This window comes from Sphaeramia orbicularis, chromosome 24 (assembly GCF_902148855.1).
Source record: "Sphaeramia orbicularis chromosome 24, fSphaOr1.1, whole genome shotgun sequence".
Classification (NCBI taxonomy): domain Eukaryota; kingdom Metazoa; phylum Chordata; class Actinopteri; order Kurtiformes; family Apogonidae; genus Sphaeramia; species Sphaeramia orbicularis.
Genome location: NC_043979.1, coordinates 44,908,390 through 45,052,568, shown reverse-complemented (window position 1 = coordinate 45,052,568; position 144,179 = coordinate 44,908,390). Strand labels below are relative to the sequence as shown.

Here is a 144,179-nt window from a genome sequence, read left to right as displayed (position 1 = left end):
ATTTTCTTATTTGTGATTTTATTTTCTGACTTATTGGCTTTTTATTCATATTGTTTGCACTGACTGGAGTAGAATTCCTCATTTCATTAAACACTATTCTATTCTATTCTATTTCTGTTGGAAAGAAGGCTCATTAAGACCCACAATGTTGTTGTTTCCTTTGTCATTTAATGTACTGTACATACTGTTAATATTATAAATATTGTGTCAGTTCATATTTTATGTCTATTTTTATATTATTCTACTTTATTCCTATGCTTATTTTACTTTGTTAAATCTACATTCTATTTTCTTATTCTACTTTTCTATTCTATTCTATTCCAGTTCTGGTGGACAGACGCCTCATTAAGGCACATAATGTTGTTTTTTTCCTTTAGTCATTTGTTGCTAATTTGTAATGCTTTTTTTCCCCTTTAATTTGTCATGTGTTGTTCATTTGTTATATTGTTTTTTCCCTTTAATTTGTCATCTATTGTTCATTTATAATATTGTTTTTTTTCTTTAATTTGTCAGGTGACTGTATGACTAAAGTGAAGACAGGAACTTGCTACATGATTGTTCTTATCTTTAATGTGGTGAATCATCAGAACGGAGACCAGCACAGAATGAACCTAGTTTCTCTCTGCTCATCCATTATCAGTGTCAAAAAAAAACCTACAAGTAAATATTCTGATACTTAGATAGATACAGTATTGTGTCCTATTGTTTTATGCATATTTATGATACTTGACTAACCTGTTTCTATCTATAATTTAATCATGCTTTTAGATGTAAAGCACTTTGGGTTTTTTATGTTGTTGCACCGTGCGAATATAAATAAACTTTGACTTGATTTGATAAAAACTAAACAAACGTGTCTTTTGTCCATCACTTCCTCTTCAGGTTCAAATTCTGGAAGAACAAAAGCATCTTCTTGTTCAACATTGTGGTGGCTGACTTCCTGCTGGTGGCATGTCTTCCATTCAAGGCCTACCACTATCAGCAGGGGAACCGTCGCAGCGAGAACAGCGTGGTGTGCAAGACCATGCTCTTCATGCTGTTCCTGAACCGAGGGGCCAGCATCGCCTTCCTCATCACCCTGTCGCTCGATCGCTACTTCAACGTCGTCCACCTCGGGAAGAGGAATTTCGTCAAAGTGTTGAAGAAATCCCCTCAGATTTCCATCGTCATCTGGCTCCTCCTGCTGCCCCTTACCATCCCCACCATGGTTACCACATTCGAGTGTTGTAACAGCCACGGTCGCGAGCACGAGACCCCCGCGCACGATGTGACCGACACCTTCAGAGAGGTACAGTTTAAAACGGGTCGTATATATCGAAACCCACTTTTATTAGTCTGTGGTTCATTTATTTGTGTACTTGGACCCTAATAGTTCATACAGTTTAAATTTGAACCCTCCAGGTGCTGCAAAGCTATCTTTATATTCATTCCGGCAAAAATCAAGTGGATTTCTACCAAGGTTCTTATCGTTAATGAAAACTAACAAAATGAAAAGTAGAATTGAAAAAACATTTTCGTTAACTGAAATAAATAAAGTATAATTAAAAGAAAAAAACAATAACCACCTGAAACTGTACTGTGTTTATAAAACTAACTAAAACAGATAAAAATTATGGATAAAATTCCCTTCGTTTTCGTCTTTGTCAATGTCGGATTGATACGGAAGCGATTTATTTCACTCTAGCAATTTTAGCTAGCGGCACCATACGGAACTTCATGGTCCGTCACTTGTCGTCACTTGTCGTTTCCAGTCGTCTTCTGGTCCCCACTCTACCTGGAAACATGGAGACTAAAGTTGGGAGAAAGCAGCAGAGTCCTGTACGGGATTTATTTGAATACGACGGCAAAGAAGAGAAAAGATATGACAAAACTAAAATTAATACTAAAACTAAACTAAAACTAAGCATTTAGAAAAAAATCAAAAGTAATAAAAACTAGCAAACCTGCTCTAAAAATGAATTAAAACTAACTGAATTAGAGAAAAAAAAAAGTCTAAACTAAATAAAACTAAACTATAATGAAAAATCCAAAACTATTATAACCTTGATTTCTACAACCTGTTTTAATTCCTGCTTAATTTGTTACATTTTATAACTAGTTACGTCATGACATTTGCACATATAAGGTCAAGACTTCCGACAAACATTTCTCCGATAATTGTTTGCCAGCAGGGGGTGTAGTCCATACTGAAAATATGTTCAAATTTGGAGCCGATTACCTAAAATGTTCAGTTGTTGGTTGTATTAATAAACACAAGTGGCTGAACGGGACAGAAAGCATGGTCAACAAAAATGGAAGGGGGTGGGGTCATGTGCATTTAAAGGGCCAGCCCTCAAAAAAGACAGTTTTCATGTTGTTAAAAGCAAAGCTATCTTGTCAACCTGTGTAAATTCCTGCTTAATTTGTTTTGTTTTATAACTAGTTACGTCACAACATTTGAACATATAAGGTCCAGACTTCACATGAACATTTCTCCGAGTTCGACATAATTGTTTGTCAGCAGCAGCGGTTGTAGTAAAAACTGAAAATATGTCCAAATTTGGAGCCAGTTACCTAAAATGTTCAGTTGTTGGTTGGACGGGACAGAAAGCACAGCCAACAACCAGGAGGGGGCGGGGCCTGAAGTGGCTCATGTGCATTTAAAGGGCCAGCGCTCCAAACCACCTTTCTGGTCTCATTACTTAGAAATAGGGTTGGAAATGGACCTGTGGAGTTGAATGAATGAAGAATTCAGACCCAAGCAGAGCATTTACAGTTAATGGAGACCACAGGGAAATGTGGGAAAATGAAGAATTCCATTTAAAAAAACAAAATATCACTCCTTTAACTCTTTATAGGACACTCATAGAAATACTCTGAAATTCATATTTTCAATCTCTGTGTGTTATTGGAGGACCTAGCAAGACTTTATAACTTTAATTTAAAAAAATTAAAAATTGTATTGTCATGTAGAAAATAGAGGTCATTGAAGTTACCATATTTGGTTCCTTACCCGTAAATGGTAAAAATAAATAAATACAAGAAGTAAATATAAAAAAATACAAGAAAAACACATGTAAGGTGAAAGGTACATGTATTTTAGAACATTAAAATATCCCTTTCAGAACATTAGACCAACATAAGCGCTGATCCAGACCCCGTCCACATCCACATTCTCCCTTTGAACGTCATTCCTTACATTAGTACCATTACTTCATGGTACCTAACAAAGCAGGTCCACTCACTGTTCATGCGGAGGTGGACTTTACAGACCCTGGAGACCACATCGGACCTCAGACTGTTGACTCACTGTCCTCACTGGAACTGTTGCTGTCACTGTTTTGTAATGTATGCGGAAACTACCAAAAGCAGTCACTTGCCTGATAAAGGGTTAAGTTGCTACTTGGATTCAGTTTAGCTTTATGTCTTTTACCACAGCAGTAAATGTAATACCAGTAACATGACTGAATGTTTGTTTCCTGTTTTAAACAAAATAAAGAACTACAATTATTTACAAAAACTCCTCAACTTCCCATAAAACTGGCACATTACATTTTTTCTATTAGCTTGAAATGTCGCTAGTTCCTTAACAAGTCCAAACTCTCACCAGAAGGGGGCAGTCTTGTACCAGAACCCACTTAAAATTACAGTATCATCAAGTTTTCCTCTTCAAACTCAAAACTCATAAATACTTATTTTCTTATAGTGTTGACGTGCTGCATCAGCTGATAGTTTACATTCTAACTCTGTTAGCTTAGCTCTGTTTTTAGACTGAAAACAGCCACAGTAAAACCACAAATCCCCTTTTTCTGTTGGTTTGTGTTGTCAGTAGCTGAACTAAAGATCTGTTTGGAATCCAACAAACAAGGTCAGAACTGTCACAGTTTAGCTGCAGCTGATAGTTTACATTGTAGCTTTCTTATCTTAGCTCTGTTAGCTTAGCTCTGTTTTGTTTTTTTGTTTTTTTTTTAAGCACAGTTTAGTCTGAACCATGGATCAACAAACAGTAACCTAGCAAAGATAAGAACATCCCATAATAACTTTATACCTTCATAAGCCTCAGAATCTAACTCACCCGTGTAGAAGAAACACTGACATTTCAGTATCAAACTCCATCCTTCACATTTACAGCTGTGTCCAGTGGAGAAAACACTTATTAGTAACACTAATAATTTGTCTTTCTTACCACCGCAAAATACCCATTAATTCACCTCTGTATACTAGTCACTGTCTCTATGACGTCAACAGTATTAACCAGTTTTAGACTAATTTTAGTTTTGTGTGGAGTCAAGCACAGGATTAATTTATGGTCTTTAATAGTTGAAGACAACATGAAATGGAAACACAGATTTTACAGAGGCAGGCCAATCTAACGGAGAATCTTTTGCCCAATGTGGGCTCGAGCCCACGACCCTGAGATTAAGTCTCACGCTCTACCGAGTGAGCTAACCAGACTTCTCTAGATGAAGAAACAATTGAACTTCCATCTTGAAAAACACTTTTTTCCCCAACATTAATAACTTCTCTTTTGTTACCACCAGAAAAATCGACCAACACAGCTCAAGACGCTTTTCCCAGTATTTAGAAAAAGTCTAGAAATACTGTTGTTTTGGAAAAGTTACCGCTTCTGAATCAAAATCAAACTCATCAGTGTAGCAGAAACACTGCCATTTCAGTATCAAACTCCATTCATTTCATTTAGAGCAATGCAATGATATTTATCCCAAGCTATATAATAAAAGCCAAGTGGCATCTGTGTGTGTGCGTGTATGCATGTGCCTTGGGAGTCACACAAAATCTGGAAAGAGCTGACAGCTGCAGTTTTGGTCAAGGAACACAGTAGCAAAAACAGAAACTTGGTAGGACCAATATTTTGGGAGATATTAGTAATTTTGGAATACAATAGCTTTGCAGTCAAGCTGCTATGGCCAGAACACTTTGGCGGTGACTGCTGGACGAATGCGGTACAGCATGCACAAATACACAATAGCATAAAAACTACCACATCTAGAACCTGTGGATCCCAAAAAGGCCAATGCACTAGTATAAAACTAGATTCTGACATTAGTCATTATTGTTTTGTATCCCAGACCTCTGTTAGAAAAGAAACACCTGAATTCAACGTGTCCACATACTTTTGTCCATATCTCCTTTGATACTTTATGGGATGGTTGAAAAAATACTCACTGGTGTTTTTTCTCTTTTAAGATTGTCTATTTCAGCCAGATCGTCATCCCCTTCATCATCCTGGTCTACTGCACGGTCCGCATCGTCAACCGGCTGAGGAAGAAAACCGTCGGGGAGAAAACCAAGCTGAGGCGAGCGGTGTGCGTGGTCCTGTCCGTGGTGGTGGTCTTCTCCATCTGCTTCCTGCCCAGTACTTTGGCCCGGGTCGCTCTGCTGGTCGTCAGGCTGAAGAAATGGCAGGATGCCGAGAACGTGGTGGTCCAGATCTACGACAGCCTCATGGTTCTGTCGTACATCGACTGCCTGCTGGACCCGCTGGTGTACTGCTTCTGTAATTCGGGGTTTAAAGACGCTTACGTATCCAACTTCTGTCCTTCCATTCTTCAGAAGAGGCTGCTCAAGGCAGACTTTGGTTTGGGAACGACAACTGTGACAACGACCACCTCTGGTGTCAGGACCGTTACTTTACCAATACTCGAGAAATGAGTAGTTTTTTTGTTTTTTTTTCCTTTTATGATTATTTACATGTGTTAAACCAGATGAACTTCTTCATAGTCCTAATAACTGTTGGAGAAAGTACCTGCAGGAACTGAGGCCTTTTCTTCTGTAAATATACTTCAAAGGTCTTTTTTACCTGCACAAGAAGATCCACGAGAGACTTAAGTGTTCATTGACTGGTCCAGACGAACATTAGATGAAGCACCTTAAACAGCATCGTTGAAAAAGGCGTGTAGTTGAAAATCCGGTTAAGTTGTGACGTTACTTCCTACTTCCTTATCCATTTCTGTTCATTCGTCTGTATTAAGGGTTCCTACAGGTTTCTACAAGTTCAATGTAACACTTTTTAAGACCTTTTCAAAACTATTAGAGGGTCAAAACACATTAACGTCCTGTCAGAGAGCAAACTTTTATTGATTGCCATTCCAACATTTATGTCAATATAAAGTAGCTTCTTCTTTTGAATAATCCCTTATGGTCCAACTAAAGCAGCACTAGTCTGTCAAATTGTCTCTAAAATGTCCCGTCAGAGAGATTTCACATACTGTGTTTTGACCCTAGAACACAGCCCATTTCATGGCCATACAGGCAAAAATTCGTGACTCCTAGAATTTAGGAAAATGTATTTATTTACTCCAATGCCTTGATTTCCATCGTTCCAAGTTGAATTGACTGACTGAATTGATTTCCATAAGATGCAGCGAGCTTCCAACACCTTCCTCTCCACTCATGTCAGCCAGGTCCAGAATGATCTTTTCTCCAACCAGGCATTCACATTTCTGTGATCATTTCTCAGTGGGGGCTGCCAAGTTAACGATAACTGGTTCCTAATTTTCAATATAAAATGTGGGGTTGGAAAGGATGGAATGGAGTCGACTAACGTTACTTTCGTTGCAGTTTGGACATTAAACAGACACATTTAAACACAATACACCCAACAAGTTTATGGCAACAGAACTGAAGACCTACCATATCAAATTGAATACCTTTAAAAACTTTTTTAAAGTATTCAATGCAGATTTGTAAATTCAAGACTTTTCAAATGTTTTAAGACCCTGCTGGAACCCTGTGTATTCAGTCTAGTGCAGTTCTGTGTTTCTGAGTCCATAAATCACATCCAGTTCATTTTTTACCACTTTACATGTGATGATGAAAAGCAGAGGAAGTGGACAACGCTGATCAGTAAAGTTACATGTTCTAATTAATGGGGAAAAAATTAAGCTGATGCTGTAGTTAATGTTACGATGGCCGATAAGCAAAATCTCCAATCTGAAAAATTCTGAGAAATGCACTTTTTTGAGAAAACTATTTAAAAAAAAGTGTAAATATGTGTAAATAGTAATATAGTCCAAAAACAGTGTATTTATGCAAGAAATCAAGTCTCAAAAAAAGTGCATTTCTCAGAGAGGTGGTTTTGCTTTGGCTATTTAGTGCATTAGCTAACTAATATTTAAAGGTTACCTGATATTAATTTAAAAAAAAAAAAGAGTTTTATGTGACAGGTAAATAAGGTATAGGTACAGGGTGTCCCAAAAAAATTGACATCATTTGAGATGTCCATATCAGAGTGGATACATGGTCAGGAGAAATGATACTTAATAGGATTTATTTTGGACATAAAATGTTTTATTCTACAAATGCCACATCCAAATCTGCTTTTCTGTTGGCGCTTGTTTATGAACTTTTCTAACAAATTCACATTTGACAGTGTTTGGGCGTACTTCAAAACACACAACGCCTTTTCTGTTGCAGTAAGCGGCATGTCTATTTCTGAAAGCACAATAATAAAAATGATTATACTTCTTTGAGAAAAAAAAATGTAAACAAATTATTATGTGATGAAATTATGTCATATTTTTTGGGACACCCTGTATTTATGTCAACACGCAGCGATGCTCTGCTGGAAAAAGAATTCAATTCACTTAAAATTACGACCTACAGCAGGTGAAGATTGACATTGGAAAAGTGTGCTAACTGCCTGTTTTCCACCACAGGAACTTTCAGCATTTATACTGGCATTCGTAAAACATTGGTGTGTTTTCACTGAAATTACCTGGGAAAAAAGACATTCCATTAACCCCAAACATCCCTGAAAAAAGTTCCCAGTAGATGGTAGAACTTTTTAGCTTTCCTGGATTTCTTGGGGGCGGGGCTATGTGCTGTTTGGCCTTAAACGTCTTCTTACCGCCACCTACTGGACTGGAGGTGTAGTGTAGTTTCTTTTACCACAAACCAACACAGATTACCAGGAATTCTTTCACCCATGTAAATAAATCCCCAGAAATAACACTTCCTGGAAATGTTGGTGGAAAAGCGACTTCTAACTGTATTTGAGTCACATAAATGAATGCAGATGGTGCTTTATTAAACAGAGAAGTGATATTTAAATGAAGACACAGGCTTCATGACGTCGGACTTAACGACTAGTTAACTGCGATGGCCCAGAGGTGCAACAGGCCAAGAAATTATCCATATAAGAAAAAAAAAAGAGAACAGCCCAAAAAAATTATTCATATAAGAAAAAAAGAGAACAGCCCAAAAACTTACTAACTATACAAACTATATTAATGGAAATATTTTTAAAATAACTTTATTTTTAGTGCACTGACCTCCACTTCCGGTGGGTTACTTCCTTAGCTTTAGCCACATCAGCTGAAGGCCTTAAAAATTTCAGCCTATGCTTTTATTTTTTGTGGTGGCCTTAATTGAAGAGACCTTCTGGGTAAACAGCGCCCCCTTAATTGAAAAGGTGGATGATGTTTTTTTGTCTTATAGTGGATAATTTTTTGGGCTGTTCCCTTTTTGTTCTTATAGTGGATAATTTTTTGGGCTGTTCTCTTTTTTATCTTACAGTGGATAATTTTTTGGGCTGTTGCACCTCTGGGCCACTGTTGTTAACTCTTAACTTTTGCCTTAAATATCAACCAGTGCTTTTTTTGACACGTCTCGTGATTAAATTCCACTGCAAGTCAAAGCTCTGCAGTAAAATCTTTCAATAAAAGCATATAAGTATTATCAATAAAATGTACTTGAAGTATGAACAGTAAACGTAGTAGTTGTAAATGAAATGGCCAGTGTGTTATTAATGTATTAGTGGTTTTGATTCATTTAACTGATGTATTTGTGTGTATGTTATATTTTACTGCTGTACATGAACTCATTTGAGCAACAAGAGTTGGCAGTTGAATTTCCAGTCCTGTGCAAAAACCCGAGTTCAACATTAGGTTTGTTGGTTTAGTACAGTTCTAATGTCCACACATGCATTTGTCTCTGTATTTAGATCCAATCTGATATATGTGAAGTATGAACAGCAGGAAAAAACAAAGGTTTAAGAGTAAAAACAGCTTCTATAAACCAAAGTGATCGTATTTAGTGTGACCTCCCTTTGCACTTAACATGTTTTTAACTAGTGAAGTCCCGATCTGGATTTTTTGCTTCCAATACGATTTTTTTTGGGATTAGTTTTACCAATACCGATCTGATACCAACTTTTTACAATGAAATTTTGATTTAAATTTGGAGTCATTATTTATTGGTTGTTATGCTATTATTACCTCTGCCAGGAGGTACTGTGATCACTTTGCTTTGTGTGTTTGTTTGTTTGCTTGTTTGTTTGTTAGCAACTTTACGTGGAAACTATTCCAACTATCTTTCCCAAATCTTCCCCACAGATAGGACTAGGCCCTGGGACCAACCCATTCAATTTTGGGCCAAGTAGGCCAAAGTTCAAGGTCACAGCAAGGTCACAAAATCTACAATTTTCCTATCTCTCATCATTGAGAAATTTTCCAAAATTCAAAACGACTCCAATTAGCCTCTAATTTGATCCACCTGTAGCTTAGAACAATATCTTGTATCTGGCACAAAATTGTCCACATCCACTGTGGAATGTGGACTCTGTGGACATTTACATTTAACATTGAAAATCTCATTTACCACACATTTTTCATTAGAATTCAACAAATATTGATTGGAATTGAAAATAATTTGACATACACATGACTGGTACCAAGCTTCAACTTTTTCTGCTGTATGGAACAACCTGGAAACTGTTGAATTTGAAAATAAATAGTCCATCCACACATGCACACCGTTTGGGGTGCTTGGCGGAGGTTTGAGTTCTCTGAACACTTGTTTTACTGAATGTGGCTGAATGTGGAACCTGAACTAAAACAAGTTTGACACCTTTGACTCTTAATAGTTTTAGTATAATTTTTGCACTTTCCAAATTCATACTGTGGGACAAATTAGAACCTTTGGATCAGTGGGTTGCTCGCAGGTCAGGTTGGGGCAGGTCAAAAGAATGTCAGTTTATTTGCGGGGTGGGCTGGGATGGGTCAAATAATTCCATAAAAGCCCCTCGGGTTGAAAAAAACCTGACTTGCGTATCACTACCATATGTGGCCTACCTCATGAGTACGTGCAGACCTGAAAGTCAAAGTTAAACTTACGGATGCTTTACTAGTTCCTCTAAGCCTCCTGCTGGTGTGCAGCTTTTTCCTACCCTCAGAAATTTTAATTTGAGGGGGCAGGACATTCGTTTAACCCCACCCCCAGAACCGGGCCCTGATCAGCCCGATCTCGTGACTGAATCCAATCCGGTCTGATCTTCAAAAAAATCCCAGATCGGCAGCAGATACCTATATTTCTTTTTCATTTTTGTTCAGACAATATGAGATTTACTGCATTAATTTTCTACTGTTTTATACCAGGTTTCATTCAACGCATGTCAGATGTTTCTACCTGTTTGTGCTGCTTCTTGTCATGGGGTCAGAGGCCACACTAAATAGTGACTTAAACCTTTACAAACACATTTAGTTTAGTTTTTCTGTGTCTTTGAAGGCTGATGCACATATTTCCTGTATTTTCTTGTTGTGGTCTATTGTTTGGTACAGTACTATACATGAACGCATCATGTTCTATAAGATCTCTGCATGTTTGTCCTCTGAGAACCATGCATCTCTAAAAACTAAACTTTCAGTTGTGGCTTTTCCATTGGACATCTGTGTAAAACTTTACCGATATTTACTAAATGTCGAAAAAACATAGGTGCATAATGTCGGTTTTTCCATTAAATCACAAATGAGATAATTTGTTTATTTATTATTGCGAGATGACATGAAAAGTCATTCCATAAACATGGCGACCAACAAAAATATGACTGATTTACAGATATATTCATTATTATATATTACCTCTCTATCTCATACAAAATTTAAAAAATGATTGGGTTTCCTGGTGTGTCCACACATACCGTGACATGTTTCTTATAAAACACTTCGTCTTCACTTGTTGTAACGTCCGTTTTTTTTATTTTTTTTTATTCAGATGACTCTAGTTGGGGAAAAAGGTCTTTCCATTACAGTTTTGCGTGATATAGATATTTCGCTACTCCTGAAAAACCACCTCTTGCCAGCACAAAAAACTTTTAATTGAAAAAGTCAAAACTGTCATTTTTTCATTAGATAAATTTTAATGCGCAAGTTACATTCGTGCAATTTGAGGGTCAATGGAAAAGTGACTAGCGAGGCCAGTTTTTCAGTATTTTCCAATTAATTCAACAGGGAGGAGTTTCAATTCAAAAAAGAAAACTTCATCACAAACATTTTGAAAGTCAACATAACGGAGATGCATGCTTTTTACTGGACAGGAAGTAGATGCAAACTGTAAAAAAAAACTGTAAAAAAAAAAAAAACAAACAGTCAGACAAATGTAGTTGAGTAAAAAGTATATGTGGTGTAGATGTATAAAGACATGTTTGTACTAAAGCACAGTATTTGAGTAAAAGTACTTAATGATTTCTAACGCTGAACCCATGACTCAATACAAACACACATCTGTGATCATGTGTCTTGTTTTGTTGCATAAAGTCATTAAACGACAGCAGTAAACGCCCAACTCTTCTGCTACTTATCCAGATGCACTTCCTGACTGTACAACCACGCACAGATGGAAAATAAAAAGCTGGGCAGCTCCACATGGAACATTTAACCCATAAAGACCCAAACATCCACCAGCCATCCAAAGCATCTACTGATCCAAACTGTTCAATACCTGATGATCCACTAATGCTATCAATCCAAATAAATAATTGGTGTAAAATACAGTTCTTCATCTTTTCATGGTCATCAGATATGACCCATTTGGATGTTCAGAGGCTGTGTAGTTACCGTGGAAACACTGTCATCTTCTACAACATTGATTCCCCAGTAAAACCCATGGAGGTGGATCAATGACAGTAGATGGACACACTTATTTTTGTATATATTAGTAAATAACATGAACAAAAACGAATAAAAAAACCTACAAAATAATAAATAATGTGGAAAAAAAGGTAAAAAAAAAAAAGTACTCAAGTAAAAAGGGATAAAACTCGCATGTAAAGTCAAGAATGTAATGAATAAAATTAACAAAAATGAAGGATAAGTCAACAAAATAACCAGTAACTTGAACAAAACAAGTTTGATCAATAACAGTGGATGGACACACTTGGTTTATGTTCAGTTTATGATGTATTTGACTGAAAAAAGTCCCTTTTTCTTCAGTTTTCTCTGTTTTTGATATAAAACTTTTGCAGTTACTCTGAGTTGTTATGAACATCTACATGATCAATGAATTAAATATAGGAAAATACATTATTTTAACTGAAAAAATGCAAATAACTGGTGTAAAATACAGTTATTTGTCTTTTCATAGTCATCAGATATGACCCATTTGGATGTTCAGAGGCTGTGTAGTTACCGTGGAAACACTGTCATCTTCTACAACATTGATTCCCCAGTAAAACCCATGGAGGTGGATCAATGACAGTAGATGGACACACTTATTTTTGTATATATTAGTAAATAACATGAACAAAAACGAATAAAAAAACCTACAAAATAATAAATAATGTGGAAAAAAAGGTAAAAAAAAAAAAAGTACTCAAGTAAAAAGGATAAAACTCGCATGTAAAGTCAAGAAAGTAATGAATAAAATTAACAAAAATGAAGGATAAGTCAACAAAATAACCAGTAACTTGAACAAAACAAGTTTGATCAATAACAGTGGATGGACACACTTGGTTTATGTTCAGTTTATGATGTATTTGACTGAAAAAAGTCCCTTTTTCTTCAGTTTTCTCTGTTTTTGATATAAAACTTTTGCAGTTACTCTGAGTTGTTATGAACATCTACATGATCAATGAATTAAATATAGGAAAATACATTATTTTAACTGAAAAAATGCAAATAACTGGTGTAAAATACAGTTATTTGTCTTTTCATAGTCATCAGATATCACCCATTTGGATGTTCAGAGGCTGTGTAGTTACCGTGGAAACACTGTCATCTTCTACAACATTGATTCCCCAGTAAAACCCATGGAGGTGGATCAATGACAGTAGATGGACACACTTATTTTTGTATATATTAGTAAATAACATGAACAAAAACGAATAAAAAACCTACAAAATAATAAATAATGTGAAAAAAAGGTAAAAAAAAAAAAAGTACTCAAGTAAAAAGGATAAAACTCGCATGTAAAGTCAAGAAAGTAATGAATAAAATTAACAAAAATGAAGGATAAGTCAACAAAATAACCAGTAACTTGAACAAAACAAGTTTGATCAATAACAGTGGATGGACACACTTGGTTTATGTTCAGTTTATGATGTATTTGACTGAAAAAAGTCCCTTTTTCTTCAGTTTTCTCTGTTTTTGATATAAAACTTTTGCAGTTACTCTGAGTTGTTATGAACATCTACATGATCAATGAATTAAATATAGGAAAATACATTATTTTAACTGAAAAAATGCAAATAACTGGTGTAAAATACAGTTATTTGTCTTTTCATAGTCATCAGATATGACCCATTTGGATGTTCAGAGGCTGTGTAGTTACCATGGAAACACCGTCATCTTCTACAACATTGATTCACCATTGATTAACGGCAGTGGATGGACACACTGGGTTTATGTTCAGTTAATGATAGATTTTACAGAAAAAGTCGCTTTTTCCTTCAGTTTTCTCTGTTTTGATATAATAAACTTTGAACTTACTCTGAGATTTTATGAACATCTACATGAACAGTGAATTAAATATAGGAAAATAACTGATTTTTCACAAGAAAAATGCAAAATACAGAGGACAATATTATAATAAATGGTGATAAATCAAGTAGGAAAGGTTAAATAGAGAGAAAAAAAATCATTTGGAAACTGAGACAAAAGCAGAACTGGCTGTTTATGTGTTAAAGGCCTTCAAATGGTTTTCACAAACAACACTGCTTTATATACAGTCGAGGAAAAAATTATTAGACCACCCTTGCTTTCTTCCATTTCTTGTTCATTTTAATGCCTGGTCCAACTAAAGGTCCATTTGTTTGGACAAATATAATGAGAACAACAAAAATAGCTCATAGTAGTTTAATTTCAGAGCTGATATCTATCCATTTAACATGTTTTCTTGACAATAACCAAAATCACTTCAGTTCTTCCATCAGTATCTATGTCATTGTACTGACAAAAACAGTGCTTTTAGACATCCCATGTTTTCTTTTCTGTCTGTTTTAGTCACATGACACACACAGGAGTTAGGACTGGATTGCAAAACCATTGTTTTTGTTGACTTTTGATGGTCTAATAATTTTTTTCACAACTGTACTTCAAAAAAAACAATCTTAACCATTTATCTTCTTTATAATTATTACTTCTGAAGACATTTTGTGGGGGTGGGATGTTTTTCTTGTGAAATCATATTACCACATATGCCATCAACGATAATTACAGTATTCGGCAGTGTTTTGAAATAACCTGCTGTGTATTTAAGCTCAGAGTATCACACAGGAAGCTTATTTTCATTATCAATACATCAGACTACCAGACAGTGCTGAGATTTGACTTCACCGCTGTTGTCGGGCATGACTCTATAACAGTCTTTTACATTTCAATATTTCTCGAGCGATCAGAACTGTTTTCTTTTGTAAATGCGCCCGTAAATGGACTGACTGTGTCATAATATTGCTATAAGCAGAATACAGTAGTACATTTCACAGAGGAAACAAATCATGTTTAATCATCACTACAAAAAATGTCAAAATAAAAATGAAATAAATATACAGATTGTTTTGCTCTTTTCTGGAGAGAAAAGAAAAATAGAAAAGACACTGTGTGTGTTTATGTTATATATAAATGTGAATGTAAAACCTGTAAATTTTCCATTACAAAACTAAATTAAAAATGTAAATCTTTAAACAGTTGCAGGCAATGGAAACTCACAAAAACTGATTGTTTGTTTGTCGGCCCACACAGTTTAAAGATGATCAACCTGATTAATGATCAAAACTGAAAATCAGCATTTGTATCAACACCTTTTCATCCAACATCCAATAAAGTAAAATAATAGTAACATATGCTTCTTTCTTCCATAATACTTTATTTTTACTTAAATTTCGAGTCGCTATTGTATTTTGACCATTTAATTATTTACATTTTCTGATTTAACTGTATTAGAAAGCCACATTTTCCGTACTGAGTAATGTTGAATAGTTTTCCTTCCATTAAACATGTGCTAAAATGCAAAAACACATAAAAAAAAAAACCAAGTGGTGCTAGGCACAACAAACCCCACCCCTTGCACATATTGTAGCGTATTTTGGCATCGATCCAACTGATGTCATCATACTGTCGCAGAAAAAAAAATGATTAGACCACCCTTGTTTTCTTCAATTTCTTGTTCATTTTAATGCCTGGTCCAACTAAAGGTCCATTTGTTTGGACAAATATAATGAGAACAACAAAAATAGCTCATAGTAGTTTAATTTCAGAGCTGATATCTATCCATTTAACATGTTTTCTTGATAATAACCAAAATCACTTCAGTTCTTCCATCAATATCTATGGCATTGTACTGACAAAAACAGTGCTTTTAGACATTCCATGTTTTCTTTTCTGTCTGTTTTAGTCACATGATACACACAGGAGTTAGGACTGGATTGCAGAACCATTCATTACCTCCGCCAGGAGGTATTGTGATCACTTTGCTTTGTGTGTTTGTTAACTTTACAGGAAAACTATTCCAACCATCTTTCCCAAATTGTACCCACAGATAGGCCTTGGCCCTGGGACCAACCCATTCAATTTTGGTCCCAGTAGGCCAAAGTTCAAGGTCACAGTAAGGTCACAAAATCTACAATTTTCCTATCTCTCATCATTGAGCAATTTTCCAAAATTCATTAAAAATTCAAAACGACTCAGATTAGCCTCCAATTTGATCCACCTGTAGCGTAGAACAATATCTTGTATCTGGCAGAAAATTGTCCACATCCACTGTGGAATGTGGACTCTGTGGACATTTACATTTAACACTGAAATCCCATTTACCACATTTTTCATTATAACTCAACAAATACTGATTGAAATTGAATCTAATTTGCCATACACATGACTGGTACCAAGCTTCAACTGTTTCTGCTGTATGGAACAACCTGGAAACTGTTGAATTTAAACAGAAATAGTCCATCCACACATGCACACTGTTCGGGGTGCTTGGTGGAGGTTTGCGTTCTCTGAACACTTGTTTTTGATGATTTTGGATGGTCTAATAATTTTTTCCTGCGACTGTAGACAAATTTTGGCTATTATAAGTAAATGAGTGGGGAAAAAAAAAGGTTTTAAAAAGTCATTAAAAAATTTGAACTTTGACCTACTTTTCCCAAAATGTAATCACTTCTATTCTAGGTCACTGGTAATCTATAAACCCAATTTGGTATGAATTCAACCCATAGTTTTGCTGCTAAAGTTTTAACAAGTAAAGAAACAGACCGAACCAAAAGCAGTACCCCTTGCCTCTCCTTCGGGGGGCGGGGTCACAACAAAAAATTGAGTCAAACTGAAGTGGACTATCCCAACAAACCCCCCCCCACCCATTACTTTGTATACATTTTTGTAACTCAATGTTTGTATGAACCTGTGTATAAAAGTATACACCACAGAATGGAGGTATTTGTGTATTTCTGCTGTAAATACACTGGACGCAGGTGATTGAGTTCCTGCAACTAAAGCGCACACACACATTTCTGTGGCTTCCACGAGGCTGTCGGAGGAGTGTGTTATCTTCTATCAGACTAAAACAGCACATACACTCAAAGCTGTTGCTCAACAACTCTTTTCCTAATCATGTAATCTTACCCCGAACAAATATCAAGTGCAACACCTCTGTGAGTCTGTTAAACCCTCATACATCAGCGTCTGGGTGTTGACACTGTTGAGCTCCCACTTCGGCCTCAAATTTCTTCTTTGCAAGAAGGTGCAAGTTTGTTCAGGTTGTGTGTGCGCTTCTGTTGCCAACAACTGCAGCTACACTTCAACGTACAGTCACGGAAAAAATTATTAGACCATCAAAAGTCATCCAAAACAATGGTTATGCAATCAAGTACTAATCATCCCCAATATTTTTGTCATTTACAGTGTGACTTTACTTCGAACCACGGTTATAATAGTTTTGGATTTTTCATTATAGTTTAGTTTAAGTTAGTTTTGACTTTTTTTTTTCTCTAATTCAGTTCGTTTTAATTAGTTTTTAGAGGAGGTTTGCTAGTTTTTATTAGTTTTCTTTTTTTTTTGTAAATGCTTAGTTTTAGTTTAGTTCTAGTATTAGTTTTAGTTTTTTCATAACTTTCCTCTTCCTCGCTGTTGTATTCACATAAATCCCAGACAGGACTCTGCTGCTTTCTATCAACTTTAGTCTCCATATCTCCAGGTAGAGTGGGGACCAGAAGACGACTGGAAACCACAAGTGACGGACCATAATTTTTATCTGTTTTAGCTAGTTTTGTAAGCAGACAATACAGTTTCAGTGAGTTATCGTTTTTTCTTTTAATTATAGTTTTTATTTATTTCAGTTAACAGAAATGTTTTTTCAATTCTAGTTTTCGTCATTTCGTTAGTTTTCGTTAACGATAATAACCTTGCTTCGAACCACTTCAAGATACAGCTTTTTGAAATCTTATTGAAAATATTGAAAAATAAAGGGTTAAACCAGTGTTTTTTAACCCTTTCATGCACAGTGGTCACTCCAGTGGACAGTTCTTCTCCAGCTGTTCTCTTGTATATTCATGGGTTTTGTTGTTTTAGTTCCATATCAGCCAACACAGTGGACACTTATGCACCATCCCATAATAACACACTGACATTCAGACCATTACTGTAACTGTACTGTTCTAGATAAACCTGATTTGCACTAACATGTTTGAGTGGAAATCAACTGTTATCTGTTAGAAAAAAAAGTTTGTTTATTTTTTTTTGCATATTATCTCCACGAAAAGAGTAATAACTCGCATTAGAATATGTTAAAATGTGAGAAAACGTCAGATTTTATTTTATTTCATTGTTTTCATATCACTTTCTGATATTGGGTTTTAAACACGTTTCTTTACTTCAAAAATTAAATGCATGGACATTTTTGTAACTCCATGAAAAAAAAAAAAAAAAACCCTTGATCACATTGTTTTTTTCATGCCTATGGAGGAATAAAAACACTCATTAAATAGCTTAAATGTCGTCTCAGATTAACGTTTATTTGCAACATATAATAGCAAACTATTACATGATCAAAAACAAATTAATTTTAGCACAAAAAAAAAAGTCTCCGTTTTGAATGTCTGGGGTTCGCCAGAAATTTGTGATGTTAAAATGGAGTCACGAGCCAAAAAAGGTTGGGAACCACTGGGTTAAACAGATTTCTACAAGTCTTTCCATGATTTCTGTCAAAAGCAGTAACGGAAAAAATGATTAGACCATCAAAAGTCATCAAAAACAATGATTTTGCAATCCAGTCCTAACTCCTGTGTGTATCATGTGACTAAAACAGACAGAAAAGAAAACATGGAATGTCTAAAAGCACTGTTTTTGTCAGTACAATGCCATAGATATTGATGGAAGAACTGAAGTGATTTGGTTTTTTATCAAGAAAACATGTTAAATGGACAGATGTCAGCTCTGAAATTAAACTACTATGAGATATTTTTGTTGTTATCATTATATTTGTCCAAACAAATGTACCTTTAGTTGGACCAAGCATTAAAATGAACAAGAAACAGAGAAAAACGAGGGTGATCTAATCATTTTGTTCGGCGACTGTATATAAAGCAACGCTGCTCCTAAGCTAACAAATCTGGTGGTTTCTGAAAACCATCTGAAGGCCTGGAACCCATAAAGACCCAGTGCTACTTTTGTCTCAGTTTCCAAATGATTTTTTTTCTCTCTATTTAACCTCTCCTACGTGATTTTTTCACCATTTATTATAAAATTATCCTCTATATTTTGCATTTTTCCAGTGAAAATCAGGTATTTTCCTATATTTAACACCAAATATTTTAAAACCAAATTAGGTTTATAGATTGCCAGTAACTCAGAGTTGAAGTGATTACATTTTGGGAAAAGTAGGTCAAAGTTAAAATTTTTTTATGAATTTTTTAAATCTTTTTTTTTCCCCCTCACTTACTCATAATGGCTGAAATTTGTCTACAGTTGCGGAAAAAAATATTAGACCATCCAATGTCATCAAAAACAGTGGTTCTGCAATCCAGTCCTAACTCCTGTGTGTATCATGTGACTAAAACAAACAGAAAAGAAAACATGGAATGTCTAAAAGCACTGTTTTTGTCAGTACAATGCCATAGATATTGAGGGAAGAACTGAAGTGATTTTGGTTATTATCAAGAAAACATGTTAAATGGATAGATATCAGCTCTGAAATTAAACTACTATGAGCTATTTTTGTTGTTATCATTATATTTGTTCAAACAAATGTACCTTTAGTTGGACCAGGCATTAAAATGAACAAGAAACTGAAGAAAACGAGGGTGGTCTAATCATTTTGTTCGGCGACTGTATATAAAGCAATGCTGTTTCTGAAAACCATCTGAAGGCCTGGAACCCATAAAGACCCAGTGCTACTTTTGTCTCAGTTTCCAAATGATTTTTTTTCTCTCTATTTAACCTCTCCTACGTGATTTATCACCATTTATTATAAAATTATCCTCTATATTTTGCATTTTTCCAGTGAAAATCAGGCATTTTCTTATACTTAACACGAAATATTTTACAACTAAATTAGGTTTTTAGATTGCCAGTAACCCAGAGTAGAAGTGATTACATTTTGGGAAAAGTAGGTCAAAGGTCAAATTTTTTATGAATTTTTACATCTTTTTTTTCCCACCGTTTACTTATAATGGCTGAAATTTGTCTACAGTCTCAGAAAAAAAAAATGATTAGACCATCAAAAGTCATCAAAAATAATGGTTCTGCAATCCAGTCCTAACTCCTGTGTGTATCATGTGACTAAAACAGACAGAAAAGAAAACATGGAATGTCTAAAAGCACTGTTTTTGTCAGTACAATGCCATAGATATTGATGGAAGAACTGAAGTGATTTGGTTTTTTATCAAGAAAACATGTTAAATGGACAGATATCAGCTCTGAAATTAAACTACTATGAGCTATTTTTGTTGTTCTCATTATATTTGTCCAAACAAATGGACCTTTAGTTGGACCAGGCATTAAAATGAACAAGAAATTGAAGAAAACAAGGGTGGTCTAATAATGTTTTCTACCTTCTGTAAAATCGACACTCAAAGACACAAATGCCGCAGACTGTGGACGTTTGTCTTTACAGAATTGCAATTTTTTGCCGTGCTTTATTCCTTATTTCACAGGCGTCAAACATGCGGCCTGTGGGCCAAAACCGGCCCGCCATAGGGTCCAATCCGGCCCGTGGGATGAATTTGTGAAATGCAAAAATTACACTGAAGGTAGGGGTGTGCAATGTGACGATATTGGGTCGTGAAGTAATGTCATTTCAAATCCACAGAAAAGTTATTTTTCTCAATATTTAATCTTTGTCTCAGAGTCATTACAAGGTTAAATATCATTTTGAGTTTTAAAATGTGCTTCTTTTGCCTTCGGTGACATGGGTAGAGTCAAGTATTTGGTTCTAATCCTGGTTATAATTTCTTTAGGATAATCTTTTACGTAAATCGGTGTTAAACCTGCAGTATTATTTCATTTCCAGTGGCATTTCCCCATTGATTTTTGTTCTGTTTTTTTTTTTTTTTTTTACTTTTCATGTTTATCGAAAAACCAAGTGCACTTTAGTTTTTATGTTGCAAGACTACACTTAATCAGTGTTGTTTACATTTTAGTATTTTTATGTTCTTGGCACATGTTGCAAAATTGCACAAACTATTTAAATTACAAAATGTTCTGAAGGTTCTTTAGGCTAAATTGTCTGTTTTATTTTTTTCTTTTAGGGTTGTGTTTCACATAGATGGCTACACTGTTCAGAAACTTACAAATTAGTCTCAAAGATTAATGTAAAGAATGGTGAAAAAACTGAGATCGGGATTTTATTTTTTAAAAATCGCAATATGATATTTTTGCCATAACTGAAGATATTAATCATTTAAATGCAGGGGCCACATTCAGCCCAATCTGATCTCTTGTGGGTCGGACGAGTAAAATACTATCATAACCTATAAATAATGTCAAATCCAAATTCTTCTCTTTGTTTCAGTGTAAAAAACCATAAAATTACATGAAAATGTTTACATGTAAAAACTATTCTTTCACAAAAAATGTGAAAAACCTGAACAAATATGAACAACATGAAATGAATGAAAGAAGTAAGAGTAATTTTACCAATATTCTGCCTATTATTGAATGTTTGGGTATTTATAGATCTACTGTAATCTCTAAATTGTAACGCACATGTGCAAATGAGAAGCCAAGGCAGAATATTGTTAAAATTGCACTTATGTTTCTAAATAAATTTCAGTTTTTTCAAATTTTTTAAAGGATAGTTTGTAGATGTAAACATTTCCATCATGTAGTTTTACTTTTTTCACTCTAAAACATAGAGAAAAGTTCGGAGTTGACATTGTTTATTGGTTAGTCTGTTATTTTACTGGTCCAGCCCACTTGAGAGCCTCTGATCTAAAATGACTTTGACAGCCCTGCCTTATTTTGTCTTCAGTGAACATTTGGAGGTTCTTACCTTTCACTCAGAGCAGAACAGAGATGTTGCATGAGTGTTGCACCATGGGAGTTACTGATGTCAGTCAACGTGAGACTTGTACCTTCATGTCCGACGATCACAAGCAACAACAAAAACAAAGGCAAGAAATATGAAAACAGTAACTAATCCTTCAGACAAATTAGATGAAATCTGGGAGTCATTGTTGCTTAAAGCTGATTGGCTGCAAGTGCATTTTTCAAGTTTGTTGTGGCTGCGATTTATGGGATTCAATGTTGTTTTTAAAGATAATCATAAGTGTTATGAAAGTTCTAAAATTCATCACTGGTATCGCAAATACCTGAGAGTGTGTGTGTGTGTGTGTGTGTGTGTGTGTGTGTGTGTACGTTCTGCATGCTAGACAGTAAAAACCTGATCTTTACACAAGTTTGGGACCAACAATGAGCGCTGACATGTTCCTAAAGTAGTCAGACGTCTATTCTTCACTGTAAAACCTCACACATCTCTTCATTTTGCTGCTCAACCACCTCATAGTGATGATTTAGAATATACTAAAAATACAACAGCAAAGGCAAAAACACTGTAGGAGTGTCAGAGCAGAGGGGAATATTAGGTCGGTGGTTTGACACCAACTGAAGATGAGCTGAGCTGGAACTCTGCTGCACTCTAGTGGCCACAAGCAGAAGTGATCGACAAGACAATGGATCTCAACGCAGAGGACCCCCCCCCGTGTGTAAGGAAAAATTCCAAGGCCCCCCGCACATAAGAGAAAAACACACATATACATGGGATCTTGGTGTTAACCCTTTCATGCATGAATTATGTGAACCTTCCACAATCAGCCCTGCTCCCAGTAGATCACCACATATGTGGTCTACATATGTGATGTAATAACAACCCCCCCTCCATTCCATTTATGTTGTCCATTACTATCTATATGCATCACTGTCTATAGGCACCATATTTATATATCTAAAACCGCACCTGTCCAAATCTGTATATATTCAAATCCGTAATTATATATATATATATATATATATATATATATATATATATATATGTATGTGTGTGTGTGTGTGTGTGTGTGTGTGTGTGTGTGTGTGTGTGTGTGTGTGTATATATATATATATATATATATATATATATATGTATATGTATGTATGTATGTATGTATGTATGTATGTATATATACAGGGCGACCCAAATGTTTGGAAACAAACTTTGTCACAACATTGTACTTAATCTGTGATGAATGGGTCCAATTGAATTATTTCCTTTGCTTCGTTATGTCATAGTTGACTAGGCCTGAGGTTTAACTTGAATGTAATTCATTCTGTCCAGAGAAAATGACCAGAGAACATGGGAATAGGCATGCTGTGGTTGATCTGCACTGTGCAGGTCAACGCCAATGTGAAATTTACCGTTCTCTCAACCGAAGGGTATCACGCAGTTTTATCTCAAAAGTCATCAGGAAGTACCAGGAGACTGGATCTACAGATGACAGGCCAAAGTCAGGCAGACCACGCTCCGTTCGCACCAGACGGCTGATTCAAAATGTCCGCCTCCGAATTCGTCGGAATCCAACTCGATCAGGGAGAAAGATGGCTCGTGACATGAACGTGAGCAGATCCACCATGCAACGTGTCTTAGCAGTCCACCTGGGTCTCAAAGCTCTCCATCAGTCGCAAGTCCAGATGCTTTCAGCCGCTGATAAAGCCAATTGGGTCACTAAGTGCAAAAGGTTACGTGGACGTTTCACGGAGGACAATGTGAAGAAGACGATTTTTTCAGATAAGAAAATGTTCACAGTGGAGCCAAAACTGAACCGCCAAAATAGCCGTGTGTATGCTACAAGCCGTGCAGATGCAGATGCTGCAAGTTTGAAAGTCAGAAGAGCTGAATTTCCTGCAAAAATCATGGTTTGGGGGGCTATCTGCAGTTCTGGTGCGTTGCAACTGAAATTCGTTGATCCAGGGACCAAGGTAAACAAGGAGTACTACATAAATGAAGTTCTAGAGTCGGTCTTGCTTCCTGAAGTCCGCAGACTGTATCCAGATGGTGATTGGATCTTTCAGCAAGATGGAGCGCCAGCCCACACCGCGAACGTCACTCAGACCTGGTTGAGAGAGCACTGTCCTCAGTTCATCACCAAACAAGAATGGCCTGCTAGGAGCCCGGATTTAAATCCATTGGACTACAGCATCTGGGGACTGTTAGAGGCAAGGGTCAACTCTCATCCTCATCACTCGCTGGCCAGTTTGAAGCAGGCGATTAAGCGTGAATGGGAATGTATTCCCAAGGACACCATTGAAAAAACTGTCGCTGAGTGGAGGTCACGTTTGCGCTGCTGCATCCAACACAAAGGGGACCACTCTGAAAAGTGAATATGCCGTGTAGTACTGAGGGGCAAGCAATCGTATCATAGTTATCAATTTTTCAAAATATAATACCATTACTAAAATATATGTGTTTTTGTTTGTTTCCAAACATTTGGGTCGCCTGTGTATATATATATATATATATATATATATATATATATATATATATATATATATATATATTTTTTTTTTTTTTTTTTTTTTTTTTATACTTATAACTATTTGCAATACATTCTTATCAAACCGTATTTGCACTCTGCTTTTAAACACTTTTTTATTCAAATTTATATGACTGTTTACGTGTATGTGTATGTTTATGTGTATGTTTGCTGCTGACAACACTGTGAACTTCCCCATTGTGGGATCAATAAAGGAATATCTTATCTTATCTTAGTCAAGATTTTTTTCCTGAGTGTTTTTATTCCTCTTTAGGCATGAAAAAAAAAATGTGATGGAAATTTTTTTAATGAACCTGTTTTTCAAAGTTACAAAAATGTCCCCTCAGCTGGACACCATGTGTTTAATTTTTTTGAAGCAAAGAAACATGTATTTAAAACGCAATATCAGAAAGTGATAAACTGTGTGAAAACTATAAACTATGAAATAAGAACATTTTTAATGCAGCTAATCTTATGTTTTCTCACATATTAACATACTCTAATACAAGTTATTACTCACTTCATGGAGATAAAATGCAACAAAAAAAAATTTGTGTAAAAAACAAACAAACAAACAAAACTATTAATTACAGTCTAATAACAATTAGCAGTTGATTTACACTCTAACATGTCAGTGCAGATCAGGTTCATTAAGAACAGCAAAGTTACAGTACTGGTATGAATGTCAGTTTAATGGATGATGCATTAGTGTCCACTGTGTTGGCTGATATGGAACTAAAACAACAAAATCCATGAATATACAAGAAAACAGCTGGCGAAAACTGTCCACTGGAGTGACCACTACGAATGAAAGGGTTAATCTGTGGAAATATGTTCTGACGCCTGTGCATTAGTTATTATTATTTACACTTTTTTAGTCTTAAATGTACTTTAACTGTATAAGGTGTGGTGTTGGGAGTTGGATTTTCTTTCCGTTCAGGCTAAATGTGCCTTTAGACTCCCCCTTTTATCAGCCCGTGGGATGACACACAACAAAGTACACAACCCAGACAGGAAATAAACACAGTGGGAACATGAGCTAAACTGTCCATGAGCAATTTGGTTTGTGTACATGCTAACGTTAGCTTCCACGCCAACATTAGCTTCCACGCTAACATTAGCTTCCATGCTAATGTTGCTAATTTGAGTCAATGGTGTTTTCCGTTCCTAAGTAGCCGTTGTGTGGTTTCCGCCGTTCTGACTTTGTCGTTATTGACTCCATATTTGTGTGTAATAATCAGAGGCTAAACTCGTACCTGATGTGAAGTCCTGAACTCCGGATGGTTTGCTCAGTCCAGTCCGCCCTTGGATGGCTTCAGGCAGATGCGTGTCCGGTTTGAGTCAAAGCGCGTCTCGAACCAGGGTACAAGTGAAAGTTGGGCTTTTTAGCATTTCTATTATAACCTACAGCACAAGAAGACATGTCCCTCCTGTTTTCTGTGTGCTCTCAATTCCAATCCTCTCAGTTTCAGAACCACTAAATTGCGCGCGCAATTGCGGTGACGTAACATTGTAAGAAAGCTCCACCCATCCGCCCACTCCGGAAACAACAAAATGCAGCATCTTTCCTCAGAAGAAAATGATGATTAAAGACATTGCTGTATTACTGTATTTAATGACTGTGACACAATGACAACTTTGAAACGACTGTTTTTCTTGTGCGTCAATTGCCCTAAAATGTTTATTGGAAACATAATGGTTAAAATGATAATGACTGTCAAACTTAATCAAAGGGAGTAATAATTAGTTTCAGCCTGTCCTTGAAGAATATCAATAACTTATCAGTATTCATAATTTAACATTGGCTCTGATATCCTTTTTCCTTTTTAATGTAAGGTGTCTTTATCATATGAAAAGTGTGTCAAAATGTTTCTAGTTTTATTGTATCCCCAAGTGAGTGAAAGTTTAAATAAATAAATATATATATATATATATATATATATATATATATATATATATATATATATATATATGTATATGTAAAGGAAAATGTTTTGACCATTTTCCCACCTTGTCATTGTAACTGCAGCCAAAGGTGAGACAGTCAGTTAAAGAAAAACACCACTTACTGCCTGTTCAATTTAAACATATTCAACTGGAAATACTATCACACATAAACAGAACCAGAACATCTGAATTATATCAGACATCAGTTTAATTAGTACTTTTTCTCATCCTCAGTCCTCCTCATGTGACCTGGAAACTATCACAGAAGGAGGTCATGTGCATCATTTGGCCAATTTAGCACTTATGTTGCTAGATTAACACAACTTTTCAGGCTACCCTAGCAACTTTTTTTGTCCAAAAGCACCTTGCAACAAATTTGACCTCTTCTAAACTTTATTTGGAAACTTTTAGCAACTTTTGAAAAGGGACTTAATTTCTATAACACACACATTTTTCTCTAAATGAAATGAAATGATTTTCTCGGTCACAGTCAGAAAAACACATGGTCTGTGGTCTGTCTGCCTAGCTGTACAAGTCAGTGTTGATAACTTAGCCACCCTTTTGGGATATTTAGTGATGTTTCAGGCCCCTGAGTATAAATCACTCCCACTGACATTGATATATACTCTATTGTCTCTTTTTGTTCCATTTAGATTGTTAATGTAAACTGAAAATTAAAAATGTTATGGTCAAAAAAAAAACAAAAAAACGCCCACTCCTTCTGCGCATGTCACACACCCTGACTGTCATGGCACTGGCCAGTGTGGCTGCTGGACCATCATGAGGTGGGTCTGTCCTGCTACCCCAGCCTGCAGCCTCCCATACAGACTGAGAACCGTTGTACCCCTGGAGCTGCTCCAGCTCCGATTATTATTGATGCAACATACAACTGCTCCTTAGTTTGGAGCTCCTGAGAATCCAATCCAACTTTACTTGTAAAGCTCCTTAAAAATACTACAGAGGGCCAATGTGCTGTACAGAAAGACAAATAAAAAACCAAAATAACAGAGTAAAATACAAGAATAGATTAAAAGACATAGAATATATACTGAACAAAAATATAAACGCACCACTTTTGTTTTTGCTCCCATTTTTCATGAGCTGAACTCAAAGATCTAAAACTTTTTCTACAAACACAAAAGGCCTATTTCTCTCAAATATTGTTCATAAATTTGTCTAAATCTGTGTTAGTGAGCACTTCTCCTTTGTCCTTTGCTGAGATAATCCATCCACCTCACAGGTGTGGCATATCAAGATGCTGATTAGACAGCAGGATTATTGCACAGGTGTGACTTAGGCTGGCCACAATAAAAGGCCACTCTAAAATGTGCACTTTTACTGTATTGGGTGGTCCAGGGGGGTCAGAAAACCAGTCAGTATTTGGTGTGACCACCATTTTCCTCGCACAGTCTTCTTCATGAATTCTCTGAAACAGCTTTGGAGATGGCTTATGGTAGAGAAATGAACATTCAGTTCACAGGCAAAAGCTCTGCTGGAGATTCCTGAAGTCAGCATGACCAGTGCATATTCCCTCAAAACTTGTGACATCTGTGGTATTGTGCTGTGTGATAAAACTGCACATTTTAGAGTGGCCTTTTATTGTGGCCAGCCTAAGTCACACCTGTGCAAAAATCCTGCTGTCTAATCAGCATCTTGATATGCCACACCTGTGAGGTGGATGGATTATCTCAGCAAAGAAGAAGTGTTCACTAACACAAATTTAGACAGATTTGTGAACAATATTTGAGAGAAATAAACCTTGTGTGTACACAGAAAAAGTTTTAGATCTTTGAGTTCAGCTCATGAAAAATGGGAGCAAAAACAAAAGTGGTGCGTTTATATTTTTGTTCAGTGTAGAATCGACCATTTAATCCAGTTTCTACTTTCTGATTGTCTTAATAAACCTGTTCCCCTCAAATGTGCCAAGAAAACCACAGCCTCCAGAGATGACAAAAAACAGAACAGAGGTAAAAGACAATGAGCTGTGTGTTTGAAAATAACTCTCTTTATTTGAGTATTTGTCAGAATCCTTACAGAGGTATCACACATACAGTCGTGGAAAAAATGATTAGACCACCCTTGTTTTGAACAGTTTCTTGTTCATTTTAATGCCTGCTCCAACTAAAGGTCCATTTGTTTGGACAAATATAACAATGACAACAAAAACAGCTCATAGTAGTTGAATTTCAGAGCTGATATCTATCCATTTAACATGTTTTCTTGATAATAACCAAAATCACTTCAGTTCTTCCATCAGTATCTATGTCATTGTACTGACAAAAACAGTGCTTTTAGACATTCCATGTTTTCTTTTCTGTCTGTTTTAGTCACATGATACACACAGGAGTGAGGACTGGATTGCAGAACTATTATTTTTGAAGACTTTTGGTGGTCTAATCATTTTTCCGCGACTGTCCATCTGGGATTAAATCAGATCTACATAAGCAAAGTGTGAAAAGTGACACATACGTATGAAGATACAATTTTATGTTTCATAAAAAAGTATTCTTTAATCCAGTGACGTTCTCTGTGATATGTACAGTTTCAGTTACATCCTGGTGTTTTTCTGCATGGTGTTTGTTTTCAGATAATACAATAAAAGGCACTGAAGCAGAAACACTGAAAACAAGGAGAGATTAAAACCGTCAGAGGATCCGCAACAGTTCCCTGAGGAGCCCCACTTAAAAAACACATCAAAGAAGGGTTTTTATTTTCCGCAGCAGGAAACAACACCTAAAATGTTTTAGATCAGAAACTTACCGTGAAATGTTCAAGCAGCTTTCACAGAATTTTGAATAAACAAAAATAGAATTTAAGAAATGCACAAAAACCTTAAATTTCTTGTGGTGAAAAACCTGATACATAATAAAACACTTCTAAATTTTTGCAAGTTTTTCATTTTGAAGGATAAAAATATTCCTAGTATAATGATTCATTTCTAATCATGATGCTGCTGCTGTTACTTTGAAACAGTCCATACTCATAATAAACCTGAAGCTTCAGAAATGTTCAATATATAAAAACATCTAAACATACAGTACTTTTGTAAGCACTCAAGGCTGATAAAACTCAGTATTAATAAAAACATCTGTATAAAATCTGACCATATTTTAAATGTCATAAATGTACATAAATGCACAATAATCTAAAATAATATTTAAAGAAGAAAACATTGAGGTTTTCATCATCTTTGAATGTTAATAGTTGAAGATTTTATGGTCATTTGTCTTATTAAATCTACTGTATTTAACTTTTAGAATCTGTATCAACACTCAAGTACGACAAATAAGGGGATCATTTCCTGAAAAACTGTTTTAATTAATGCACTGATTCATCTACAAACTGGTTTTAAAGAAACAAAATGCAATTGAATGAGCGATTTGTTTTGCAAATACAAAATATATCTATCAGACAAATACACAATTTCTGAAATAAAAAGGAATAAATGAATAAAAATAAAGCCATGAAAAATAAGAAAATACATCCTTCGTAGACAAAACCATATTTCAAATCCCACAACCCCCCAAAATTAGTAACAGCATATTTTGTAGAATATTTTGTCTTTTGAAGAAATATTTTCTTTGCATGAAATGTTTTTTTGTGGAAATTTTTTGTCTGTCAAAAAATACAATTTTACAAAATTGTTTAAAAAAAAAAAAAAAAAAAAAAAAAAAACCTTCTTCTCAGTTTTTTTTTGAGGATATTTATCTTTTTAGGCTTTTTTTTTTTAGTATTTGTAAGTATGCTTTACATTGTGTATTTGTTTGATTGGAATGTTTTATTTTGCAAACTACATTGTGTTTAGAAATGAAACAACCAGATCTAACCACATTTAATCAGATTTTACCTCGTCAGTGGCTCAGGAGCCTGAGTCGAGCCAAAAAACCTCCAAACAGTGACGTCGACTGTTTGCTCGTGGCCTGGGGAGGACTCACAGCAGAGGAGGAGGAGGAGGAGGAGGAGGCCTTGTTGGACTTCTTGGACGTGGGCTCCTGGTAGGGGATGGTGGCGCTGCTGTGTAGGTCTGCGTTGATGAAGCACTGGCTGCCTCGGATGTGGTCGACGCCGCGGGCCGACGGGTGTCCTCGGTACGGTAGGGGGTAACAGGGCGCCTCCTCCAGGATGGTGCTGATCCGCTCGTTACTCAGGTATCGGTGCAGGACGCCATGAGCTGGGCACAGGAAAAAACATGTGATTTCACCGAGTGTTCCTACATTTGTCGAACGGCTGCATGTGTGTATATATACAGGGTGGTATGACCCTGGGTCAGACTGAGTATGAGTACTTGCATCTGAGTACTTGCCGATACCGAGTACTGATACGAGTACTCAATAATCCCATTCCAGTTGTTAGTTCCTTTTGTAAATGTGCTTTATTGTCGTTGTCATTAGTCTGACTGGAACAAAGTGCTGCTGCTGACATTTAATGTGTTGGAATGAGCGTTTGTCAATTAATCCACCAGGGGGCGCTGCTCTGAATTAACCATACTGAACAACTACCACGAAGAAGAGGAAAGTTTTGTAAAGAAGAAAGTCATTAATAAAATACAAGGAGATGACAGAGGTAACACTAATGTGATACTAATATTGCAGCGTTTTCACTGGTAAGGTTTAAAAGTTTAGCTTCAGCAGGAAGAGAAAAGAGAAATGAGCCATAAGTTTGGTTTTCACTTCCGCTGGCGGCGGTCCGCACCGCTCCGTACCTCCATAGTATTATAAGTAGGACAGAGCCCAGCCCTGGGTAGTTGTCCTAAATGTGTCAGTAGTTTTTCTCTAACTCACACAGTGGCTCTTTGAACAGATCCTCTACCTCCACGGATCCCAGTGGTATTCTCCATCTGGGTACACATCAACCAGCACCTGGAAAACTGATGGAATGTACGCAGAGGACGGACAGAACGCTGCGTCTGTATCTGTCTGTCTTTAACATTACTTGCAGTCAGCGTTACTTTTATCACCGTCATTTATTTTGAAAAATCTCCACACTCTTCACACTCCCCACACGTTATTCCACTGCTGCGTACCTGCTGCACGGAACTGTGAATGTCACATGGCTGTAAGTGGTATCGGTGCATTTGTATCGGATTACTTTTATGAGTACAAATACAAGTACACACACTGAGTATCAGAGCTGATGCCTGATACTGGTATCGGATCAGTGCATCCCTAGTTTATATATATATTTTTTTTGTCGTGTTGTATTCTCCCCCCCAGACCTGTAAAGGCGGCCTTACACTGTGCGAGTTTAGAGACGATTTCTCACTCGTGCGACTCTTTCTGGGATCGGGCCAGATGTGCCTCTAATCGTGTGTCGTGCTTCGTGCAGTGTACATGGGGTAAAGAGAAGCGATTAGCACCTCACGACCACCTCACGACCAGCAATCGTGTGTTCGCAAGGAAAACAGAGCTGTTTGAAATCCTGCTTGCTCCTCGTGAGTGTATCGTACTGTCAAAGCAGTGCCACGAACCGATGTGCCTCAGATTCTCACACTGTGCATGCGTGAACACAGACGCGTACAGTAGCGTACAAGCTAACAGTAGCTGGCTGCTGTCCTAGTGCAGTAGCTGTTGCAGCTTACCTCTAGTTCTCTTTGCTGTAGGATGACAGCCCATACTGTCCACGTCTGGACAACCAATGCCTGCACCGAACACATCGTTGTCTTTTCTTCTTTTTCAATTCCCCGCAGATAATGGCACATATTACCAAAGCAGCTCGTTGGTTTTTGTTTAGCACTACCATTTCATGACTCACGCCAATACACAATCATCTATGCACTTTTACGGATTCCTTGGTATTTTAATGTTGTATTTCTGGATACAACACTCAAACGTGTCGTGCGTCCTGTGGTGTATGGTCCTACAGTGTGAGCAGTCAGGTCGCATACGAGCGTCGGTCCGTGCAGTGTGAGAACATGAATCGTGAGCCTGACTGTACGACTGATTCGCACAGTTTGAGATGGAGCTGCGTGCAACGATCGAAATAATCGCACAGTGTATGGCCGCCTTTAGGGTGCTGCTGTGTTTGTCTTGTCTTTTTGTTTTATGCAGGAAGCTGATTGGTGGAGCAAGATTACCCGCCCCCTTTAAAAATGGCCTTGGATCCTCCAGTTCTTCTTCTTCTTTGCTTCCTGCCAGCTCCCAACTGTGGGTCCTGTGTGGGCTTTGGTCGTCAGTCGTCATGTGTGCCTTTGTGTCTGCGTTAGATTGTAAATAGTTGTAAATAGGGCCTTTTTTTTTTTTTTTTTTTTTTTTAATCAAACAGTCCTAATTTTCTGGTAGGGGAGGGCGGCTCTTGTTTTCACATTTTCCCCTGTTTTTCGTTTAAGGAGTTAGGTTAAGTTTAATGTATTTTCCTTCTTGCATTTATTTTTGGATGGGAAGTTTAGTTATAACTCTGAAGAAGACTTTTTGTTTGTTGTTTTAGCCGAGCCCTCCCCTAACCCTCCTTTAGTTGTTTAATAATAAATATTTGAACTTTAGTTTTGGACTGGCGTTTGTGCTTGGGAGTTGGGAGGGGACAAAGACAGCGCATTATGTACGTCTGGGTAAACCCCTACGCCAGGACGTAACGAGGGTGTCCCAAAAAAAATGTATACACACTTTAAATAATTGTAAAGTAGGTGTTTATGAAAATTCATTTAATTTTCAAAATGTAATCGAATTTCCAAACATCCTTTTATCGTTTTGTCTGTTCCGCCTGTTCTCAAACTGACGTCTGTTCTGGTCCAGACTCTGACAACGCCAAGCAACAGACTCGCACACGTCACCAAACAGTTCCCTTGGTATTTGCATGCATTCAAGTTCAACGGCTGCTCTTAATTCAGCGACTGTTGCAGGTCTCATAGCGTAGACTTTGTCTTTTAGGTTTCCTCATAAAAAAAAGGTCTAGTGGTGTGAGGTCTGGTGAACGTGGGGGGTATTCAACAGAATCCATTCAATCACCTGTTTGTCCAGTTCACCAGACCTCACACCACTAGAAGTCACTTTTTCTTCCATTTTTCTCAGTTTTTATATAATACCTTTGGAATTTCCTCTGAGCTTTTATGAACATCTACATGATCAGTGAATTAAATATAGGAGAATTTTTGCTTTTCCATGAACAAAGCAAATAATAAAGTAATAAGTCGAGATAAATCACTCAGGGAAAGTTAAACGTTTGGTTAATGTATGTTTTACCTGTTTTATAAATATAAAATATCTGCTGTGGCTACAAATTTTCCACCTAAATTATGTTTTTTGTTTTTTTTAATGCACAGTAATGATGTTAAATAAATATAGCTGTAAAACCTGCGTAGTCTGACAAATGACAATGGATGGAGACATTTGTTTTTATGTTCAGTTAATAATAAATTTAGCTGAAAAAGTCTTTTTTTTTGTCGGTTTTCTGTTTTGATGTAATAACCTTTGAATTTACTGTGAGTTTTTATGAACATCTACATGATCAGTAAATTAAATACAAGAAAATATCTGATTTTGACTGAAAAATGTAATTTTTTTTTACTTTATTAAAAATAGAAAATATAAAGAAAATATATATTATCACCATTTATGATAAAAGGAGGTACAAAGACACAATTTTTCAGAGGTACAAGGATGGGGGAGGTGTTGGATATCACTGGGTGTTATAAAGATGTACAAGTATGTGTATGTATAGATGTGTGTGTGTGGTTATGTAAATCATATTATATTTGTTCATAATATAAAGCCCGAAACCAAATTATTTAATAATAAGTATCAATCATATTATAGTATACAGTATAGATCTGCTTAGACTAGGAAGGTTAATATTGTTATTAATTATATAAGGAGAAGGGGTGGGAGTTTATAAGTTGTACTTCTTCTCACTCCTTGTTCGAATATGTATTTTATGTCTTATGTTTAAGTGTTTTACTTATTTATTTTCTTCTGTTTTGACATTCTTATTCGAAATAAAAACGTCAATCAATTATAAAATTATAATAAATGGTGATAAATCAGGAAAGGTTGAATGGAGAGAAAAATGTATTTGTATGTAACTGAAATGACAGTATGAGCACAACCTGAGCTCTTAACAGTAATGACATAAATTACTTATGGTGGTAAACTTGAAAACCTTTTAGGTGTTGTCATTGAGATATGAAGAAAATAAAACCTCAAGACAAAAGAAAACTATCACGCAGGATAAATATAGTTATGGTTTTATCGCCGAGCCATGCTCATAACAGAAAATCGAGTGTTATCTTATTAATTAAACACTAACTCCGACATTAACCACCGTCTAAAAGTCTAAAATGTCTTATCAGTCCCATGTGAGAGGTTTCTTTGTTGAATGAACGGAGAACATTAGAGAACATGAATCAGCTCCGTGTTTTAGTGGAAGCTGATTCTATTGTTGGCTCTGAATGTGTTTAAAGGCATTAAGGGGCTGTTATCGCGCTCACGTCTGCGTGTCCAGTCTTCCAGGCTGCGTTCAGGTTAATGATCCACCCGTTAAAAATTCAAAGCGGCTTCAGATCGACGTGTGAGTCTCACCTTTCCGTCCCTGAGCTCCGAGTCTGGATGGCAAGTCGCGAGAACACGACTCCACCGGCATGGAGACGGGACGAGGTTTACCTGAGGAGGCAAAAAAAAAACACCTGCGTATGAGCCACCTCTGAGGGTAGAACACCACAGAGGAAATAAAAACGACAGCAGACAGTGAACCTCTACTACGTTAAAGGCTCTGAAAAGTCTGGGTTTGAGCCAGCTTCTTTACTTTAACATTTAACTCCTATAACCTCAAAAAATCAATATAATAAATAAAACCTAAAAAAAACAACTCTATAAAATTTGAAATATCTTTGTCGTAAGCGTCCTGATCATGAACTGACATCGTGCAGATGATCGCTGTCGAAGGCGGACTGGGATTGGCTGGACGGGTTCAGGAGGAGGGTTGCCGTCGGTAACAGGGAAACGTCTCCTCACGTCTTCGTCCAGACACGAGTTTGGAGACTTGGGCCTGGTTTTCACAGGCGATGCCACGTTTCCTTCACTGCAGAAAAGAAAAAGAATGAATCTGATTAAAAAACAGACATACGACCCAAACGTCCAACACTGGCAAAGCTCTGGCTTTATTTTCACCAAACAACATATATCAGACACCTCAGCTGGTACGTACGAGAAAAGAAGAGCCTCGTTATCACACATTAGATTAGTTTTCATACATTTCCAGTACAGATGCACCAATGCCACTTATTTCCAGTTCAAGTACTTAACTGTTTTTTTTTTTTATATAAATGTGTTTATTATTTTTTTTCTTTTTTAAATACACACATAAAACAAAATAATAAAACAAAACACAGGCTGGGAGTGGTCAGAAAATAAAGAAATGCATATACAGGGTGGGGAAGCAAAATTTACAATGAACATTTAGTTGTTTTTTCTCAGCAGGCACTACATCAGTTGTTTTGAACCCAAACATATACTGATGTCATAATCATACCTAACACTATTATCCATACCTTTTCACAAACTTTTGCCCATATGAGTAATCAGGAAAGCAAACGTCAAAGAGTGTGTGATTTGCTGAATGCACTCGTCACACCAAAGGAGATTTCAAAAATAGTTGGAGTGTCCATAAAGACTGTTTATAATGGAAAGAAGAGAATGACTATGAGCAAAACTATTACCAGAAAGTCTGGAAGATACTATTAAAGAAGAATGGGAGAAGTTGTCACCCCAATATTTGAGGAACACTTGCACAAGTTTCAGGAAGCATGTGAAGGCAGTTATTGAGAAAGAAGGAGGACACATAGAATAAAAACATTTTCTATTATGTCCATTTTCTTGTGGCAAATAAATTCTCATGACTTTCAATAAACTAATTGGTCATACACTGTCTTTCAATCCCTGCCTCAAAATATTGTAAATTTTGCTTCCCCACCCTGTGTGTGTGTGTGTGTGTGTATGTGTATATATATATATATATATATATATATATATACACACATACACACACACACACACTAGTCAACATTTGCTAGGGATCAGGACTATAACTTTGATATATTCGGGGGTGTAATTCTGGAAACTTGACAGTTTATTTTCCCAGTGGAGTACAGCCTGCGGATGCGGATGGTGGCCACACACATTATTGACATCACACCGTATGTGTTTCAGAACATTCTGAGTGGTTTCAGTGAAAACAAAATTGGAAGAGTAATTGTTGTGAACTCTAATTTCTAGGGTTGTATCACCCTTTTGCCTGAAAGTGCAATAAAAATTTATGGTTTTTTTACCTTTTGGTCCATTTTTCTTTACATGACTAGCCAAAGTACACACATAATATATGAAGTCACCCAAAATGTTATACAACATCAATTATTGTGCAAATATAAAACTGATCCCTAGCAAATGTTGACTAGTATATATATATATATATATATATATATATGCAAGCACTTACATTTGAGTACTTGCCGATACTGAGTACCAATACGAGTACTTAATAATCCATTCCAGTTCTTAGTTCCTTTTGCAAATGTGCTTTACTGTCGTTGTCATTAGTCTGACTGGAACAAAGTGCAGCTACTGACATTTAATGTGTTGGATTGAGCCTTTCTCAATTAATCCACCAGGGGGCGCCGCTCTGAATTAACCATACTGGACAAATACCATGAAGAAGAGGAAAGTTTTTTTAAGAAGTAGAAGAAGAAAGTCAGTAATAATAAACATGGAGACGACAGAGGAAACACTAATGTGATACTAATATTGATATTGATGAGGGCAGTTGTCCTAAATGTGTCAGTAGTTTTTCAGTAACTCACAGTCACTCTTTGAACAGATCCTCTACCTCAGGGGTCACCAATCCTGGTCCTCGAGGGCTGGTATCCTGCTTGTTTCAGATGTATCCCTCTTCCACCTACACCTGATTCAAACCATAAGCCTATCATCAAGCTCTGCAGAAGCCTGATAACGATTGTCAGGTGTGCGGGAAGAGGGAAATATCTAAAACATGCAGGATACCGGCCCTCGAGGACCAGGATTGGTGACCCCTGCTCTACCTCCACGGTTCCCGCTGGTATTCTCCGTCTGGGTACGCATCCGCGAGCGCTTGGAAAACAAATGGAATGTACGCAGAGGAGGGACAGAACGCTGCGTCCGTATCTGTCTGTGTCTGTAACGTAACTTTTGTCACCGTCATTTATTTTATAAAATCTCCACACTGCTGACGTTATTCCTCCGCGGCACTCCTGCTGCACTGAACTGGGAATGTCACACTGCCGTAAGTGGTATCAGTGCAGTTGTATCAGAGTACTTTTATGAGTACAAGTACGAGTACACACGCTGAGCATCGGACCCAATACTGGTATCGGTATCGGTGCATCCCTAATTTCCAGGAAATTTTATGACCATTTTCAGAAGTTGCAGGAAAATGCACTTCATAGGTAAAATAAGTCTGAATCTATGTTTGGTTTTCTACAAAAATACACAGATTACTGATCAAATGAAGGCTAAAACATGAAAAGTTACACTGAATATCACACACTAGACCTTTATATTACAGTGTTTTGTGATTATGCAACTACACAGACTGTAGCCATGTAACCAGTTTTCTCGTTAACTTGCTTGTCGGTGTTGACTCACAGTGGAGCATACGGCGCTGCAGGTGGAGGAGGGATGTACAGATCCAAGATGGCCGCCTTCCCCTGCTTCCCCAGAGCGTCGGCCGACTCTGGAAGTCGAGGTCTGTGGAGTCCTGCAGTAGCCTGAGACGTCTGATAAGAGGTTCAACAAAAAAACATAATATTTCTGATTTATGTGATATTAAAAGTGAAAATAACATGTGTCTTGTGTTCATTAAACTCCTCTTTTTCCCAGTGATGAGGCCCAGTATAGTATTATTTAAAAGGAAAACCACTTCAGAGTTTCCCTTTAACCCTTAGGGGTCTGAGCCTATTTTGTTTTTGAGTACTTTTGATTTTGCCTTTATATACTATATACAGAAATGTTTACTATACCCATGTTTGGTATCTTTTTTTCAGCACAACTTCATCTATCTCATCTGTCTATTATTTTTTCACTTTAACCAACTATATCAACATAAAAAGACAAAAAACAAACAAAAAATATAAAATCTGATTTGAAAAGTGTACATAATTTATTGCATAAACAATATAAAGATGCTTAATGAACCTTTTCAAAGACTTTAAAGTGAATATTGGTTACAAATTTTAGGTATATAAAATAAAAATTGTAATAAATGAAGTCTATACTCAAATATTTGACATAAAAGCAGATCTGTACATAGGTTTTTTTCTCTGCCCCCCGGTCCTCCCGAATTCTACATCCAGTTCAGGTGGGGGTCCTTCTCACCTTTACCTGTAATACTAATGCAGTCTGTGGATTAGAATCCGCAGATTCAACCACTTTTTTACATTTTGAAAAAGGACAAAAAATGACGAGGATATGGTCAGAAATATAACACCCACCCCCCACCTCATTTTCATACTTTAATTCATGTGCTTGCTCTGAGTTCAAACCATCATATCTCCAGTTGTGTTTGCTCTATCAACATCAAATAAAAAGTGGGAGAGTGTTTCAAGTCCACACTTTTGAATGCAATTATTTCCAGTGGTCTACTTGACGGACTTCCAATGTTAGGACATGTTGAATATATCATGTGATTCAGTCACGGGGCTGTGACTGTGGACCCCTAAGGGCTTAAGTGAAAATAATGTGTCTTGTGTTCATTAAACTCCTCTTTTTCCCAGTGATGAGGCCCAATATAGTATTATTTAAGAGGGAAACCACTTCAGAGTTTCCCTTTAAATGTCCTGCCCCTCAAATTAAAGTTTCCGAAGGTAGGGAAAAGCTGCACAACAGCGGGAGGCTTAGAGGAACTAGTAAAGCGTCTGTAAGTTTCGCTTTCACTCTGCACGTACTCATTATGAGGTCCGGTCGTGATGTGCAAGTCTGATTTTTTTCAACCCACAGGGCTTTTGTGGAATTATTTGACCCGACTCAACCCGTCCTGCAACTAAACTGACATTCTTTTGACCCACCCAGCGAGGAACCTGCTTCACATCACTAACGCACAGTACCGAACACACCTCCATTTAATACCTGGACGGACCTGTCCATAGACGCGTTACAGCAGTGGGAAATATGAGGTTCTAATGCTGCCGTCCAGGCCGTTTTTTGAGCCCATAAGTCACGACTTCAAACCACAACTCACGACTTTGTAACGTTCCAGGCAAGTCACGCTAAACTGTCTGAGTGCAAGGAACTGTGGGAGTTAGATATAAACAAACCACCATAGTGGACCGTACGTTATGCTCATTTACAATCATTTCTAAAGGTGTTTGCTTTTGCTTAAATTGAGGGAAACAGAGGAGGAAAAACGGCACATAAGGTAAGAGAAGCTGTTCTACCTTTTACATTATGTTTTTTATATATTTGGATACGTATTTGGTATTAATTTATTGTTGTCCTAACACTAGAGCAGCTGCTGATTATGCAGAGCATGTGCAGATAAATAATGTCAGAGCAATACCTTGTTTTAATAAACAATTTGCATTAACACCACATCCATGGGGGCCGACACTGCTACATGAAGTCAGAGCTTGGAACTGGGAGAACATCGATCTAGTACAAGTTCATGGGTGGGAATTCACGGGTTTGACTGACATTCCAGTGCATTTTCACCGGAAGAAGGTTGGAAAAACACAAGTTACGGGTGGCCTGGAATGCAGCATAATTTGTCCCACGGTATGAATATGGAAAGTGCAAAAATGATACTAAAGTTATTAAGAGTCAAAGGTGTCGTAGTTGTTTTAGTTCAGGTTCCACATTCAGCCCAATAGTGATCTCATGTAAAATAATAGCATAATAACCTATAAATAATGACTCCAAATTTAAATCAAAATTTCATTGTAAAAAGTCCATATCGGATAGGTATCGGCAAAACTAATCCCAAAAAAAAAAATCGGATCGGAAGCAAAAAAAATCCAGATCGGGACATTACTAGTTAAAACACAAAATACTAAAGTCAAACTACTACTAAACGAACACTATTCTAGCCTTGGTCAACCCTGATTTGACCTTTAAGATGAAGGTCAAGGTCAACACTCCAAAAGGTCATCCAAAAGCGTCAAAGGTTGCACCAAAATATTAAACATGAATAAAATCAGATGATTTCTGAGTAGTCATGTTGACACTGACGAACGCCACAGGGTACGACAAAAAAAAACGAACACTGAAACGTTCACATTTTGATTTTAATTCTGGACTACGCTCCAGAATCCGGTCAAAGGTCATCAGATTGTTGTGGAGCGACAACTTGGGAGCGTTTTGGTTCAGGATGACCTTTGCCCTTCGAGTGGGAGTGACTTTAGGGACAGAGCGCCTTCAGATGTGTTTTGATAACTCAGATTAGAGGCTGAACTCATCGCAGAGACGTTTATCTGCGAACACACACATCCTGAAACGCTGCAACACAAAACCCCTGAAGCGCCCTCTGAATTGTCCACATTGTGGGGCAGTGAATGAGTCACCTTCCAAAGATGTTTGGACTGTTTCCTTCTGGGTTTTTTTTTTTATTTCAGGACCAATGGATGCATTGTTCGCCGGCCTCCTCAACGGAGCAGCACAAACACAAACACATTCAGAGTGAAAGCTCTCGGTGACAGACGGCAGGACGAGGAGGGGCTTCCTGCTCACGTTATCAAAGAAAAAACACAGTTCCTATGTCCCTATATCTCAGCGCCATGTTCTATCAAGAATCATACCAACATGAATTTGCAAAGTTGTCAGGTTCTGTCTCTATGTTAACGTCTGTGGTCTGGATGAAGGAGATCACTCTCTATATAGAAGTGGGTGGCACTTTCAAGGAGGAGACTCAACTAATTCAATGTCCATAAATGGCTTCTATCAGTGATCAATAGGAACTATATTGATATCTGTAACCATTTCCATGTTATAAGCCATCAAAATACAGCCCATCATAAGTAAAGGCAATTTTTCATTATTTCAGAAATCAAAAAAATCCCAAAGGAAGTTACATATAAAATTGGAAACGACTAAGATTGTTGAAATCTAGACATCTGTGACCTTGACTTTGACCCTTCAAGGTCACTCAAGGTCAAAGGTCATGGACCCAAATTAAAGACCGTATATGACTTCCTATCAGTGATCAATAGTAACTATACTGACATTTGTAACCATTTACATTTCGAAAAGCCTTTTTTTCATATTTCAAACATTTGTCAAAAATTCAAAAATCAAAATTTCTCAAAACTGAGTAAACTTTGTAGACATTGTCCCAAGGAAGTTACATATAAAATTGGAAACGACTAAGATTGTTGAAATCTAGACATCTGTGACCTTGACTTTGACCCTTCAAGGTCACTCAAGGTCAAAGATCATAGATCCAAATTAAAGTCCATATATGACTTTCCATCAGTGATCAATAGTAACTATATTGATATCTGTAACCATTTCCATGTTATAAGCCATCAAAATGCGGCCCGTTATAAGTAAAGGCAATTTTTTACTATTTTAAAAAAAAAACAAAAAAAACAAAATTTCTGAAAACGTAACAAACTATGTTCCCAAGGAAGTTACATATAAAATTGGAAACAACTAAGATCATTGAAATCTAGACATCTGTGACCATAACATTGACCCTTCAAGGTCACTCAATGTCAAAGGTCATAGATCCAAATGAAAGACTGTATACGACTTCCTATTAGGGATCAATAGTAACTTATATTGACATCTGTAACCATTTACATTTCGAAAAGCATTTTTTTTTATATTTCAAAAATTTGTCAAAAATTTAAAAATCAAAATTTCTCAAAACCATGAATAAACTTTGTAGACATTCTCCCAAAGAAGTTACATATAAAATTGGAAATGATTAAGATTGTTGAAACCTAGACATCTGTGACCTTGACCCCTTCAAGGTCACAGGTCATGGATCCAAATGAAAGACCGTATATGATTTCAGTAATCAACAGTAACTATATTGATATCTGTAACCATTTCCATAGGCAATTTTTTTTAATATTTCAAAAATTTGTCAAAAATTCAAAAATCTAATTTCTCAAAACTGTGAATTCAACTTTGTACACATTGTCCCAAGGAAATTAATCAGAGAAGATGTTTACAGAAAATTGCTAACAAAGACGATGCTATTGGCTGAAAACAAATGCCTGCTCAAACAGCACTATGGCAGAGACTATCCGGAAAGTGATCTAAATGCCAAACACATGTACAACAGAAAGAAAAGATCCTGACCTGTACGAGGGGGGGCCTCCAGCGCAGGTTTTTCAGGGGGGCGTGGCTGAACCCTCCACTGCTTCCAGACGGCCTCTTCTTCAGCATCAGGACCACGCCCCCCGACTCCGCCCTCAGCTCATCCACCAGGTGTTTGAGCTGCCAGCCCACCTGACCAATCACAGAGCAGAGGGGTCTGTCAGCAGGGGGCGCTACCACCAACATGCAATCTATCACCGCCATGAATCTACTTTACACAGAAACAAGTCGGAGTCAGATTCATATCAAGGCTAAACGAAACGATAAAATAAGAGACTTTATTGTCGTTGTATTCCATACGATGAAATTGGGCGCACCTCCCAAAAAAAAAAGGACACTAAAAATCGTACATACATAAATATAACATACCACATAATTATACTAGTAATTAAAGTGTCAATTGTTGTAACTCTGTTGAAGTATCAGTCTGAAAATACATAAATGTAAACACACATCTGAAAGTCATGGAGGTACATCATTATAATTATGTCTCCGTCCAACAGCTCGTTTATTCACGTTCTTTTAATAACTTTTCGTCTCGTTCTCAAAGACTGAAGTGAAATATTCCACGTAACGACTACTTTGGTCTTTGGTCCTCTTGTTTTGGTATCATGTGATAAAGGATGCAGTCCACTCAGCTGATTAAAACTGGACGTTTCTTTATTATCTTCACCACAAAAATGCAACTTTCTTTACTTGCAAAATTATCTTTTAAACACACGAACACACATATGGAAATGAGGGCATTAGTCCGTTAAGATTCACAAAATAAATTCCTATCACCATCGACACCATTTATAGTTTTCCAGAGTCTAGTCCCATGAGGCAGAAGGGAACGGGGCGGGACTTCAGTTCTGTATTCAGCTGTTTGGATGTTTTTGTTGCATTTACAAATGTTGTACACCTGTATGATAAAAAAAAAAGGTCCCATATGACGCTTAATTGTCATCCATCCATATTTCCTATCATTCTTGTGGAAGTTCCAGACTCAGAAAACCAGTGCTCTGCTTTTACTGATCAGCTGCAAATTTATTTCACCCACTACCAACAAACTCTTGTATATTTTCAGGTTTTAGGCCAGACGCAACATATAATTAGTTCATAAATGTCATAAACAGAGAGAGTCCACTGACCACAGTCCTGAGCGTTGACCTGAACCACTCATCTCCGGCATGAATCCTCTGAGTTTATCTGCAGGAGACTGAACACAAGCAGAAATACAACATTAAAGGAGTCATATTTTCATATTTATCTAAACCCACTTTTATTAGTCTGTGGTTCATTTATTTGTGTATTTGGACCCTAATAGTTCATACAGTTTGAATTTGAACCCTCCAGGTGCTGCAAAGCTATCTTTATATTCATTCCGGCAAAAATCGAGTGGATTTCTACAACCTGTTTTGATTCCTTCTTAATTTGTTACGTTTTATAACGAGTTACGTCACGACATTTGCACATATAAGGTCCAGACTTCCGACGAACATTTCTCTGAGTACAACACAATTGTTTATCAGCAGCAGCAGTTGTAGTAAAAATTGAAAATATGTCCAAACTTTGAGCCGATTACCTAACATGTTCAGTTTGTTGATTGTATTAACGAACACAAGTGGTTGAATGGGACAGAAAGCAAGGTCAACAACCTGGAGGGGGCGGGGCCTGAATTGGCTCATGTGCATTTAAAGGGCCAGCGCTCCAAACCACCTTTCTGGTGTCATTACTCAGAAATAGGGTTGAAGATGGACCTGTGGAGTTGAATTATTAATAATAATAATAATACTAATAATAATAATAATAATAATAATAACAACTTTAGTTGTATAGCACCTTTAAAAACAAAGTTTACAAAGTGCTTTGACAGAGGGCACAACAGCAGGATACACGAAGCAAGTAAAACACCAAAACAGAAGCAACACAATTAGAGAGATGTATGAACAAATTAATAATCAAACAGGATCAAATTTAAAAATTAAAATTAAAAATTAAAAGTTAAAAAGGGACAGACATCACATAAAAGCAAGTCTATAAAAATGTGTTTTAAAACCTGTTTAACCCTGACCATATTTTCAGGGGAAAAACGCCTAAACAGACAAACCCAAAGTAAATGAAGAATTCCTTCACAATAATAAGGTTCATATGGATGTTCTTGGTGTCTATGGACATTTACAGACCTCACAGAATCTATTTCCATTGTCTAAAAATTTTATCTATTACTATGCCTGAGTAAACTGTAACAAACTAAAAGAGAAATTGGAATTTTTATCCTCGCCTGTTTTTTTTTTTCGGCTGGATTGACGATGGTATGCATAAATTAATTGTTCGTGGTCGGAGATTTTTAATAGCCTATATTTCACCCCTCAAAGATTAAAAATCATGTTTGAACATTAAAGTTTGCACTAAAATACACTTTTGATGTACTTTTATTAACATTAGGGTCTAAACTTTGAGCAAAAGTTGAAAATAACATTCATTGTCCTGATTTAGTATGTTTTTCATAGTAGATGAATATTAATATAATTTTTTCGGCCCGCGGGCGGGCTGATAGGGCTAAAAGGGTTTAAGAAGTGATTTAAAAGATGTCACTGATTCCGCAAGCCTTATCTCCTCGGGCAGGCCATTCCAAAGTCGAGGGGCCCTGATGGAAAATGCCCGGTCACCTTTCGATTTAAACCTGGACTTTGGAAAAGCCAGGAGCCCTCTGCCCCCCTGAGGATCTAAGGCTGCGTACTGGCTCGTAGTCAACTAGCATCTCATCTATATAACTTGGGGCCAGACCCATTCGGGCTTTAAAAGTGATCATTAAAATCTTAAAATCAATTCTAAAACACACAGGGAGCCAGTGAAGGGATGTGAGGACAGGAGTGATATGATGTCGTCTGTTAAAACCAGTGAGAAGAAGTAATGAAGACTTTAGACCCAAGCAGACCATTTACAGCTTATGGAGACCACAGGGACATGTTTGAAAATGAAGATTTCCATTAAAAAAAGTTAAATATCACTCTTTTAAACTGACGACTACTACTACTACACTTTATTTGTATAGCACCTTTCAACAGCAAATCACAATCAATTTTTTTTTTTTTAAATAAATAAATACAATTGATGCTTAGCTGCCAATTTCCTCTGCCCTTTATGTGATCCCTTCTTTTTTTTTTTTTTAACTTTCTTCAACTTTCTTATGAATATGTGAATGTTTGTGTGTGTGTAAGAAGTGTATTTATGTGAAAAAAATGTTTCAGGTGTTCTCGTGATAAAGCCCATATCAAACTGAAATTTTAAAAAAAGATTAAAAAAAAAAAATTTTTTTAAAAAGGTGGATTTAAGCTCAGCAATCATCACTACTTCTACTAAAAGGCAGAAACGGGTATTTGATGCAAATCTGATGCATTTTAATGTGTTTAAAACAGTCTTTAAAAGGACAAAATAACAGCAGTCCTGTGGAAAATCAGTGTGTCAAATCATCTGTGGCCAAGTTTGTGCACAAAAACAAGGAATTTGACTGGTTTATCCTCAGATCTGACACACTATAGAATGAATAAAATAAAATAAACAAATAAATCAAATATAAAATATAAACAAACTGTAGTTTGTCAGGTCTGAAGTGTGAATCCAGAGCTTTAAAACCAGTTGAACTGAATTTGAGAATCAACCGTGTGTTGGTTTATTTTCCCATCACGCTCTTCTTTTAGTTTAGACTCAACTTTTACGTATCGTGAAAATTTGATCTATTTTTGAGTTTTCTTATGCATTGTAAGAGGATGATTAGAGAGGTCAGTTGTGGTGATTTCTACTCTGAATGCTGGTAGATTTACTACTGGTGATAACAGCATTCTCATTGTGCAGCTCTCTCTCTTTTTAAGGCCTGATAACACTGAATTGTATTCATTTATGAACCAATTATTTGTCTTTGACCTCCTTTAATCACCTCATACTGTCTTTTAATACAGAGACCACAGATCAGGCTAAAATGATTTTATTCTGATGCAAATTCCACCTGTTTTCACTGATCTTTAAAATCTAATTTACACTTATTTTGCGGGTATATCATGGAACACAGCAGCTTCATCTCTATCTGAACTCATTTCCAATGTCATTCAACAACTTTTTGAAGCTCGTTTGCCGGCTTAACTTCATTATTCTGCTTCAGAATTTCAGTTTGTGGTGGAAGCGGTGATATCAAACTCACGTTCTCTGTGGTTCCCGTGATGACATGAAGTCCGTCGTATGTGGATTTGATGTAAATCCCCTGAAGGTAAACAGATTCAGACAGTGTGTAATGTTTACCCCACATCTGCAGCTCATTTTTAACATGTGTTTGTGATTTATCCTCCTCAGGGTCTAATGTGGCTTTTCTTTATCAGTCAGCCGTTTTCCGCTGCAGTATCAGCTTTTCTTTTACTGTGAAGACGATGCGAGCTCACCAGTCCTTCTCCGGGTTTGACTTCGGTGATGTGAACCTCCTCCAGACAGGCCATCTCGCTCTTTGCAGGGTCAGAGGTCGCCTGGACCGTCTGCTCACAGATACCGTTCAGAGCTCGAGACTGAAATAAAACAGCATTAAAGGCAAGGCAAGTTTATTTGTATAGCACATTTCAGACACAAGGCAATTCAAGGTGCTTCACAAAGGACACTGAAATACAACAAGGGAAAAAGAAACACAGTTAAAACATTATAAAAGAAACATGTAAAAGGTGATTAAAAACAGCAAGTAAGAAAAAAACACATAAAACCCAAAAATATAAAAGCACACACATATTAAAGGAAGAGTTGCAGTGCAGAGTTTCGAAAGAGAATATAAAATTTGAAAGTAAAAAGCCTTTTAGTCAAAGGCAGCAGTGAACAGGTGAGTCTTTAACCTTGACTTGAAAGAACTCAGACTCTCAGCAGACCTGATATTTTCTGGTAGTTTGTTCCAGATATACGGAGCACAGAAACTGAACGCTGATTCTCCATGTTTAGTTCTGACAAACGTTCTTAAAATCCCATTTAGGTCCAAAACTCAGAAGATTAAGCCTTTAAGCGCCAAAGTGGCAATATTGTGACAACCAGCATAACTGAATGAAAAAGACCATAGACACAGATACAGTTATCAAATCTTGTTACCACCTCCCACCAATAGATGGCGGACATGTGCCCCTTCAATCCTAACACCATTTCAGGGCATGTTTCTATTCAAAGTGAAGAAGAAAATCCAGTTTAAAGGCGTGGTCCTGAACTGGTTTAGTCAGTAAGTAAAGCTTAATAACCCAGGCGAGGGGTACTGTGTTGTTTGGGTTGTTTGTTTGTTAACCCTTTAGCAGCCAAAACTATTGGTTGAATTCATACCAAATTGGGTTATAGATTGCCAGTGACCCAGAATAGATGTGGTTACATTTTGGGAAAGGTAGGTCAAAGTCAAAATATTTTTATGATTTTTTTTTTTTTTTTTTAATCTTCCCATTTACTATAATGGGGCTAATATGTGTGAGGGGCGGGGTTTGTTGTGCCTGGCACCACTTGTTTAGTTTTAGTTTGGATAGATAAGGACAGATTTGTCTACTCTGCTGCTTGGACAAAAGATACTAAAACGTAATGCATTTTACTTTCTATTATTTTAAGGATAAGAAGACAAAAAAACAAAAACACAAAAAAAAACAACTTCCATGTAATATGTTCAAAGTTCAATTTTACAAAAAGTTTCACAATTCAATATGGTCACCGTCTGGTAACGTCACAATATGCAAATTAGATGAGTACATTTAATCCCTCATTAACTTTAGGTCAAGGTCAAGTTTATTTACATTTATTTATTCTATAACAACGCAAAGTGCCCAAGTGCTGAACAAAGATATCTTCCTGAGACCCAGCAATGCATTTTTGTCCTTTGTAGAGAACAGAGTGTCACAGCTTAATTGCAAAAAAAAAAAAAGGAACGAAAGTTTTCCACTGCAAAAGACATTCCATAAAAATTTTAAAAATGAATCTGAAAAAAACTGTTGCATTGCATGTTCCAATAAAGGAAATTATTTAATGCAAAAAAAAAAAAGCCAAAATGTGTAACTTTCCTGGGTCTCAGGAGGACATAGGTAAAATACAGGATTTAATAAGAAACTAGCAAAAATGTATAGATATATACCCAATATTTTTGTCATTACAGTATGACTTTATCTCTAAGCCATTCCAAGAGTACAGCTTTCGAAATGTGATATCACAATGGAAATTTTTTGGAAATAAAACACCAGCATCGAAATGGTTAATAAAGTCGATGAAAGATCCAACAAACCACTACATCTATACAGGAGTACAGAAGCAGTGCCCGCCTGTGAACCCACAATGCCTATGGTCATCAAGTTCAATGTTACTAAAAGTTATGGAATCAATATGGCTGCCACCCTGTGACATCACAATATGGAAATTCGATGAGTACATTTACTCCCATCATAAACTTTGGATCACTACCCAATATTTTGTCATTTACAGTTTAACTTATCTCTAATCACTTCCAAGATACAGCTTTTTGAAATCTTATTGAAATATAAAAAAGTAAAGGGTTAAATTACAGGTGTCAAACATGTGTCCCGGGGCCAAATCGTCCCCGCCAAAGGGTCCAGTCCGGCCCTTGGGCTGGAATTTTGTGAAAACACTAAGATATTAACCAATCCTTTTAGTCAGGTTCCACATTCCGACCAGTTCAATCTCAAGTGGGCAGGACCAGTCAAATACTACCATAATAACATAGAAATAATGACAACTCCAAGTGTTTCTCTTTGTAATGTAATATTGTCATGTATTACACTAAAACAAAGTATAATTTTGCAAAAAAATGTGAATAAGATGAACAAATATGAACAACCTGAAATGTCTTAAGAAAAATAAGTACAATTTTAACAATATTCCGCCTGTTATTGAATGTTTTGTGTATTTGTAGATCCACTGTGATCTGTAAGTTCTAATGTACATGTGTAAATGATAAACTGAGGCAGAATATGTGTTAAAATGACACTGATTTTTTTCAGTTGTTCATGTTATTCACATCTTTTGAAAGGATAGTTTGTAGATGTAAACTTTTCATAACGTAAATTTACTTTTTTCACTGTAAACAGAGAAAAGTTTGGCGTTGACATATTTATATTTTATTATGTTATTATTTTACTGGTTCGGACCCACTGCAGATCAAATTTAGCTGAATGTGGCCCCTGAACTAAAATGAGTTTGACAGCCCTGGGTTAAACAGATTTCTACAAGTCTTTCCATGATCTCTGTCAAATACAGTCACAGAAAAAATTATTAGACCATCAAACGTCATCAAAAACAATGGTTTTGCAATCCAGTCCTAACTCCTGTGTGTATCATGTGACTAAAACAGACAGAAAAGAAAACATGGAATGTCTAAAAGCACTGTTTTTGTCAGTACAATGCCATAGATACATAGATATCAAATCTGAAATTAACCTACTACGAGCTATTTTTGTTATCATTATATTTGTCCAAACAAATGTACCTTTAGTTGGACCAGGCATTAAAATGAACAAGAAATTGAAGAAAACAAGGGTGGTCTAATAATTTTTTCCGTGACTGTAGCTGCTCTTTATGTCTCATCAGAGGTCAAAGGTCACAGTAGAAACCCATGCTGAGGCAGGAAAGTGACTGAGCATCAGCTGATTCTGTATTCTGGGAACAACAGGAAGAGTTATCCAAGACAGGAAGTGGATGCTCCTGAGCTGAATAAACAGACACAGCTTGTCTCACATGAAAACACCACGTCAGGAAAAGGAAGTGTGTGTTTTATGAGTGTGTGTGTGTGGTCACAGGACAGGAAGAAGAAAACACAACTCACCACTTCCAGAATCTTCTCCTCCATCTCATAAACAGTACAGTCCTGAAAGCACAGACACAGATTCAGACACACAGCAAAAAATAATCTGTTGACATTCTCAGAATAATGATAACAAGGTGAAGGAGAAGATTATAGCATGATACTTTATTGCAAAGTTGTAAAAAAGAAAAAAAAAAAAAAAAGACATGATGAGAAATGTTAACCTGGGTGGGAGTGGCTTTAATTCCTCAGGTTGAAGAAATGTCTGTGGTTGTTTGAGAGAGGGACGTTTATGTTTCTGTTCTCGTGTGAAAAGCTGCGAGTGTTGGGACAAAAAGAAAGCAATCAGCGGCAAAGCAAATATTTGAGAATGACAGCCTACATGAGAGTGAAACCAGAGGGAGGGACAGTGAAACGCCTCACACAGACACCGAGGATTCCTCCTGCGGTCGCGCAAATAACAGGGAAACAGAGAACACACAGACGGCAGAAGTGGCTGGAGGAGCAGGGACGACGCCTGAGCACACAAACACTGCAAAAAACACCACATTACAACCAAAAAACATACGACAGTGTAATGAAACGCACATGACTGAGACAACAAAACTATACAAACAAGTAAACAACTCAAAAGCTCCACAAAACCTGTCAGTAAGTCTGTACATCAGACACTTCTACTGCAAAAAGATGTAACAAGATGTTCAGCAAAATACTACAACACTGCAAAAAATGGGCAAAAAATGTACAATCAACATTAATCCTGCAGAAAACATGATCAATTTGCACAATAATTGCACGAAACACTAAATTTCTGCACAAAAACTGTTAAAGAAAATGAACAAAACTGTAAAATACAGCACAAAAATTCCCTAAACTTTGCATCACTGCAACATACCAACAGTGCACAAAAAGCACAAGACTGGGACAACAAAAACTATACTACAACAATTAAACTCTTTACAAACAAGTAAACAAACTCCAAAATGCTTGCACAAAACCCTACAATAAGTCTGTACATCAGACACTATGATTGCAAAAACACACACAAAACTCAGCAACTACTACAACACTGCAAAAAATAGGCAAAAAATGTACAATCAACACTAATCCTGCAGAAAACATGAACAATTTGCACAATACTTGCACGAAACACTAAATTTCTGCACAAAAACTGTAAAAGAAAATGAACAAAACTGTAAAATTCAGCACCAAAACTCCCTAAACTATGCATCACCTGCAAAAAATAAAACTACAGATACAGGGGGGAAGTTCATCCCTGAATTTAAAAAAAGAAAGAAACATAAAGAAGAGTAAAATCAAATGAGCAATCATCAGTAGATTGGTCATCAGATTAAGATACTGTAACTCTGACAGCCAAAAACATACTGCAGTGCAACAAAAAGCACAAGACTGAGACAACAAAACTATACTACACCAATTAAACTCTACACAAACAGCTAAACAAACTCCAAAATGCTGCAACAAAACCCTACAATAATCTGTACATCAGACACTTCGACTGCAAAAAGATGTAACAAGATGGTTCAGCAAAATACTACAACACTGCAAAAAATGGGCAAAAAATCTACAATCAACACTAATCCGGCAGAAAACATGAACAACTTGCACAATAATTGCATGAAACACTAAATTCTGCACAAAAACTGTAAAAGAAAATGAACAAAACTGTAAAATACAGCACAAAAACTCCCTAAAACTATGCATCACTGCAAAAATAAAACTACGATACAGGGGGAAGTTCATCTCTGAATTAAAAATAAAGAAAGAAATAAAGAAACCCAAAGAAGAATAAAATCAAATGAGCAATCATCAGTATATTGGTCATCAGATTAGATACACTCTGACAACCCAAAAACATACTGCAGTGTGACAAAAAGCACAAGACTGAGACAAAAAACTATGCTACAACAATAAAACACCATATTTTAATAAGAATTCTACACTACACCGATATTATACTTGTAAACAAACTATTCGAACTCCAAAATCTGCACAAACCCTACACAAAGTCTGGATATCTGACACTAAAAGAAGCAAAAAGACACACAAAATCCTCAGCAAATAATACAAATCTACAGTAAACAATAATCCTGCAGAAAACATTATCACTTTATTAAAACTCACTAAATTTCTGCACAAAAAAAAATATGGACCAAACCATACAATTCAGCACAAAAACACCCTAAACTGCACCATCACTACAAAAAACAACTACAGATACAGGATCCAAACATTTTCCAGTAAAAAAAATCTTAATTTTGGGTGGGATCCGTAGAGGTCATCTGAATGTTTTAATGTAGCGTCTGTGTTTTGCTAAAAGCTTTATCTTAAAGAGAAGATCATCAAAAGTAGAGTAAACAGCAGTTATCTGAAGGCATCATCATCAGAGTGTGGAATAAACAGAGGAAGCGGCACAGTTTCATCTGTTCTGTCGTCAAATGAAGTTTTGGGGTGTTGTGTTTTTTTTTCCTGACCTTTTGGACGGTGGAGGTCAGCTCCAGACACAGCGGGATGATTCTGCTTTTGGTCGACGTCAGGTCATTGGGGCTTGTCACTGGAGTCCTGCACAGAGAACATCATCATCATTATTATCATTATTATTAATAATAATATAATAATCTCTTGAAACTCAAGAATAATCTACACTTTTTCTATCATCATCAACATCATTATTATAAATTTCATCATCACCATTATTATTATTATTATTATTATTATTATTATTAATAACAGCGATCAGCATTTAGCGAGTAAAAAATGCGCATTGACACATTTTAGCAATTTAACATTACAGCTAGCACAATAAATAATAATGCATATTAACTATAATGTTGGTGTTAATCATTGACATATACCAGCTGCAAAAATTAATAAATAAATACTGAATTTTTTTTTTGTAGTATATTGGAAAAAAAAAAAAAAAAACATTTTTTGTGGGGTTTTTTTTGTATCAAAAAATATGGTGTACGTTACAAATGGCATTTAAAGGGTAAACAATACGACAGTTATTAAGTATTTCGTATTTTTGTTTATGGTTCAAGTTGATGAGATACAAAAAATGCAAAAAAAAGTTAAAAACAAATTGTACGAAAAATAGTTTGACATTACACTACGCAGATTACACACTTCTATAGACGGGATATCAGTAGGGGTGTGTATCGGCAAGAATCTGGTGATACGATATAAATCACAACACTAGGATCGCGATACAATATATCAAGATATACCACATACTGTTAAAAAGCCAGTTTTTATTGGTTTTGTTTCTTTTTTAAAAGATTATTTCCTGGAAGATTTGAATTACACCAGAAATATACACAAATACTAACACATTTATTTGATCACGACAGGATCTAATGCTATATCACAAAATGTTCCTGTGTTAAAACTTAAATAATGTTTTACAGACATTAACACTTTCAGTGCCAGGGCCCGATTAAATCAGCTTTACGAAAACAACCTGTAAAGTGCCACGGGCCGATCAGATCGGCTTTGGAGAACACGCCATATTTGTGTACAAACAAACCATCCACCCCCATTTCTTTTCTCACATTTCGATGACGTTCTTTCCGTGTCCCCCTTTGAGACCAAGCAAACGGGAATTTGAGGTCACGCGACCGACCGAATAATATTTTTATATCTTTTTAATGTTTCTTATTCTCCGGTGTTTCATCAGAGGGAGCCCTCCATGCCGGGGGGCGGCTGTGGACTCCGGGGGCTGTGGCGCCTTCTCTCACTGGGGTCCGCTCCTTTCTGGTGGGTGGGGTCCCAGTTGCGGATGGCTCCCTGAGACAGCGCCTCCTAAACTGATGTTTTACTTTTACTTGTACATTTTTGTTTCTGGTCTACCCGTGCTCAGTCAGTCTTCTTAAGTATTGTGAGCTTGTGGGTTTGCGTGTGTGTGTGTGTGTTGTGTTGTGTGTGTGGTGTGTGCGCGCGGTGGGGGCGGTACTGATTTTAAACTGATATGTAAAGCACTTTGTGCTACAGTTTTTAATGTATGAAAGTGCTATATAAATAAAGATTATTATTATTATTATTATTATTAGGAATTATGCAAATTACGATCAATAATGAATCGGCTGCGTCCGGTGCGTTTTGGATCTAATCAGCAATCGGTCGGATGTTACCGAGCGTTTCCTGCAGGATTCTTCAAATATTATAAAAACGACGCGAAATACTGAAAAACGGCCAACTTCCTGTGGCACTTTTAAGGCTTTATTAGCCCCTTAACTGTCTGGCACTTAAAGAGTTTAAAGTTTAAAATCCTGTTCAAATGTTCACATTCTATTAGTTCAGAACTAACATCAGAACATTATTTTTGTGCAATTCCGACAGTGAACTAACATTATTTAATAAAAGAGTGTTAAAGAATAATAAAAAAATATAAACAAAACAAAAAACTAAAATGAACCTCCACAATAACTGAATTTGAATAAATACCTAAAAATATCGATACAGTACTTTTTAATATCAATACGGTCTTGAGAAATGAAATATTGCGATATATTGCAGAACCAATGTTTTCTTACACCTCTAGATACCAGAGGGTTAAATGATGACCTGAATCAGCTGAATTGTGTGAAATTCTACTAATATCTGTCTGATTGCATCTTATTTTCATCATCATTCGGGTTGACAAATAAAATATTTAATTAATCTGTGTAATTATTTAATCACAACCACAAATAAAGACATTAATCTGATCTGACGTAGATTAAAAACCATCACGGTCCAGGTGTGTGTTGCCTTTTCAGCGCCAGAGCAGAAACGTGTCAGTGTTTGTACGGAGCAGCTTGCAGAGAAGATGGAATTCTTTTCAAGCTGAAACAAGCTGAGAACGTTCGAACAGCTGACTGTTAACACCTAATAACACGGAGCAGAGCGTGTGGCAACGCCGTGTGTGTGTTTTATCAGACAGTCTGACAGGTGACGCCTCACACATCAGCCTGTTAACCAACACAGGGAATCTGAATAATCTGATAATGACGGACGACGAGCATGACATCATTCACACATCCACAGGCGCGTGTTTCCCGTGATCCCGTGTTTCCCATGATGCCTGTGGTTCCCGTGTTGGTTCTCACCGGTCCCAACCAGCCCAGCAGACCCTTGGCGGCTCCGATCAGCTCCACCACGGCCGTCAGGAAGTCAGTTGGGGGCTGATGGGAGTTCTTGCTGTGGTAGGGCGGGGTTTTTCCTGCGCTGTGTGACGGCGCTGCTCAGGGCTGTGATGGGCCACCCTCATCTTCCCCACCAGAGTCTTGAGCTGGTCCGACTCCACACCGTAGTTTCTGAGTCGACAAAACACCGCAAAACTGTTTAGATTTTATCGCGTCTGTTTGGTTTAATGAGGTGTCACAAAAACAAACAGAAAAAAAAAAAAACAGATCTGAGCTGAACTGGAATATGAGACAATTATTACTATTTTCTCACCTTTTTTATTTTGTTTACTAACCTTTCACTTGACACAGTCAGATTTATACTTTCATTAGTATATCTAATTCTTGTTTAGTGTTGCAGTGCATGATAATATCCAGTTTGTTTTGGCTGTGGTACAGGTATCCAACTCCACTACAGGGAATAAAGATCCAGTAATTATCCAGGATCTTGATTTTCCTTTATTAAAATGACTCTTTTACTGAATATTTATAAAGCGTCTGATTCCATAGAGGTCATCTGTAATGTTCCAATAAAGAAACTATGTTTGTTAAGAGTGTTGAACATGAATCTGACTCAATAATACTGTTTTCCCTCACCTTTTATTTTTGTCTTTACCAAACTTCTTTGATTTAAAACGCCAATTTTGTAGAATAATAAGGAGGCGGAGGAGAAGAAGAAGGAGGTGGAGAAGAAGAAGAGGAAGGAAGGAGAAGGGTGAAGAAGGAGGGGCAGAAGAAGTGGAAGGAGGAGGAGAAAAAGAGGAAGAAGGAGGAGGTGGAGAAAAGGAGAAGAAGAAGGAGCGCAGAGAAGAGGCAAGGAGAGAAGGAGAAGAGAGGAGCAGAGACTAAGGTAACAGGAGGAGGAGAAGTAAAAGAAGGGAGGACCAGAAGAAAAAAGGAGAGAAGTAGAGATATAAAAAATGCGGAGGGAAGGAGGAGCAGAAGAAGTGAAGAGAGAGAGAGAGAGGAAGAAGGAGGAGCAGATGAACAAGTAGAAGAGGAGGAGGAGCAGAAGAAGGGAAGAAAAGAATGAGCAGAAGAACATGAGGAGGAGGAGGAGGAGGAGGAGAAGAATAAGAGAAGAAGAAGAAGGAGAAGAAGAAGGAGAAGAAGGAGAAGAAGAAGAAGCAGAAGAAGAAGAAGAAGAGAAGAGAAATAAGAAAAGAAGAAGAAGAGAAGAAGAAGAAGAAGAAGAAGAAGAAAGAAGAAGAAGAAGAAGAAAGGGTTTTCTTCTTAAAACTGTAGAATAATCCAAACCTTTTTCTAGATCTAATGGTGTCACAGTGGAGTTCAGGTTGCAGGGTTTACATCCTGGTAAATACATTAGAGTTGTGGCATTTCTCCAACAAATTGAGCAGACGTCTGGTCTTTTTTCCCTTTTGCCATTAACAGATGGATTTGATCAGTTTTTTTATGTTTTTTTTATATATAAAATTCATCTAACTGAAGGTAACAGGTGCCACTTTCTGTAGATCTGGGTTTGTTCTTTGTGTTTCCATTAGTAAGAACATGCTACATCAGTGTTGCACCTTCACTTTAGACCCCGTTTAAATACAGAAAAACAAACAGATTACATGCACTTCACGTGTTCTAAATAAATCTGCTCTGAAATGTGGATCCAGTCCATCAGATCCTGGTTCCATCAGACCTGGATCTGACGCATGAGCTGAACCAAACCCACACATGTGAAAGTGAAGGTGAACTGTGGACAGATTTTCTTCAGTAGTTTAATGCTCTGTGGGGTCAAACAGGAAACAGATGTGACCCCTCCCACCTGTCAGACCCCCCCCCTATCCACCGCCTCCACAAACACACAGTGAAAATGTAAAGGAAGAGCCGTTGTTCCAGCAGCTTCCTCCGGTGTCACATGACCTGCTTTCCCCTGAGCTTGGGTCTTTATTCAGCGTTTTGGTGGTTTAATAATAAAACCAGATTAAAGCAGCGGACAGGTCCTTTTCTGCTACACGGACAATATTTACTCAACTTGACTGAAAGCTCTGATCTGTTTACATGAACTGAAGACTTTAACCACGACAGAAGTTTATTAACGAGTGAATAATCAACTGAAATATAACTGAAGTTTCTTTCTCGTTTTAGTTCAGGTTCCACATTCAGCCCAATATGATCTGAAGTGGACCACACCATTAAAAGAATAACAGTGAAAAAATAAAAATGACATTATGAAAGTGTTTATTTTTGCAAAGTTTCCTTAAAAATGTGAATAACATGAACAGCCTGAAATTTCTTAAGAAAAATGATTGCAATCTAAATAAGTGGTGCCAGGCACCACAAACCCCACCCCTCGCACGTATTTCACCGATTATAAGCAAACGGGAAGTTTGTAAAAAATCCTGAAAAATTTGAACTTTGACCTACCTTTCCCAAAATATAACCAAATCTATTCTGGGTCACTGGCGATCTATAAACCCAAGCTGGTTTGAATTGAACCAATAGTTTTTGCTGCTGAAGTGTTAAAAAAACGTTTTTTGTGTGTTTGTTGATTGTTTTGTTTGATTGCTGTTGTTGTTTACTTTGTCTTATTGTTTACTTTATTGTGTATTCAGTTGTGTTGCCTTCAAGAACTTATGTATGTACTTATTTATTTACTTTTCTGGTATGTCAGTATGGGTGTATATGTATATGCATGTGAGGATGATAAGTGAGGTTAATTACTTACAAAAGATCTAAGGAACTTGACTTTTCATAAATTCTGCTAATAGGAAACTAAACGGTAGACTGTTGTGTGGAAAAGGGGTGGGATTAAATAAGTTCTACTTCCTCCCATTCCTTTTCGAATGTGCAAATGAAGTCACGTACATGTATAAGTTTTGTTTTTGTTTTTTTGTTTTCTTCCGTGACGTCTTACCACCCCTTTTATTTCTACCTGTTTTATTTCTAAGGACTAAGTAAGATTACTTTGTCTTGTTGCATATTCGAAATAAACTAAACTAAAAAAAACAAAAACAAGCAAGTGGTGCCAGGCACAACAAACCCCACCCCTTGCATGTATTGTATCTTATTATGGCATTGATCCAGCCGATATCATCATGTCTATACATGTGCTGATGTCAGCATATCAATTACCTCTATATATGTGCCAAGTTTGCAGTAAATTGAAACAAAATTGATGTTTTTATAGACATTCCACCCATTATTAGTAAATGGGGAAAAAAAAGATTTTAAAAATTCATAAATAAGTTGAACTTTGACCTACTTTTCCCAAAATGTAATCACATCTATTCTGGGTCACTGGCAATCTATAAACACAATTTGGTATGAAATCAACCAATAGTTTTCCTGCTAAATTGTTAACAAACAAACCGAACCAAGAACAATACCCCTTGCTTCCCCTTCGGGGGGGCGGGGTAACAATTAATAAAAAAATATTGCATCTCTCTCTCACTGACTGCACTCTGCTGCTCTCTGCTCCGCCCACTTCCACCCCTCCGCCTCAGCCAATGCAGACATTTTACTTTAATTTTGTCAAGAGTGCAAACAGTTTAGGAGTTATTGTAATTTGAATGACGGTGAAGGCAGGAATGTGGCGCCAGAGACACAATCGTCTGAAAAGGGTTAAATAATCAATAAAGTGTAGAGTTCCAGAGTTTTAGCTCCAAACCTACAGTTTCTGGCTCATGTTTATAATCATTTCTAATGAAAGGGTAAAAGAGTGACTGTAGACGCTTTTCCAGTGACCCTCAAATTGCGCAAATATAACTTGCGAATTAAAATTTGCTTAATGGAAAAACAGTTTCGCCAAAACTCTTGTTTTTCAATTAAAAGTTTTTGCACTGGCAAGAGGTGGTTTTTCAGGCACTGCAAAATTGGTATATTATGCAAAACTGCAATGGAAAGACCTGGGGGGACAGAGCTTTCTCTATTGCTGCCCCGACCCTCTCCCACCCATCATCTGCCATTGCTCCGACCTCAACACCTTTAAATCCCTTTTAAAAACTCACTTATTTAAGATTGCTTTTAATGTTTAACTGTTTTATATTTGTATACCTGCTTTCTGCACCTGCTTTTATCTGTTTTTAATGTGTTTGATTTCTGTTTTTATCTGCTGTGTGTAAAGTGTCTGAGTTCCATGAAAAGCGCTATACAAATAAAATGTATTATTATTATTATTATTATTATTATTATTATTATTATTATTAAATGTAGTCACGTGAACAAAAAAACGAATGTTACAACAAGTGAAGAAGAAGAGTTGCAAACAAACATGGCACAGTACGTGTGGACATACTAGGAAACCGAAACATTTTTGAATTTAGTATGTGATAGCGAGATAACAAGCGTTCTCGACTCGAAACACACACTTTGGCTTTTTCGACATTTCGTAAATATCTGTAAAGTTTTGCACATGAGTACAATGGAAAAGCGACTTGTGAGTGAGTTTACATGACATGTAAAAAAAATAATTATTGCATTAGCCCGACTAAAACTGGGCTTTAAAAGTGCATGTAAACATGTTAGTTCTAATAGAAAAAAACTGTACTGTCTCATTATTTGTTACTTATTTTTTACAGTGCAGTAGAATTAAACTCTGCTGTAGTTTGTTCCAGATCTGACAAAGGCTTCATACTGTGTTTTCTCTGCATATCAACACATTCTCTGCAGAGTCAGTCTTGGCTCTAACTCCTCATTCTCGACACAGTGTTTTTGTGTGAGCGTGTGGCGTTCACTGACCAGAGCGCAGAGCAGGTCCACGGCCTCCAGGATCAGCTCCTGGTGTCCGACCCGTGCCACGCCCAGAGACAGCAGGTCCTGGTGGGTCATCCGGAGCAGCCTCTCCCCGTCCACCTGCAGCTGCTGGAAGGACAGTATGTACTGCTGCAGGCTGTCGTCCAGGCCTGGAACACCAACAGAGAACACGTTTACCATTAGTCATGAGCGTGAAGGTGGAAAATACACGATGACAAGACCGGACAGAGAAGACAGGCAGGAAAGAAGGAAGGAGGGAAAAGGGGAGGCAAGGATGAAAGGGAAGAAGACATAAATCAAGGAAGGATGAAAGCAGAATACAAAAGAAGGAAGGAAGAGTGAAAGTAAGACGGTATAAATATAAAAACTGCTCATACGAATAATTTCAATGTAACACAAAACAATAAATGAGCAAATAACTGAAGCTCCATTCGTATAAAACCAAGTTATGATCAGAAAACAGCAAAGAAAGACAAAATACACCATCATTGCTTCAAAATGTGACCATCTTTGCTCTTTTTTGTCTTGTTCAGGGAGTTTCAGCAGTAGAGACATTATACTTTTACTACAATACTAATAGCTTGTCTCACTGGTCAGTTGTTTTATAACTTACTCATGACATACGCTGGTCTCAGAATGTTAAGCTTGTTTTAGATTTCATTTAATTTCATTTATTTGGATCTCTTTTAGGTTTGGCTTAGGCCATCGCTATTCTTCCTGGAGTCCACACCCATTACAATTATCTTTACACTGCAATACACAAACCACCCAAAAACACCCACACACAAAATCAAACAAAACAACACAAACGACAATCAAAAAACATTCATCACAATTACAAAACAAAAACTAAATACGTTATACAAGACCTATTTCAATTAATTGTATCTCCCAAAAAGTAGTTTTTAGCATACTTTGTAAATCTTAAGATATATTTCACAGTTACATGTCAATGTAATGTCAATCAACTAAACATTAGCAGACATGGAGCCTTGTTTTGCAAATAAATACTCTTTCAATAATTCTTTAAATTTGATTTTTACCCATTTAAGCACTTGTTGTATTCTCTTTGATAAAAATTGGTTGTTGTGAGCTTTTAGCTGATGTTCTTCTGGTTATGTGTAGGGGTGTAAGAAAACATCAGTTCTGCAATATATTGCGATATTTCATTTCACAATACTGTATTGAGATTAAAAAGTACTGTATCAATGTTTTTACGTATTTATTCAAATGCAGATATTGTGGTTCATTTTTGTTTTTCTTTTTTGTTTATATTTTATTTATTATTATTTAACACTGTTTTATTAAATAATGTTAGTTCCTTTGTTGGGATTGCACAAAAATAATGTTCTGATGTTAGTTCTGAACTAATAGAATATGAACATTTGAACAGGATCTTAAACTGTAATGTCTGTAAAACATTATTTAAGTTTGAACACAGGAACATTTTGTGATACAGCATTAGATCCTGTTCTGATCAAACAAAAATGTGTTTAATATTTGTGTATATTTCTGGTGTAATTCAATTCTTCAAGGAAATAATCTTTAATAAAAGAAACAAAACCAATAAAAAAGTGCCTTTTTATCAGTATCGTAATATATGGTACAGTGATCCTAGTATTGTGATTTGTATCCTATCGCCAGATTCTTGCCAATACACACCCCTAGTTACATGGATGTAGCCTATAGCATGTGTATACTGCTGCAAGTGCCAAGTAGTGTTACCATGGCAACACAGACGGAAACACGTAAGAGGTTAAAGTTAAGTTTTAATGTTACTCAAGGCTAAAACTGTGATTCCAAATGTTCACAGCTCAAAAAAAAAAAAAACTAAAAAAAATTAAATGACCCCATTGAGTCCAAATTTAACTTAACTGGAAATGACAAGTTATATTTACACTGGTTGAATGTAACAGAGATGAAATTTGTGTGAATTTTGAAATAAGAATAGTGAAAATAAGGGGGAAAATGTGACATCTTTTTGTTCTAATGTATGTTATTTAACAAAATATAACAAAAAAAAGGGAAGACTCATTTTAACAGGAGTTGTTTTTTCTAAACAGAGAATTTATATGGAATGTGTTTATGATAAATTTCATGTTTTACCATTGTGGATTTTTCAGATATGATATACAAAGGTGCTTAGTTGTTTGTTTGTTGGTTTTACTCTGTTATAAAGAATTTTTCCGAATAAATACAAATTTTAAAAAATTTATTAAAAAAAAAAAAAACAAAAAAGACCTAAATTGACAAACCTAAAATGTCAGTAAAGTCAATAGAAAACAAAATAGGAAATAAATCTAAATAAACTACATAGATTAAATTCCCCTGCGCCCCTTGCAAGGATTAACAGTTCACAAAATGGATGTATGACATGACATTACAAATTAATTTCACTCCAATATTTAGGTTATTTCAACAAAATCAAACTGTGGGAAAGTGTCAGTGTCATGTTTAGGTCTGAACACTTTAACGCCTCGTCACGCACACAGCCTCTATTATGATGCGTTCAGGTCTAACGGCAAACACGGCGCCTGAGTCAACACCAACTTATTGACTCTTTCCTGCTCAGATGAAGCTGAAACCTTCACGACAACAGGACGTGTCACATGACGTGGCGGTAGGATTTATAATAACACAAAACAACAGAATTAAAGACCATGTTATGGCCGAATCCCACCTCCCCCCCCACCCCCCAGTCATGTGACCTCATGTGACCTTAAGCCAGACGAGAGCAGCTCCACGGCGCCACTGTGTGTCTGACCCCGAACCTCGACCTCTGACCTCTGTGTGAAGGAGAAAGTCGGCGGATCAATCGTACGGCTTCGTGTTTGTGAAAACAGACGCAAAGAGAGGATTATTTATAAAACGCTGAGTCATTAAAAGAGAACACTGATTAAAAAGGGGCTGATGGGAAAAAAATAATCACCTCTAAAAACAAGTCACGATATCTGTTAAAATACACTGATTAATTTAGAGGTAAAAAGGACAGATGGGAGGAAAGGAAGGAAGGAAGGAAGGAGCAGAGATTCAGAGAGGGAAAAAAGGTGGAAGGGCAGAAGGAGAGATTTAGGAAGGAAGGAAGGAATGAAGGAAAGAAAAAAGGAAGTGAGGATGAAGGGAAAGAAGCCAGAAAGGAAGGACAGAAGGAGAGATTTAGGAAGGAATGAATGAAGGAAAGAAAGAGGAAGTGAGGATGAAAGGAAAGAAGCTAGAAAGAAAGGGCAGAAGGAGATTTAGGAAGGAAGGACGGAATGAAGGAAAAAGGAAGTGAGGATGAATGGAAAGAAGCTAGAAAGGAAGGACAGAAGGAGAGATTTAGGAAGGAAGGAAGGAAAGAGAGAAAGAAAGAAAGAAAGAAAGAAAGAAAGAAAGAAAGAGGAAGTGAGGATGAAAGGAAAGAAGCTGGAAAGGAAGGACAGAATGAGAGATTTAGGAAGGAAGGAAGGAAAAAAGGAAGTGAGGATGAAAGGAAAGAAGCTAGAAAGGAAGGAAAGAAGGAGCAAAGATTCAGAGAAGGAAAAAGGGTGGAGGGACAGAAGGAGATATTTAGGAAGGAAGGAAAAAGGGAAGCGACGAAGAAAGGAAAGAAGCTAGAAAGGAAGGAAGTAATAGATGTTCAGTGGGAAAAGGGTGGAACGACAGAAGAGATTTAGTAAGGAAGGAAGGAATGAAAGAAGGGAAAAGGGAAGCGAGGACGAAAGGAAAGATGATAAAAAGGAAGGAAGGGAGGAACAGAGAGTTAGAGAGGGAAAAAGGTTGGAAGGACAGGAGAGAAGTAGGAAGGAAGGAAAAAAGAAAGTGAGGACAAAAGGAAAGAAGCTAGAAAGAAACAAAAGAAGGAAGGACGGAACGAACAAACAAATAGAGGTTCAAAGGGAAAAAGGGTGGAAGGATAGAAGAAGAGATTTAGTAAGGAAGGAATGAAAGAAGGAAAAAGGGAAGCAAGGATGAAAGGAAAAAAGATAAAAAGGAAGGAAGGAAATAAGGAAGGATCAAAGGATGACTGGAAGAAATAGTGAAGGTATTAAAGAAAGGAGAGAAAGCTAGAATCCTCATCAGACTCCTCTCTCTTCCTCTTCAGATGAGGAAGGAAGGAAGAAAGATGCAAAGAAGGATAGAGGAAGGAACCAAAAGGAGGACGGGTGAAGGTGATACTAAAAAATGGGAGGAAAAATTCAATCAGGAAAGAGGGAGGAAGGACAAAGGTAGAGACTGAAAAGACGGCAGGACTGAAGGAAGGCAAGGATGAAGGAACTAAGATAGAAATGAAGGAAGGATGCAAGGAGGATCCAACAGGAAGGATGAAAGAAATAATGAAGATATTAAAGAAAGGAGACAAGGGAAGAATCCTCCTTAGAAGAAAAATGAGGCACGAATGAAAGAAAAGAAGATGATTAAAGGAAGAACATAAGGAGGAACCAAAAGAATGAAAGGGTGAAAGTGATATTTAAAGGATGGAAGGAAAAACAAAATCCAAATAAAAGAAGACAAGGATCAAGGAAGGAAAGGAGAAAGGATGCCTAGAAGGAAGGAGAAATCAGCTGTAGCTTTAGGGAATGCGTTGGGACTATTTTCAGCGGTGGATTAATCCCCTGACGTGTCTGTTGTGTTGTGGTGTTTCAGAGGCCAAATGGTCAAACACGGCGTGAAAACAACCGCCACCGCATGTGGTCATTCCAGAGCTGAAGGAGGCGACAGATGTCTCACTCCGACTCATTCCTCCTGAACCAACTGCTGACGCGACGCGTGTTTGTGTTTTCACCGGACGACGCCTCTGACACCAGAACAACACGCCAACGCACTAAAAACAACACGGCAGCACTCTGGAATCCACCTCCTTTAATTAAAACCCAAAAACGTCAACATCTGCTGCATTTCTGTACATTTTATATGTTGTTTAACATAAGATCAACCTTTTTATCGGATTTAAGTATTTTTTATTAAGTAATTATTGGTATTATCAGTAGTATTTAGTAATAACTTCAGCTTTTTTTTCCAGTACTTTATTGTAAAAACAAGATAACAACATAGGTTTTCAACTGTTATAAGACAGAATTAATCATTTATTACAGGTAAATTCACTAAAAGATAAGATAAGATAGTACAAGATAAGATAAGATAAGATAAGACTAGAAAAGCACTCTGAGTGTGCAGACCTCCGCCAAGGCAGATCAGTGCCCCTCCAATCACCACCAAAATGTAATCATTTGTTCTTTGTGCCAGTATCAACATTTCCTGAAATTTTCATCCAAATCTGTCTGTAACTTTTTGAGTTACCTTGCACACGGACAGAAAGACAGACAAACCAACGCCAGCAAAAACATAGCCTCATTGGAGGAGACGAGACGAGATGAGATGAGACGAGACAAGACGAGATAAAACAAGATAAGACGAGATAAGATAAGATAAGATCATGGGGAAATTGCTCAGCTGACTGCAGCAAACACAGAAAATATAAATATTCAGTTAATAAAGAGGTAATCAAGGCTGAAAATTGTTAATTAATAGCTTCTGTTTCAAAAGATTCTGTTTCTTATGTGATTATTTGTGCTTATCTTTGTCCAATATTATTTTTAACTGGATATTTTTGAGTTACTTATCCACATCTAAACTCTGTTTCTACATCTATGTTTTGTGTGTTTTCTACCTGGGTATATTTCATATTTATGTGTATTTTTAAGTGTACATGTTCTTCATCTCAATATCTGCTATTCTTTTAGTATCTTGTAGAATTTTCCCTCTAGAATCAACTATTATGATTGAGTTTTTGTCACATTGTATGAACCAGACTGTGATAAAATGCTGTTTTTCAGATGATCAGCCACTGATTATTTTATCCAGGAAACAAAGAGATGCAGAAAAATAAGCTACATATCTTTATTTGTTTTTGGGTTTTTTTGCATTTATGAAGTTGATCAGACTTTACTGCAGATAAAACGTTAAATTTAAGTTTATTTAAGTTTTGATGCAAAAAGGAAACAACACAAACAAAACATGATAATGGTCAAATAGATTGCTGTGTTTTCGAAATAACCTAAAGAAAAACAGTTGGATATCAGAATATAAACATATTCAGGTACAATTAAGACATACAAGTGTTTCATGACTTAATGGAGAACAACATTTCTAGGATTATTTATAATCAATAATATCAAATATCCAATAGTTTGATCATTTATCAGTTAACTTGGTCTCATTTTAATTCTCAGCCTCCTTTCCTCCTCAAGAAAGGGAGGACAGAGTCAGAGAGAAGAAAAGGAAGGAAGGACAGAAGGAGGGATGTAGGAAGGAAGGAAGGAAGGAAGGAAGCAGGTGAGGAATGACCTACAGGAAGGATGTAAGGAGAAACCAAAAGAAGGAAGGGTGAAGGTGATATTAAGAGGATATGAAGGATTCATAGAAGGAAAGAGGAAGGAAGGACAGAATGAAGGAAGGAGAAAGGAAGGCAAGGATTAAAGGACAGAAGACAAGAATCAAGGAAGGATGAAAGAAATAGTGAAGGTTTTAAAGGAAGGAGACAAGGCAAGAAAGAAAGGAAAGGAAGGGCAGAGGGAGAGACTGGAAGAAAGGAAGGAATAAAGGAAAGAAGGAAGGAAGGAAGGAAGGAAGGACGAAAATAAGGAAAGGAGAAAGGATGCCTAGAAGGAAGGAAGGAAAGAGAGGAATGAAGGAAGGAAACAGATGTGAACTCATGTGAAACAGCTGTATTTTTAGGAAACATGTTGGGACTATTTTCTGCGGCGGATTAATCCCTTTGGTCTCATTTTCCTTCTCGTGTTGTTTTTCCACCCAAACCCACTTGTTCCGATGATCAGCGTGACACTTTCATCCTCTTTACTCATCAGAGGTTTCAGGGATTTTATATTGAATTCAGTACCTCGTTTATTATTTACTCGGTGTAAACGTCTTGGTAGTGACGCGTTTACAGTGATTACATTATATTTTACAAGTGTCTGTAAGTAAGGTTCATGTTGGAGAGAATGTATCCGTTCCAGCTGAAGTTATGGGATTATTTTCTCCTCTTCACACTCACAGCTCTGTTTGTTTGAACTGAACCAGACTCTGGACCAGAGTCCAGATCAGACCAGAGTCCAGATCATGTTGCTGAAACCAGAAGAGGCGGATTATCTATCGAGTCACTCGACCTGCAACGAGGACAACGCCTAAAAACAAACACACCACCGTTTTTACTCTAGTTTTACTCCAATGTGGGCCAGATTTCATAGATTATTTATTTATTTATTTAGGAACGTCTGTAGTTATGAAAACTGGAGAAAAAAAAAATTAGTTTATTAGTTATTTGGTCAAGTTTTTGCACATGTTGCGTCTCATTTGTTTTGAATAATTAATATGCAATCAGGTAGAATCCTCATTTACAAATGAAAAAAACAAAAACTGGGATAAACAGTTGATGCAAACTGTAAAAAGGAAATTCAGTGAACAAATTAAAACATAAAAAGGCAAATGAATCCACACACACACGAACTACAAGAAAACAAAGCTTGTTATCTGCCCTAAAATGTAGTTTTTTTTTGTTTTATTTAATGCAGTACGAGCATGACTGAATTATTTTCTTAAGTAATTGATGAGTTGCGGGGTTTGAAAAAATAGTCACTTTTCCATTGGACATCTGCACAAAACTTTACCAATATTCACTAAAGGTCAATAAAATAGAAGTGCGTAAAGTGGGTTTTTCCATTAAACCACAAATGCGATGATTTGTTTATTTATTATCGCAAGATGACATGAGACAAACGTAAATATGGTGTTGATTTACAGATATATTCATCATTATTATATATTACTCCTCTATCCTGTACTAAATTTAAAAAATGATTGGGTTTCCTTGTGTGTACACCAAGGTTATAATAGTTTTGGATTTTTAATTATAGTTTAGTTTTAATTAGTTTTGACTTTTTTTTTCTCTTATTCAGTTAGTTTTAATTAGTTTTTAGAGCAGGTTTGTTAGTTTTTATTAGTTATCGTTTTTTTCTGAATGCTTAGTTTTAGTTTAGTTTAGTTTAGTTTTAGTATTAGTTTTAGTTATTTCATATATTTTATCTTCCTCATCATCCTATTCAAAGAAATTAGTGAGGCGTGGATATGTGTTACCCTGGACACTTTATTTGGGGGTCGGGTTAGGGCGGCTCATGGACTGAGCAGAGACACAATGTACCGTACAATGTCTAAATTCCCTATAGCAGGTTGAGGTGGGGTGCAATCCATACACAACGTCACTTACGTGAAACAATGCGAAGATGTGCAAAGCATGAGAGGAGATGCACAAAGCAGCCAGCAGTTAAAGCAGATAGAAACATATATAAACCAGCTAACCAGCAGTTAAAGCAGATAGAAACATATATAAACCAGCTAACCAGCAGTTAAAGCAGACAGAAACATATATAACCAGCAGTTAAAGCAGATAGGAACATATATAAACCAGCTAACCAGCAGTTAAAGCAGACAGAAACATATATAAACCAGCTAACCAGCAGTTAAAGCAGATAGGAACATATATAAACCAGCTAACCAGCAGTTAAAGCAGATAGAAACATATATAAACCAGCTAACCAGCAGTTAAAGCAGATAGGAACATATATAAACCAGCTAACCAGCAGTTAAAGCAGATAGAAACATATATAAACCAGCTAACCAGCAGTTAAAGCAGATAGGAACATATTATAAACCAGCTAACCAGCAGTTAAAGCAGATAGAAACATATATAAACCAGCTAACCAGCAGTTAAAGCAGACAGAAACATATATAAACCAGCTAACCAGCAGTTAAAGCAGATAGAAACATATATAAACCAGCTAACCAGCAGTTAAAGCAGATAGGAACATATTATAAACCAGCTAACCAGCAGTTAAAGCAGACAGAAACATATATAAACCAGCTAACCAGCAGTTAAACCAGATAGGAACCTATTATAAACCAGCTAACCAGCAGTTAAAGCAGACAGAAACATATACAAACCACTTATAAACATATCTAACCCAGTTCCTCATCAGTAAACCACACCTTAGCAGATCTCTCATCTCTTAATCATCTGCAGTTCCATTATTAGCTAACTTTGCTTCAGTTCAGTTCAGCTAGCTGTAGCTAGTAACATCAAACGTTTTTTAACATTCTAACAGGTTCCATACCTCTGTAATTGGATTAGTTTTCATCCTCCTCTTTTCTCCTCTTCTAAACTGTGCAGTTCAGGGCTTGGAAGGCCTTTTCATGGTGATAAACTCTCCAGTTTTAACCTGGATGCTAGTTCAACACTGACTGTCCTTTAGCTCTGCTCTGTCACTCACGCGCACACACACGGTACGCCAAAAAAAAAAAAAAAAAACCCGACCCATGTATCACTAAAGTAAACCCCAGACAGGACTGTGCTGCTGTGTCCCAGCTTTAGTCTGTATGTTCCAGGTAGAGTGGGGACCAGAAGACGACTGGGAACCACCAGTGACCACACATGACAGACTGTGTAGTGTCGTATGGTGTCACCAGCTCAAACTGCTGAAGTGAAATAAATTAATTTCATATCAATCCGACATTGACAAAGACGAAAACGAAGGGAATTGTATCCATAATTTTTATACGTTTTAGTTAGTTTTGTAAGCTCACAATACAGTTTCAGTTAGTTATCGTTTTTTTCTTTTAATTAGAGTTTTTATTTATTTCAGTTAACGAAAATGTTTTTTCAATTTTAGTTTTCGTCATTTCGTTCGTTTTCGTTAACGATAATAACCTTGGTGTACACACATACTGCGCCATGTTTCTTTTAAAACTCTTCTCTATTTTCTCATATTTAATTCACTGATCATGTAAATGTTCATAAAAGCTCAGATTAAAGTTGAACTTTATTGTATCAGAAACAGAGAAAACTGAAGAAAAACAGACTTTTCCAGCAAATAGATCATTAATTTATCATAAACCCAGTGTGTTCATCCACTGTCATTGATCCAACTCCATGGGTTTTAATGGTGAATCAATGTTGTAGAAGATGACGATGTTTCCACGGTAACTACGGAGCCTCTGAACATCCAAATGAGTCATATCTGATGACCACGAAAATACAACAAACTGAATTTTACACCAATTATTTACATGTATTGATAAGATTAGTGGATCAACAGGTATTAAAAGGTTTAGATCAGTAGATGCTTTTGGTCACTGGCACATATTTCAGTCTTAAAGGCTTGTAAATGGTCTGATTTACTGGTTGGAGGATCTGAACAGATTGAATCTGGAGGTCGAACTGATGCCTGAACATCCACAGCTGAATCCAAACATACTGACGACTAATGAAGTGTCACCTCGTTTAGCTGACGGAGACATTTTCCACATTCCAGACTCTGGAAAACTGCTGATACGTTTGGAGTTTTTGGCTGCAGAGATGCTTCTCAGGCAGGATGAGAACAACACCAAACACAAACCACATTCTCTGTATTTGTTTAACCCATAAAGAACAAAACACCCACTGACTAAATATATGTGAACATCAACATCAAAAATTAAAGTTTCACCTATCATTTCTCAAATAGCCTCATGTTTTAGCTTAAGAACTCTATATTATGGAACTGTTTATAAAGTTTCAGTATCACTTGTAGAAAAAAAAATATAACTGATTATGTAAAGTTATACTTCTGACATATACACTTTGTAAATGTACTATTAACTTTAACAATATTTTTTCTTGCTTGTGTAAGGGATATTTCAACCCTTGGAGGAGAAAATTGAAGAAAAGGCCTATGTAAAGATATCCTTTTATGTCAAATATTTTGAGTATAGTTTTAATTTATTACAATTTTAATTTTATATACCTAATATTTAGAACCAATATTCACTTCTAAAGTCTTTGAAAAGGTTCGTTAAGCATCTTTGTGTTATTTATGTAATAAATTATATACATTTTTCAAATTGGGTTTTATATTTTTTGTGTTTTTTGTCGTTTTGTGTTGATATAGTAGGTTAAAGTGAAAAAATAAAAGGCAGATGAGATAGATGAAGTTGTGCTGAAAAAAGATCCCAAGCATGGGTATAGTAAACATTTCTTTATATAGTATATAAAGGCAAAATCAAAATGACGCCAAAATGGGCTCAGACCCCTAAGGGTTAAGTCTGTGAATCTGTAGGAACTAATTATTCAACAGTAGAATATACACAGGTTATGTACAATCCAGTTATTAGTCAAATATGCTCTGCTATTAGCTGTATATATCACTGCAGTTATATATCTGTTAAATAAAAGTTTATTAGCATATTTGTAATGTTTTAGTTCCAGTAACAGTCTTTCATTCTGATACTGAACAAAGGTACAAACTGCTGTCCCTGTGTCAACAACAAATTTGTATCATTTCAACATTTTTATCCAATATTGATCACAATTGTAGTTTACCATCATAACTGAAGCCTTATGTTTTATTTAGGATCAGTTTTGTATGAAAACAGCATGTTTTGTACATTTGCGTCAAGTGAAAAAAAAAAAAAGAAAAAAGATGCTCATTTTGAGTCCTCGTCACGCATGGATTCAACTATTTTTACCACAAAATGTTATTTCTGTAAATTTAATCATGTGTCATGTGAAAGTACTTACTGAGACCTATTCATACATGTACTGAACATCAAGATAAGCTATTTAGTTTAAAACACAGAGCTTACTGAACATGAAATGTGTCCCCATGTCATTGCTTGATCTGGCCCATGTATGTTTTTTTTATAGTTTTTTCCCTCCTTGGATATCTCTGCTTTGTGGCCAAACATGACATCGATTAAATCACAAAAATAAACAGATTCATCCAAAACATGAACTTCTGCCTGCGGCTCTAAAACCGTCTAGTTTTCCTGCTCTTTCAAATAAAGAATGAACTTTATTTCAGTTGTTGCATAAATGCAAGTGATTGATGCTGTTGAAATGTGATTTATGAGCCAATAAAAGTCTTTGAAACCGAAAAAATGCTTGTAAATTTCTTCCAATGTGCCTCAGAAACACGTGATTGCAGTAGACTGAAAAAAATGTGTGTTACTGCCTAAACTTTAGTCATGAATACAGTTGATTTTAAAAACTATTTTAACAAAGATTAGACAATTTTAAGATCACAAAACGGTTTGGTATTAAGTTAAATCAGCTGATCAATTTGTTTTAGGCTATTAATCAACAAATAGTTTCATAATTAGTTATACATTTTTTATTTGTTTATATAAAGTCAAATGTTTAATGTTTATTTAAAGTCAATATTTTCTGTGAACATTTTTCATCTTTACATGTAGAAACACGCATTTTTAACAATTTTCTGACAGTTGAACTGATAAATTAATGATAAAAATAACTTAGTTTCCGCATCAGTTTAGACTGAGTTGTGATTTTCATTTTAGATCAATAATATGTAAGTTTTTTTTTAAATTATTATTAATTTAGGTTTTCCTTGCTTTTGCTCCTTTTTATCCTTAATTTTCTCTTTTTCAATAGTTGTTAAAAGAAATAAATAAAATCAGACACTAAAGCTGTACTGTTGTGTCGTAGTCAGTAAAACTATGTTAACTACTGGGCTTTAACAATGGCTAAGACTCATGGGAAATGTAGTTTAATACCAGACACGTTTAATCGCAGTTCAAATGAAAACGTGTTGAATATGAACCGTTGTAGATGAAGTCGTTTTTTTTTCCCACCGGTCCGGTTCTGGGACTAAACCTGACTTGTGCTTATGATGGATGTGTTTTACAGCGTTCTCCCAGAGGCCTCGTTTTCCACAGTTGACTTTAGTCACACATGTAAGAAAAGTTCACGTGTGCGTCTGTGGCGGCGTCTCGGTCTGGTCTGATGTTTGCCCACGGCTGTGAACCTCGACACGGCTGTCAGTCAAACGCACAAACCAGCGCTTCAGCCCTGAACCGGGTCTGGTTCATGTTGTCGGAACATTTACGACCATATTGTCACAATATTTTGACAATATCTGATGAAGTAAACACTGGTCCACATGTTCCTCTACGTACATTAATGTGTGACGCTGCAGTGTTTTATAATGATCATAAATGTTTTTAGAGTCTAAAGTATCTGTAAATAAACTAAAATGTGCAATAGTTTCTTGCTTATTTCTGTTTCATGCAACATGCTCCTTTTACAGAGGACTTCATAGTATTTATTGTTTACTTATGTGTATGTTTGTATATGTATACTTGCGCAATGTTATTTATTGTATCCAGTGTGCAGTGTGTTTGTTTGTTTTCACTGCCAATTAATTTTTTTATTGCTTATTATTAGGGCTGTCAAAATTAAGCATCAACGCGAATTAATCCATCCTCATCATTAATCTGATTAAAAATTTTAACACAATTAGCCCATCTGCAGAACAGAATAACTTTGAACGTCTCTGCCAATGCATTTCAGGCAGTTTGTCCGAGTAGCGTTAGCTTCACACATGCACAAATGGTCAGCTGATCCGGTAGTGACAGGCAGCAGAACCAACCCATAAAGATGGAAGACGCTAAACAACACGTTGGCCCTCTGGATGGAAATATGAGGACAAAAAAAACTAAGACGGAACAGTTGTGTCAAAGTTGTTTTGTTGAAACTGTTGAAGGTGTAAATAATAAACACATTAAGGGCGTATATATTCCTTTCTTTCTTTAGTCTGTTTGCTCATGCAAAATGAAATGCAATTAATATCAATTAAAAATGAATATTTAATCATAATTAATCAAAATCCACAGCAACCCTGTGATTAAACTGATTAAAAATTGTAATCGTTTGACAGCATTACTTATTACTACAACTACTACTACTATTTACATACTTATATTACTTGTTTTACATCATTGTTACAACTACTATTACTATTTTCACTTTATTGTAACTTTTATCTAGTGATTATTAAATTATATTACTAGGGGCGGCCATGGCTCTGTTGGTACAGCAGGTCGTCCAATAACCGAAGGGTTGGCGGTTCGAATCCCGCTCTGTCCTTGTCAGTCCGTTGTGTCCTTGGGCAAGACACTTCACCCTCCTTGCCTCCAGTGCCACCCACACTGGTGTATGAATGTTTGGTGGTGGTCAGAGGGGCCGTAGGCGCAAAATGGAAGCCACGCTTCTGTCAGTCTGCCCCAGGGCAGCTGTGGATACAGATGTAGTTTACCACCACCAGAGGGAGAATGTGAGGGCAAATGAATAGGTGTCTAGAAAGGCGCTATATACATCCAAACCATTATTATTATCATCACTATTTTTGTCATTTGTTCTTCTACTAGTACTTTCTAATGTACAATTGCTTGTTATTTCACTACTGTTGTAGTTCTTGCTATTTCTGTTTTCTTGCAATATTTCTTATATGTGTACATTTGGAGTTCAATCAATAAAGTTCTACCTCATCTAATCTAATCTAATCTTGTATGCCGTTTTTTCTTAGTATAGTACTGGTTCTTATAAGCTGATGCCCTTTTATTGATATCATTTTTCATATTTTTGAGGTAACACCACTACTCAAAAAACCTTCCCTCACCCCCACTCAAGTGGAGAATTATCGACCAGTCTCACTCCTCCCATACCTTTCTAAGATCATCGAAAGGGCGGTTTTCAAACAGGTCACAGAATTCCTCTCCCAAAATAACCTCCTGGACATCAACCAATCTGGCTTCAAAATCGGCCACTCCACTGAAACGGCTCTGTTGTCTGTGACAGAAGCCTTGAAAGAGGCTAGAGCAGCAGCCAAGTCTTCAGTACTCATTCTACTGGACTTATCAGCAGCATTTGACACTGTCAATCATGATATCCTGTTATCCATACTCTGGAACATGGGCATCACAGGCCACGCACACTCCTGGTTTCAATCTTACCTTACTGGTCGGTCCTTCAGTGTGTCCTGGCTAGGGCACACATCAGCAGTTCACCGCCTCACCACGGGGGTCCCCCAAGGCTCTGTGTTGGGCCCCCTCCTTTTTGCCATATACACCACCTCACTCGGTCAGATCATCCACTCACACGGCTTCTCATATCATTGCTATGCTGATGATACCCAGCTCTATCTGTCATTCCCACCTGATGACTCCACAGTCTCAGTGCGGATCTCAGATTGTCTCTCTGACATATCTGCATGGATGAAAGCCCATCACCTTCAGCTGAACCTGTCCAAAACTGAACTGCTGGTCTTCCCAGCTAAGCCAACCATACAGCTGGACATCTCCATCACTATTGACTCCATACCTCTGGCTCCTACCAGTGTAGTACGTAACTTGGGAGTCATGATTGATAATCAGTTGACCTTCACGGATCACGTTGCCTCTGTCACCCGATCATGCCGTTTCACTCTGTTCAACCTAAGAAAGATCAGGCCATACCTAACCGAACAGGCCACCCAGCTCCTGGTGCAGACTATGGTTATCTCCCGTCTTGACTACTGCAGTGCTCTTCTAACGGGCCTCCCAGCTTGTGTTGTCAAACCACTACAGATGGTCCAGAATGCAGCAGCGCGTCTGGTCTTCAATCAGCCTAAAAGGGCACATGTCACCCCCTTACTCATTGAGTTACACTGGCTACCCATAGCTGCCCGCATCAAATTCAAATCTTTAATCCTAGCCTACAAAATTCTCCGTGGGTCTGCTCCTGTCTACTTAGGTGCACTAATAAAAGCTTATGTCGCCCCACGACCACTCCGCTCATCTGGGGAACGTAGTCTGGTGGTCCCCAGACCTTGTACAAGACAATCCAGGCTCTTTTCATGGGTCGTTCCACGTTGGTGGAACGCTCTACCAAGTGCTACAAGAACAGAGGCATCCCTGCCTATCTTCAAGAAGCTCCTGAAGACCCAGCTCTTCCGAGAGCACCTCCTGTCCTAGCACTTTCAAACATTCCATTTTAAATATTCTAATAAGGTTTTTCCCAGGACAACCACAGATTCTTTCACGATTATCTCTGGACCTGCTGCGGTGGTCCGGCCTCTTCCCTGCCCTCATCATCACCACTCACTTATCCTCAACCGCCTCCATGTGTCTCCCCCCTACTCCCCCCTTCTCCCCCTCTCCCCCAGTCCCTATCTCTATCGCTCTCTCTTTTTCCCCTTCTCTACTCTCTCTCTTTAACCCCAACTGGTCAAGGCAGACGGCCATCCTCCAGGAGTCTGGGTCTGCTCGAGGTTTCTGCCTGTTAAAGGGAAGTTTTTCCTCGCCACTGTCACCAGTCACAAGTGTTTGCTCCTGGAGGATTCTGTTGGGTTTCTGTAGAATTGACTTAGAGTCTGGTTTTGACCAACTCTATATATAAAATGTCAAGAGATAACTTTCTTGTGATCTGGCGCTATATAAATAAAATTTGATTGATTGAGTGATTTAATTGGTTTTCCCCTGTAAGTCGCTTTGGAAAAAAGCGTCTGCCAAATGCGTAAACATAAACATAAACATATTTTATTTTTATTTATGCACAATGGTCCTGGGAAACATCATTTCATTGCTCTGTGTTTATTTGGTCCAGATATGTCTGGAATGACAAATAGTCGGTTCAACCTGAACTTTAGACTCATTCCATGTCACATTTCAGAAATTAGGCCAGCACATCACAGACTTATGTTGAGTCATGTCATTATTTTTTTCTACAAAATAGCAACAGCTGAACTTCAGAGCAGGAAGATGTTAAAAAAAAAAAAAAATCACAAAATATGGACTTAAATGTACACGTTAATGCTGCAAAGTAAAATATCGTAATGATTTTGAGTTGAGGAGGAACGTTTGAATAGCTTTGTCATTTAATTACGCTAAATGATGTATCCTGAACATGTCGCACCATCATCACTTTATCGCAAACTTTACCGACCACAGATAAAGAGCGTCAGGGGTTTGGGTCGATCTCCCAGAATCTGCAGGTTAAAATCCACCGATAATGGAACTGGAAACAGGAACTTAGGCTACGTTCGCATTTTTTGGTGAAATCCGATTTTTTTGTGTGCTTGTTCATATTACACATTAAATGCAACTTCTATCAGTTTTAAGTATGTACTGAATGTGACTCTGAAGTGACCCACATGCACAAAAGAAGTCCTGATGTAATATGTGACCGTGAAGTAAATATGCTACGCAGAAATAAATATGGACGCAGAATTGTGGCATTCATTGGATTTCAGTGACGTAAAGGTCGGCTAAATGCAGACCTGGCCGTTCAGACTGAAGTCGCATTGCAAAATATCAGATAGGTATCGGATTTAAGACCACATATGAAAGTGGCCTGGGTCGGATTTGAAAAAAATCAAATTAGTGCTGTTCAAACTGTCTTCAACAGATCGGACACAGGTCACATATGGGCAAAAAAATTGGTTTTGTACTGTTCAAACTGTCTCTAACAGATTGGATAAAGGGCAAAAAAAAATCGGATTTGGACCACATTTGCCTGCAGTCTGACTCTGAATGTAGCCTTAGATGCAGGTTAACATTTCGTGGGAGTTTTTGAGGTGAGTTTTAAGTTTGAGGTGAGGATCGTATAACAGACATCAGGTACGTTCGATGGTCCGGTCTCCGTTTTCCGCCTCTTACAGCGTGAAGGGGAATTTCAGGCTTGTTATTGTTTTTTAACTGCATGTTTGGCAACCTGCCTTCGTCCTGTCATCAGTTAATGTGAAACGTTCCCACGCGTTCGAGTCTTTTTCTTTTCCATTTAACGGCCAAGTAGAAGTGAAATATAAGGTTTTGGAGGAAGTTGATCCTGAAAGACAACATTAAGTTTCAGCTGGTATTTTTACATTTATTTACTCATTTATTTAAGTTTTGACTTGATATGGTCAGTTCCACAGTTACTGATCAATTGCTTTGACTCATTTATTAACTCATGCATTTATTATTGTAACTGTATTACACTGTGAGTTTTATTGGAGACATATATAGAAGGTTTTCAGTGTCAAAATGTTGGACAGATGGATGATTATGATCTGTTACCTGCTTTTTACCTGTTATCTTTATTGCATTGGCCTGTAAAAAAAAAAAAAAAATTGCAATTTGCAGACTTTTACAGTGAAGTTAGAAAGTTAAGATCTATGAATACGGTATCAGAATGTCATTAAAAGCCTCTAAGAAACAGAATCTGAAGTGGATCTGACTAAATTCACCTGCACGGTAAGGTTCAGGAATCGAACCAACAGATCACAGATTTACAATAATTCTTAAACGTCTGAACTCATCGTTTCATGCCTCTATTTTTTTTGCAGCAAAACAACATATTACACAAACTCTACAGGTTAAAATGGACTAAAACTGAACACTAAAGCGCAGAAGGATGGAAAAGAATCACAATAGAATAGAATAGAATAGAATAGAATAGAATAGAATAGAATAGAATAGAATAGAATAGAATAGAATAGAATAGAACAGACTTTATCGTCATTGTGTGTACAAAGAAATTAAAAATGCTACTCAGGTCAAAAAGAAAATAAAACAATACATCAGAAAATAAGCATAGGGCAAGTATAAAATGACAAAGAAAACTAAAGATAAAACACAAAAACAGAATATGAAATTTATCAATAGTAAAATAACCTTGTTTTCCTAACCTTACCTTGCATATATTGTATATTTCCGAATAGAACAGACTTTATCGTCATTGTGTGTACAAAGAAATTAAAAATGCTACTCTGGTCAAAAAGAAAATAAAACAATACATCAGAAAATAAGCATAGGGCAAGTATAAAATGACAAAGAAAACTAAAGATAAAACACAAAAACAGAATATGAAATTTATCAATAGTAAAATAACCTTGTTTTCCTAACCTTACCTTGCATATATTGTATATTTCCTATATTACCTTTATATATCCTTATTTGTTGTAGATATTTCTCATCTGTAATATAGCTAGCTTTTGTATATTTCAGTAGTTTTAGCAGTATTTTAGTAATATATGTATATTTAATATTTTATGTGGTAGCTTTTGGCACATGCCCATATTTTTCAATATTTTACGTGATATTTTTATAGTCTTTTTTTCACTATGTGTTTCTGCTGCTAAACAGAACATAGCTGCCAAATTGATTTTCATAGTTCCTGTGTCAAGATCTATTCTATTCTATTCTATTCTATTCTATTCTATTCTATTCTATAACAACAGAACTATGATAATAGAACCCCTTTGTTCTCTTTGTTCTTTTTGTTTTGCTTGTTTGTGAAGCGTCTTTGAGTGTCTAAGAAAGCGCTATACAAATGTGATTTATTATTATTATTATTATTATTATTATTGTTATTGTTATTATTATTATTATTATTATTATTATTAACTAAATGTAGAATAAAATAAAATGGACTTCAAATATGAATTAATATTAACAGTATGTATATCTTACTAGCAATATTAATAGTGTGTATATCTATGAAAGTTGACAAAAAGTATGTATTTGAATATATACTGCATTGTTTTTTGCAAGAACAGAGTATTATTGCATGAGAATAGAGAACAAATACCCTAATTAGCCAAGGAATGTTGATGCTAACAGCCTATAATGCAACATTCTTTCAAATACTGTGATACACTGATAGACTTAAGAGTAGAAAATATTAGAAAACACTGCAGCATCCATGTGGAATACGGAGCCACCGAGGTGAGAAAAACTGTAATTATTCCTTCAGCGCCAGCTCATATGATCGTTTCCTTCCACTGAACGAAAACAATCCAGCGTCGTCTGAAAACACTGGCTGTAAATTTGTCCACAGTAACGTCGACTATTACTGACGCCCGTAAAACGAGACGCTAGTGAAACTGCAGCCGCTCGTAAACAACCAGTTAATCATTGTCACAACGATCAAAACAAACATGACGTTCAGCCTGGTTTTACAAAGGTTTATGGATTTACCACCAACATCTTCAGACATTTACCACCACATACCTGAGCGTCAATAAAAAAAAGAATTCTGTCAAGTCCAGGTGATGAAACCTCACAATTTAGAGCATGTTTTTAAACAAATATATATAATCAGCTGATGATTATTTCTCTAAATGACTGGAAACTTTAATATTTTTCATTATTTCACTTATCAGAAGTTACTTTGATGTCATTTTCAGTAATTTATCACAGCCTCAATCAAAATCTGAGAACTGAAAAGAAGAGAAACAACAAAAAAGAACAACAGAATAAAAATAAATGATTTAAAATACATAAGTGCATTGATCTACAGCTGTTTTATTGTTCTTTTATGCAAATTTTTTTTAACCAAACTGCAAAACATTCACCGGTTCCATGTTTCTAATGAGTCGATTGCTTTTTGTTGCACTATTTTTATATATCTCAACAGTTTTTGTTTAAATATTTAATTTTTAGTCAAATACTTTCACTTTCTGTTGCCTTTTTTGTGTTTTTCTGCTTTGGCAATCAGTTTGTTCACAAATTAACTAATTCTTAACGTATTCTCTCTAACACACACTTGAATTCAGTGAGAGACATTCATTAGACCAAATGTCATGTGTTGGACAGACTAAAGCGATGTTTATCTCCTCCTCTTCCTCCTCCTCCTCCTCTTCCTCCTCCTCCTCCTCCTCCTCCTCTTCATCACAGCAGGACGAGGCCAGAGGAAAAGGTGAAAGAGCAGAGTCTATTCATAGTCAAACGTCCACAGGTCGGTCGACTCCATCTACAGACAAACACTGCACAGGAAAGAGGATTTCCTCCTGCACAACTGTCGCTTCAGTCCAAACACTCCAGTCCAGCCCAGTGAAACCAGTTAGAACACGACACTGGGAGCGTTAGGACAAACTGGACCTGGATCTATGAGGATCCAACTCATATAGAAAAGACCAGTGTATCTGAGACACCGTTTCTCCAGATATCAGATACTTCAACTAATGGCACTTTTTATTTAACTACTGGCACTTCTTCAACTACTAGTTTTTGTCAACTATTCTCCATTTGAAAAAAAAAAAAAGCACTTTTTTTCAACTACTGGCACTTTTTCTTCAACTATTCTCCCTTTAAAAAAAAAAAAAAAAAAAAAAGAACTATCGAGACTCTTCAACTACTCTCCCTTTTCTTTAAAATGATTATCACTTTTTTTCAAACTACTGGCACTTTTTCCTTATGGCAATTTTCCTTCAACAGTTGACACTATTTCTTCAACTACTGACACTTTTTCTTCAAGTATTTTCCCTTCTTCCTCAAATATTACCCTTTTTTCCTCAGCTTTTGGCACTTTTTCCTCAACTATTCTCTCCTCTTTCTTAAACAATTAGTTGTTTTTCCAGCTACTGGCACTTTTTCTTCAAATACTGGCACTTTTTTTCCCCAACTTTTTCTTCAACTATTCTCCCTTTTTCTTCAAATATTGGCACTTTTTCCTCAACTATTCTCCCCTTTTTCTTAAACAATTAGTTGTTTTTCTGACTACTGGCACTTTTTCTTCAAATACTGGCACTTTTTTTCCCAGTTTTTTCTTCAACTATTGGCACTTTTTCTTCAACTATTCTCCTTTTTTCTTCAACTATTCTCCATTTTTCTTCAACTATTGACACTTTTTCTTCAACTATTCTCCCTTTTTCTTCAATGATTATCACTTTTTTCCAACTACTGGCACTTTTTGCTCAGGTTTTTGGTACTTTTTCTTCAACAATTAGCACCCACACACACACACACACAACTACTGGCACTTTTTCCTCCACTATTCTCCCTTTTTCTTCAACTATTCTCCCTTTTTCTTCAATGATTATCACTTTTTTCCAACTACTGGCACTTTTTGCTCAGCTTTTGGCACTTTTTCTTCAACAATTAGCACTCCCCCCCAACTACTGGCACTTTTTCCTCAACTATTCTCCCTTCTTCCTCAGCTATTACCACTTTTCCCACACATATTCTCCCTCTTTCCTCAACTATAAGCACTTTTTCCTCAACTATTGTCCCTTTTTCATTTATTTATTTGTATCAGACATGTAAATAGTTACAGTCCATAGAGTATAATAAACGTTAAAAGAAAAAAAAACAAATAAATGAAAACGGTTATAAATATAAAAACAACACGCATGCACACACCCTATCTTCAATAACAAGTATAAAGATGCTGGTGCCAGTATTTAGCAAGTGTAGAATCAGCATAAAAGTCCGAGTTAACAATTGTAAAATCACATTTCTAGAGTGACTTAACTGCAGTATAAAATTCAAAATTGCTTTCCGTAACATCTCATAATAAGAGCGAACATTATTAAAACAGAACATACCACTAGCACTACAGCTACGATAAAAACCACGTATAATACGGAATGCACTGTTAAAAGCAACTCTGACTGAGTGAGCAGTACAACGTTTAAAATTAACCCATAAGTAACAGAGATAAATATTCGAGCAAAAAGATATGAACAATTTATTCTTAACAGTAGTGGAGCAAAAATAAAACCTGCGAGAGTTAAAATGACTCCTGCCATAAAGACTCCTAACCTTAGTTTGAATGTCATTATCATCACTAAGATTATCAGATACAATATGTCCAAGGTACTTGTAGTTTCCTCCACTATTACCACTTTCTCCTTAACTATTCTCCCTTTTTTTTAAGTTACTGACACTTTTCTTCAACTAGTCTCCCTTATTCCTCAAGTATCAGCACTTTTTATTTGACTTTTCTCCCTTTTTCCTCAACTATTAGCACTTTTTCCTCAGCTCTCTGAACTTTTTCCTCAACTATTACCAATTTGTCTGCAACTCCTCTCTATTTTTGACTATTTTGTATCTTCCCACAAAATGAACAAAGACAAGAGTTCAGTGTTCTGGATGTGTTATCCCACTTTTTCAGTCTGTCTTCATTATTTTTACACGACAATGTGCGACTGCACCTGTCAGACCTGCACACAGGTATGTGGATGTGTCTGGACATGCGAGTGTTTACTGAGCTACAGCTGTCTGATCAGTTCGCTCCAATAATACAAATGAATTTAAAAAAAAAAAAAAAAAAAAAGGCCTCGGGACTTGCTGATCTGACTGCTGCCATGTTTTTCAACTACAGTTCATAAGACACAAGACAGTCAAGTGTTTTAACCACAGGATCTGTCAGGAACTCATCCAAAACACTGAACCATGAAGAATGTCTGCATGTGGAAAAACACAGCAACAAAGCTCCTACAACAGCTTCATTTTGGGATTAGTGTGAAGAAAACTCAACACACTAAAGATTCTTTTGTCTGTCATTACTCTGCAGGTTAGTTTGAACAGATCTTTACATCATAAAAGATGAATTCATTCTTACCAGCAGAGATTCTGGCATGACTTTCCTTTTCTACAATGATTGATTAAATAGAAAAAAATGATAGAATTAATGATGGATTAGTCAGGATTAGAGTTTAATTCTATGACAAACAGATGGCAAAAGGGCCCAGAGCAAAAAGCGTATGAAGGATTTCTCCAATACAACTAATAAAAGATAATAAATTTCACAGCTTCAAAGCGGAAATCAGAAAATATTCAGCATTCAAGCCAAAACTAACAGACTAGAGTAATTCCATGTCAACTAATCCAGAACTTCCCCAGTTCATGTCTTGGATTTTTTTTCTACTAAAATGATGGAATACTGTAAAAATCCTCTAAAGTTTTGAAGTTTTAAAGTTTGGAGGCTAAAGTTGAAATTGTACTGAGCATCCATGAAAACTCTAAAGATCATTTACAACACAGTCATGAAAAGGAAATAAATTAATGACCCTAAACCTAAATCTGTCCCCATGACCTTCATTTGGCTAAATATCTTTTGCAGGGACAACCACAAACAAAGCTAACCGACGCTGTGGATCTGATCATATCTGGTGAAAAACACGAAGGCTTTTGTCTGTTGATGCCAAGTTAAGTATAATTTGCGGAACGAAGCAAACGTGAAGAAACTGGTCTGTCATTGTCAATGTTTCAGGTACAGAATCACTCAAAACAATGGCTCAGTGTGAATTAGTGTGAATTAAAGCATTATTTCCTTCACTCTACACACAACAACTTGACTTTTTGTGTGTTTGTTTCTGTTTTAGAGATCTAAAATATCACGTGTGCATGGATGAACGGTCCATACTAATATCCGTGTTGTTCAAAACCAACTTTTTTTCATATTATCCATATGAGAGTCGACTGAAGCATGGCCACATGGTTTAAAAAAAAAACAAAAAAAAACTCCCATCATTACAGTGTTTATATAAGGCTGTGGTCAGATTGCATGACATTCTTGTCGGGTGATGGTCGCTGCGTCAGATGAGGCAAATGTAGTTAGAAACTCATACTCTGTTTTGGTTGAGTCCTATCTACACATCGTTTGGTCCTTATGATTGTTGTATTTAATAAAAAATATGCTACTGACTGTAGGCTATAAATAATTACTAAACAGATGAACCATCACGTCACCAATAAGTTTCTGAACCTCTAGTAGTCCGAGATTCAGCCATTGTAGGCTACATAGGCTATATATTTGTGGAGCTAGAAGTGACCAGATTTGGACAAAAAGGGAGGAGCTATAGGAGCCCAAAAGGATCATGAGTGAACTAATGCTAAACACTAGCTTATTGACTTGGTTTTAAGTATTAAAATTCATCAAATGCTGTGTAACAAAGTAATTTACAGGTACTATAAATGGAGTTAAAACTGTTTGTCAGGAGAATATGTGTTTTATTACACAATCAAAAAATCTGAGCTGTCAATCAAACCTGTCAATCGAGGCCCAACATGGCAGATGTCAAAGCTTCTAATGGACAGATGTCACGTATTACAGGGTTCAAATTAGGGATGTAAACAATTAATCGACTACAATTAATTGTCGATAAGAATTTGCTTGATTAAATTATTAATTGTCGGTTAATTGCCCTTTTCTGCCCGTCTACACCTGTCCGAAGGCTGCCGGTTTTTCCACACTGCGACACCGCAGCTGGGATAGCATTGAACCGGATCATGGCGTTGATGAGTTAGAATGTCTTTATGGACATGGTGGAGCCAAACACAGACCGGCCCGTCTATTTGTGGGAGCGGTGCACCCCCGAATAAATACACGCACAAATGCGGGGTCGGTATCGGAGCGTTTTCCCAGGAGGTTGGTGTGGTCTACAGTCAGTAAAAAGCTTGGCTTTCACTTCTGCGGGGGCACGGACTGCACTGTACCCCCATAGTATTAGAAATAGGACGAAAAGTGACGCACGCACGCATCCCCTGCCCGTACTACACGCATGCAAGTAGCCCCCCGACGAAACGCACGCACTTGCACCCTACACACACACACACCGGTGAAACGCAAGCGCGTGCACCACCCGCCACATCAACAGATGAATTCCACAGGAAACACTGACTGTATCCAATGGTTCAATAAATCAATCATTAAAAAATCATTAAAATATGACATGGTTTTTTCATGAAGTATATAATCAATATTTAGCTTTTATTCTTATAGATTGTATTGAAAAAGAAATTCACGTTCTCAGGAAAATCGCCGCTTATCAATTAATCATTAATCAATCGATAAGGGTAACCAACTAACGATTAATGAATTAATCGATAATTTGCATCCCTAGTTCAAATAAAACCAAATGAGACCAGAATGACTCCTCTGTATTTTAAGGGAGAAGGTCAGTGTAAGTCATAGTGAGCCAGACCTTTTTGGAGCAGCATCTAGTGGCCGTCAGCGGTATTACAGCTTTAACACACTTCTGCATAAGCATCAGTGTGGATCCAAAGACCTGATCCCTTCTATCGACCGACTGTAGAATAAAAAAGGATGGAAAGATTTATAATATTAGCCAATTAGAGCTGGGTGATCTCATGATTTTAGATGGGGACTGACTGTCATATGACCAACTTCCTTCTACTTCCTTCTACGCTTCTGTCAGTCAGCCCCAGGGCAGCTGTGGCTACAGATGTAGTTTACTACCACCAGAGGGAGAATGTGAGAGTGAATGAATAATGGGTCAATAATGTAAAGCGCTTTGGGTGTCTAGAAAGGCGCTATATAAATCCAATCCATTATTATTATTATTTCTGCTCCTATTGGTCGACTTCACAGCAGCGTCTGAACTGTTAAAGGAAAATCAAACACAGATTCCCTCCTTTTCTTAGTCTGGTTACATTACGACATTTGATTATTTTGTTCAGATTTTCATACTTAACCCTTTCATGCATACTGTAGTTTCAGCTCACTTTCCAAAGGGTTACAAAAGCAATATCCTCCAAACCACATGGGGGCAGTTTCTATAGACCCTAAGCAATGCAATGAAAACAAGTATCATCTTAGTTTTAGAATTTGGACTGCTCTGTGATCTCATAAAGTTAACCTCTTAAGACCCAGCTATGGGTTTTCTATTTACACTTGTGGACAAGAGTTTCACAGCTTTATACAAAAAAAAAAAAAAAAGAAAGAAGTCCACCGCAAAGGATGTTCCATAAAAATGCTTAAAAATGCATCTGAAAAAACTGTTGTATCATGATGTTTCCAATACAGGCAATTATTTAATTTAAAAAAGGCAAAATTTGTACTTTCCTGGGTCTCAGGAGGTTAAATATCTTCTTAATAAAACCTTTTTTTTTTTTTCAAAATTCATAATGCATTTCTCAATTTTAGCCTAATTTGAGCAATAAAATCAATCTAAAAAAAGAAAAAATTTAAAAATTGAGTTACTTTTTTTCATAATTCATGCATGAAAGGGTTAATTCCTGTTCAGCGTGACCCTACTTTGTGACATTTCAAGACTTTTGTGTAAATTTCCTGCCTTCATCCATTTCCAGACAAGCTGACAGTAGGATTTGCGACACAAGGATATATATTAAAAAAAAAAAAAAAAAAAAACATGTAACAACAGACATTACATAAACACTGCAGCTCAGAAACACATCGAACCGGATTAGAGAAGACTGTGGGAACCAGGAGCAAATCAAACACGAGGAATTCAACCTAACTGAAACGGCAATGAAAAGAACCTGTTTCTACAGCTGTATGAGAGTAAACACACACACACACACACAGACACACACAGACACACAGAAACACAAACACACACTGCCTGGAGCTGCACGTCGTTCTGCAGTCACTGTAAATATTCCAGCAGGATCTGCATTCACCAAACCCAACCTGAACTCTGGACAGTTTCTGTTTGTGTTTATCCTCTCGCTAACAGAATTACACAACAAGACTTTTAACACAAACCTACAAATGGCACTGAACATATGAGAATGACACCTGAAAACAGACATTATCTGTAAAGTGGACACAAACAACCTGAAGATCTGAGACAAACACTACTCCGAAAAACCCTGCAATCTGATTTTAACATTTTTTTTAATTTTTTTTTTTAACGTATTATTTACTGGAGGCATAGTCATTCAACATACAGTCATAAGACAACAAACTGAAGTATCACATCAGATAGATTCATTCATAGGTATGAATCTATTTTAACAGTTTTAATCAATGTTGACAATGCAGACAACATATTCTTGATCAAATTTTTACTTCAGTTGATGTTGACAATTAACAAATTCATGTTCCTAAGTAGGGATGCACTTATTGCAACATTGTTTGTTGATACCAATGGCATTTTTGGTTAATAGCCAGTGCCAATATCAATATTACTTTCTGTTTCTTTATTATGTTGTTGTCGTTTTTCATCCTCCCTCAACAAAGAAATCTTCAGCTTCTTGTGATGAACGTTAACTCCACTCCAGTGGGATATTTAACTGATATCTGCCCCCAGAAATTAAAAACAAAAAAAAAAATAAAATAAAAATTGAGGCCATTACAAGGAACTGGCTCAAAGTTGATCCACTCTGTGAGGATCAGTGGCTAGTTATTAGAGAGGAAATCCACTCTAGAGCTGCAACTGATTGATCGACTCAAAGTGATCCAAAAAAATCATTCAACCACAATTCTCCTGAATCAAAAGCTTTGTTTCCTTCATTTCTCTGCTGTTAAACATTGGTTCCACTGTTGTGTTTCACACGGATGCTTATTGTGACGCACAAAGGAGCTTCAATTCAGGAAAACTACAACAGAATATCTCCCTTCAATCAATTCGAGTTGATTAATCGAATCAGGAATGTTTGCATTGGCTTTAAGCGCTTAATTGATTACTCGGTTGCAGCTCTAATCTACTCTATGGAAAGGTTGACTTAAAACCTAAGGCTCAAGGAACATATATTCATAAAGTGCTGGAGAAAATGGCTGGACTATAAATAAAACAATACATAATTATTACTGCATGTCATTTAAATATTTTGTGTTCAACCAGTGACCTCTAGTTTCTGTGTTGTATTGTCTGTTGATAAAATAAAAATAAATTATTCAAAAAAAAAAAAAAAATCAACAAAACTAGGGAATACGACAAAGCAAAAATCTAAAAGGAGGAAGGAACTAGTGCTGACAGAAAACTCAGACTCATGAGATACTTATAGTTCAACTGATGTAAATTCCAAACCAGCGTCAGCAAGATTTAAGAGAAGAATAAATTGCATTCAAATAAGATATTAGTCTGAAGTTAACAGAGATCATGACAGTTCTTTCAGCTCAATGCCTGGGTATAAACCAGCAGAACTGTAACTACAGACACTTTTCTAATTCTTCTAAAACAACAGAGAAAGTTACAAGAAAAACAGACAGAATGACGGAATAGATGTTATCTGATAAATCATGTCAGATTATGCTGCTTATACCATTACTTGAATAATTCAATAACTCCAGAAATCAGATAATGATTGGATTATTAGTATGCATGTAAACAGGTCCAGTGACTTCATTTATCAGTGTGTCTTTTTACTGAACTCTTCCTTCCTGATGGAGTAAACCTTCAGATTAATGCAGGGAAATCTTCATTATAAATATAAAAACAGTTGCTATCTTAAACTCCTTCCTCACATTGAGCCTGTTTACATGACTAAAAATCAGATAACTGGGGGTAATCAGAATATTGTAATAACTTGGGGTGTTAGAAAATATTGGTTCTGCAATATATTGCAATATTTCATTTCACAATACTGTATCGATATTAAAAAGTACTGTATCAATATTTTTGGCTATTTATTCAAATGCAGATATGGCGGAGCTTAATTTTTTTTTTGGTTTTCTTTTTTGTTTATATTTTATTTATTATTATTTAACATGGTTTTATTAAATAATGGTTATTTGAAGCATCCTAAAAGCACATTTTACTGAGAGAGGCAGATGTTAGTTCCTTTGCTGGGATTGCACAAAAATAATGTTCTGATGTTAGTTATGAACTAAAAGAATATGAACATTTGAACAGGATCTTAAACTGTAATGTCTGTAAAACATAATTTAAGTTTTGACATAAGAAAATTTTGTGATATTGCATTAGATCCTGTTGAGTTCAAATAAAAATCTGTTTAGTATTTGTGCAGATTTCTGGTGTAATTCAATTCTTCCAGGAAATAGTCATTTTTAAAAAAGAAACAAACAAAAAATTGCCTTTTAAACAGTATCATGATATATCGAGATATTTCGGATTGTGATCCGAGTATTGTGATTTGTATCATATCGCCAGATTCTTGCCAATACACAGCCCTAGTAATAACCAGACTTGATGCGTTTACATGCATTTCAGAAATGCAATAATTGAAAACCCGGGTTTAGACGCTCCAGTTCATGATCGGATGTCTTTTGGAGTACAGAGGTGCATAGTGATGGTAGAATCAAAGTTGCTGTTATCATCTTCCACTCATGTTTGACTACATAACTTCAGTTTTCCAACTATTTCAACTGTTCAAATCGGATTAACAGGTATAAATGCATGAAGACATCTGAAAATTGGGGAGACATCCAAGTGTGTTAATCTGATTTCTCATAATCAGATTACTGCTGTTATCTGATAAAACAGATCAGATTATACTGTTCATATAATCACTGGAATTAATCTGCTAACTCCAGAAATCAGATAATAATCAAGAGTATTAGTGTGGATGTAAACGGGCTCACTATCAAAATGTATATGATAAAATAACTATGAATGTCATTCGCATTCTGCAGAAATCAGCTTTCAACTTCTCATCTAAACCACATTACTGAATTTCCATCTGCCTGACTGCCCAAGTGCATCATGGGACAAAAACGAGCAGGAAACCAGCTTTTACAAGACACAACGACAATAACAGGTCATGTGAGCGACCCGTGGGTTTGTCGCTCTTTTCACGCACAACAAAAGTCTGCCAGTCGGGCTGCTTTCATGTCGCCTCGGTCAGGTGTTACCGCGACCTCTGACCCCTGCACAGTGGGAGGGCGACCCTGTGAAGAGCTATTGTTATTGTTGTTGGGTTTTTATTGACGCCTGTTGACACTCGGCTCCACTTTGTGTGTCTGCGTGTGTTATATAAGCGAGTTAAACACCGGTGACGACAGGGAAAATCATTTAACGTCAGAGCTGGAAAACAGAGGTGGCTTAATCGATTAGTTCAGAGGCCACATGCCGATGAATATGATCTCAAGTGGCCGGATCAGTAAAATAATGAGAACTCAAACAGTGGAAAAAGTGAAATTACATTATGGGAATGTTTATATCTACAAAGTAACCTTCAAGAAAATGCAAATAACATGAACAATTATGACCAACCTAAAAAAAAAGAGTGAAATTTGACATTATGCCTCATCTTCTCATTAACAAGTTCCATTCACAACAAAACCCACCCCTCACACATACTGTAGCTTATTTTGGCATTGATCCAGCTGATGGCATCATGTCTATGCGTGTGGCGATGTCATCATATCAACTGTCTCTATACATGTGCCAAGTTTGAAGTAAATTGAAACAAAATTGATGTTTTTATAGGCATTTGAAATTTCACCATTATAAGTAAATAGGAGAAGAAAGAATATTTTAAATATTCATAAAAAATTTTAACTTTGACCTACTTTTCCCAAAATGTAATCACATCTATTCTGGGTCACATGCAATCTATAAATCCAATTTGGTATGAATTCAACCAATAGTTTTGCTGCTACAGACATGTGACATTTCATCCATTATAAGTAAATGGAGAAAAAAAAGATTTTAAAAATTCATTAAAAATTGAAACTTTAACCTATTTTCCCCAAAATGTAATGACATCTATTTTGGTCACTGGCAATCTACGAACCAAATTTGGTATGAATTCAACCATCAGTTTTGCTGCTACAGACTTTTGAAATTTTGCCCATTATAAGTAAATAGAAGAATTAAAAATATTTCAAAAATTCCTAAAATATTTTAACTTTGTACTACTTTTCCCAAAACGTAATCACATCTATTCTGGGTCACTTCCAATCTATAAACCCAATTTGGTATGAATTCAACCAATAGTTTTGCTGCTAAACAAACAAACAAACCAAACCAAAAACAACACCCCTTGCCTCCCATTTGGGGGGGGGGGGTTAATAATAAGTTACAGATCACAGCAGGATCTACAAATACACAAAATCTTTGGTAACAGAATATTGTTAAAATTACACTTCATTCTCTTAAAATATTTCAGGTTATTCACATTTTTTGTAAACATTTTTACTTTCTTTGCACTAAAATATAAAGACAAATTTGGATTTGTCATTATTTATAAGTTATTATGATAGTATTTTCCTGGTCTGACCCACTTGAGATCATACTGGTCTGAATGTGGAACCTGAACTAAAATGATTTTAACATCTTTGATTGTTTATATCTTGAGTGTAATTTTTGCAGATTTCACCAATTCATCCCGCGGACCAGATTGAAGGCTTTGGTGGACCATTTTTGGTCTGCAGGCCGTATGTTTGACACCCCTGGATTAGCTGTTTCATTAAACAGCCGAGAAAAAATAAATCAGATTTTGTACAGCCTAAAATCCTGCTATTCAGTTCACTATAAAACAAAACAGTGGAAATTTTAGCACAATATAACCACAAATGGGAAAAGCCAACACATAGTATAGTATGTCATCTGCTATGCATCATCTACATTTCCATTAATTGTTGCAGCTGCAGATAAAAAGGGACACTTCCTGGAGTAGTTTTATGGCCGATTGTTAACGGGGTTGGTTTTATGACTCTGGGTTATGAATATGAAAACCTCGCTCGGTCTCCAGTTGGCAGTTCTTAGAGAAAGAGTCAACAGTGTCACAACTCTGAAAGTTTTACTTATCAGCTTTAACCTTCAGCCGACAAACACACTTTCACACAACAAACATGATTTTTATATGTTAAACTCAGACTGAGCTGCGAAAATTATCCTTTTACCAATTGACCAAAAGAGATGAAAACTGGAAGAATTCTTTAAGTATCAGACAAACCGGTCCCAAAACTGAGTCCTTAAAGTCTTATGTTCTGAGTTTATCGAATGTATTTAATCTAGTCAAAACTTTTGTAAAAAATAAATGAAAATTTCAGTAGTCGAACAGAATTTGGGTTAGGACTTTAACAGACATTTGCTTCGAAATCGTTCCCAGTGTTACATATTTTATACCATTTTCATCATTTTGCGTCTTTTACTTCATCTTTGTCTTGTTGCATCATTTACATCTTTATCTTCTTTTATGTTACATTAGTCTTTTTGCATCTTTTACGTACGTTTTGTTTCATCACATCTTTTACATTGCATCGTTTCATCTTTTATGTCGTTTGCATCTTGTTGCTTCTTTCACGTCAATTTGATCCCTTGTCGGTTCATCTTTTTACAAATTTTAGTTAGTTTTTGTCTTCTGCATTGTTTGCATCTTATTTCACCTTTTACTTTATTTTCTTCTTTAGAGTTGCTTTAGCGTTTTTGCATCTTTTACATCTGTTTTGTCTCATCATATCTTTTACATTGCCTTCTGGACTAGTTTTGCTCTTTGAAGCAAAACTCAAAGAACTACCAAGAAGAACAATGACCTGGGAAAATGAGAAATTGAATGAGAAATTGTCCTTATGTTAGTTCCAAATTCAAAATTTTTAACAATAGTATGCTCTCTACTGTTTGTTAGTTGATTGGCATGCTTGTTTTTATTCTGTATATATATTTATACTTTTTTCTTTTCTTTTAAACTGCTTTACTCTACACTCAAGAGAGTTGTCTCTTGTAATTTTGTGGTACACATGTATAATGACAATAAAGGCATTCTATTCTATTGCTACCAAGTGTTTGTGTAACATTGTGTGTAATGCACATGTATAAATGATAAGCTGAGGGATAATATTGTTAAAACTGCACTTATTTTTCTTACAAATTTCATTTTTTTCAGGTTATTCACAAGTTTTTTGTTAAAGTTTAGTTTGTAAATGTAAATATTTTCATAATTTAATGCTTTTTATTGCACTGAAACAAAGAGGAAAAAGTTGTCATTATTTTTACTTCTAGGTTAGGATGCTATTACTTTACTGGTTCAGTTCTGATCCAAATGGGCTGAATGTGGCTCCTGGAGGAAATGAGTTGAACACTTCTGATTTATATGGTCAAAAGTAGGCGGTCTAAGCCAAAAAAAAACTGCATTATTTACAAAATAACTTCATTTTTTAACACATTATTATGATTCACAGCAGTTAAATAACACTGAATAACATCTACAAAAGTACAATTAGTTAGTTTTGATTAATTAAGAGTTATTAAAGTAAAGAATTTGTCGGAATTTCCTCCAAAAAAAACTGAAAAACACAGAGCTCTATCAGCTCAGTATGTGGCAGCCTGCTGGTGCTCCGTTAGCCCCGGTGGCTCAGTATGTGGCAGCCCGCCTCACCTCTCATCCAGTCGGTCACTTGTTGCACCGTCCACCCGCTCACTGCCTCCATTTCTCCACAAACCGGCGACCTCCGCCTCCTCCGCGAGTTTAGTTAGTCCGTCCTGAATCCGAACTACCGGGAGGAACGGTCAGACATGGCTGGGGAACCGAGGAGTGTCCGTTAAAACCCGGACGAGCCGCGGTCCGGGTTCCTCTACTTGAACCGATGGAGACGAACTGTGACGGAGAGTTAACGGAAACACACAACACCGGCCGCGCGTGGGCCGGGATCAGGTTTCAACAGCTTCACCACGCCCCCTAACACCTCTCTACCAATCATACGAGAGCATGGTAACGCCTCCGAGCGGCGGCAACAAGTATGGCGGATTAAAGTTGTCAAATCAATTAACTAATCAATCAAAAAAAAAAAAAAAGAAAAAAACGTTTAATGAATGAAATTCCGGTGCATTGGCACAGATGTTAGAAAGTAAAATAAAATAGTACAGTAAATAAAAAATAAAGTGCACAGAATTATTTAGTAAAACCAAAACATCAATATAAACAAATCCAATCCAACTTTATTTATAAAGCACTTTAAAACAACTACAGAGGACCAAAGTGCTGTACAGAAGAATAAAAGCACAATACAAATGAATAAAAGCATTAAAAAGATTGAAATCAAATCAAATAAGTTAAAATATAAAAACAGAAGCAAAATGTCAACGTTGCATGAAAGTTAAAAGGCCAAGGAGAACAGGTGGGTTTTAAGAAGAGATTTAAAAACAGGCAAGGAGGAGGCCAAATATACATTAACAGTACAGATGAAATACAAATAGTTTATATGATGAAAACACTTTATGACATTAAGTATATATAGTTGCCCATAATGTTGGAATAATTTCATTTTCAGACACATCCCTCTTTTTAGTCTTGTTTCTACGTCCATAATCATCTTTGACAGGTGTGCAGATTATAAACCAGCTACACTTTATCTATCAAAAATAATCACACTGTCACAATCATCTCATGAGATGAGGTAAAAAATGTTTTATTCCAACTTTATGGGCAAACAGTGTTTATATATACAAATACATTGGCCTACACTTATGGAATACTGAACTGCTAATAATAATAAATCAATGGAAAAAATGTCACAAAAATATTACCTAAGAATATAAGGACCCTCCTTGGAATCACTGGAGGAGACCTAAATGTGCTTAAGTATACTGAGTGAAGTTAGGACTTAACTTTCATTATTATAATTATTGTAGGGATTATTTGTTCCTTAATCTACCAACAACTGCAACATTAGACAAGAGCATCAAGAACTTGAAATTTAATGCAGGTGGCAAAAGTGCACTCATCTTTGAGTGAATATACTCTGGCAAAAGTACAGTTTATTCATAGTTTATTTGATATTTGATAGACACATGTATAAAGTATCATAGTATTTGTAGCTAGGGCTAATTTGTGACAATTGTCCATCAGAGGGAATGAAAACACTCAAATATGAGTAAAAATAAATATGATATATAAGGATGACATGTGTACAGTATGAAAGAAATACAGCAAAATATTTAATGCTCATTAACACTAATTACAACAGGATCTTTGCTGTTATTTAGGTATTACATAGAGTCTGAGTCCATTTGCTCATTAGATTCCAGCGGTATGTCATTAAAATGAATAAAATTGACAAAATTTAACATCTTTGCATGGCAGTGATAATATGTTATTTGCCTTTTGTCAAAACATTTTAAGGCCCTCATTTTTCTTTAGTCAAGTAGAGGTACAAAACAAGAAACTATAAAATTAATTCTGTGTCTTTCAGTAAAGTAAAAAGTATTTCTAATTTGTTGTGGCTTTTTGTTTTTTCTGACCCTCACAATCATCCATATTAGTGTCAGAAAAAACAAACAAACATAAAGTTACTCAGGTAAAGTACAGATTCCTGAAAACTACTGTAGTTGAGTAATTTCTCTGCAATTGTAAAGGCACATTTTACTCTTGAACAAAATGTAAACACACAGTGAAACCATCCTGATGTACCTGACACTCCGCACATTTCAAGTTCAGGTTTATTTTGTAAGAACTTTGCATATAGTTGGTGTGTTTCCATATGATGGCTGTGATTCACATGATGAACGTGTGAATTAAAATCTCAAATAATAAAAATTAAAACCTTGACATTTTGCAAAAACATTTATCAAAAATGCAAAACAGCGGATGGATTTTACTGGTAAAGGTTCATGTGATGAAATCACCTCATCATTTAACCACACTGACATCTAGTGGTGAACCGGGGTCCTCTGGTCTGAGGAGACGGTCCTGTGTGGACTGTCACAGACTGTGCAAAATAGTTTTGGGACACATGCGCTCCTTCCACATGAGGAAGAGCACTGAGAGAATTCTCTGTCTCTGGTGTCCTGCACAGTGCCTGGTGTTACTGATCTAAAGTGTTGTCTGTTTTAAACAGTGGAGGTCTTCAAATAGTTACACACCAGTGTCACTGGTATTTTACTGCAGACGCTGCACCGATCTGCTTGTCAGCCTCACATTCCATCCTTCCTTCAATCGTGAACAAGACCCCGAGATACTTAAACTCTTCCACTTGGGGCAAGGACTCCCCCCCGACCCGGAGAGGGCAGGCCATGTTTTTCCGGTCGACAACCATGGCCTCGGATTTGGAGGTGCTGATCCTCATCCCACTCCCTTCACACTCGGCTGCAAACCACAGTGTATGCTGAAGGTCCAGGTTCAATGAAGCCAACAGGACAATATCATCTGCAAAAAGCATATATATATATATATATGTATATATATATATATATATATACTGCCACTGTAGTGGATCCCTTACCCACCACAACCTTGTGTTAGTAGTTTTTGTTATTTCATGAGTTTTTGTTTCTTAAGTTACAATTAATAATTACAGCACATGGTTTAGTTTAAGTATTTTATCTAAACATGCTAATTCGGGTGCACATGTATTAGTTATGTTTGAATTACGTACTTACGTTTGTTCTTGAGTTCCCAGCCAAAAGACCAGACTAATGGGCTTCCATTTAAGAAGTGGGAAGGAACTACTACCACAAGACTGGGAGGGGGGCAACAACATTGTTTGTTTCTCTGTGTTAACTTAGTTGCTTAAATTCTTGGTTTAAATCCCATTTGTTTCACACAGTTGGTATTTTGTGTCTACTTATGATTATTTGCTTTTCATGTTATTTGACTAAGTGAATGGTTTGGTTGAATTTCTTAGTATACTGCCTCCCCCTTGTGTTTGATTTGGGTTAGTCCCCTTCTATTTAAGCCCACGTTGGCTTTTTGTCTGGTTTGGTCAGTTTATGTTCTGTTGCAGTTTGGTTTAGTTGACCTCAGTGTGGCCCATCTTTGTTCATTTTGTTAACTGACATTTTTTGGAGCTTGTGTTAACATTTTTCTAACTTTATTAAATTATAATTTTTCTTAATTTTACCACCTTTGTCCTGGTCCTTATGTTTGGTCCTCTACATACACACATACATATTTCCTTGCCTTTTTACATTATGGTTATCTATGATTTTTTTTTTTTTTTTTTATCTGTATTTATCTGTTTATCACTACAGATGCACTAATAAAATACCAGTGACACTGGTGCATAATTATTTGAAGAACTCCACTATTTAAAACAGACAATGCTTTCGATCAGTAACACCAGGCATTGGGTGGGACACCACAGACATACACTGCAACACTGTCAATGCTTCAGGTTGTAGAAAACACCCAGCGTTCAGGTCACAAAGACTTACGCCGCTCGAGACTGATAATGCTGAGAACACCAACACAGTGAGTTCCTGTGGTGGAAAAGGGGCCACAGAGACTGTCCAGACCTACAGCTGACATAGGGACACTGATCCAGACCCCAGGCCGAAGCCGGCGTAAAGAGGTCCGGTGAATGTGGTGCTGAAGGTGTGGAGGTGGGTCAGTTTGTCGGAGGAGACTCTGTAGAAGGACAGAGATCCAGCAGGATAGTCCACATACACGGCTACCCTAAAAGAGGAGGACGTGGACTGACGGAGGACTGTGGACATGTTATTGTGCCAGACGGTGTAGCCAGCCTCAGAGCACAGCAGACTCCAGGACTGATCATTCCCTCCGAACCAGCAGTCTTCGCTCATCCTTTTCCTCTGTATCCCTCTGTAAGTCACCGCTATGTCAACCCGTCCTCTCCAGTCCACCTCCCAGTAACAGCGCCCAGTCAGACCAGTTGTACACAGCAGCTGATTGCACCAGTCGAAACCGGTCTGGATGGTCTGGGTACGGCTGCTGCTGCTTCACACATATCACCCTCCTGTTGTTTTCAGACAGTCGGAGGTTTCTGTTCGCTGTGTTGCGTCCAGCGTGAGTTGGCAAAAATCTGATGGAGAGAAAAGGTAATCATCTCACAGGTTTAGTGAGTGTTAAGTGACTATTTTTGGTCATTTCTGAAAGCATTACAAAAACAGCGACAACAGTTACAGTGAGGACAGTGAGTCAACACTCTCAGGTCCAATGTGGTCTCCAGGGTCTGTAAGGTCCACCTCTGCATGAACAGTGAGTGGACCTGCTTTGTTCAGTACCATGAAGTAATGGTACTAATGTAAGGAATGATGTTCAAAGGGGTCATGTGGATGTGGACAGGGGTCTGGACCAGCACTTACATTGGTCTAACGTTCTAACATACATGTTCCTTTGACCTTACATGTGTTTTTCTTGTATTTTTCATATTTATTTCATGGATTTGTTTTATTACTGTGCCCCCCAAAAGGAAGGCAAGGGGTATTGTTTTTGGTTCGGTTTGTTTGTTAACACTCTAGGAGAAAAACTATTAAAAAAAATAGGTCAAAGTTTTTTTTTTGTTTTTTTTTTTAAATTAAAAAAAAAAAAAAAATCCCATTTACTTATAATTGGCGAAATTACAAATGTCTGTAGCAGCAAAACTATTGGTTGAATTCATACCAAATTTGGCTTATATATTGCCAGTGACACAGAATAGACCACGTTATATTTTGAGAAAAATAGATCAAAGTATGAATTTTCAATGAATTTTTAAAACCTTTTTGTCGCCATTTACTTATAATAGGCAAAATTTCAAATGTCTGTAGCAGCAAAACTATTGGTTTCATTCAGACCATATTTGATTTATATATTGCCAGTGACCCAGAATAGATGTCATTACATTTTGGGAAAAAATAGGTCAAAGTTTCAATTTTTAATGAATTAAAAAAAAAAAAAAAATTCTCCATTTACTTCTAATGGGCGGAATTTCAAATGTCAGTAGTATTAAAACTTCTGGTTGAATTCATACCAAATTTGGCCTATAGATTGTCAGTGACTCAGAATAGACCTCTTTATATTTTGGGAACAGTAGGTCAAAGTTTGAATTTTTAATGAATTTTTAAATTCCCCCCCCCCCCATTTATAATGGGCGAAATTTCAAATGTCTGTAGCAGCAAAACTATTGGCTGAATTCAGACCAAATTTGGTTTATAGATTGCCAGTGACCAAGAATAGATGTGATTACATTTTGGGAAAAGTAGGTCACAGTTCCAATTTCTTAGGAATTTTTAAATTCTTTTTTCTTCTCCCATTTGCTTATAATGGGCAAAATTTCACGTTTATAAAAAAAACAAACAAAAAAAAAAAAAAAATCAGTTTTGTTTCAATTTACTTCAGACTTGGCACATATAATAGAGGCAGTTGATATGCTGACATCGGCACACGCATAGACATGATGACATCAGCTGGATCGATACCAAAATAAACTCCATTATGTACGAGGGGTGGGGTTTGTTGTGCCTGGAACCACTTGCTTTTTTGTTCTTTTTATTTGCCACTTATGGGTAAGGAACCAAATATGGTAACTTCATTGACCTTGATTTTCTACATAACAATAAAACCCTTGGAAAAATTCACAATAATTTCCTCCAGTAACACACTAAGATTGAAATGTTGAATTTCAGAGTGTTTTCTATGAGTGTTCTATAAAGACACTGGTTTTAAGGTTGAACGGCCAATCAGACTGAACACATTTGACTTTTTTCATCTCTTTATTGTATTATTGTTTATGCTTTGGCAAGATAATACCAGTGTGGTTAATGTTAACAAACAAGACGTTAAAACGAAGCTGTAATTCAAGGTTATATTGCTTAAGAATGTTAATATTGAACCCATAAAGACCCAAACATCCACCATCGACCAAAACCATCTACTGATCTAAACTGTTTAATCCAATACAGTGTTGTTGTAATGTTCTGATGTTCTTAAATGCATGTTCCTTTCAACTTATATGTATTTTTCTTGTATTTTTTTTTTTATACTTAATTCTTGGATTTTTTTTGTTTGTTTGTTTGTTTTTTGCCACTCACAGGTAAGGAACCAAATACGGTAACTTCAATGACCTTGATTTTCTACATAATAATAAAAAAATTGGAAAAATTTGCTCTAAAGTATGAAGTCTTGTTATGTCCTCTAATAACAACACTAGGGTTGGAATTTTGAATTTCAGAGTATTCTACGATTCCCCTATAAAGGGTTAATAGGTTTATTCTTAGAGCAACAGAATTAAAGTCAGTCAATTTTAAACTCAATTAAAGCCACACTTACATTTCTTCAGACCGGGTTTTAACCTGTGTGGTCCATCATGATCCATGCTGGAGGAAGAAGCAAAGTTAGAGTGATTTTCTTCCCAACATGAGTCCAAACATGAAGACAAGTTGTATTAAAATGAATGAAAAGTTAAAAGAGAAGCACAAACAGAAGTGTATGTTTGTATATAATCCCACAGACTGAGGTCCTCAAACAAGACTGACATTAAAATATTAACCACAATGTGTTGTTATATTTCTGTGTAATATGCAGTTTTCAGAATAAACTGTAAAAATAAAAAATCCTACAGTACGAGTCTTTATCCCAGACTCTGCTTGGTCCACACTGTAGTTTGCTTTATTTTAGCGTCCACTATTATCCCTCATCCGCACTACCCTACGTTGTTGATTTTACTGACTTTCTACATACGTTTTAACAATCTGTTCTAATAGTTCAACTAAATACAGTGGTACCTTGACTTACGAGTGTAATTCCGTCTGTGACTGAGCTCGTAACTCAATTTGCTCGTATATCAAATCCATTTTCCCCATTGAAATTAACTGAAATGGCATTAACCCTTTCATGTATGAATTATGAGAGCCTTAATCAAGATTTTTTTTTTCTGAGTGTTTCTATTCCTCTAGGCTTTAAAAAAACAATGTAATTGGAAATTTTTTTCTGAATCTATTTTTCATGGAGTTGCAAAAATGTTCACTCACCTGGACACCATGGGTTTAACTTTAGAAGCAAAGAAACGTATTTACTGATACACTGTGTGAAAACTATGAAATAAAAATGCAGCTAATATGATGTTCGCTCACATTTTAACATACTCTAATATTAGTCATTACTCACTTCATGGAGATAATATGCAAAAAAAACCAACTTTTGTTACAAAAAAACAACAAAAAAACAAACAAACACCCTATTAATTACAATTTAATAATAACAAGCAATTGATTTACACTCAAGCATGGTATGAATTTCAGTGTATGGAATGATGTATGAGCATTCACTGTGTTGGCTGATATGGAACGAAAACAACAAAACTCATGAATATACAAGAGAACAGCTGTAGAATAACTGTCCACTATAGTAACCACTATGCATGAAAGGGTTCATCTGTTCCAGCCCCATAAGTCGAAATACATGGAAATAATGTCTAGCGTATCCCAAACTTATTTTAAACCTGTGAGTAACATGCTTTGAACCTACTGTATGTGTAACTTATATTGAACTTATCAGTGCATACTTGCGTTTGTGGACGTATGTAAGGTGTTCTAGATGACCTCTTTTCACCTCTTCCAGACAAAGCATTTCAGCACCTCCCCTCTGGACAGCGACTGGACCTTGTTGTGCATCAGGAGATAATGGCCCAATCCCAGTTCACAATTTGGCCCCTCCCCCTTACCCCTCCCCCTAAATTTTGCACGTTCACATGAAGGAGTATGGGTGTCCCGATTCTCAATGAGTCGGAGGGACGGGCTAAGGGGGAGGGCCGTTTGATCTTTCCAGGATTTCCAACATTTTTCTTTTATTGGCTATGACAACTAGCGGTGGCTAATCTGAAGCTGCTCGTAACTTGGATTTGGCTCGCACTCAAAGCAAAACTGACGGGTCCCAGTGTATTTATCAGTGACAGTAAACCTGTCTTTTGGACTTTACAGAGTGAGAGCACCCATTGCTGTTTTGGTTCAGTGAAGTGATAGTGACCAGATTCTTTATGGCAGGTTATTCACACATGAATTCATCTCCAGACTGTGAGTTTTGTCCTTACTTGAGCGTGTCCAGTTTCCAGTGTGGATCCTCCAGTAAAACAGACAGAATCTCTACTCCTGATTCTCCTGGATAGTTGTAGCTCAGGTCCTAGCTTCTTGAAGATGGGAAGGATTGGACCTTAGAGCGGAGGACAGAGAAGCACAGCCTTCCACTGTGACCTGACAGCCTGACAGTCTGTAAAGGACATAGTGTTAATGCTGCACTGTCTTGTTTTAATAAAACCTCCACTTTGTTGTCAGAACTAATCATTTTCACTGACTTAAACTGCAGCTTTTAAGTGGATGAAAAACAAAAACACATGAGACAATATCAGTTTTTACAGATGTGTTGCTACCAGGTTATTATCGTTAACGAAAACTAATGAAATGACGAAAACTAGAATTGAAAAAACCTTTTCGTTAACTGAAATAAATAAAACTATAATTAAAGAAAAAATGATAAGTCACTGAAACTGTATTGTGTGTTTACAAAACTAACTAAAATGTATAAAAATTATGGATAAATTCCCTTCGTTTTCATCTTTGGCAACGTCAGATTGATGTGAAATCCATTAATTCACTTGAGCCATTTTAGCTGGTGGCACCATTATTCCCTGATACTGGCATAAGAAGAAGTTATTAAATTTTGGTGGTGATCGGGGGGGGGGGGGGGGGGGGGGGGGGGACGCATCTGTCTTGGAAGAGGTCTGCATTTATGCGGTTATGTAGGGAAAATAAATAATTTTTTTTTTTAGATTAGTGACAAATAATCTCAAATTCCAATGAAGCCATGCTTAAGCAGAGGGTAAGTGCTTTCTTTCAGAAATTTCCATTGGTTTAGCTCATTTGATTAATGAGTAATTTAAAAAAAAAACATGTTTTTTGTGAAAAGTGAAATTCTCTACATAACCGGCACCGTCTGATTGACTGAGCAATTCACACCAATTTTTCAGACAAAATGATTTTTACAATGATAAAAGGGTGTGTAAAAGGTCATAAAATGATACTGAAAACAGAAATATATGATTGAGATTTCAAATTATAGCAGTGATAGTTATGTTATTATTCATTCTTAGAGAACTTTCCGAGGGACTGAATTTAGTTTGTATAAAAAGTTATGTAATTTTCTTGAAAATCCCTTTTTTGGCAAAAATTTTAATGGATTTAGAAACTTGAGATGTTATACTATTGAACTACAAAAAGTTTGAATCATTATCTCAATTCTAATTTTTTGATTCCAAAGTCAACAGGCGCGTGACTTGACCCATTTGTGATGTTTTTCATTTGCATAATTACAAGAACGTCTACAATGGTCGCTGTCAAATGCTGACCTAGCCAGTGAAGGCATCGTTCATTTGCTGTTTCAAAATCAGGATGGAACCTCCATGAAACCCTGCTGCAGATTTAACATGATGCTAAGTTCACTATAAGATGAATGTGAATATTCTTTTATGCCTTTTATTTGTTTTTATGTCTGTGTACACCACTTTGGCCAACTGTGTCATTTTTTAAAGTGCCATATAAATAAAGTTTGAGCTGAATGATAGAATGCATGAATCATTCCTGACCTGAGAGTTTCCAGTTCACAGTGTGGACTCTGGAGTCCAGAACACAGGATCTTCACTCCTGAATCCTGAAGGTCGTTGCTACTCAGGTCTAGTTCTTTAAGACTAGAGGACTGGCAGCTGAGAACTGAGGACAGGGCTTCACAACTCCTCTGTGACAGGTTACATCCACTCAGCCTGAAGAAGGAAAAGTCATAAAAACAAACTACATTCAGAGGGTAAAGACCCAAACATCCACAGATGACCACAAGCATCTACTGGTCCTGAATGTTGAATACCTGTTGATACCACTAATTTCTAGCATACAATGTCAATAACTGGTGTAAAATACAGTTTGTCATCTTTTCATGGTCATCAATATGACCCCATTTGGACGTCTGAGGCTCCGTAGTTATCTATATGATCATCTACATCAGGGTGTCAAACTCATTTAGTTCAGGGGCCATATTCAGCTAAATTTGATCTGAAATGGGCCAAACCAGAAAATAATAGCATAAAAACCTATAAATAATGACAAGTCCAAATTTTTGTCTTTGCTTTAGTGTAAAAAAGAAAAACCTTTAAATTATGAAAAATACTTACTTTATAAACTACCCCCCTCCCCAAAAAAAAAAAAAAAAAAAACCTGAAAAAAAACTGAAATTTAAATTAAAAAACATAAGAAAATTAGTGCAATTTTAACAATATTATTCTTCAACTTATCATTTCTACATGTGCATTATGGGATCAGATCTACAAAGACACTAAACACTGAGGAACAGGCAGAAAATTGTTAAAATTGTGCTGAATTTTCTTTAGATATTTCAGGTTGTTCATATTTGTTCAGGTTATTCACATTTTAGTGTTCAGGATATTTTTGGAAATGTAAATATTTTTGCACTTAAACAAAGAAAAAAATTTAAGTGTAAATTCTAGATTTTTTTTTTTTTGCTTAATTCAAGATTTTTTTTTCTTAACTGAAGATTTTTTTTTTTTTTGGCTTAATTCAAGATTTTTTTTTTATGCAATTGAAGTTTTTTTGTCTAAATTCAAGATTTTTTTGTACTTAATTGAAGATTTTTTTGGCTTAATTCAAGATATTTTTTTTTACTTAATTGAAGATTTTTTTTTTTTTTTGCTTAATTCAATATTTTTTTTTACTCAATTAAAGATTTTTTTTGGCTTAATTCAAGATTTCTTTTTCCTTAATTGAAGATTTTTTTTTGTCTTAATTCAAGATTTGTTTTTACTTAATTGAAGATTTTTTTTTAATTAATTGAAGATTTTTTGCTAAATTTGAGATTTTTTTTTTGGCTTAATTGAAGATTCTTTCCTTAAATCAAGCTAAATTTTTTTTTGCTTAATTCAATTCAGACTGTGAAATTTTGCACTTGGCAAAAACATCCCAGGGCCCAAACTGGACCCTTTGGCGGACCACATTTGGCCCCCGGGCCGCATGTTTGACACCCCTGATGTGCATGATCAGTTAATTAAATGTAGGAAAAATACCTGATTTTCACTGGGGGAAAAAAGCAAAATATAGCTGATAATATTACAATAAATGCTGATAATCTCTTAAGAAAGGTTAAATCACAGAAAATTCATTTGGGAATTGACGCAAAAGTAGCACTGGGTGTTTATGGGTAAAAAGTAGGGATGTCCGATAATATCGGTCCACCGATATTATCGGCCTGATATTGGCATAGAAATGTAATATTGGGGAATATCGTTATCTTTTTTTTTTCCTATCATTAAAATCAATAAAATAATGCCTTGATTTCGCCGGCATTTACCGACGCGTAAATGAAGCATTGTTTGTAGCTGAAAGAAATGTGCAGTTTTCAAAAATTGTACAGTAGAGTTGCCACACTGTAATAGACTCATGGAGGGAGGGAGAGAAAATAAATAAATATGGCATTTTTCCACAACTTAAGTTGAAGTATGTATTCTTTGCACAGACAGTGTTTACATTTTAAAAGCCTTGTTGCATTTGAGAATGCATCCAATGGGACATCACAGTAAAATTAGGCATGATGTGTTAATTCCATGAGAGGAGATATGTGATGTCACCTAAAATTAGTTTAACCCTTTCATGCATGAACTATGACAACCTTCGTCAAGATTTTTTTCTTGAGTGTTTTTATTCCTCCCTAGGCATGAAAAAAACAATGTGATTGAGGGTTTTTTTTTCTTTTCATGGAGTTATATAATTTCCATGCATTTAATTTTTGAAGTAAAGATACATGTTTAAAACCCAATATCAGAAACTGAGATGAAAATAATGAAATAAAAACATTTTTAATGCAGCTAATCTGATGTCTTCTCACATTTTAACATATTCTAATGCTAGTTATTACTCACTTCATGGAGATAATAGCAAAAAAAACCAAAAACTTTTCGTCTACAAATAAAACTGATTTACCACTCAAACATGTTAGTGCAGATCAGGTTTATATCAAGAACAGCAAAGTTACAGTAATGGTCTGAATGTCAGTGTTTGGGATGAGGCATAAGCGCCGCTGTGTTGGCTGATATGGACTAAAACAACTAAACCCATGAATATACAAGAGAACAGCTGGAGAAGAACTGTCCACTGGAGTGACCGCTGTGCATGAAAGGGTTAATATCCCACATAAATCGGCAGAGGTATCGGTAGATATCGGAAACGGAAATTAAGCGTTGGACAATATCGGCATATCGGTTTTTTGGTAAAAGAAGCCAGTATCGGACATCCCTAGTAAAAAGTGATGATCAAAAAATAAAATGGGTCCACCTACAGAGCTTTGTTGGAGGCTTTGACCACTGGAAGGAGCCTCAGAAGAGCATCCTCCGAAGCAAGAGTACTTCTTCAGGTCAAACACATCCAGATCTTTTTGGATGAGAGTAAGATGAAGGCCAGAGCTTGACCACTGAGCAGAAGACAGTTTATCTGCGGAGAGACTTCCTGATCGGAGGTACTGTTGGATCTGACCACCAGGGAATGATCGTTCAGCTCGTTCAGACAGTGGAACAGACTGATGCTTTTCTCTGGAGACACATGCTCCTTGATCTTCTTCTTGATGTACTTTAAGGTTTCCTGACTGGTTTACCGACCTGTTTCCTGTTTGCATCAGCAGACCGTGGAGGAGATTCTGATTGGTCGGCAGGGAAACACCCAGAAGGAAGCGGAGGAACAGGTCCAGGTGTCCATTTGGACTTTGTAAGGCCTTGTCCACAGCGGTGTGGTGGAGGTGGGAGAGTTTGCGTCGTAATAGCTTAACCACCGTGGTTCCTTCTGACAGAAGATTGACTCCAGGGTTGATGAAGGTCTGATGGACATGAAGAGCAGCCAAAAACTCCTGACACTCAGATGGAGCGAAGCAGAACACCTTGTCCTGGTACAGTCCGCTCTCCTTATCGAAAGACCTCCGTGAACACTCCTGAGTACACTGACGCTGATGTGACGTCGATGCCAACCTCTGTCAGGTCTGACTCATAGAAGATCAGGTTTCCTTTCTGCAGCTGCTCAAAAGGCAGTTTTCCCAGAGACTCGATCATCTTCCTGGTTTTCTGGACTCCACAGTGGATCTGTGTCGGATTTTCCATCGTACTTCAGGTTTTTACTTTGGTCTGAAACACCAGGAAGTGGATGTACATCTCAGTCAGGTCTTGGGCAGCTCCCTTCCTCTGTGGTCTTCAACACATCCTCCAGAACTGTAGCGTGATCCAGCAGAAGGACCGGGATGTGACACATGATTGGAGGCTTCGTGACGTCTTATGTGGGAGTATGATTGCGTTGGCTTGCTTCTCATTCTGGATCTCTTCATGAAGTACTCCTCTTCTGTGGATCAGTGAACCCTCGGACTTCTGTTACCATGCCAACACACTCAGACAGGGATCTGATTGGCTGCTGCAGGTCGTGTGGTTATCCAGAGCGAGCAGAGGGAAGCAGGTTCCCCCTGATGAGGTTTCATGAGCAGAACATCACTGAGGTGGACTCTGTAACATCAGTCAGGATGTCATGCTGTCAAGCCCACAGGAAGTCGACACTCATCCAGACCGTCTAATATGAACACCACCTGGAGGTCTTCAAAGATCCAGAGTCCTGCTTCTTTGGTTTCAGGGAAGAAGTGGTGAACCAGTTCCACCAAGCTGAACTTCTTCTGTTTCAGCACATTCAGCTCTCTGAAGGTGAACGGAAACGTGAAGTGGATGTCCTGGTTGGCTTTGTCTTCAGCCCAGTCCAGACTGAACTTCTGTGTTCTGTTTTCCCGATGCCAGCCACGCCCTTTGTCAGCACCATTCTGATTGGTTTATCTGTGTCAGGTGGGGTTTTAAAGATGTCTTCACATGTGATGGTTGTTTCCGGTCTGTGTGGGTTCCTGGATGCTGTTTCGATCTGTGTACCTCATGTTCGTGGGGGTTGACCTCTGTAGCCCCTCCCTCTGTGATGTAGAGCTCTGTGTAGATCTGGTTCAGAGGGGTTGGGGTTCCTTCTTTAGCCATGCCCTTCGAACACGTACTGAAACTTCTGCTTCAGCTTAGACTTGAGCTGACGTTGACACTGGGGTACACTGGTCCTCTACAACAAAACAAAACAAAAAAACAAATAATGTAAAAAGCCAAATCCACCGAATAAAATCCATCTTTATTTCTGTGCACAGCTAAAAACAGTCAGATTTGATCATTTGTGTTCTTTGTTTTATCCATAAAGACCCAAACATCCACCACTGACCAAAAGCATCTACTGATCTGAACTGCTGATTCACTAATTCTATCATCCATGTAAATAATTGGTGTAAAATACAGTTTGTCATCTTTTCATGGTCATCAGATATGTGCCATTGGACGTTCAGGAAGGCTCCATAGGTTACCGTGGAAACACCACCATCTTCTACAACATTCATTCACCAGTAAAACCCATGGATTGGATCAATGACAGTGGATTGACGACACACTGGTGTTATGTTCAGCTAATGATATAGTTTGCTGAAAATGTCACTTTTCCGTCATTTTTTTCTATTTTGATGCAATAACCTCTGCTTACTCTGAGCTTTCATGAACATCTACATCAGGCTGTCAAACTCATTTTAATTCAGTTCCACATTCAGCTCAATTTGATCTGCAGTAGGCCGGACCAGTGAATATAACATAATAATATATAAATAATGTCAACTCCAAACTTTTCTCTATGTTTTAGAGTGAAAAAAAGTTAATTTACAGTATGAAAAGGTTTACATCGACAAACTATCCTTTCAAAAGATGTGAATAACATGAACAAACTGAAAAAAATAAGTGTAACTTTAACAATATTCTGCCTCAGTTTTATCATTACACATGTACATTAGAACTTACAGATCACAGTGGATCTACAAAACACTTCAAACATTTTGTAACAGGCAGAATATTGTTAAAGTTGTGCTTGCTGTCTCTTAGACGATTCAAGTTGTACTCCGCATTTTTTGCAAAGTATACTTTGGTTTTAGTGTAAATACAGGAAAATATTTATATTTACAAAGAGAAACTTTTGGAGTTGTCATTATTTATATGTTATTATGATAGTATTTTACTGGTCTGACCCACTTGAGATTGAATTGGTCCTGAATGTGGAACCTGAACTAAAGGGATTGGTATAATATCTTAGTGTAATTTTTGCATTTCACAAATTCATCCCAAGGGACAACTGGACCCTTTGGCGGGCCGGATTTGGCCCCGAGCCGCATGTTTGACAGCCTGTGATCTACAGATCAGTCAATCAACATAGGAAAACAGAGTAATTTTCACAGGAAAAAATGCTGAATCAGAGGAATATTATTATTAGTTTTTTTTTTAATTAATTTTTTTTTTTTTTAATTTTTTGGGATAGTTAATAAGGTTTAATTAGGTCAGCATGCTGGTCCGAGGTGTCCCTTCTCTGGTCTCCCCTTTTTTATTTATTTATTTATTTATTTTTAATTATTTTTTTTATTTATCTTTTTATGAGCAATGTAACAGTAGAGGATAATATTATAATAAATGGTGATAAATCACTTAGGAAAGGTTAAATAGAGGGAAAAATTCATTTGGGAGCTGCCACAAAAGTCACACTGGTCCTAATGGGTTAAATCTAAACATAATCCATCATCCGTTTGCTGGTCCAAACCCTCTTACTGATCTGCAGACGGTCAGCCAGCTCCTCCTGCTTCATCATCCTCAGGAAGTTCAGTGTGATCTTCAAAAAGGCCTCGCTGCTCTTCCTCGGCTCCTCATCTTCGCTCGGAGTCTCGGAGCATTCTGGGTAATCTGGACTCAGAATCCTTTGGAACATCTTCAGTTCGTTCTTTACAAAAGTGATAATATTCTCCTCAAGCAGCTGGAAGAAAACATCTAAACTTAGCTTAGCCACTTTGTAACTCAGACACATGGCAGCAGTTTATATTTAATACATGTATTAATGGTGCTAATGAAAGCACTTTAAACATGTGGCATAGCACTGCTGACTCTTTGAAAAACATGCTGTAAGTTGATTTTGCCAGTGGCTCTCTTACCTTAGTACAGGGCTCTCAAACTCATTTTCTTTCAGGTTCCACATTCAGCCCAATTTGATCTCCAGTGGGCCGGACCGGTAAAATAATAACACAATAATTCATTCATTATCTGAACCCGCTTTGTCCTCACTAGGGTCACGGGGGTCGCTTGGAGCCTATCCCAGCTACATAGGGCGAAGGCGGGGTACACCCTGGACAAGTCGCCAGTTCATCGCAGGGCTGAACATACAGAGACAAACAATCACTCTCACATTCACACCTATGGGCAATTTAGATTAACCAATTAGCCTGTTAGTGCATGTCTTTGGATGGTGGGAGGAAGCCGGAATACCCGAAGAGAACCCACGCAGACACGGGGAGAACATGAAGACTCCACACAGAAAGGTCCCAACCCCCGTCGACTGGTGTTGGAATCGAACCCAGGACCTTCTTGCTGTGAGGCACGAGTGCTAACCACTGCACCACCGTGTCGCCCATAACACAATAAACTATAAATAATGACAACCCCAAATTTTTGTCTTTGTTTTAGTGAAAACAAAAAACAAAAAAAAAAACCACGAAATTATGAAAATACTTACTTTTATAAACTATCCAAACAAAAAAATGTGAATAATCTGAAAAAAATGAAATTTCTTCAGAAAAATAAGTGCAATTTTAACAATATTGTGCCTCATTTTATCATGTATACATTTGCATTATGGATCAGATCTACAAAGACACTAAACACTTTGTAACAGGCAGGAAATTGTTAAAATTGTGCTTAATTTTCTTTAGACATTTCAGGTTGTTCATATTTGTTCAGGTTTTTCACATTTTATTGTTACAGGAAGTTTGTAAATGTAAATATTTTCATAACTCAATGTTATTTTTGCACTAAACAAAGACAAAAATTTGAAGGTGTCATTATTTATCAGCGTAATGTAATATTATTTTTTTCACATCAAACCAAGAAGAAAAAATGGAGTCATTATTTTTTGTAGGTTATTATGTTATTATTTTATTTGAGATCATATTGGTCTGTATGTGGAACCCTTTTTGCACTTTGCACATTCCTCCCAGGGGCCGGAGTGGAACCTTTTGCGGGCCGCATTTGGCCCCCGGCCCGCATGTTTGAGACCCCTGACTTAGTACCTCTAGATGTCAAGTCCCTTCTGTCTTGTCTATATATGTTTGTGTGTCTGTATGTTTTGTATATGTTGTGAGTATTCTTGTAGGTTATGTATGCATTTTATTTTTGTGTGTGTAATTAACCTTACATTATCTTCCTTTTCCTTTGTTTTTTAAAATCTTTATACGATCACTGTGTTCTTTGGTATTTCATGACACATTCCAGTGTCTTGGGCTCACTGTTGCTATTCTTGCTCTGAGAATCCATTCCAGTAATATTGTATAACCTGAAATTCCTCTGTTCGATTTAATTTGTTAAATAAAAATTAAAATAAAAATTTGATTGAAAAAAAAAAAAAAAAAAAAAATTGTACATTTATTTACCATAAATATGGAGTCCAGGTCTGGTTCAGGCTGCTCCTGTGCAGGGTCGTCACTGAAAGAATCAGATTTGATGTCATGATCAGTTCTTGTAACTAACCTAACTTTTACAACGTGGTGAAAGTCCTCTGAGTTGAACTGATAGAGGGATTCTTCTGTTATAACCAGTTCTTGTCGTAGAAGAAAATAACACTGGTCTACAAGTAAAATGTACGGTGGCCCTGAAGGGCAAACTGCAACAAATGGCAAAGCACACAAGAAAAAGAAAATGATGCGAACAAGATAAAGGTCCTACCGGAAAAGGTAGGTACCTGCTGTGACCTGGACCTGGAAGCTGATTGGATTGTGTTTCTGACAGGAAGAGGGACAGCGCCTCTGTCCAATCAGCATCCAGATCCTAGTCACGGCAGGTATCCACCTTTTCCGGTAGGACCTTTTTGCACAATTTTCTTTTTCTTATGTATGTGTTTTTTTTCTTGTTTGAGTGATTTAGTCTATATATTCATTCTCATTCATTCATTCATTCATTTTCTGAACCTGCTTTATCTTCACTAGGGTCACGGGGTCGCTTGGAGCCTATCCCAGCTACTGATGGGTGAAGGTGGGTACACCCTGGAGAATGTCGCCCTCTCACATTCACACCTATGGGCAATTTAGATTAACCTATCAGTGCATGTCTTTGGATGGTGGGAGGAAGCCGAGTACCTGGAGAGAACCCACACAGAACAGGAAAATGCAAACTCCACACAGAAAGGTCATAGTCTATATATGTATATTATTGTGGACAGAGGCAGTAATCCAGGTGGAGATTACTGCACAAAGGGAGAATTTTCTTTTCCTTGGTCAGGATCTGTCCAGTCAGTCCAGCTGTGATTTACAAGGAGGACAATTAATACTGAACAAACAAGAACTCAAACTATGAATTATGAAAGAGCTGCAGCATCTGAAACTGACCACAATGAACATCTGACAGATAAACAGAAGCACAGCGCTGCAGTTTCACAACCACAGTTTGTCTGTTATGGATTGGGATTGTCTCTGTCAACTCACCATATATTAGATAGATAGATAGATAGATAGATAGATAGATAGATAGATAGATATAGATAGATAGATAGATAGATAGATAGATAGATAGATAGAACAGGTTTATGAGTGAAAGAGAAAGAAAGAAAAAAGAAAGAAAGAAAGAAGAAAGAAAGAAAGAAAGAAAGAAAGAAAGAGGGAAAAAGAGGGGGGAAAGAGGGGGAAAGGGGAAAAGAGGGAAAAAGGGGAAAAGAGAAAAAGGGGAAGAGAAAAAAGGGGAAAGAGAAAAAGGGGAAAGAAAGAAGAAAAAGGAGAAAAGGGGGGGAAAGAGAAAAAAGGGGAAAGAAAAAAAGGGGAAAGGGAAAAGAGGAAAGAAGGGGAAAGAAAAAAGGGAAAGAAAGAAGGAAAGGAAAAAGGGAAAGAAGAAAGAGAGAAAAAAAGTGGAGAAAAGAAGGGAAAAAGGGGAAGAAGAAAAGACAAAAAGGGGAAAGACAGAAGAGAAAGAGAAAAAAGGGGAAAGAAAAAGAAAAAAAGGAAGAAAGAAAGGAAGAGAAAGAGGGTCAAGAAAAAAGGGGAAAGAAAGAAGAAAAAGAGAAAAGGGAAAGAAAAAGGAGAAAAGAAAGAAGGGAAAAGAGAAAAAAGGGGAGAGACAGAAGAGAAAGGAAAAAGGGGGAAAAGAGAAAAAGGGAAAGAATGAAGGGAAAAGAGAAAAGGGGTAAAGAAAGAAGGGAAAAGAGAAAAAGGGAAAGAAAAAGAAGAAGGGAGCTAGCTAGCTAATGGATGATGATAGATAGATAGATAGATAGATAGATAATAGATAGATAGATAGATAGATAGATATAGATAGATAATATATAGATAAGATAGATAGAATAGATAGAGAGATAGATATATAGATAGATAGATACTTTATTCATCCCATGGGGAGATTTACAGATTCCAGTCGTGTCACAAACTTAAAACATAGTAAAAAAAATAGTAAAAAAAAATACTTCATTTACTAAGTTTTTATTTTATCAGTTACTACAAATTTCAGGCGACCTCATTTGAATCCCAGGCAAAACACTGCATTAGTAGAAAGTAAAATGCAGTAAGTTTAGTATCTTTTATCCAAATCAGCAGAGTAGACAACCTGTCCTTATCTATCCAAACTCAAACTAAATACACTGGTCAACAACAAATGTATTGTTTCAGTTTTTTGAGCTGATTTCGGATCATTTTGGTGCTGAATCCAAAAATCACACTAATTTTGCTCAATCAGGTCAACTTTCTCAACTATGCTACATATTGGCTTTTTAACATTTTTGCTTACATTTATGGGCATTTTCACATCATATGACACAAAATTCTTTCATATTTCTTGCAATAAACGAGTTCTGAAGATTTTACTTCTGCCAATTTATGATGAATGTTTTTTTTTAATATATTCAGGTGAATGAAATGGCTTCGACTAGAAGATCTTGCAAAAATAAGCCTGACGTATTCTGCTACATCTGCGCTGAATACATAATAAATAATAATCATCCTGTTAGAAAATGATTTTTTTTCTCTTAAAACCTTTTTTGGGTGAGACTATATAAAAATCAACTGATAAAGTCACAAAAATGTAATCAATTTTGTGAGAAGATCAAATTTTTCAGAATCAAATTAGCAAAAAAACCTGACCTGATTGAGAAAAACAGATGTCATTTTTGGATTTAGCGGTGCAAAATGGTCCGAATTCAGCTGAAAAAACCTAGACAACTTGCAAAAAATATTTTTTGTAACCCAGTGTAATCTGTACTTATTTATTTACCAATCCAGTTCAGGACCTCGCCTTTAAACTGGATTTTCTTCTTCACTTTGAACAGAAACATGTCCTAAAATGGTGTTAGGACTGAAGGGGAACATGTTCGCCATCTATTGGTGGGAGGTGGTAACAACTCTATCTGGAGCTACGGTCTGTTTCATTCAGTTCTGTTGATTGCCCCAGTATTGCAACTTTGGTGCTTAAAGGGTTAAATAGAACATTAGTGGATCAGATTTGAATCAACTTGTTCTGCAGAGTCAAGAAATGACACCTTCAGTATTTATTCTTACCTCTGAAAGAAAATTGGAAAATGTTTGGACTGGTCACTTTGCATGGACACACAGCTGGATTCAGGTCCAGATCCAGGTCCAGATCCAGGTCCAGGTCTGATAATGTTCCATGGGCTTCAACAGGACACACAATAGAAACACAGCCTCCATTTAAATACTACTGTTTCTGTTTTTAAGAACAACAAGGTGTGGTTTATGTTTTTACCCTTCATGAACAGACTGGCGTTTCTCTCCGAACACAATGGGAGGTTCCATAGACCCGTCACTCATCATGGACACACAGCTGAGTCCAGGTCCAGGTTCTGGTTCTGGTTCAGGTTCTGATTTAGTTTGATTGACACTGACAGACACACAAAACCCATCAACAGACTGATGCTTTTGAGTGAATTTTCTAAAGATAATGAAAATGAAATGAATGACTGTGTGGTTTTGGTTTAACCCATAAAGACCCAAACGAACACCAGAGACCAAAACCACATACTGATCGAAACTGTTCAAGACCTGCTGATCCATTAATCTTATCAATACATGCAAATAATCGGTGTAAAAATGCAGTTCTTCATCTTTTCATGGTCATCACATATGGCCCATTTGGACGTTCAGAGGCTCTGTAGTTACCATGGGAACACCGTCATCTTCTCCAACATTGATTCACCAGTAAAACTCATGGAGTTGGATCAGTGACAGTGGATGGACACACCTATTTTTATATAAATTACCAAATAACATGAACAAAAATGAATTAAAAAAGTACAAAATAATGAATAATAGGGAAAAAATTGGTAAAAAGTTTACTAAAATCAAGTACAAAGGATAAAACAAGCAACAAAAATTAACGAAAACAGCCACAAGAATGACTAAAATGAATAAAATGAATAATAAATTTGCAAACTAATAGATTATGTGGAAAAAGTAGTTAATTTTTTTTTTTACTAAAATCAAGTAAAAAGGATAAAACAAGCAACAAAATTATCGAAAACAGCAAAAGTAATGAATAAAATAAATAAAAATGAATAATAAATCTACAAAATAATAGATTTTGTGGAAAAAGTAGTTAAATTTTTTTTTTTACTAAAATCAAGTAAAAAGGATAAAACAAGCAACAAAATTAACGAAAACAGCCAAAGCAATGAATAAAATGAACAAAAATGAATAATAAATCTACAAAATAATAGATTATGTGGAAAAAGTAGTTAATTTTTTTTTTACTAAAATCAAGTAAAAAGGATAAAACAAGCAACAAAATTAATGAAAACAGCCAAAGTAATGAATAAAATGAACAAAAATGAATAATAAATCTACAAAATAATAGATTATGTGGAAAAAGTAGTTCAAAAAAATTTACTAAAATCAAGTAAAAAGGATAAAACAAGCAACAAAATTAACGAAAACAGCCAAAGCAATGAATAAAATGAACAAAAATGAATAATAAATCTACAAAATAATAGATTATGTGGAAAAAGTAGTTAATTTTTTTTTTACTAAAATCAAGTAAAAAGGATAAAACAAGCAAACAAAATGAATGAAAACAGCCAAAGTAATGAATAAAATGAACAAAAATGAATAATAAATCTACAAAATAATAGATTATGTGAAAAAAGTAGTTCAAAAAAATGTACTAAAATCAAGTAAAAAGGATAAAACAAGCAACAAAATTAATGAAAACAGCCAAAGTAATGAATAAAATGAATAAAAATGAATAATAAATTTGCAAACTAATAGATTATGTGGAAAAAGTAGTTAAATTTTTTTTACTAAAATCAAGTAAAAAGGATAAAACAAGCAACAAAATTATCGAAAACAGCCAAAGTAATGAATAAAATGAACAAAAATGAATAATAAATCTACAAAATAATAGATTATGTGGAAAAAGTAGTTCAAAAAAATTTACTAAAATCAAGTAAAAAGGATAAAACAAGCAACAAAATTAATGAAAACAGCCAAAGTAATGAATAAAATGAATAAAAATGAATAATAAATCTACAAAATAATAGATTATGTGGAAAAAGTAGTTCAAAAAAATGTACTAAAATCAAGTAAAAAGGATAAAACAAGAAACAAAATTAATGAAAACAGCCAAAGTAATGAATAAAATGAATAAAAATGAAAAATAAATTTGCAAACTAATAGATTATGTGGAAAAAGTAGTTAATTTTTTTTTTTTTTACTAAAATCAAGTAAAAAGGATAAAACAAGCAACAAAATTATCGAAAACAGCCAAAGTAATGAATAAAATAAATAAAAATGAATAATAAATCTACAAAATAATAGATTATGTGGAAAAAGTAGTAAAAAAAAAATGTACTAAAATCAAGTAAAAAGGATAAAACAAGCAACAAAATTAAGGAAAACAGCCAAAGCAATGACCCATTTAGACGTTCAGATTCTCCGTAGTTACCGTGGAAACACCGTCATCTTCTACAACATTGATTCACCAGTAAAACCCATGGAGTTGGATCAACGACAGTGGATGGACACACTGGGTTTATGTTCAGTTAATGCTAAATTTTGATGAAAAAGTCATATTTTCTTCATTTTTCTCCATTTCTAATATTATGACAATCAACTTTAATCTGATTTTTAATGAACATCTACATGATCAGTGAATTAAATTTGGGTAAAAACCTGCAGAGGATAATATTGTAATAAATGATAATAAATCACTTAAGAAAGGTTAAATAGAGAGAAAAATTAATTTGGGAACTGCCACAAAAGTAGCATTGGGACTTTATGGGTTAAAATAAACACAGTGAAGATCCAGAAGAGTGAAATTAAATGAAACATGTCAAGATTACAGGTGAAATATTTGTGCGTATTCTTACGTCTGGTCAGCTGAATGACGTCCATCTTTAAAGTGAACTGACCAATACTTGGACCGGTCACTCTTTATGGATACACAGCTAGATTTGGGTTCAGATCCAGGTCCAGATCCGACAGAAAGTGATCTGAGCTTGTTCCCTGGGCTTCAACACAAGAATACAAACTCACTTTAAATAATACTCTCTAAGTTTTGAATAAAAACAAGGACCGGTTTGTGTTTTTACCCTTCATGAACAGAGTGCTGTTTCTCTCTGAACGTAAGGGGAGGTTCAATGGAGTGACCACTCATCATGGACAAACAGCTGAGTCCAGGTCCAGGTCCAGGTCCAGGTCCAGGTCCAGGTCCAGGTCCAGGTCCAGGTCCAGGTCCAGGTCCAGAAGACAATAATCCGAGCTCCTTTTCTGGACTTCAACACAACACACACAGAGCCTCGACTGTAGATAATACTACTGTGGTTCTAAAATGTGTCATGAGTTGAAAACAGAACAGAACAGTCAAAGAAATGTGTTTGTTGAAGTTGTTTAACGCTTTCATGTATACTGGTCACTCCAGTGGACAGTTCTTCTCCAGCTGTTCTCTTGTATATTCATGGATTTTGTTGTTCTTTTTTTTTTTTTTAAACACATATCTTTACCTCCGCCAAGGAGGTTATGTTTTTGCCAGGGTTTGTTTGTTTGTTTGTTTGTTTGTCTGTCCGTTAGTGTGCAACATAACTCAAAAAGTTATGGACAGATTTGGATGAAATTTTCAGGGTTTGTTGGAAATGGGATAAGGAAGAAATGATTAAATTTTGGTGGTGCTCGGGGGTGGGGGGGCCCACGGGGGGGCCCATTTCCAACAAACCCTGAAAATTTCATCCAAATCTGTCCATAACTTTTTGAGTTATGTTGCACACTAACGGACAGACAAACAAACAAACAAACAAACCCTGGCAAAAACATAACCTCCTTGGCGTGGGGGGGGGGCCACGGGGGGGGCCACTGATCAGCCTTGGCGAAGGTCTGTGCTCCCCGAGTGCTTCTAGTTATTAAAGTTTTAAGACACTCCATATCTTTTCTGACATGAATTGGTAACATTATGTAGATCTCTACTGAGCATAAACCCCCAGAATCACAAACCCTCTCCATATTTATCAGTACATTGACTCAGAACTCTGCAGCTAGGTTATTAACCAAAACCAAGAAGAGAGAGCACATTACTCCAGTGTTGGTTTCCCTGCACTGGCTACCGGTAACCTACAGAACTGATTTGAAGATACTACTCCTCACATATAAAGCTCTAAATAAAACCGGACCAAGTTACATTGCAAACTCACTGATCGATTATGTACAAACTAGAACACTGAGGTCATCAAACGCAGGGTTACTAGCAACTCCCAGAAATATTACAAAGAAAATGGGGGACGCAGCCTTTACTAACTATGCACCAAAGTTATGGAATACAATTCCAAAAGACATTAGAGAAGCCAGTTCACTGAATATATTTAAAACCAAATTAAAAACATTTTTATTCTCATCAGCCTTTGAAAGGAGATAAAAATGGGGTCACAATTCAGGAACCAGGAATGTGCGGTTTTTATTTTTATTTTATTCTATTGTATTTCTGTTTTTATTTTTTATTTTATTGTATTTCAAATTTAATTTTATTTCTTGCACTCAAAAATTCTATGTATAATCAAATATTTTAATGTGCGCTGTTTTTATTTTTATTTTTATTTTATTGTATTTCTCTCAAATTTCATTTTATTTCTTGATGTATAATCAAATCTTAATGTATTTTAAAATTGTATTTTTTCAATCAATGTGAAGCACTTTGGGCTACAATTTCTGTATGAAAGGTGCTATACAAATAAAGTTTATTATTATTATTATTATTATTACATACATGTTTCTGTGCGTCAAAAATTAAGCGTGTGGTGTCCAGCTGAGTGGACATTTTTGCAACTTCATGAAAAATAGGTTCGTAAGAATTTTTTTTCATTATTATTTTTTTAATGTATTTTTTTTTAATTTTTAAAATTATTTTTTTTATTTTTTAATGTATTTTTCAGAAGAAAATTTTCAATTGCATTGTTTTTTTCATGCCTAAAGAGGAATAAAAACACTCAAGGAAAAAATTTTGATTAAGGTTCTCATAATTTGTGCATGAAAGGGTTAATCTTACTGTTGTTCGTCAGATGGTTGACTGTCTTTTAACTCCATAGATCGGTCAGTCGTCATAGAGACATCGATTGGCTGAAATCTGAAAGAAACACGATTTTTTTTTTTTTAAGTACATATTTTATCAATTGAGCATCAGTGTTACATGGTGCATCTATACACATGGCACAAATGTTCACATAACAATCACAGAAATTCCTTCAAACAATATTAAACACTTTTTTTTTTTCTTTTTTGTCCCCCATAGTTCATCCCCCACCCATCTGAAAACATACAGGACACCAACCCACAGAGAGAAAAAAAATAAAAAATAAAACCAAAACATATACATACAGTAGGTTCACCACTGTTATAGCCCTGCAGTATACACTACAAACAAAAAGTTAAGGATCTTTTAATTTTGGGTCTATTTTTTTCAGTTGGGATTCTTGCACTTTTTACTTTTTTGTGTGTGAATTAAATTGAAACACATTCTTTTTAATGACCAGACACAGTTTTATTTACAAATGGCAAAAATGACAAAAAAAAAAAAAAAAAAGAAATATCGTTTACTTTTTGTTTGTAGTGTACGAGGGCCGTTCAATAAGTTCATGGCCTCACCCAGAACAGAACAACACAGACTGATAATTTATATTTTATTTTTCAACATAATCTCCATTTACAGCAATGCACTTGGTCCATCGATGTTCATGCATCACTATCCCATCACGAAAGAATGGAACATCCTGTATTATAACAACCAGTATTTCTGGGTGAGGCCATGAACTTATTGAACAGCCCTCGTATGTTATAATTTACAGGGACAAATAACACAAGTGCAAATGCAAGAGGGCTAAACACATGATTAACTAGAAGAGCAGACCCCCCCCCCCCACCCCATCACCACCAAAGTGTAATAATTTATTCCTTGTGCCAGTATCAACATTTCCTGAAAATTTCATCAAAATCCGTCAAAAGAAATAAAAGAGCAGGACTGTGACGACCACAAGACGTTAATAATAACCTCCAAATAATAACGTTTTGACATTATACACGACTGGCCCCCAATCAATAATCAACATTAAGTTAATTAATTTCACATTTTTTTCAGTGACCAAGACATTATACATTTGTAAATAGATTTTTCTGTTTTTTTAGGTTGAATATACATACACCTGTGTGTCCTCAGGTGTTACAGGTCAAGCTTTTACATGGATTAAAAGGAAACAACGCCTCAAATGACCTGGAAGTGACAGTACAGTGATATGCTGTTTATGCATTATTATGATTTTACATGAATTCAGATCCTGGACCTGGACTCACCCTGCATCTGATGAATGCGTCTTCTGAAACATTTTGAGGGACTCTGTGGACCGCTCACTCTGCAGGAACAGTCATGTCCAGGTCCAAGTCCAAGTCCAGGTCCAGGTTCTGTCCTTGCTTCTTTGAAACATCCTTTTATTACATTTTTTTTTTTTTTTTTTTCAAAAATACAAAAAGAAAGACAAAAGTAAGTTGGTGAATAACCACACCACAGCAGGTTAAATCCAGCAGGAAAAGATCTGCGTTGATTTGCGAGCAGCCTCACCTGTTGACATTCACCTTTTGGCTGATTTCTGAGGTTAAGGAAATATGATAACAGAGCGAGTGATGTTTGGAACAAAAAGGCAGAACAAGGAAAGTTAATCATTAATAAGAAAGTGCCATTTTATTTACCCTGAACATTTCAGTCTGGAGAGAAGCACAATATGTGAGGTGCAAAGAAAGAAGAGACCATTCAAAATGGAAATACAGTGAACACAGTACTGTAATAAACCTCAAATTAAAAAAAAAAAACAGTTTAGTTGTAGTGTTAATGCAGTTCTAGTGGAGGGGTGTCAAACATATGGTCCACAAGGCAAGGCAAGTTTATTTGTATAGCACATTTCAGCAACAAGGCAATTCAAGGTGCTTCACACAGGACATTGAAATAAAAGAAACAAAAAGAAACACATTTAAAACATTATAAAAGAAACATATAAAAGGTGATTAAAAACAGCAAGTAAGAAAACAACACATAAAATCAAAATAAATAAATAAATAAATAAATAAATAAATAAATAAAATAAAATAAAATAAAATGAAATAAAATAGAATAAAATAAAAATAAAAACACACACATATTAAAGTAAAAGTTGCAGTGCAGAGTTTCAAAGAGAATATAAAATTTAAAAAGTCAAAAGCCTTTTAGTCAGCGGCAGCAGTGAACAGGTGAGTCTTTAACCTGGACTTAAAAGAACTCAGACTCTCAGCAGACCACAGGCCAAAACCGGCCCAATCCTGTGGGATGAACTTATGAAATGCAAAAATGACACTGAACATATTAACAATCACAGGTTAGTTCAAGGGTCACACACAGACCAATGTGATCTACAGTTCAGTTCAATTCAGTCTTATTTATAGAGCACATTTCACACACAAGGCAGACGTAATGTGCTTCACAACAGGTATATAACATAAAAACATTAAAAAAAGTGGATCAAACCAGTACAATACTATCATAATAACATAAATAATGACAATTCCAAAGTTTTCGCTTTTAGTGTAAAAAAAAAAAAGTAAAATTAAATGAAAATGTTGCATCCATTCACGAAAATTGTGAATAACCTGAACAATATGTAATGTATTAAAAGAAAAACACGCTTCACTTTTTAAGACTTTTATAGGATCTGTGGACCCTCTGTTACAATTATACCCATGGGAGTTTATTTCAGAAAAAAAAAGTATAACTGTCACGGGTGAGAGACAAGTAACTTTGACTTTAAGTTCAAATAAACTTACCTTTTAAATGGACAAAGATGTTACCTAATGTTGGCCCATTCCACTGGATGTGATTTGACACACACTTCTACTTCACTGATGTCAAAGGTAACAGTTACTAACACAGGCTGACTGAAGTATTTTCATTTTCACAAATAAGGTTTCAGTTTATCCACACTGCACCCTAAGTATGTTTTGTTTTTATTATACATTTATATTTTATAGTTATTAATACTATTTATTACTATCGGTATTTTTATGAGTCCGTATCCTGACAGTGCATCTGAATTTCACTGTACATTCTGTATAATGACAATAAAGTGTCTCACCTCATCTCAAGTTTGTCCCTGCTTAGACTGTTACCCAGCCCTGGAAGAAGCAGATAATGGATGGATGGATGGATGGATGGATGGATGGATGGATGGAGGTTTCAGTTTAGATCATAATGACAGTATTTTCTAGATGGTTCTTCTGTTGAGTTTAAGGCTAAACTCAGGAATAAGAGTCACAAAGTCACAGAAAACACTGACAATGAGAGGTTTAAAGCTGCAGCAGGTTTTTATTTCCTCACAGAGGAATATTCCACAGTCTAGACCGGGGGGGGGGGGGTTAAACTCATTTTAGTTCAGGTTCCACATTCAGCCCAATATGATCTCAAGTGGGTCAAACTAGTAAAATAATAACACAATAACCTAGAAATAATGACAAATACAAACTTTTCTCTGTGTTTTAGCCTGAAAGAAGTAACATTACATGATGAAAATGTTTAAATCTACAATCTATTCTTAAAAACAGTGAATAACATAAACAACCTGAAATTTCTTAAGAAAAATAAGGGTAATATGAACAATACAGGGTGGGGAAGCAAAATTTACACTGAACATTTAGTTGTTTTTTCTCAGCAGACACTACGTCAATTGTTTTGAACCCAAACATATATTGATGTCATAATCATACCTAACACTATTATCCATACCTTTTCAGAAACTTTTGCCCATATGAGTAATCAGGAAAGCAAACGTCAAAGAGTGTGTGATTTGCTGAATGCAGTCGTCACACCAAAGGAGATTTCAAAAATAGTTGGAGTGTCCATAAAGACTGTTTATAATGGAAAGAAGAGAATGACTATGAGCAAAACTATTACCAGAAAGTCTGGAAGATACTATTAAAGAAGAATGGGAGAAGTTGTCACCCCAATATTTGAGGAACACTTGTGCAAGTTTCAGGAAGCGTGTGAAGGCAGTTATTGAGAAAGAAGGAGGACACATAGAATAAAAACATTTTCTATTATGGACATTTTCTTGTGGCAAATAAATTCTCATGACTTTCAATAAACTAATTGGTCATACACTGTCTTTCAATCCCTGCCTCAAAATATTGTACATTTTGCTTCCCCACCCTGTATTCTGCCTCAGTTTATCATTTACACATGTGCATTATAACTTACAGATCAACTGGTCCAGGCAGTCGTCCATCCTCCAGGAGTCTGGGTCTGCTCCAGGTTTCTACTGTTAAAGGTAGTGTTTCCTTCCACTGTCACCAGTCACTAGTGTTTGCTCCTGGAGGATTCTGTTGGGTTTCTGTAAATTCGCTTAGTCTGGTTTGGACCAACTCTATATATAAAGTGTCATGAGATAACTTTTTTCTTGTGATCTGGCGCTATATAAATAAAATTTGATTGATTGAGCGATTAGATTGGTTTTCCCCTGTAAGTCGCTTTGGAAAAAAGCATCTGCCAAATGCATAAACATAAACATAAACACATATTGGATCTACAAATACACAAAACATTTAGTAATTTTGAGAAATTTGAGAACCATGAACACAATTAACAGAAAAAAAGAAACAAACCCCCCCCAAATATGATCAAATTAAGCAATAACGAAATCAAAGCATCCATAAAAATGAACAAAAACTTGAGAAACAAGAGAAAAAAATTACGTTAAAATGGCATTTCTCTAAACACATTTCATTTGGCTCAGATTATTCATATTTTTTGTGAAAGGACAGTTTGAAAATATAAACAGTGTCATGTAACTTTGATTTATTACTTTTTTTTTTTTACACTAAAATGAAGGAAAAAAATAGGAGTTGCCATTATTTGTCGGTTATTTTGATAATATTTTACTGGTGTGACCTACTATAGATCATATTTATGTGTATGTCCTGACCTAAAATGATTTAAACATCCTTGATAGTTAATATGTTCAGTGTAATTTTTGTATTTCACTAACTCCTCCCATGGGCTGGACTGAACCCTTTGGCGGGTCAGTTTGACTCCCCTGGTTTAGACTTCACATTTTGACAGTATATCAGACGTTCACATCACCACTAATGTCTCTTTGTGTTGGTGTTGGACTTAAAATCCGTCCCGTTCCCGTCCGTCCTTTAAGCCCGCCCCTCTGCTGTCCGTCAGGAGTACTGCAGCTCGGTGAACCCGGCCACAGGAAGCGGAGCCGGGTTCTTGTTCTTCTCCAGCTTCAGTCCGTTTGGCGCGGTCGGCCTGGCGAGGCGGCTGAGCTGTAACAGGCTGAAGAAGTGGAAACGCTCGCCCATCTTCTTTGGGTTCATCAACATGTCGTAGCTGCTGATGAGCTGCTGCCGAACAGACGGGTCAGCGCAGCTCCTCAACAGAACCTGAACGGACAACAGGACAGTATTTAGAGCTGCAACCGATTAATCAACTCTAAGTGATCCAAAAAAATCATCCAACCACAGTTCTCCTGAATCAAAGCTTTGTTTCCTTCATTTCTCTGCTGTTAAACATTGGTTCCACTAGTGTTTCACACGGACGCTTATTGTGACGCACAAAGAAGCTTCAATTCAGGAAAACTGCAACAGAATATTTCCCTTCAATCAATTCGAGTCGATTAATCGAATCGTGAATTTTTGCATTCGCTTCAAGCACCTAATAATATTTATTATGAAAAACAACCATAAATGTTCACAACGAAATTTTATGAGATTACAGAAATAAACTTTCAACTGTTTTTTCAGGAAAAACGTCACTTTCAATATCTGGCCCTTGTTACCTCCGCCAAGGAGGTTATGTTTTTGCCAGGGTTTGTTTGTTTGTTTGTTTGTTTGTCTGTTTGTTTGTCTGTCCGTTAGTGTGCAACATAACTCAAAAATTTATGGACAGATTTGGATGAAATTTTCAGGGTTTGTTGGAAATGGGATAAGGAAAAAATTATTAAATTTTGGTGGTGATCGGGGGTGGGGGGGCCCACAGGGGGGCCCACTGATCAGCCTTGGCGGAGGTCTGCGCTCTCCGAGTGCTTCTAGTTATTATTATTATTATATGTGATAAATGCTTAAAAGAGTGCGTTATAGTGAAAAATAAAACAAAATTTAAAAACATGCTTGATTGTATTTTATCATTTATTATGAAAAACAAATGTAAATGTTCACAACAAAATTTTATGAGATTACAAAAATAAACTTTCAACTGTTTTTTTTTTTTAGGAAAAATGTCAGTTTCAATATCTGGCCCTTATTATCATTATTATATGTGATAAATGCTCAAAAGAGTGCGTTATAGTAAAAAAAAAAAAAATTTAATTAAAAAACATGCTTGATTGTATTTTATCACTTATTATGAAAAACAACTGTAAATGTTCGGAATTAAATTTTATGAGATTACAGAAATAAATTTTTAAAAACTTTTTTCAGGAAAACCGTCACTTTCAATATCTGGCCCTTATTATTATTATTATTATTATTATTATTATTATTATTATTATTATTATTATTATTATTATTATACGTGATAAATGCTTAAAAGAGTGCATTATAGTAAAAAAAAAAATAAATAAAAAACATGCTTGATTGTATTTTATCATTTATTATGAAAAACAAATGTAAATGTTCACAACAAAATTTTATGAGATTACAGAAATAAACTTTCAACTTTTTTTTTTTTTTTTTTAAGAAAAATGTCACTTTCAATATCTGGCCCTTATTATCATTATTATATGTGATAAATGCTTAAAAGAGTGTGTTATAGTAAAACATAAAATAAAATTTAAAAACATGCTTGATTGTATTTTATCATTTATTATGAAAAATGTAAATGTTCACAACAAAATTTTATGAGATTACAGAAATAAACTTTCAACTGTTTTTTTTTTTTTTTTTTTTTTTTTTTTTAGGAAAAATGTCACTTTCAATATCTGGCCCTTATTATCATTATTATATGTGATAAATGCTTAAAAGAGTGTGTTATAGTAAAATAAAATAAACAAAAAATAAATTAAAAAACATGCTTGATTGTATTTTATCATTTATTATGAAAAACAACTGTAAATGTTCAGAATTAAATTAAATAAACTTTTAATTATGTTACATGCGCGCAAACATTTTTGTTTATTATTCTGTGTCCATGTTCCAGCCTCTTATTTTTCATTATTTCCAGTCATTTTGATCCTGTGTGACAGACTGTTTTCACTGTCTGTCTAGTTGTAGACAGAACACCTCATTTCACCGACAAAAACGTCCATGAATCCAATCCAATTTTACATGATTCACTTTGGTTTACAAACTAGATTAGATTAGACAGAACTTCATTGATCCCTCAGGGAATTAATGTTCCGGTAGCAGCACAACAACGAACGTACACAAATAGTAATAACAATAAGCATATACAGTAGTAATGAAAAACAGGCAATTGCATCACTAGAAAATGGTTAAAGCCTGAAACACCCACAATGGAAGAATGGATCGACATCGCACAGGACATCTTCATCCTGGAGAAGCTGACAGTTTCACTTTAAGGGTCAAAGGGAATCTTTTTTCACTATGTGGTCAAAATGGACAAACTATGTTAAATTTGAAATGGATGTGAATTGAATACGTCGGTGATATGAAAACAGTTATATGATTTACATTTCTGCTGTTTTTCAACCTTGGGGTCGGGACCCTGGAATTCAAATGGGGTCGCCTGAAATTTCTAGCAATTTATAAAAAAAAATAAATAAAAAAAGACAAAAAAGACATGACAAACTGTGGTTGTGAAACTGCAGCACTGTGGTTCTGTTTATGTGTCAAATGTTCATTGTGGTCAGTTTCAGATGCTGCAGCTCTTTCATAATTCATAGTTTCAGTTCTTGTTTGTTCAGTATTAATTGTCCTCCTTATAAATCACAGCTGGACTGACTGGACAGATCCTGACCAAAGAAAATAAAATTCTCCCTTTGTGCAGTAATCTACACCTGGATTTACTGCCTCCGTCCATAATAATATACAGTCTACTCTCGTTATACCGCCAACTTCCGTTCACGGCCAAATTGGCGGTATAGCGAAAATGGCGTTACAACGGGTTGCGTCCATAATGTGCATGTCTTTACTATATGATGTCTATGCTGCCTCCGTTAACCCGTTCTAATTGCGTGTCTAAATAAATCTTGATTCTGTTATGTTGTAAGGCAGGGATCGGCAAGCTTTAACACTCAAAGAGCCATTTCGACCCGGTTTCCACGGAAAAGACAACACTGGGAGCCGCACCTCGGAGGTGCCGCGCCGCGACGCTGGCGGTATAACGGTCGGGAAATCAATGGTATAAGTGTTGTTTGTGCATGGAACTGGGCTGGCGGATGGCGATAAGCGGAAATGGCGGTATAACGGCGGGCGGTTTAACGAGAGTAGACCGTACATTATATAGACTAAACGTCCTCTAAAATAACGCTTATTTGCAACATAGTATAACAAACTAGTACATGATCAAAAACAAATTAATTTTAGCAAAAAAAAAAAAGTCTCTGTTTTCAATGTCTGGGGTCACCCGAAATTTGTGATGTTAAAATGGGGTCAGGAGCCAAAAAAGGTTGGAAACCACTGATTTAGTATTTTAGTGTTTAGTGTTCTAGTATCTTCTGGATGTAAACTTAAAAAAGTACTGGCTCCAATCGTAACAGTAATTTTCAACGCATGGTCAATAGTTGTTTTTTTAAGAAGCTTATGTTTTCACCATTCCAATTTTTTTCGCCTCTTCATGTAGAAAATTTTAATGTGTAGTGTAAAAGCAACTAACTAATTGTTGTCTAAAATTAACGTTTATTTGCAACATAATATAGCAAACTATTACATGATCAAAAACAAATAAATTTTAGCAAAAAAAAAAAAAAAAAAGTCTCCATTTTGAATGTCTGGGGTCGGCAGAAATTTGTGATGTTAAAATGGAGTCAGGAGCCAAAAAAGGTTGGAACCACTGGGTTAATGTAAACATACACACCTTAATGTGTTTTATCTTGTTGAGGAAGTCGCAGATTAAGCCCCCTCCTCCAGCCCACTTTTCCTTTCTTTATTTTATTTGTTCTACATTTGACTAAAAATCTTGGATTAGCATCTTCTTTCAAATTTGACGTGTGGATATTGAATTGTACCTGTAAGGAAAGTTTTGTATAATTTGCTTTTCCAAATAAACAAAGAATGGAAAAAAAACAAACAAAAAACAAGCAATTGTACATTAGAAAGTACTAGTGGAAATAAATGGGAAGTGGAAAAAATACTTACATAACTGTGTCATTAACAAAAATGATGGAATGTTGATTTAATTGATAAAAACGGTCATCAACATGTTTTCACTGACGACAATGAGATGACAAAAGAATAAAAACTGACTTACGATGACAAAGACTACATCAGAAGTTTAATCTGAATATAAAAGCATGAACAGATCTGCCCACTGGGACATTACCGTCTCACTACCATCAGACGTTAAATCAGATTCAACCCCAGTCGACTCACCTGCAGTCGGGCGTCGATGCCCATGTTCTTCAGGAAGTTCCTCTGACTGACGGGTCCCAGACAGGCCACGCCCCCTCCAGCTGTCTTCCGCAGGTAACTGAAGTCCACGTCAGCGGTGAGGTCAGCTGACCCGGGAGAGGACAGGACGTCGTGGAGCTGGTGACCTTTGAACCCCTGGAATGGATCAGCAGAACGTTAAAGCTCCAACAGAACAGAGCTGACGTTCGATCACATAAACAATCTGTACATTTCCTGTTCGATACTTTTTTTTTTATATATAAAATGACACAATAAATGTAAATGAAGCCAAAATGATGACATTTTTTCCACCAGACAACATCCACAATTTCAACATGTTTCTAAGAGTCAGAAATAGGCAGAAAAATTACAACTTTCTAAAGTAAAATTTTGTCATTTTACTGAAAAAATAAAAATAAAATTACTGAAAACACACATCTGTAAAGGACTTCAGAGCCACAAACATATCTGATACTTGAATCATAAATTTATTATGTTACAAGAATAAAGCCTTAACATTTTTTCTGAATAATTTGAGCGTGAAGTCATAATTATATGAGAATAAAGTTGTAATATTTCAAAAAAGTCTACATTTTACAAAGAAAAAATAAAATGTGTCTAAATGTAACAAGAGTAAAGTCACAATATTTTAAAAAATATATATAAAACGTGAGACAGCTATACCATAAGAAAAAAATATAAAAATATTCGAAAAATAAAGTTTAAATGTTGTGTTTCTAATCCTCCTGTGATTAACAGAGGAGCAGAGAGGTGATTATTCTTGTCATGATTCATGTATATTTCTTATTGCAGCGCCACATTTTGCCCCAGTGGCCACTCATGGTACTGCAACAACATACACCACACCACAGAGGCTGAGACGACTGAACACATTCAAACATGAACAGTATACACAAACATTGAATGAACAAATGGTCAAAGTTTGACTCTCACCCTGAACGTGTCGGTCTTGGTTCCGTCGTGGCCGTAGTCTGCGATCAGCGCCGCTCCGCCGCCGTCTGTGATTCGTCGAGCCAGCTGCTGGATTATGGCTCCGCCCTCTGCGCACACTTCCACGTGGTTCCGCCTCTCACCTGCCTGATGCGTAAAGACGTCCATAAACTTTAACAGCACAGTGGTGACCAAAATAATTCAAATACTTGACATATTTAAGAGATTTCATGTGCTTTGTATAGTTCATTGATAGTTGTATTTTGAAATGAAATGAAACATCAGATAGATAGGTAAATATTTTGAAAGTATGTTTGTAGTTATTTAGAACATTTTAACTTATTAAATATTAGAATGTAAATTGTATCTCTTATCACATGATTAAGGGCCCACATTTATAAGCTGAGGACTGCTTCTGGGGTGTCCTATTACAAAATGTATCGTGTAAATGAATTGTTGCTTTTGACTATTTGTAATAATTTTGTAATAAAACTGATTGATTGATTTTAGCTGCAAATATGATATAAATGTATGTATATTTATTTATATGTAAATCTATCTGCAGAGCACTAGCCAGGGCAGAAAGAGATGCAGTGTCTGTAAAAGAATCAGATGATGGATGTTTTTGTCGGTGAAATGAGGAGCTCTGTTTACAGCTAGACAGAACGTGAACACAGACTATCACACAGGACCAAAATGACATGGAAAAACAAAAATAAGAACATGGGCACAGAATGAAAGTATGTTTCTGTAATCTCCTAAAAAAATATTTATTCATTATTATATAAATTAATTTAATTTCATTTTCATATCAATCAATTAAGTTTATACTTCTTCCTACTCCTTCAGACCGAGCAAAAGTCAGACTTGCACGTACTTGAAGACAGAGTCTGGTCATTTAAATGTTATTTTGTTTTTGTTTTAATTTGCTTCATTTTGTTTTGTTTTGTTTCTTTGCATGTTCAAAATAAATAAAAATAAATGAAAAAAAAAATTAAAAAAATCAATCAATCTATCAGTTTATTTATATAGCACTTTACAACAGCATAAAGAAGAGCAAAGAACTTTAAATCTAAAAGCATGATTAAATTAAAAAGATAGAAACAGTTTGTTCAAATACCATAAATAAGCATAAAACAATAAGAAAATAATAAATATGATAAAAAAAAAAAATTCAAGTCATTTTTTTTTTTTTTTTTACATTTTTCACTATAACACACATTTTAAGCATTTATATCATATAATAATGAGAATTAATGGCCAGATATTGAAAGTGAAGTTCTTCCTGAAAAAAGGTGCAAAAGAATTTTCGGAAAAAGACATTTTCTGACACTTTTATTGCAAAAATAACAAAGAAATCTAGGCCTCTTATAACAGTAGTCAATATAGAGTTAATTAGGCTTCACTTGAGAGAGAACATCTACGCGCTTCTGTATTTAACATGTGAAAAACACAATCTAGATGCCATCAAATTCAATGTAACCCTAAACTGGGTCACCACCGACGTCGGACAGATGTTAAGAAGATAAAAAAAAAAACCCCAGTGAAGTCAGTGTCTGAAAACATGAACAAATGAACCAAAAAATGACTTAACCCTGGACCAGCTGAGTGTGACTGCATGTGTCTGAGGTGGACGTGACCTTCATTTGCGTCGACACTGACCTGTATGAGCGTGGACGAGGCCAACGTTGGAGACGGAGCCAGGACAAACCTGAGCTGCTCCTCCTTCTCTGGGTCCACATCCACCATCACCTCCCTCCAGCCTCTGTCCGTCCTCTGGAAAACACCCGACATACGAGTGAACGCCCCAAAAAGAACAACGCCTGAAGCACATCTGAGATTCAACATCCATGGGATAAAATAGGCCCAGATTTCACAAAGGGTTTACACTCACTTTATATGACGAAGTCTAGTGTCATTAAATAGTCCACTGTTTCTAAAAAGATTTATTTATTTTATTTATTAAAGCTAAGCATCCAGGTTTTTTAAACTCTTTGTATCCTTGTTTTTAACCCTTTCACGCACAAATTATGAGAACCTTGATCAAAATTTATTTTCTTGAGTGTTTTTATTCCTCTTTAGGCATGAAAAAAAAAAAAAAAAAAGCGATTGAAAATTTTGTTATGAATCTATTTTTTCATGAACTTCAAAAAATGTCCGCTCAGTTTGACACCATGGATTTAATTTTTGAAGCAAAGAAGCATGTATTTACTGATAGATCATGTGAAGACTATGAAATAACAACACTTTTAATGCAGCTAATCTGATGTTTTCTCACATTTTATCATACTCTAATACTAGTCATTACTCACTTCATGGAGATAATATGCAAAAAAAACCCCAAAAAACCTTTATGTAAAATAAAAAAACCCCAAAACTGTTGAATAATAATGACAAGCAATTGATTTCCACTCCAACATGTTAGTGCAGATCAGGTTTATCAAGAACAGCAAAGTTACAGTAATGGTATAAATGTCAGTGTATTATTATGGGATGGTGCATAAGTGTCCACTGTGTTGGCTGATATGGAACTAAAACAACAAAACCCATGAATATATAAGAGAACAGCTGGAGAATAGCTGTCCACTGGAGTGACCAGTACGCATGAAAGGGTTAAACTCATTTTTATTCTTGTCATTTTGTGTTTACGGTGATCTGTGTGTTAACTGATGGAGCCTTGAGCTATAGAGCATTTTTTTTCCATCATGGTTTCTGGTCGTTTATGTCTGAATCAAGTGTGAATGAGAACTCACTGTAGGACTCATGCTGAACTTGAGCCCCAGAATGCACTTTAAAATGGCACTTTACTGCTGTGCACTTTAGAAATACAACTTTTTAGTTATTTATAGGTAATTTTTTTTTTTTGAGGGGGGGGGTATTGTTATTTATATCAGTATTTTATTATTTTTTATCAGTAATTTTTACTATTTACTAAATGCTGCTGACAGTCGGGGACCTGAATACAATGTTTCGTTTCTGTGTATTCTATACGCTGAAATGACAAAAAAATTAGAAATTTTGACAAATCTACCTACGAGTATGAATGAAGTGACCTGAACCTGAACCATGAAATTACAAAAACTGTCTCTGCCAACAATATCAACTATGTGGTTTTTATTAAGGTTTTATTTGTTTGCAATACAGAAAAGCTACAATTTTGTTTGTTTTTTTCATTGCAGCAAATTCTAATCCTCTAAAAGTTTTATTTTTAAGCCTAACATTTCCAGGATATGTTGAGGAAACAGTAAAGAGGACAGAGCAGGACTAATGTTTATTAATATAAGTTTTTGGCGCCATCTGGTGGTCATCTGAATAAAGACATCATTTTGAAATGAGAGGCTCTATAATAATAATAATAATAATAATGATAATAATCAATCAATCAATCAATCAATCAATCAATCAATCTTTATTTATATAGCACTTTTCATACATTAACGGTGTAGCACAAAGTATGATGATGATAATAATAATAATAATAATAATAATAATAATAATACAATTTCCAGTGCAGAAAAACTACTAGTTTTTTGGGATTTTTTTTTTCATTGCAGCAAATTCAAATCCTCTAAAAGTTGTAGTTTTGAGCCCAACATATCCAGGATATATTGAAGAAACTGCAAAGAAGAGCAGGACTGTTTAACATAAGTTTTTGGCCTCATCTGCTGGTCATCTGAAGAATGACACCATTTTACAACACATTTTCAGACTGAATACTTTCATTTCTGTTCTTGATGTTGTTAGATGATTTAAAAACATCTCAAAATCAGCAGAAATGTAGAAACACATTTCTATATTTGACCTGATATTTTAAAGTAGTCCTGTAAAGCAGGTTAACAAAAATACTTTAAACCAGGGGTGTCAAACATAAGATTATGTATTATTTTATAATACGTAAGTGGTTATGTGTGTGAATGTTTTTCTTCTTCTTTTTTTTTTTTTTTTTAAATTTTACTTTATTTTGTGTTATTTTATTTTTCTGTACATAGGCCAAAGCAAGGTATTTGAAATCTCTCTGACGGGACATTTATTTTAGAGACAATTTGACAGATTAGTGTTGTTAAATGACCCACATTTTTACTTTTAAATTCATTTTTGCTTTAGTTGGACCATAAGGGATTATCCAAAACAAGGAGCTACTTTATATTAAAATAAATGTTGGAATGGCAACCAATTAAAGTTCGCTCTCTGACTGGACATTACTGTGTTTTCACCCATATATGTAAAAGTGTTTGTTTAATGTTTTAACCCTTTCATGCACAGTGGTCACTCCAGTGGACAGTTATTCTCCAGCTGTTCTCTTGTATATTCATGGATTTTGTTGTTTTAGTTCCATATTTGCCAACACAGATATGCGAACGCTTGTGCATCATCCCATACACTTTAATTCATACCATTAATGTAACTTTACTGTTCTTGATAAACCTGATCTGCAGTAACGTGTTTTAGTGTAAAACAATTGTTAATTGTTAAACTGTAATTAACAGGTTTTTTTTTTTTTTAACAAAAAGTTTTTTTTTTGTATATTATCTCCATGAAGTGATTATTAACTAGTATTAGAATATGTAAAAATATGAGAAAACACCAGATTAGCAGCATTAAAAATGTTTTATTTCATTGTTTTTGTATCACTTTCTGATATTGGGTTTTAACCCTTTCATGCACAATGGTCACTACAGTGAACAGCTATTCTACAGCTGTTCTCTTGTATATTCATGGGTTTTGTTGTTTTTTTTTTTGTTTTTTTGCACATATCTTTATTAAAGATTTAAGACACTACATATCTTTTCTGACATGCATTGGTAACATTACGTAGATCTCTCCTGAGCATAAACCCCGAGAATCACAAGCCCTTCCCACAGTTTTCACACAACTGATCAGTAAATACATGTTTCTGTGGGTCAAAAATTAAACGTGTGGTGTCCAGCTGAGCGGACATTTTTGCAGCTTCATTAAAAATAGGTTCATAAGATTTTTTTTTTAAATTTATTTTTAAATAATTTTTTATTTTATTTTTATTTATTTTTCAGAAGAAAATTTTCAATCACATTGTTTTTTTCATGCCTAAAGAGGAATAAAAACACTCAGGAAAATTTTTTTTATTAAGGTTCTCATAATTCGTGCATGAAAGGGTTAAATACATGTTTCTTTGTTTCAAAAGTTAAATGCATCGTGTAGCTGAGTGGACATTTTTGTAACTCCATGAAAAAAAAAAAAAAAAAAAAATTCGATCCCATTGTTTTTTTCATGCCTAAGGAGGAGTAAAAACACTCAAGAAAAAAATCTTGACAAAGGTTCTCATAATTCACACATGAAAGGGTTAATAATGAAAAACTTTAAATAAAACATACATATAAAAAGTCTGAGGATGAAGCCGACTCTTTGTACCTGAAACTTGTGGATGGGCAGAGCGTCGAAGAACTCCTGAGCCACGAACACGCTGAACCCTGAAGCGACAGAAACCATTAAACCAGCCTCCGTCCTCCAGGTGTTTGGTCTCAGGTGGACTCTGTGTCTGCGCGGTCGTACCTGCGGGGACGTCGTCCAGTCGTCGGTACCAGGACACCGGCAGACCGTCACGGGTCCGTCCGCGATGGTAGACCGGATCCTCGTCTCCGTCCGCCTCCTCGCCGCTGCTTCCTGTCAGGGCGTCGGCCTGGAGACGAGCGAGAACCGGACTCACCTCAACCAGGTGGAGAGAGACGGAGGCTCCACCCACAACCGACGACAGCTGACGGAACACCTGAAGACGAAAACAGCAAACACAAGTAGAACTACAGAACAGAACTGACATAAACATACAGTGCTGAGGAAATTATAGCTATTTCTTGTCTGATTTAAACATATTCTTACACTAGCTGATGTTGGAGTCATGAACCTGTCACATCAAACTTAATCCTATAATTTATCTAAACTTAATCAATGATCTAGTACGAGTAAAACCTTTAAGGCTCCCTAAAAATATTCACATTTTCTGATTGTTTCTGGTAAATTCTGCATACCCGGACTTAACCAAATATCAAAACTTTTTAAGACCCTGCGGTAACCCTGTATATTATAAATCTGTACAACTTCCTGCTTTACTTCCTGCTAACTGGCCAATCAGATCATTGGGTTCGTACTCGGAGGACATCGGCCGCCAAAGATCCTTTTCCAGGTCCGAGTTCGACGAGTTGTAGCTGTTTGGGTCGTCCTGCTCCCATCCACTCACTGATGATCCAGATACCAACCAACTGCAGAAAATCAACAAATGACAACAAAACCAGAGAATCAACTACAATTTGACTGTTTTTCACTTTATTGACATAAACCAGCATCTGTAGTTCTCTTCATTTGTAAAGGAAGGATTTTAACATTTCATCTTCCTTAATTTTTTAATTTAATCTTATAATTTATTCTTTTATTTAGGTTTTTATCTATTCATCTGTATTTTTATTTATTTATCTATTTTTATTTTATTTTTTTCATTTTGACATTTCGGTGTCTTTTAATTTATTCTTGTATTTTACTCTGTTATTTTGGGTTTTTTTTATTTTTCTGTGCAGCACTTTGGTCCATTATGGTTGTTTTAAAGTGCTTTACAAATAAAGTTGGACCAGTTTGGATTGGATTAATTTCCAGGTTTTCTCTTTGTTTTCATTAGATGATTATGTTCTAGTATAGGGGTGTCAAACATATGGTCCGTGGGCCAAAACTGGCCCGCCAAAGCTCCAATCCAGCCCATGGGATGAATATGTGACATGTAAAAATTACACTTAAGATATTAACAATCAAAGGTGTCAAAATCATTTTAGTTCAAGGGCCACATACAGACCAATGTGATCTCATGTAAAATAACAGCATAACAACCTATAAATAATGACAATTCCAAGTTTTCATCTTGGACCAGACCACATCTGTACGGTGTGGTCTGCTGGAGCAGCAGCATCACGGATAGGGAGAGGAAGAAGCTGGACAAGATCATCAGGAAATCCAGCTCAGTCCTGGGCTGTTCTCTGGACTCGGTTCGGGAGGTGGGGGACAGGAGGGTCCTGGCCAAACTCAGGTCAATGCTGGACCATGAGTCCCACCCCCTGCAGGAGACTCTGTCAGCTCTGGAGAGCAGCTTCAGTGACAGACTGATCCACCCTCGCTGTGTGAAAGAGAGGTTTCGCAGATCTTTCCTTCCTGCTGCTGTTAGACTCTACAATGAACACTTTTAACCTGGTGCAAGAATCCCATTTGCAATATACAAAACGGACACTTATATTTATCTGTATCCATATTGTACATATTTTTAATGCATGCACATCTTTATTTATTTTTTAAAACCTTCTGTGTGAACTTTTTCTGCACTGTCCTATAATGAGTGTTGCAACACTGGAATTTCCCCATTGTGGGACAAATAAAGGATTTCTTATCTTATCTTATCTGATTAATGTGAAAAAAGTACAATTACATTATGAAAATATTCGCATTTACAAACTATCCCTTCACAATAAAATGTGAATAACCTGAACAAATATGAACAACCTGAAACATCTTCAGAAAAATAAGTGCAATTTTACCAATATTCTACCTGTTACTAAATGTTTTGTGTATTTGTGAATCCACTGTGATCTGTAAGTTGAGTTAATAATAAGCTGAGACATTATATTGTTGACATTGCACTTATTTTTTTTTAAGAAATGTCAAGTTATTAAAATTTTTATAAAGTAATTTCCTTTTTTCGCACTAAGACACAAATATTTTTAGTATTATTTATCGGTTATTATGCTGTTATTTTACTTGAGATCCCATTGGTCTGTATGCGGAACCTGAACTAAAATAAGATTGACACCCCTGATATAAACAAACACCTGAAGGAGTAGAAGAGACAGTTGTTCATATAAAGTATCCATCTGGTGATTTTTTTGTACTATTTCTTTATTAATATTTTACATCAAAAGGTGGAATATATGTCATAAAATACTAATATTCTTGATTATGTAAGCACCTATGTGTGCTGATCACATGACCAACCTCTCCAAACATCTGGCTGATCTCCGGTGATGTGATGAAGTCTCCGTCAGCTCCCAGCATGCTGTTCTTCACGTAGTAACCCTGAAAGAGGCGACAGTCAGTCTGAGAGGCAGCGACCGGCAGCAGGTTGAGTCCATTCAGCTCTCACCGCTCACCGTCACAGGATTGGTCAGGACCTCCCTCATGTACTCCGCTACCGTGATCGGACCCGTCGCCTTGATTTTGGAGGTCAGGTGACGTAGCATGGAGGGACGGGGCTTCTGCTCGTCGGGCGATGAGCTGCTGCAGAAGAGGCGGAGCTGAGCGGGTCTCCATCGCACTGATGATGAACACGAAATGGTAAAGAACATATTCTGATCAGTTAAAGGTAGATCACAGCCAGACATTCTCCAGAGGTTCCTTATAAATTAAATGTACGCTAATGTGAAGTTAATGCTGTGGAGTTTATTATCAGATACACCAGCGCAGAATGGCCAAATATTAAACCTAGATTTGTTTTTAATCCAATTTAATTTTTTTTGTCTACATGAATTCCGATAAAAGTTCAGAAGTAAAAATAGTTGTCAGTGTGTCTTATCTCTTAAAAAATTTAGTCTAACGTGACATAAATCTGTACTCAAGTCAAGTGTGACAAAAAAAAAAAACAGGACGAAAATTGGTGTAATCAAAACCTGGGATTATATAATGATATGTAACTATTACTTATATTATAATTATAGTATACAAAATTCAAGTTCATGTCGCTATCATCCTGCCTTAAATATACAGTGGCAAGAAAAAGTATGTGAACCCTTTGAAATATTAAAATTTACTGCATGAATTAGTCATAAAATATGATCTGATCTGCATCTAACCAACCAGTATAGACAAACAGAATGGGATGAACCTAAAACCACACAAACAATTGGAATATTTCATGTCTTTACTGAGCACAGCTATAAAACACTCACAGTTCTGCTGGAAAACACGATAATTCAAGAGTGTTTTTCTTAAAATACCTGTCCCTAATAAAGAATACATGTGTACAGCGCAACAGAAACTCATCTGGTAGACATTTATATTCATGTCCTATTATTCAGTTGTTATGAAATTATATAAAGTGCAACTCAAACTTGTTAGAGTCAAAAAATACAAGTGAAACTTTGCACACTTTTAGAAACCGTTGAAAGTGACACCACTATAAGGTGAGTGGTGATCATGCATCATTTTTTTTTTATACTAAGGCATCATTTTATAATTTTATGTCTTATGTGTCACACCACAGGACACTATGTCACAAAAACAGACAATTAAATTACGCTTTTAGTTTATCTGACTATGTCATAGATGCTGAAGTCTCCTCATCCACAATGAAATGGAAAACTAATAAATAATGACTCCAGATTTATTGGGGAAAAAAAAATAAATAAATAAATAAAAAAAATAAATAAATAAAAATAAAAATAAAAATAAATAAATAAATAAATAAATATATTCCCCAAATAATGACTTGAATGTCAAGATTTGGACTCAGTATCTCAGAATAATGACTGATTTTCAATATTTTGAACAAATATCTCAATATTCTTCAGGGAAGAAGTCAGAAGTTTATTTTACAGGAATTACATGTTAAGTACATGAATACTAAGTGATATTATTCAGTGAGTGAGACTATTTTTGCAAAAACAGTTTATACAAATGTCCAACAAATGAAGTTCCTGCACTTTTAAAATGTTTACCTTTTATGCATGTTAGTTTTTTTTTAAATCAATAAAACTTTAATGACACATAAAACCCATTAAACCTGTTATAACCAAGTTTCCAGGATCAATCCATCTAAACTCTAATCAGTGATCAATGAGCTGCTTTTCTCACCTGCTGCTGAAGGGCTGACAGGACGAATGAAGGATCTGCTGATTAAATATGATGTTTTAACGCCGACAAACGCTCCCATCCTGCCTGGTTGTGATTAAATAAAACTAAAAACACTAAAGTTTGTTTGTTTGGTTTAAACAGAACCATGAGGACAGACAGCCGGTTAGCATTAGCAACATTAGCTACGTTTTTGAAAACATAAAACACCGACTGCGCTGTGGGCTGAGAACAACAGAGCTAAAGATACAAACCGATAACGATTTATACTTTATGACAGTTCATAATCGTTTGTCAATTGAGGCGAATAAAACTAACAAAGTCCTTGAATAGCAGCAGATGTACCAAGGCTACTGAACGGAAGTTAGCTATAATAAAACAACCTACATCCGGTCAACCTTTCACAATAATATCTATTTTTTTTCTTTTGTAGTAAAATATATCATGCAGAAAGCGAAAAAAATATTTTAAAAAAGACACAATAGATTAATTAAAAAAATATGTATTTTTTTATACATTTGTAGGAAAAATTAAACGGTCTTTACATGGCTGAAAGTTGGTCATACGAGATTAAACAAAACTTAATTTATGCCGAGGAAACGTGGAAATAGAAGGTGTGAAATAACAAGGAAAGAATGAAGAACTTAACATAGTTTTATGAAGTTAAAAACGTTTGAAACAGAAACAAGGAAAATAATAAATAGTTGTATTTTCTGTTTAAATAACATGAATACCTCCTGATCGACAGATGGCGCTGCTGTCTTCTGGAAGGGGAAAGTGTACGTCACTTCCTGTATGTCCACAGAGCTGCTAGCAAAGATGACAACATTAAGACCTTTTACCTGCGATGATCTGTTTAAATTCAACAATATGTAAGAATATTCTTTGCAGTTTTATGTTTCTTTGTCTGTTGATATTATTAAACAGACATGTGATATTTGGGTGACGTAAAATTTCCACAAATCCCGTGTTTTGTGTGAGTAGCCCATTAGCCTTATGCTAACCGTGTGATGGTTAAAGCTGCTTTTGCTCCGTACACCGATATGTGTTCACTATTATAACAATTTAAGGATTTATTTTCATTATTATAATACGCCCTAGTGTCAACATTCATTTTATCGTTTTTAAAATGGTCTCTTTGCTTTGAATACACCGGCGCATATGTAGCATAATGCCATGTGTTCATGTTTTTGTTATTAGATCAGCAGATTTATGAACAGTTGAGTTTTGGTGAAGTTATCAAACAGTTTTAGCCTAATTGTGATTTATGATATTTTTTTCAGGTTCAGTTGTGCCGAATGTATTAGAAACTATCATTAAATGTAAATTTGATCAGTGTTTTTTTCCCCCCAACTTATTTTATTGAGTTTTTTCAGTCACAGGTTACATGTATACAACACACCTTTGTATGTAAAAGGATATGAATATGGTCAGTGTTTAGTGACATTTCTTTGAAGTTTTACTTGAAGTAGATCATTGATTACATTTAGCCCTTTCATGCATAGTGGTCACTGCAGTGGACAGCTATTCTACAGCTGTTCTCTTGTATATTCATGGATTTTGTTGTTTTAGTTGCATATCAGCCAAGACAGTGGACACTTATGCAGTATCACAAATACCATTACTGTAACTTTGCTGTTCTTGATAAACCTGATTTGCAGTAAGATGTTTGAGTGTGAATTTATTGCTCATTGACATTAGACTGTTATTAACAGTTTTGTTAAACAAAAAGGTTTTTTTGCACATTATCTCCATGAAGTCAGTAATAAGTTGTTTTAGAGTATGCTAAAATGGGAGAAAACATTAGATTAGCTGCATTAGAAATGTTTTTATTTCATATTTTTCACACAGAATATCACTTTCTGTTATCGCGTTTTAAATACAAGTTTCTTTGCTTCAAAAATTAAGCACATGGTGTCCAGTTGAGTGGACATTTTTGTAACTATAAAAAAATGTGTTCATTAAAAAAATTTCAATCACACTGTTTTTTTCATGCGTAAAGACGAATTAAAACACTCAAGAAAAAAAAAATCTTGACTAAGGTTCTCATAATTCATGCATCAAAGGGTTAGATCAGTTTTACAGTGAGGTTTGGTGAGACATGTTCATGACACCAACATCAATCTGTGTAAGAATATGTTTAAACTGGATAAGAAATGGCATTCATTTCCTCAGTTTTAATCTAACTTTTCTGTTTTTCTGTCCCACAGTAACTTGGATCCTTTGACAGAGACTGTATCCTTTATTAGAAGAAAAATGCTGCAAATTATTTAAGTATTTTTTAATTTTATGCTACTTACAGCAATATTTATTTAACTTTTTTGGACTGTTTTTATCCTCCTTGTCCTTTAACTTCCCATGTGTTCTCTTATAGTTTATGTTAGAGCTGCAACCGATTAATCGACTTGAATTGATTGAAGGGAGATATTCTGTTGCAGTTTTCCTGAATTGAAGCTTCTTTGTGCGTCACAATAAGCGTCCGTGTGAAACACAACAGTGGAACCAATGTTTAACAACAGAGAAATGAAGGAAACAAAGCTTTCATTCAGGAGAATTTGAGTCGATTAATCGGTTGCAGCTCTAGTTTATGTAGTATTTTATAAATGTTGTTGTCATAGATATGTTAGTTCTGTGTAATAGTAGTCTGTGATGGTCTTTAACCTTTGACCTCAGTATGGGATCCCCTTTTACCTGCAGTACCTGGCTCACTGGCCAGAGTATTTCATTGTGGCTGAGGCTCCTGGAGGTGAACTGATGGGCTACAGTGAGTTTATTAATTAATCATACACACTTAAAAAAAAAAAAAACACTTCAGGAAGTAGGAAGCACATTAAAGAACTCTAATAAAAATGCTTTATGTAATTAGAATCTTGTTAGTGAATGCAGTAAGCTTCAGATCTATAGTTTGATTTTAACCCTTTCTGGTCACTACAGTGGACAGCTATTCTACAGCTGTTTTCTTGTATATTCATGGATTTTGTTGTTCTTTTCGTTGTTTTTTTTTTTTTTACACATATGTTTATCAGAGTTTTAAGACACTACATATCTTTTCTGACATGAATTGGTAACATTATGTAGATCTCTCCTGAGCATAAACCCCCAGAATCACAAGCGTTACCCATAGTTTTCACACTATTTATCAGTAAATACATGTTTCTGTGCTTTAAAAATTAAACGCATGGTGTCCAGCTGAGTGGACATTTTTGCAACTTCATGAAAAATAGGTTCATAAGATTTTTTTTTTTCTGTATTTTTTTTTTTATGTATTTTTTAATTTTTAAAAAATTATTTTTATTTTATTCTTATTTTTTAAATTTATTTTTCAGAAGAAAGTTTTCAGTCACATTATTTTTTTCAAGCCTAAAGAGGAATAAAAACACTCAGGAAAAAATTTTGATTAAGGTTCTCATAATTCGTGCATGAAAGGGTTAAACATGTTTTTGGTGTATTTCTTTCAGTCATGGGGAAGGCAGAAGGATCAGTGGCGAGGGAGGAGTGGCACGGTCATGTGACAGCTCTGTCCGTCGCCCCTGAGTTCAGAAGACTGGGCCTCGCAGCCAAACTGATGGAGATGTTGGAGGAAATCTCCGAGAGGTTCGTACATCCTGCAAACCACTGATGACATGCTTTCCTAAATGTATGTCTGACAATTAGCTGAATGTGAGTTGAGATCTTCAAAATGTAGACAGTCATCGTTCTTCAGTTTATTGTACTAATGCGATATTGTATATTACTTGGGTGGTAATCATTAGTTTGTAGTGAGCTTTTCTTTCCATTTACAATTACCATCAAATCTCACTTTAACATCCATACATATCTATATATCTATATATATGTATATATACACTGAACAAAAATATAAACGCACCACTTTTGTTTTTGCTCCCATTTTTCATGAGCTGAACTCAAAGATCTAAAACTTTTTCTGTGAACACACAAGGTTTATTTCTCTCAAATATTGTTCACAAATCTGTCTAAATTTGTGTTAGTGAACACTTCTTCTTTGCTGAGATAATCCATCCACCTCACAGGTGTGGCATATCAAGATGCTGATTAGACAGCAGGATTTTTGCACAGGTGTGCCTTAGGCTGGCCACAATAAAAGGCCACTCCAAAATGTGCAGTTTTATCACACAGCACAATACCACAGA

General features: G+C 36.1%; 3 protein-coding genes and 2 pseudogenes across 5 annotated transcripts in view; 2 read left to right on the top strand and 3 right to left on the bottom strand.

Annotated features, from left to right (window-relative positions):
• LOC115414566 (12-(S)-hydroxy-5,8,10,14-eicosatetraenoic acid receptor-like) overlaps positions 1–6,161 on the top strand; it is an 11,869-nt gene extending 5,708 nt beyond the window's left edge. Inside the window, exons 2-3 of the mRNA XM_030127784.1 lie at positions 883–1,288; positions 5,188–6,161. Of these exons, the coding sequence (XP_029983644.1) occupies positions 883–1,288; positions 5,188–5,652 (871 nt within the window). The 3' untranslated portion in view covers positions 5,653–6,161. The remainder of the gene's footprint in view (positions 1–882; positions 1,289–5,187) is intronic.
• Positions 6,162–29,845: 23,684 nt separating this feature from the next.
• On the bottom strand, positions 29,846–93,942 carry LOC115415630 (connector enhancer of kinase suppressor of ras 3-like; annotated as a pseudogene).
• Positions 93,943–97,568: 3,626 nt separating this feature from the next.
• LOC115414880 (stonustoxin subunit beta-like) lies at positions 97,569–100,369 on the bottom strand (annotated as a pseudogene).
• A 23,912-nt stretch (positions 100,370–124,281) lies between these two features.
• Positions 124,282–140,391, bottom strand: ndufaf7 (NADH:ubiquinone oxidoreductase complex assembly factor 7). Of its 3 annotated transcripts, none has more exons than XM_030128525.1 (10): positions 140,032–140,391; positions 138,333–138,514; positions 138,178–138,258; positions 136,299–136,409; positions 135,706–135,919; positions 135,565–135,623; positions 131,839–131,952; positions 130,180–130,323; positions 129,208–129,381; positions 124,282–125,100 (listed from the first exon to the last, which is right to left on the bottom strand). In XM_030128525.1, the coding sequence occupies exons 1-10, from the start codon at positions 140,108–140,110 to the stop codon at positions 124,876–124,878; spliced, it is 1,383 nt and encodes a 460-aa protein (XP_029984385.1). In that variant the 5' UTR covers positions 140,111–140,391; the 3' UTR covers positions 124,282–124,875. The 3 variants fall into 3 exon arrangements, with proteins under 3 accessions (XP_029984385.1, XP_029984386.1, XP_029984387.1); XM_030128526.1 differs by having other exon boundaries at positions 138,333–138,502; XM_030128527.1 differs by having other exon boundaries at positions 138,333–138,496.
• Positions 140,392–140,805: 414 nt separating this feature from the next.
• Positions 140,806–144,179, top strand: part of naa20 (N-alpha-acetyltransferase 20, NatB catalytic subunit) — a 6,098-nt gene continuing 2,724 nt past the window's right edge. Inside the window, exons 1-4 of the mRNA XM_030128528.1 lie at positions 140,806–140,900; positions 142,239–142,263; positions 142,702–142,792; positions 143,487–143,622. Of these exons, the coding sequence (XP_029984388.1) occupies positions 140,824–140,900; positions 142,239–142,263; positions 142,702–142,792; positions 143,487–143,622 (329 nt within the window). The 5' untranslated portion in view covers positions 140,806–140,823. The remainder of the gene's footprint in view (positions 140,901–142,238; positions 142,264–142,701; positions 142,793–143,486; positions 143,623–144,179) is intronic.

Excerpts from the sequence above, each read along its gene's own strand:
- ndufaf7 (XM_030128525.1), bottom strand. The coding sequence starts at position 140,110 with ATGGGAGCGTTTGTCGGCGTTAAAACATCATATTTAATCAGCAGATCC. Across the intron at positions 138,515-140,031 it reads TGTCAGCCCTTCAGCAGCAG|TTTCGTGTTCATCATCAGTG; the intron begins GTGAGAAAAGCA and ends TGTTCTTTACCA. Across the intron at positions 135,624-135,705 it reads ACTGGACGACGTCCCCGCAG|GGTTCAGCGTGTTCGTGGCT; the intron begins GTACGACCGCGC and ends CTGTCGCTTCAG.